The sequence below is a fragment of the Salmo salar genome, chromosome 03 (assembly GCF_965601325.2).
Source record: "Salmo salar chromosome 03, fSalSal1, whole genome shotgun sequence".
Taxonomy (NCBI): Eukaryota; Metazoa; Chordata; class Actinopteri; order Salmoniformes; family Salmonidae; genus Salmo; species Salmo salar.
The window spans coordinates 69,240,799-69,362,694 of record NC_138293.1 but is presented as its reverse complement, the minus strand read 5'-3'; the positions used below and the strand labels follow the sequence as shown (position 1 = coordinate 69,362,694).

Genomic DNA, 121,896 nt, shown 5'->3' with positions numbered 1-121,896 from the left:
ACTCTGGAGCTCTGTCAGAGTGACCATCAGGTTCTTGTTCACCTCCCTGACCAAGGCCCTTCTCCCCCGATTGCTCAGTTTGGCTGGGCGGCCAGCTCTTGGAGTCTTTGGTTTTTGTTCTGACATGACATGCCACTGCGGGAACTTATATTGACAGGTGTGTGCCTTTCCAAATCAATCATGTACAAGTATTTCTGTTTTTTATTTTGTATACATTTGCTAGAATTTCTAAAAACCTGTTTTCGCTTTGTCATTATGGGGTATTGTGTGTAGATTGATGAGGATTTTACATTTTTTTATCCATTTTGAATAAGGCTGTAACGTATCAAAATGTGGGAAAAGTCAAGGTCTGAATAATTTCCGAATGCACTGTATAAGAGGCAATCCCTATCATTCATTCATGTTGGGTAAAAAGTTAATATTACAATAATATTGTGTGTCTGTGCACAGTCTATAGTCTACGTACTCCCTCAGGGTTTTAATGTAACCACAAATACAATAAAGTCATGTAACAATGTATGGCAATGTAACATAGACCGTACGTCACATATCAGTTTGGAAGACAGTCTTTCCCACAACTACTGTGGGAAAGACTAAGAGGACATCAATGTGTTGCACAAGAAATACAGAAGAAAAAAAAATTCTATAATGGATATGTTTATTGGTCTTTTACAACAATAACAAAAAAAGGCTAGAAATACAGGAATACAAGAAATAAAAGGAGATGATGAATACCTGGTCGTCAACAGCCAGCCCGCTAATAATAACAACCTTCAGGATATTAAAGCTTTGAACCCATTGAAATCCTACTAAGGCTCCATAAATCATTCTGTTTTAACACTGGTTCACACCAACATGATGGGAGAGGTGCTTATGGTATGATATGACACTATAGCTATGAAACTGGTTCAAATGCTACACACTTTTCCCCCCCCCCATGTCTTTATTGAGAAGTGTCTTTCAAAAGAAACAGATAAACATTTTCCCCCCAATTTGTTATGGTTTAAAATATTTAATAAAGGCCTCATATGGAATCACTAATTTACAAAATGGTAATTTATGTTTAACATTAACAATCAAGGCATCAACAAGTGTGCATATTCAAATTGATCGATTTCTCTACCCTGAACCACTGAATTAAAACCAATGCTCTAACACTCAATAAAACTTCAATAAACATGAATTACCCTTCTGTAAATCATGCTAAGATTATTCAGCCATTTGTAATGCATTGATATTAAGGTGACACGAGATGTCAAAGAAACCTTATGCATTTTGAGTTAAGCATTTTGTACATGGTACAGAAAACATAACTGAATAGGCAGAATTATACATAGCAGTATTGTAGTATGTCAACCACACATTTGTGCTATCTTCTCTAAAAAAAAAGGCCTTTGCTCCAAGTCTAACAAACCTAATTCCACACATTATCATACACCACTTAAATTAGATTGATATGTCAAATATAAATGGTGGGTTATTGGACAAGGTTATATTGGTAAAGTTAGCAGGGTCTTTTGCTGGTCATATATATAGGGGAAGTGCTGAGGCATCATGGCGTGGTACAATCTCATTTACTACAAACCTGCTACCAAATAGTTATTCACATAGTTATATTTATACTAAACTAAGTGGATTGCAGTATCTCTATGACAGTGGTGGTTTTGATGAAAAAATTCAGTGGGATCGTCATTTAGGCTACCATTGAAAAATAATTCCCTCACTTATGCTGTGCTTTGTTTTACATATCCTGGTCCAATCCTGTACAATCATCAAAGACACATGTTTATACTGACTTGTGTGCAGTCGTCCACCTGTGTGCCAGTAAACCAACTGTAATGACAGTGGTTAAATTCTAGCTAGAGGGCTGTTTGATTCTAATGGGTGTTCCAGGGAAGTAGCTTAACATAATTATGGTAAACTCCTGTTGTTTTCGAGTGCCTATGCACACTCAGACTCCTATGCAATTTAAATTCACTTTTATCTGCAATTGATGTTAAAAACAAATCCAAGGCTTGATGTGCAGTATATTCATATGGAGGAGATTATGGATTTGCTTGGCCCTGCAGCTTGCCATAGAGGGGTAAGGCAGAGTAGCGGGGTCCACTGCTGGTGTCTGGGGTTAGGAGGACAGGGGTAAGGTTTGTGGGGGTGGAGGCCATGCTGTGTGTGGGCTGGAGGGAGAGCTTCTACTCTGGTTGGGGAGCCGCTGGCATCTCGTTGGCATTGGCATCCGTGGGCTTGTTTTCCACCTCGTCGTCGGATAGGAGGTCGAGCGATGTTCCCTCCACCTGCAGCTGACGCCTGCCCGAGCGGCTGGAGGAGAAACTGATGGGGCCTCCACGCCTGCAGGGGACAGACGGGGGCCAGGAGAGGTGGAGAGGTATTAGTAACGAGGACCACAATTTGGCCAATATACACAACTGTTTGTGTGAAAAATATCATCTTAGAGTTTGTGTGTGTGTGGGGCTCTAAATACCTGAGGCGGCTCTTGAGTGTGTTGACCTCGCGGCTGAGACCCTCGCTGGCCTCAGTTGCATCGTCCAGCTCCCTCTGCAGCTTCCTGCGGTAGGCGTTGGCACGTGTGGCCTCCTCCTCAGCCTCCTCAAGCTGCCTCTTCAGCTGCTTCATGCGAGAGTTGGCCTTCTCCATCTGACTCAGCCAGGAGTCACAACAGACATCAACAATGATGAACAGTCAATACTAATACTTACAATACTCAGCAGTCCTGTGGTCCAATGGTTACTGGAAAGAACCTACTGTAGGAAAGACTCCAATCTTAAACCTTCACACCTATTCAATCCTGTCCCACCTTCGCAAGTTGTACTGAATTGGATAGAATTCCTTCTTTAGCTGTGTACATCTTAAAAATGCACTCATTTCTGTTTGTATCAAAACAAGCAGTCATTGTGTAGAGAATCCATAACCAAAAAACTACATATTTTCAGCTGTTGTACAAAACCGAAAGTAAAAGACGCAAAAACTAAACTTAAGAACGGGAAGCATAGAAATAGAGCACATAGAACAGATCTATCGCTTCTTAGACTTGTTTTCAATGAGAATTAAATATATTGTAGCTTTAAGATCTGGGACGTCCAAACATCCGTGACAAGCTCCTCACCTGTTCCTTGTACTGGTCGGAATGGCGGCGCTCGTCCTCCACCTGCATGCACACCTCCTTCAGCTTCTTCTCTGTCCGTCTCACAAGCTTATTGGCCGCTGCTCGCTCCCTGAGAGGAGGACAGAGGAATGAGGTCATAGGGCAGTTAGAGCACCACAGGAACCGCACTGTAACAAAGGCTGTCAGTCATAGATCTTCAAGTACATCTCTTAAGATTGCTTTTGACTCATTACATTGATCACATTAACATTTAAATCACATTCAAGAACCTCTCTTCCAATGGGCTGAACTTGTTCTAAAGCCCTCAAACTCCTCCTGAGTCTTGGTCTCCTATTTCACCCTGTCTAATAACGTTTGGAGTTGTTATAAGAGAGTTGCTGTGTTTCTCACTTAGCCTCCTGCTCCAGCTGCTCCTCCAGCTGCAATATCTTGGCCTCCAGGGCGGTGATGGAGGCCTTGAACCGGCTCTTCACAGAGCCCTCCAGCTCGCCCAGCTTGGCCCGCAAGTCCTTGTTCTGCCTCTCCAGCTGCTGGCGCGCATTCTCACTCTTCTGGGCCAAGCTGCGCTCTGCCACAAGTTCCAGGGTCAGGGTGTCCACCTGGGGGAGGAGAGGGGGGAGAGAGGAAAACAGGGAATGAAGGAGAGAGGGGAAAGTGAGAGAGAGATAAGAGTACTTTTTATGGTAGGGGCTGAATAATGGATTGTTCCCTAAAAGTCAGAAGAACAAGGTTAATATGATTACAATGATCAAGTCTGCAACCTGAAAAGGTTTCCTCCTGGCTCATACCTGCATGGTGGTCTTGCGGAAGCGGTCATTGAGCAGCTCCATGTTGCCCTGTTCCTCCTCTAGTTCCTCCTCCAGCTGAGCAATGCGTGCCTCCAGCCTCCTTTTCTCATCCATCAAGGCAGACTTGCCCGAGGTGCTGTTGGAGATCTCGTCCGCTAGCTCATCCCGTTCCTGCTCTGCGTGGCGCCGCGCCCTCTCTGACGCCGCCAGGTCCTACAGGGCAGAGGTCACACAGAGGCCAAACACAGGTCACCATTTCTCACAGTAAGATGAGCCAGTCTAGACTACAGGAAACCGCAGACCAAAACAGAGTTATGACAGGAGCAATACTACAGCCCACTGTACCTCATGCAGCTGGAGAACCTCGGCCTCCAGGCTCTTCAGCTTCTTCTCGTTCTCCTTGGATTGGGAGAATATCTCGTCCCGAGAGGCCCGGGCGTCCTCCAACTCCCTCTGGTAGTCTTTCATCTGGGACTGAGGGAGAAAGTGGAGATAGATCGAATCCCATTATTGACCAAAATAATCAATTGTATCTTTTTTTTTTATTTGTCTTGTCTGTTCTACAGACGGTGTGAGTTTATTACCTGCAATTTGCGTAGCTGCTTGATGGCCTCGTCACGGGCCTTGTTGGCGCCTTCTATCTGTCCCATCATGTCCATCAGGTCCATCTCCAGCTTCTTCTTAGCAGCCACGGCCAGGGCTCTCTGCTTCCTCTCATCCTCCAGCTCTGCCTCCATCTCACGCACCTGAGGAGACCAGGACAGACCAGGTCAGAGGAGGGGAAGGGGGTGATGTACATTCTCTGAGTGTATGACAACATATTGTTCCTGGAATTTTTTCACACAATTCTTGTTTGTATGGAAGTGATGTGTCCTCTATGCACCTGTTTGACAAGCGCCCTTTTCTTCTCGTCGTTCTGGTCGTCTCGCCCCTGCAGGTCTCTCTCGTACTGGGCTTTCATGGCTTGCATATTGACCTCCAGACGCAGCTTGGCGTCCTCCGTGGCCTGCAGCTCATCCTCCAGCTCCTCCAGCTGAGTCCTCATCTCCTCCAGCTGCTGATCCAGAGTCCTCTTGGACTTCTCCAACTCATGTACCTGGACAGTGGTAGAGAAGATACTTTGAGGTGATGCTATTTGGAATGAATTGGCTTTTAAAAGCTTAGGTTTAACCTAGTTTATTTCTGTAGGATGCAGAGCAGTCCATCTGAAAACAACAGATGCAAACCATTCTGCCCTCAGCTGAACAAAACACCAGTATTCAGTGCAACACTCACGTTCTTGCCCACATCGTCCTTGGAGCTCATCAGGTCCTCCATCTCACTCCTCAGCTGCTTGTTGAGTCTCTCAAACTCCTCCTTGGCCTCCAGAGCCTCATCCAGAGCCCGGGCCAGAGACAGGGACTTGGTCTCCTTCTCCCTGGCCTCCGCCTCAGCCTTGTCCCTCTCCTCAGCGTAGCGTGCAGAGATGTTCTTCTCCTCAGCCAGCAGCTACAACATAGGACAAACACTGACTTACAGAGGGAAAATGTCCACCATCTATCTACACAATGCCATTCCATACTGTGCTCTAAGACCAAGCCAATTTAGCTACCATTATGGATGGCTTAGAGTGATCAGTCAAACCTGGTCAAACTTCTTCTGCTTCTTCTCCAGGTTGGAGACGATGGTTCTCTGGTGGTCCAGATCCACCATGAGGTCGTCCAGCTCCTGCTGCAGGCGGGTCTTGGTCTTCTCCATCTTTTCAAAAGCGATGCCCTTCTCCTCCAGCCTCAGGGTGGCCAGCTCCATGTCCTTCTGCAGCTTCCTCTTCACCTCCTCCAGACCCTCCACCATCCCCACGTCATCCTCCAGCTTTTTCTTGGTCTCAACCATCTACACATACATAAAGTTTATAATGATATGATGCTCACTGAAGGATGGCTACAGTAGGTGATAGCTTGTTATGGTGATATCATCTGTGTTGCAGTTAATGTGTAATATTATTTGAATAGATACATTTAAGCTGTAAGGCGCTGTGCTGACCTGGGCCTGCAGTGTGCACAGCTGTTTCTCCAGGTTTCTGCGCGCCACCTCGTCCTCCTCCTGCTGCTCCTGCAGGGTGCTCTTCTCCTCCTCCAGCTGGCGGATACGACTGCTCATGTTCAGCTTCTGACGTGTCTCTTCCTGGAGAAGCTCCTAGACAGACAGACAGACAGACAGACAGACAGACAGACAGACAGACAGACAGACAGACAGACAGACAGACAGACAGACAGACAGACAGACAGACAGACAGACAGACAGACAGACAGACAGACAGACAGACAGACAGACAGACAGACAGACAGACAGACAGACAGACAGACAGACAGACAGACAGACAGACAGACAGACAGACAGACAGACAGACAGACAGACAGACAGACAGACAGACAGACAGACAGACAGACAGACAGACAGACAGACAGACAGACAGACAGACAGACAGACAGACAGACAGACAGACAGACAGACAGACAGACAGACAGACAGACAGACAGACAGACAGACAGACAGACAGACAGACAGACAGACAGACAGACAGACAGACAGACAGACAGACAGACAGACAGACAGACAGACAGACAGACAGACAGACAGACAGACAGACAGACAGACAGACAGACAGACAGACAGACAGACAGACAGACAGACAGACAGACAGACAGACAGACAGACAGACAGACAGACAGACAGACAGACAGACAGACAGACAGACAGACAGACAGACAGACAGACAGACAGACAGACAGACAGACAGACAGACAGACAGACAGACAGACAGACAGACAGACAGACAGACAGACAGACAGACAGACAGACAGACAGACAGACAGACAGACAGACAGACAGACAGACAGACAGACAGACAGACAGACAGACAGACAGACAGACAGACAGACAGACAGACAGACAGACAGACAGACAGACAGACAGACAGACAGACAGACAGACAGACAGACAGACAGACAGACAGACAGACAGACAGACAGACAGACAGACAGACCAGACCAGACCAGACCAGACCAGACAGACAGACAGACAGACAGACAGACAGACAGACAGACAGACAGACAGACAGACAGACAGACAGACAGACAGACAGACAGACAGACAGACAGACAGACAGACAGACAGACAGACAGACAGACAGACAGACAGACAGACAGACACCATCCCATATGCCAAATATGAGACATTGACATGGAAACAGAATGCCACCTCCTCTTAATGTAAAAGGCCCAATACAGCCATTTTTATATCAAATCATTTCTAGTAAGTGCTTTATTGTAATAGATTTCCATTAAAATGGGCAAAAATAGCTTTTAGTAAATATTTTTCAAGCAACAATTTCGCTAGGACTGTCTGGGAGTGGTGAGGGGAAAACTGAAAACTAGCTGCTATTGGCAGATAGGTTTGGGTCTCTCTTTGTTATTGGTCTATTAAATCAGTTTACCGCATGGCGATGTCACCATGGAAAGCCGAAACGCATGCAAACCTGCTGATTAGAAGGACTTGCTGGTTGAAAATACAATTTATGCAACTATCAGGAAATAACACTGATCAAATTCGTTCAGTGTTAGTTTCATCAGCTGTTGTACAATATGATATAAAAGACAGGAAAACAAGATTTTGTCTGCACTGGGCCTTTAAGATACACATGATGTGTTCCTCTCCGATGAGAGGTTGTCCAGTCTAGCTCACCTGTGTGTCCTGCAAAGCACTCTCCAGGACAGTGGTGTCTTTAACCAGCTTGATTCCCTTCCTCTCTGCATCTTCCAGCAGAGCAGACACACTATCCAGCTCTGTCTGCACACACAGCAAACAGCACAGTTGAGAGACCATCACCAGCAGAGGTTAACGTGTGTGTGCTGCAAATGGCCCTCTCTCACCTGTAGTTTGTGGGAGCGTTCGGCCAGCTCTACCTTGCCCTTCTCTCCCTCTGTGACCCGGGCCATGAACTCCTGGAGCTGGGCCTCCAGCTTCTTCTTCTTGTGTTCTGACTCCATCTTGGCCTGCTGCAGCCCCTTTACCTCACTGACCAGCTCCTTGTTGGCACTCTCTGTGCTCTGCTTGTTCTTCTCCAGGTTGACCTTGAACTGGACACAGACCAAGAGATATTACAATAGGAATCATGCTCAGACAACACAAAACATTTAAAACAGAGGAAGTACTACCTCCACTACCTCATCCAAGTGAAACATTTTCTCTGACTAAACATGACCATGCGGTTGTTGTGAAGCCACCCACCCTTTTGGCCTGCTCTAGCTGCTCGGACAGCTCTTCCAGGGCCGTGGAGTGTCTCTGTCTCATCTCCTGGATCTGGGCCTCGTGGTTCTTGGTCTCCTCGTCGATGGCCTTCTTCAGCTCCGTCACCTCCTGCTCACGCTTGGTCCTGAGCTCCTGCTGGGCTGCGGTGGTGTCCAGGGTGTCCTCCAGCTCAGTCTTTAAGGCCTCCAGCTCCTCACTCAGATCTCTCTTGAGCTTCTCAGCCTTGTTCCTGGAGACCTTCTCTGATTCCAGGTCTTCCTGCAGCTCTACCAACTGGGCCTGTAGCTCCCGTACCTGCTTTAGGGCATTGTTCTTCTGGGTCACCTCCTCATCTCCCCTGACACATACATTTAAAATTCTTTATTAGGATGCAAAATAAAACATTGTCGTACAAGTACAAAGGACCCCAAATAGTCATAGGCATATGCTTGGACAGTTGAACTAAGTTGCTATGCATGTATTTTCCACTGGGTGGCAGTATCAGACAATATATCCTGAAATAAACACAGATACCTTGTTTGTCACTACCATTGAGTATGTGAGTTGGTCCTGAAAGAGCGGATTGTTTTTAATGGCCAGTGATCAACACAGACTAGACATGGGGCCAACATTTACACATTCCAACCCAGTGAGATCTCCTGAATAAATAGCTGCTGGGTGGTCTGGTCAGCACCGTATCGTGACAAGAGGGCATAAAAATGGTAAAAGCTCATAGGGTTTTAATAGACAGATTACAAGATTACCGGTGCAAGTCTGGCCAACTGTAGACCTACCATTGTTAAATATGGCATATAAAAGACAGGTGTTGAGACAATTAAAATAGGAGGGAATTTGATGACGGCGCTATACAGCTATGTGATAATTACTTCAGTCTAAGACAGTCAGACTTCCTCGCAGTCATTATCACACCTTCCAATGGCAAAAGACAGCTATACTACATCTCCAGGTGGCTTCCATCCAGCTTTAGTCTCTCACACTCACACTCTCACACACACACACACACACACACACACACACACACACACACACACACACACACACACACACACACACACACACACACACACACACACACACACACACACACACACACACACACACACACACACACACACACACACACACACACACACACACACACACACACCTGGCCTGTATAGCCTGCAGCTCCTCCTCCTTCTTGGCCAGCTGCACTTTGAGCTCCTCTATCTGGGCCTGCAGCTCAGCTATCTGGTCCTGCAGGTCTGTGGTTTCTCCATCCAGCTTCCTCTTGGCTTTCTCCAGCTCCTGACGAGTCTTCTCCTCCTTCTTCAAACGCTCTGAAGGGAGAAGGGAAGGAGATGGATGGTGTTAAAGTGTCTGGACTCACTATCTATAACTAGTGAGACCTTGTAGGTAAAGAGGACACCTACCTTCCAGGTCCACCATCATCACCTCCTGCTTGTTCTTTGTCTTGCCCAGGTTCTTGGCCTTCTCCTCCTCCTCAGTCAGCTGGGACATCATCTCATTCACACGGTCATCCAGGAGCTTCTTCTCCTGAAGGGGTAAAGAGGAGTCAGGTTGTTAATAATGATAGTAAAGTCCAGCATCATAATGTTAGTAAGGCCCAATATTTCTCAACCCTAGACTGCCTTTCATCTCCACTCACCTTTAGGAACTTGGAGTTCTGGTCCTCCAGGAGCAAGATGTCCTCCTCAAATTTCTTCATCTTGGCCTCGGCTGTCACCTTCTCCAGCTGCAGCTTCTGCCTGGCAGCCTCCTCCTCATCCAACTGCTCCTCCAGGTCCTGGAAGAAGAAAAAAAAAATCACAGCATTTATTAAGAAGGTAACTGGTAGAAATCTTTGGGGTCCACAGAAAATATATTTTCTGTCATAAAATACGTGCAACCACTTCCATGTTCAATCTTCTCAAGCTTCCACTCTGCAGTCTCCATGTCTCATCAGTACCTGGATGTGAGACTGCATCTTCTTCTTCTCACTTTGCAGGCCCTGGGTCCTCTCCTCCTCCTCCTCCACTCTGGCCTCCAGGTCATGAAGGATCTCCTCCAGCTCCTGCTTCTTAGCGGCCAGACGGGCTCTCATCTCCTCAGCCTCGGCAAACAGCTCCGTCTCAGCCTGCAGCTGCTCTGCTAGGATGTTCTTCTCCTCAATCAGCTACACCATGCAAACATGGGCATAATGGAATGAATGGTACAATGCGGAATTGAAATTCATAAAGGGATGATCCTTAGGATCTACACTCTTAGAAAAACATGTTCCAAAAGGGTTCTTTGGCTGTCCACATAGGATAACCCTTTTTGGTTTCAGGTAGAACCCTTTTTGGTTTCAGGTAGAACCCTTTTTGGTTTCAGGTAGAACCCTTTTTGGTTCCAGGTAAAACTCTTTTGGGTTCCAGGTAAAACCCTCTGTGGAAAGGGTTCCACATGGAACTCAAAAGGGTTCTACCTGGAACCAAAAAGGGTTATTCAAAGGGTTCTCCAATGGGAACAGCCAAATAACATTTTTACGTTCTAGATAGCACCTTTTTTTCTAAGAGTGTAGTCTACTGTAGTTGGTGTGGACTGGACACTGACCTGTGAGTGCTTTCTCTCCATCTCCACCAGTTCTCCCTCCACCTTGGTCTGCTTCTCCTTCACCTTGACAAGCTCATCGTCCTTGGCCTGCATCTCCTCCTCCTGCCTGGTCACCTGCAGCAGGGGCTTGACCTGGGGGACAGAACACAGACCTGGGGTCAGCCACTGTTCAAAAGTAGATGATTAGGAGCTTTATCATATAGCTATATAGAGAGACTCGACAATGCTGGTGTTACAAAGACAGATTCGCCATATACAGTAGATATAGTGTACTGTAATGGAGACATGCCCACCTTGGTAAAGAGTCTCCACCACTGCCAATGCTTCAGCTTAAGGTAGGCAGAACAGTTCCTCTGAAGCACCTTCAGACAATTCAGTTGCTGCTGCTTCTTAGCAAACGCCCTGTCAGGAGAGAGAGGGGAGACACATGGTCAGACAGACTGACCAAGAAGGTCAAAGGCAACATATGTCTGTGGCATCTTTCTGTCCTAAGAAGTGTTGTAGTGGTCATGAAAGGAAGGAATTGAGGAAAGGTAAGGCCATTGCATATATAAAACTCACTTGCGGGCCAGGTATCCCCGGCAGACAGACTGGAAGTAGATGATGATGTCAGTGATCTTCAGGTCTCTCTCCTCCTCCAGGTGGGCCAAGACTCCAGCCCTGAAGAAGATCTTACTCTGTCCAATCCTGAACAGGTTAGGATCCAACTCCAAGGCTCGGATCTGGAGTGAAAATGGGTCATAGATTTAAATCCAGGGAAGGAAGGCCAAATCATAATAAACAGTGTCATTTAAGTGATGCCCTATAAATACTAAGGAAAAATCCTGTCATGGGTGTTAATGAAGTCGATATACATTTAACATGCTTACCGTGCTCTAGCTTGTAAAAGGACAAAGAGCCTCTCCCAAGTATTCAATGTGCTAAACACAGTAAAATAGTGACACACAAATCCTCACCATTCTCTCACAGGCTTGCTTGCCATCCATGAAGCCCTTGGGGATGGCGTTGGGGGTGAGGATCTCATACCTGGCAACAGAGTGGACATGAATGTGTAAAGGCCCTGGGTCATTATACCACACCTCCATGTTGACTAGGACCAGGGTGTGAGGAGAGATGTGAGAGGCCTCAGGACTTACAGAAGCCTCACTGTTCAGAAATAGAACAGCTCCATGAGATAATCAAAGCACAACACCCAGGGCAATGGGAAACCAATGCCACTTTGTCCTCTATAATCTATCTCTCAAAAGTAAACACAGGAACTTATCAATGGGGTTGAAATACATAAATTGTCCGTTTGAGGTGTGTGTACAGTGAGTACAGTACCTCTGTCTGAACTCCTGGAAGACGATACGGTTGGGGAAGCCCTGTCTGCAGATACGGATCCCCTCCAGAACACCATTACACCTCAGCTGGTCCAGAACCAGGTGGGGATCTAGCTTACCAGCCTGTAGGGAAGGAGGGAGGGGCATTGAAGTGAGAGGTTAGGGATAGGTACAGTACCAAACTTCATGCAAAGAAGATTATTCTAAACTAATAGCAACTAAATGCTGTTACTGTTCATTCAGCTTTGAAAATTTCATCCAGAAAATGTTTTATAGGGAAACAATGTTACTTCAAATATATTTGTGTAATATTATGCAACATGCCATTCTACAATTAGGATTGCATAGGGACTAGACTAACTACTTGAATACATTCACACCAAAACAACCAGTGTCTATATCCTCTTCTCCATCCATACCATCCATTTATGACAGTTATTTGTGGATGCGCTGCAGAAACAAGCGTGTCTAGTCTGAATCCCCTGGAATACATTAGGGAACACTTAACAGGCCCACATAGCCCATAACTCTCCACTCTGCTATTGTTTCATTTCCAGCCTTCCATCTGAGCTGTTGTTTATGGAGGCAGAGGGCCCACTGAGGCCTGGTAGCAGAGTGTGTCTCCAGGGGTTCTGGTGGGTGGTGTGGGGGTTGTAGTCTGGGCTACAGGGGTTCTGGTGGGTGGTGTGGGGGTTGTAGTCTGGGTTACAGGGGTTCTGGTGGATGGTTGTGGGGGTTGTAGTCTGGGCTACAGGGGTTCTGGTGGGTGGTGTGGGGGTTGTAGTCTGAGCTACAGTGGTTCTGGTGGGTGGTGGAGGGGCTGTAGTCTGGGCTACAGGGGTTCTGGTGGGTGGTGTGGGGGCTCTAGTCTGGGCTACAGGGGTTCTGGTGGATGGTTGTGGGGGTTGTAGTCTGGGCTACAGGGGTTCTGGTGGGTGGTGTGGGGGTTGTAGTCTGGGCTACAGGGGTTCTGGTGGGTGGTGGAGGGGCTGTAGTCTGGGCTACAGGGGTTCTGGTGGATGGTTGTGGGGGTTGTAGTCTGGGCTACAGGGGTTCTGGTGGGTGGTGGAGGGGCTGTAGTCTGGGCTACAGGGGTTCTGGTGGGTGGTGGAGGGGCTGTAGTCTGGGCTACATGGTTTCTGGTGGGTGGTGTGGGGGCTGTAGTCTGGGCTACAGGGGTTCTGGTGGGTGGTGTGGGGGCTGTAGTCTGGGCTACAGGGGTTCTGGTGGGTGGTGTGGGGGCTGTAGTCTGGGCTACAGGGGTTCTGGTGGGTGGTGTGGGGGCTGTAGTCTGGGCTACAGGGGTTCTGGTGGGTGGTGTGGGGGCTGTAGTCTGGGCTACATGGGTTCTGGTGGGTGGTGTGGGGGCTGTAGTCTGGGCTACAGGGGTTCTGGTGGGTGGTGTGGGGGCTGTAGTCTGGGCTACAGGGGTTCTGGTGGGTGGTGTGGGGGTTGTAGTCTGGGCTACAGGGGTTCTGGTGGGTGGTGGAGGGGCTGTAGTCTGGGCTACAGGGGTTCTGGTGGGTGGTGTGGGGGCTGTAGTCTGGGCTACAGGGTTTCTGGCTGGGTGGTGTGGGGGCTGTAGTCTGGGCTACAGGGGTTCTGGTGGGTGGTGTGGGGGCTGTAGTCTGGGCTGCAGTGGGCAGAGGGGGGTTAGTGTGCTGCTCATTGCTCACCCTCTTCTCGTGGTTGGGGATGATGCAGCGGACGAAGTTGGGGTTGGTGTTCCTCAGAGTGGCCATGAGCTTGGTGAGAGACTCCTTGTAGAGCTGGCCCACCGTACGGAACATGCCCTTCTTGGTCTTATAGGCTGCGCCGAAGGCCGTCTCGTTCATCCCTGCTACCTGGTCCAGACCCACGATACGGTCCACTGACAGAAGAAAGAGGGTGAGGAGAGAAGGGCGTTAGATGGGTAGACGCTGGTAGAGGGGTGACTGGTGCGTGAACTAAACATATATACTGTATAATCAAGCAGCAAAGGACTAGAGGCATGACCAGGACAGATGAGGGCTTCTAAGCGTAACATGTAAACAACATGACTGACAGCCAGTGGGTGGGATGGGCGGTTGGCCCTAGCATGACTTCATGTTCATTAAAAGCAGACAAAGGAAACAAGACTGAACCAAGCTATAACCAAGCTAACTTAACTCAAAACATGTTCATAATACAGCTGTTTTTCCAAGAACAGCAGAGCCATTTTATTTGACCTTTCCACCCCCACCGTTACATAAACTGCAGTCAATTGGTTTCATTTGAATGTAAATAGACTAGCTAGATCAGTGGTTGTTCTTGCCATGGAATACAGAGAAAAAAGATCAACAATACCATCTTGTTTGCATATTCAGATAGCATCAATATATGAGGCAATGCTCTTTGCAGAGATCAAGGGAAACGGAAGGGAAGAGACGTTATTATTCAATGTGGTGTGTGGCAGCTCACCTTCCTTTAGAGACCAGTTGGCTGTCTCCATTTAGGACAGTCAAAACAACCTCCAGGCTAAAAAGGCATTCCTCAGAGTATTACTAATATAGTGCCTTTGGAAAGTATTCAGACCCTTTGACTTTTACAGCCTTATTCTAAAATGTATTACATCGTTTTTTCCCCCTCATCAATCTACACACAATACCCCATAATAACAAAGCAAAACAGGTTTTAAGAAATGTTTGCTAATTCATAAAAAAAATGTAAAACTGAAATATCACATTTAGTATTCAGACCCTTTACTCAGTAGTTTGTTGAAGCACCTTTGGCATAAATTACAGTATCGAGTCTTCTTGGGTATGACGCTACAAGCTTGGCACACCCATATTTGGGGAGTTTCTCACATTCTTCTATGCAGATCCTCTCAAGCTCTGTCAGGTTGGATGGGGAGCATTGCTGTACCGCTATTTTCAGGTCTCTCCAGAGATGTTAGATCTGGTTCAAGTCCGGACTCTGGCTGGGCCACTCAAGGACATTCAGAGACCTGTCCCGAAGCCACTCCTGCGTTGTCTTGGCTGTGTGCTTAGGGTCATTGTCCTGGAAGGTGAACCGTTGCCCCAGTCTGAAGTCCTGAGCGCTCTGGAGCAGGTTTTCATTATGGATCTCTCTGTATTTTGCGCCATTCATCTTTGCCTCAATCCTTCCGCTGAAAAACATCCACACAGCACGATGTTGCCTGCCACCACCGCGCTTCACCGTAGGGATGGTGCCAGGTTTCCTCCAGATGTGATGCTTGGCATTCAGGTCAAAGAGATGAATCTTGGTTTCTTCAGACCAGAGAATCTTTTTTCTCATGATCTGAAAGTCTTTAGGTGGCTTTTGGCAAACTCCAAGTGGCCAGTCATGTGCCTGATACTGAGGAGTGGCTTCCGTCTGGCCACTCTACCATAAAAGGCCTGACTGGTGGAGTGCTGCGGAGATGGTTGTCCTTCTGGAAGGTTCTCCCATATCCACAGAGGTACTCTAGATCTCTGTCATAGTGACCATTGGGTTCTTGGTCACCTCCCTGACCAAGGCCCTTCTCCCCCGATTGCTCAGTTTGACTGGGCGGCCGGCTCTAGGAAGACTCTTGGTGGTTCCAAACATCTTCCATTTAAGAATGGAACCCTTCACCCGGACCCCCCGATCTGTGTCTCGACACAATCCTGTCTCGGAGCTCTACATAATTCCTTCAACCTCATGGCTTGGCTTTTGCTCTGAGATGTACTGTCATTTGTGGGACCTTATATATACTGGTGTGTGCCTTTTCAAATCATGTCCAATCAATTGAATTTGCCACAGGTGGACTCCAATCAAGTTGTAGAAACATCTCAAAGATAATCAATGGAAACAGGATGCACCTGAGCTCAATTTCAAGTCTCATAGCAAAGGGTCTGAATACTTATGTAAAAAAGGTATATCTGTTTTCTATTTTTAATAAATATAAAAAAAAAACAGTTTTTGCTTTGTCATTATGGGGTATTGTGTGTAGATTGCTGGGGAAAAAAATATTTAATCAATTTTATTATAAGGCTTGAAGTCAAGGGGTCTGAAAACTTTCCGAAGGCACTGTATTAGTTAAGAAGCGATATCATTTTCAAAACAAGAACTAGATGGAAATGGAACACCAACTGGGCGTCTCAATGTTATTAAATGACACAATCTAATGCATTTGATTTAACAAAAACATAAAAGGAGAAATACTGCTACCAAAGGATAAGTGTGAATGATCATACTCTAGAGCAAACACATTGGGGGATAAATTACTTTCTGTATTCAGAGAGAAAGATATGTCACAAAGAGCACAACAAAACCCAAAAGTAATATATCTTTCGTCCACCAATTCCAATTATGAACGCATGTAATTGCCATCTCTCCTTCCATAAGGTACACAGCAGAGCTGAAATTGACCTGTTTGGTGAACGAGGGTGAACACATACAGACAGTGCTGCACTGGGCTATCAATCAGAGCTATACTACTGCATCTACAGTTGAAGTCGGAAGTTTACATACACCTTAGCCAAATACATTTAAACTCAGTTTTTCACAATTCCTGACATTTAATCCTTGTAAAAAATCCCTGTCTTAGGTCAGTTAGGACCACCACTATATTTTAACAATGGGAAATGTCAGAATAATAGCAGAGAGAATGATTTATTTAAGCTTTTATTTCTTTCATCACATTCCCAGTGGGTCAGCAGAAGTTTACATACACTAAATTAGTATTTGGTAGCATTTCCTTTAAATTGTTTAACTTGGATCAAACGTTTCGGGTAGCCTTCCACAAGCTTCCCACAATAAGTTGGGTGAATTTTGGCCCATTCCTCCTGACAGAGCTGGTGTAACTGAGTCAGGTTTGTAGGCCTCCTTGCTCGCACACACTTTTTCAGTTCTGCCCACAAACTTTCTAATGGGATTGAGGTCAGGGCTTTGTGATGGCCACTCCAATACCTTGACTTTGTTGTCCTTAAGCCATTTTGCCACAACTTTGGAAGTATGCTTGGGGTCGTTGTCCATTTGGAAGACCCATTTGCAACCAAGCTTTAACTTCCTGACTGATGTCTTGAGATGTTGCTTCAATATATCCACATCATTTTCCGTCCTCATGATGCCATCTATTTTGTGAAGTGCACCAGTCCCTCCTGCAGCAAAGCACTCCCACAACATGATGCTGCCACCCCCGTGCTTCACGGTTGGAATGGTGTTCTTCGGCTTGCAAGCCTCCCCCTTTTTCCTCCAAACATAACGATGGTAATTATGGCCAAACAGTTCTATTTTTGTTTCATCAGACCAGAGGATATTTCTCCAAAAAGTACGATCGTTGTCCCCATGTGCAGTTGCAAACCGTAGTCTGTTTTTTTTATGGTGGTTTTGGAGAAGTGGCTTCTTCCTTGCTGAGCGGCCTTTCAGGTTATGTCGATATAGGACTCGTTTTACTGTGGATATAGATACTTTTGTACCGGTTTCCTCCAGCATCTTCACAAGGTCCTTTGCTGTTGTTCTGGGATTGATTTGCACTTTTCACACCAAAGTACATTCATCTCTAGGAGACAGAACGTGTCTCCTTCCTGAGCGGTATGATGGCTGCGTGGTCCCATGGTGTTTATACTTGCGTACTATTGTTTGTACAGATGAACATGGTACCTTCAGGCATTGCTCCCAAGGATGAACCAGACTTGTGGAAGTCTACAATTGTTTTTATGATGTCTTGACTGATTTCTTTTGATTTTCCCATGATGTCAAGCAAAGAGGCACTGAGTTTGAAGGTAGGCCTTGAAATACATCCACAGATACACCTACAATTGACTCAAATGATGTCAATTAGCCTATCAGAAGCTTCTAAATCCATGCCATCATTTTATGGAATTTTCCAAGCTGTTTAAAGGCACAGTCAACTTAGTGTATGTAAACTTCTGACCCACTGGAATTGTGATACAGTGAAATAATCTGTCTGTAAACAATTGTTGGAAAAATGACTTGTGTCATGCACAAAGTAGATGTCCTAACCGACTTGCTAAAACTATAGTTTGTTAACAAGAAATTTGTGGAGTGGTTGAAAAATGAGTTTTAATGACTCCAACCTAAGCGTATGTAAACTTCCGACTTCAACTGTATATACAGTACTGAAATATCTTTCAGAAATCCTCTGTTGGGGTCAATCAGTATTTCCCTTGGCAGGGACGTATCATGCCTCTGATGTGATTTTAGAGGCTTATTAGGAAACCATAGTTTCACAGTGTAGTCGGCTGTCCTTAAATGTGGCATGGTAAAAACTTCATTGGCATGGTAAGCTTCATTGGCATGGTAAGCATCATTAGCATGGTAAGCTTCATTAGCCTTATTATGAAAGGATCTGGACATATGCATACACATTCTTCATAGATGGTGCAAAGGATAAAGTCATCAGATGAAAAGAGCCTTGATTCGTTTGGAGAACCAGAACCAGGCTTCTAACCATATGGCAATGGTCAAGACTGACAACTGATTGGAACAGGAACAGTGCTGAATCATTACAACTATTTGAATCATATTCTCCCCTTAACTCTCTTAGTGACTGCTCTGATTTACTTCAATAACTAAGGGTGACAGAAGTTTAAGGAGTGTGTGCGAAGGTTAAGCGACACTGACTGATGAATCTTTTCTCCTTCAATCATTGTCATTCCACATCAGCTTCACCGATATCTCCAGGGTGATATTTTAGCAAAGCTTCATTTCACAATCTATCTTTTTAAATAAAAGATTATGGAAATCAGATCAGTGATCTAGCATGCAGGTTAAGGTTGCTAAAAGATTTACCCTCAAAAAACAGGCTTAGCCCATGCCAAAGGGATTATGAATTCCAGCAAAGTCAGTGTGATCTGTAGCTAAAATATCCTGAGAAAGAGGTGGTGGAGGAAGTCGGTCTATATCCATCACTCTCCAGTCAGCTCCAAGCTTTACTGACGTCAGTTTACAGGTGAGTGTTGAATACATTAAATAGCCATGGCCCTGGCAATGTCCAGGCTTTTCCTCATACATTTACTCCACACCGGCAGATGTCTCCACGCTAGTATTCTTCAAGGTCCTACCTACGATGGCTCTTCCAAACAAATTATAACAATCCTGGTGCTTCCTTGTGCTGGTATCTCAAATAAACAATCTGAGCTGAGATTTGACTGAGACAGAATGGCACCAGACAAACCAGCATTGCTGAAAGGAACTGTCTTGGTTAGCAACAGTGCATTACGGGTCATGCAAAGCCTAGAGGCGGTGGGTGCATCTAAGGGTGCAGAGTGCAGCCGTGAGCGAGCAGGAAGAACCCTACAGAGCAGCAGCAGCGTGTGCATTCACCTGGAGGCTCAAGGAGACCAGAGGCCTTGTCATAGAAAGAGGCTCTCTGAAAGGTCTGAATGTCTACAACTCAGAAACAGAGAGAGGGGAGGATGTGACGGACAACTCAGCTTTACATAAACATCCATGCAGACACAGATTTATTCTTATTATGTTACTGCATACACACTCACACAAACAATGATTAGTTGTGTACATTGTAAAGGACAGAGACATATTGCTGTTACTGGTCTAGTAGAATATTCCATGCACAAAAACAAAGCAATTCAGGCCTTTCCTTTCTATTAGTTGTTTCTGTATACATTGTAGATGCCCAATGACTCATAACGAAACTCAATCGCTTTTTAAAACAAGTGGATGTGCCAAATGGGGAAATAAAAGGCGGGAGGAGATTTACGAACGGATATTTCAGGTTACCTCACAAATGCACAATATTTTGGCTGGCAATACACATCACAGAGAAGCAAGCAGTTGAATATGAACCAGACAGGAAGTCTAATCGATGAGAGCGCGTACAAATACTCCCACCATAGCCACTGTCCTAAGTTCCAGGTTTTAAGGGGATTCTTCAATACTGTCACTGAACAACCAAGACTCAAACAAAGTGACAACTACATGGTCCAAACAGGAAGAGAGTGTGGGGGACTCACCGTCCTTCCAGAGTTCAGACACAAACTTGTCAGTGGACTGGTTGAGCAGCGTGGCCACGTTGTCATTCAGAGGGTCCATGTTCTTCATCAGCCACTCGTCAGCCTTGTAGTCCACCTGAGGAGAGACAGACAGACTTAAGCTTAACAGGCTATATGTACTGGTACATAGTGTTAAATAGCTTCCTTTAATCTTGTCTCACTGACTTTCATGTCTGATCAAATTAAATAGATACCTGGTCAAGAGAAAATGAGTTTATGTGCTGTAAACAAAACCTATTTATTAAGTCTTAACAAGTGTGAGGACTACTGGTGCTGTGAACAAAATGCACATCTGAATTTAATAAGAAAATGAATGAAGATGATATGAACTTTATTTCCTGTGGAGTCTGGCCTGGAATGTACACAGGCCCTCTCCAGATGGAAGACCACACAGGTGAAAGTTGAAAAATCCTTGATTACGTAACAGTGTAAAATCGGTCTCACACCAATGTGAACCAGATGTGGAGATTGGGAGCACAACTGGGCTTTTGTGCTAAGGTAATTACCTGTTAACTAGAGCTTTAGTGGAGACATGTCTGCTGCCTCAAAGGCAGCACTTTAACATTGACTGGTTACAACGTCATTCAGAAAGAAAACATGTTTCTCAAGACATTATGGAGCTGAACAATAATTCTAATTTCAAAAACACTGCTTCATCTTTCCAACACTGCAACCCCTAACCAGGCAAAGCAACAAAAATGTCAATGGCAAATCAGTTTATTCAAATGAATGAGGTCCTCACCAGAAAAAGGGAGCTCATATGGCAGAACTGCCTTGTTTTCAACAATCAATGATACGATATGAGCTGAGGAGAGGAAGTAATTTCATTGTATTGAGACCCAGGCTCTGTGTGGACGTACCCTGCCAGCGTAGTGAATGATGCAGAAATCGGCTTTGTCCTTCAGCTGCCGGGGTTTCTGGAACTTGGGGTGGGTGCCCTGCTCCTGGAGCACCTTGTCTACAAATGTCTTATCAGTGGCCTTGGGGAACCAGCACTCCTCATCCAACAGGGCCAGAACTCCTGGAGGGTTGGTCTGCAGACAGAGAGAAAGGAGAATAATCTGATGAAGTTTCTCAGACATAATCTTGAGTAAAATACACCTATATGTGTAAAGATGAAAAGCTGACCGGTCTCTCAATGAGGTCGATGCAGGGCTGCAGGTCCAGGCCGAAGTCGATGAAGCTCCACTCGATGCCCTCCCTCTGGTACTCCTCCTGCTCCAGGATGAACATGGTGTGGTTGAACAGCTGCTGCAGCTTCTCGTTGGTGTAGTTGATGCACATCTGCTCAAATGAGTTCAGCTAGAGGAGGGATATGGGGAGAGAAAGAGATGTGAGAGATGAGTATTACAGATCAATAAGACAAGACAGTCCCTCTCTTGGACATGATTATATGTCTGCAACAAGAGATTAATGATCTTGAAAATAAGTTTACCTCAAAGATCTCAAAGCCAGCGATGTCCAGGATGCCGATGAAGGAGGCTCCCTGTCTCTTAGTCCTGTCCAGGGCCTTGTTGATGCGGTGAACGAGCCAGCGGAACAGACGCTCATATGTGGCCTTGGCCAGGGCTTCCACTGCAAAGTCAGCCTGAGGAGAGAACCAGAGAGAGATAGACGACAGACAGCTGGGTACCAGTCTATATCTACTTAACCCAACTTCATGGACCTGCATAGATTGGTGTTAGTGAATGCAGAAACAGTTAGGAGTGTACAACTGATGGGAACTGGAGAACAGCTCCTACCTGTTCTTTGGTCTGGGCCTTCTGGACGTAGTCTCGGCCCACTTTGATGCGGGGGGACAGAATGGCCCTAGTAAACTCCATCACATTCAGCCCCAGCAGGTGACACAGCTTCTGAGCCGCTGGGAGGAGAGACAGGACATTGGGTTACTAGTGACCCATCAGTGTTGCAACCTGGAGATGGGCACAGTCAGAGCCTTCTATAGAGTACAAATAGAGAGCTTTGTATGCAGCCTAACCAGTCTCAATTCAAAACAGTTTGGGAAATGTCAGACAGGAATATATAATGAAAGACCTTAGTAAAGCACTACCGCTTCATTTCACCCCAGCTACCCAAGGATATGGCCACAGTCTGATGTATGATTCATCAGTTAAAAATCACCAAGGATAAATCTCAGCAGAGGCACATCCATTTCCCTAATGACAACCAAACTGCATGGCTTACCGTTATAAACGGACCATTAATGCAGAGCAACATGCCAGAAAGAAATGATAAATTACACATTTATTCCTACTAGCCATCTCCTTCTGAAGTAAAATGAGTAAAATACATACACGGAGCATGAGCCCCGGGGTATAACATACCTGATATGGACCGCTACAACGTGCCTGCATGTCTTTATACAGTGGGGGAAAAAAGTATTTGATCCCCTGCTGATTTTGTACATTTGCCCACTGACAAAGAAATGATGAGTCTATAATTTTAATGGTAGGTTTATTTAAACAGTGAGAGACAGAATAACAACAAAAAAATCCAGAAAAACGTATGTCAAAAATGTTATAAAATGATTTGCATTTTAATGAGGAAAATAAGTATTTGACCCCTCTGCAAAACATGACTTAGTACTTGGTGGAAAAACCCTTGTTGGCAATCACAGAGGTCAGTCGTTTCTTGTAGTTGGCCACCAGGTTTGCACACATCTCAGGAGGGATTTTGTCCTACTGCTCTTTGCAGATCATCTCCAAGTCATTAAGGTTTCGAGGCTGACGTTTGACAACTCGAACCTTCAGCTCCCTCCACAGATTTTCTATGGGATTAAGGTCTGGAGACTGGCTAGGCCACTTCAGGACCTTAATGTCCTTCTTCTTGAGCCACTCCTTTGTTGCCTTGGCCGTGTATTTTGGGTCATTGTCATGCTGGAATACCCATCCACGACCCATTTTCAATGCCCTGGCTGAGGGAAGGAGGTTCTCACCCAAGATTTGACGGTACATGGCCCCGTCCATCGTCCCTTTGATGCGGTGAAGTTGTCCTGTCCCCTTAGCAGAAAAACACCCCCAAAGCATAATGTTTCCACCTCCATGTTTGACGGTGGGGATGGTGTTCTTGGGGTCATAGGCAGCATTCCTCCTCCTCCAAACACGGCGAGTTAAGTTGATGCCAAAGAGCTCCATTTTGGTCTCATCTGACCACAACACTTTCACCCAGTTGTCCTCTGAATCATTCAGATGTTCATTGGCAAACTTCAGACGGGCATGTATATGTGCTTTCTTGAGCAGGGGGATCTTGCGGGCGCTGCAGGATTTCAGTCCTTCACGGCTAGTGTGTTACCAATTATTTTCTTGGTGACTATGGTCCCAGCTGCCTTGAGATCATTGACAAGATCCTCCCGTGTAGTTCTGGGCTGATTCCTCACCGTTCTCATGATAATTGCAACTCCACGAGGTGAGATCTTGCATGGAGCCCCAGGCCGAGGGAGATTGACAGTTCTTTTGTGTTTCTTCCATTTGCGAATAATCACACTAACTGTTGTCACCTTCTCACCAAGCTGCTTGGCGATGGTCTTGTAGCCCATTCCAGCCTTGTGTAGGTCTACAATCTTGCCCCTGACATCCTTGGAGAGCTCTTTGGTCTTGGCCATGGTGGAGAGTTTGGAATCTGATTGATTGATTGCTTCTGTGGACAGGTCTTTTATACAGGTAACAAACTGAGATTATGAGCACTCCCTTTAAGAGTGTGCTCCTAATCTCAGCTCGTTACCTGTAAAAAAGACACCTGGGAGCCAGAAATCTTTCTGATTGAGAGGGGTCAAATACTTATTTCCCTCATTAAAATGCAAATCAATTCATACTATTTTTGACATGCGTTTTTCTGGATTTTTTTGCTGTTATTCTGTCTCTCACTGTTCAAATAAACCTACCATTAAAAGTATAGACTGATAATTTCTTTGTCAGTGGGCAAACGTACAAAATAAGCAGGGGATCAAATACTTTTTTCCCTCACTGTATGAACAAAAACCGGACAAAGAGCTCCCGCCCAGACACTGTCACTGCAGGAGTTCTGAGGAATCTGACCTCTGTTCAGTGAAGTGTCTCTGCGCTGCCAGACTTCATACTGTACTAAGGACAGACATCTGGAGGTGCTGATGCTTTGCTATCCTTGTCTCAGCCACAACGGTGAAGGATGACTCTACTCTGCTAGTGTTGTGATTCCAGCTGACTCACACTAAGGCCCAATACTGATTTCAGCAGAATTTTTATGAAACTGTTCTGCAGTAAATTATGTGGACCAAGTGATTGGACTGTTTTTGAGGCTGAGCAACATATTGTGGGAGGATGATCAATGTTGAAGACTTGCAGCCCAGAGAGTAAGCTCACTGTAAACTGGGACAATGTATTTTCAGCTGTGTGGTGAGAAATGGTCAAACTTAAGCTGGATGATTTCAAAGCGCTGGAGTGTTGGTTGGATTATGTATGGCCTCTGAGGGAATAGCATTACCTGTGTTCTCAGGCATGGAGGCCTGGTCTGTGTTCCTCTCCTTCTTGAAGACAACGTTACCAAACTGTAGTACTGCAGACACCACCTTCAGCATGCCTGCAACCACAAAGGAGAGTGAATCAGACAAGAGGCAAGGAAAGACATTGATACTACATGTATGGTCTAGGGTGTGTGTACTCACATACGATCTCCTCATGGGAGAAGCTCATGATGTGCATGGCATCCATGGTCTCCTGGAAGTTGTCCTTGTCCTGCTGGCCAGGGATGGTAATGTTGCCGTTGGACAGGAAGCGGTAGTTGTTGAAGCCCTCCAGGAGCAGGTCAGCTGAGAGGAGAGGGGTAGGGGGAGACAAATCAAAAACCAGTACTATAACAGAACAGCCAGGACATAACATGAGGAGAAATAATGAAATGGTATAGAAAATATTGAACGAGCCATTTCTGGCACAGAACACTAAAGATTCTATTTGCAGAAGACACTACTGACAATCATTATAATTGGAATGGTGTATAAGATACTGACTTTTGAGGTGCTCCCCGGCTCCTGCCAGAAGCTGGTAGAAGACATGGAAGGTCCTCTCGTCTTTGGCCTGGCGAACGGCCCTGGACTTCTCCAGGAGGTCTGGTAGTCAGGGAGTCAAGGTCCAAAGGAGCAATGCCATCATTCCTGTGCTGGTAAATGGCTTACTGGTTATTGTGCCATGCCAGCAGAATCTTCTCAAACATGCAATGGATTGGTATGAATTGCTGCTTCTTGCTATACTTGTATGATATACTGTAAAATAATAAGTATTTATTTCTGTAATAAGTATTTATTTCTGAACGCCAATCTCAATAGACTTTAATGTGTTAAATGCAGTCCCAATCTAGAGATACTGGGCATAATTTGCAGGTCCTAAAACGGTAAAGTCATGTGTTTCTGATCACTTGTGTCTGAGTACAGGGTGTTTTGTCTAAAAAGTGACCATTTTGGGCTTCAGGCAAGAGCTCAACTGGACCTTAGTTTTACAGGAGACTGAAATGCCCACTGAGTGGGTTGCTATTTAGTCAGTGTTTCCAGAAACCTTGACTACCACCATCTCAGAAAGAGGAATGCCTGTATAGCACACATCACACTGCTTTATAAATCATACCTTCTGCAACGCCAAATCTTGCACAACATGCTATTCTTGAGGGACACAAATTTGACATTTCTCACAAGCATAACGACCAGATATAATTCAATCTTAGAAAACAAAAACCAGTATTCTCCAAAGTCAACCTAATCATAAATAAACAAAGGCTGTGTATGAATATATCTAGCTCTAAGAACCTAAGTCTGTCCACTATCTGGTGAGCACTCCGCACAAATCCCAGAACCCCTTGAGCCAAACCACGACTATGTATGTACATCTGCAGACTCCTGAATCCCCTCCCCCTTCACTTCCCAGTCTCCCATCTCTGAGGATACAGGTCTCGATGTTGGCCCCAACAATGTAGCCGGTCACGTCAAAGTTGACTCTGATGAACTTGCCCTGTAGGGAGGGATACAAAATGTGTAAGGCAGCAGTTCTATACATTGTGTGACATTGTAGGCCTCTGTGAGCCCAAAACAAAGTCCCCACTGAGTCAACAGTATCACTTCTGCAGACATCAGGGACGCATAATGTCAGGTCTGGTCGGAAGTGGGGATACACTGTGTGTGTGTGTATGCGTGCCAGGATTATGGAAGATGGAAAGCACATTGCCGTGCTCTTCAGCAGACAGTGTTCTCCTTCATACACTATTTCACTGTATTCTGGAGAGGCAGGTCCTACAATGCCTATTTACACAGAGGGTCTGTGTATAGACCGTCTACAAATGTGTACATAAAACACAGTACAGCTGTCACATTCAAGACTATTTGTATCCAAGTGTAGCATTTTAAACTTACGAAACGTGACGAGTTGTCGTTTTTCACCGTCTTGGCATTGCCAAAGGATTCAAGGATGGGGTTGGCTTGCAGAAGCTGCCGTTCCAGCTCGCCCTGTAAAGTGAGGGAGAAACTGAGTGATACACAGCCAGTTAATACCGCCACCACATAAACCAGCCATGAACCGCTAATGAAAGATGTATTAAATCGGTATGGAAATGTGCCATTGCTTTCACCACAGGGTGGACATGGGAAGTAAAAAGAGTGTGAGAATGGAACCTCTGTTATGCAGTAGGCATCTGCTATATTTCTACTGAATGAATAACCCATTAAAAGCATGATGTCAGTAAGACGACATTGTACCCAATTATTTCATACAATGTTGAGAAACACTAAATGTAAACCATATGGTTCAGCTCATCTGCAAAACCGAAAATTCTGTGCAATCTTGACTGAGGCTTTCTTTAATAATACATTCCTCAATATCAATACCAGTCTTTGGAGAGAAAAATACTTTTTGTTTGACTGAACACATAATGGTGCAGCACTGGAATCCTCCTCAAAGGGCCTGATCATAATGCTCTTAAAACAGATGTGGTGGTCGTGTTATGCTCATATTAACATCTGGGACTAAATATTATTCAGTTTAGAATATTATACAGTTTAATAATATTATGTCCAAACATACACCAACTGATCAATTTGAGCTATTGAGCAGAGTAAATCCAAGCCTACTGTATGAATCATGTACAGAGGTTTATATGCTGCTTGTCATGTCCATCACAGGTTGGAGGGCACAGCCAACCACAGGGCATAGCCAACCACAGGGTATAGCCAACCACAGGGCATAGCCAACCACAGGGCATAGCCAACCACAGGGTATAGCCAACCACAGGGCATAGCCAACCACAGGGCATAGCCACCCACAGGGCATAGCCAACCACAGGGTATAGCCAACCACAGGGCATAGCCAACCACAGGGCATAACCACCCACAGGGCATAGCCAACCACAGGGCATAGCCAACCACAGGGCATAGCCAACCACAGGGCATAGCCAACCACAGGGCATAGCCGCCCACAGGGCATAGCCAACCACAGGGCATAGCCAACCACAGGGCATAGCCACCCACAGGGTATAGCCAACTGTCTCACAGGGATTGAGAGGCCACTAGTCTACGTCTTCCCCACAAACAGAGAGGACAGAGGGTCAAAAGCAGCACTGCCTGCAGTAACTAAAGTGAGACATTTTGGGGTGGTGAGAGCATTCCTGTGGTTGTGACGATGCTCACATGCACCCTCCACTTCTGGGAGGCACTGCTGTGTCAGGGGCGGTGGCTCTTCCCAAATCCTCAAGCGGTGGGGGCATTCCACCATCCCGCACCTCACCCACTACAACACTACCAGGGCGCTGGCTGTGTGGGCACAACAGAAATAGCACTGCAACCAGCCAGCCTGTACCGCCCTGGTTTCTCTTCGGGGATGGGACACTGGGGCCTGGTTTTTGTTGACCCGGTGGGCCAGAGTTTTCTGTGATTTTAAAGGTTGGGGGGTAGCGCTGCCCAGCCCCACCACAGATATGTGGGATAGGCTCAGCCTACATACGGGTGAGTGAGAGAGTGGTGCAGAGAGAAGTAGGGCTGCTGCCAGAAGGACTGGGGGCTGGCCCACTTAAACATACTGCAGCTTCTACCGTGTAGATGTGTCCCAGCCAACCCTAATGAACATTCAGAGCATACATACATACACTAAACCCCTGGTTCCAGACAAGACACATTATTAACTAAATGTTTTCTGAATAGTTAAACATGTCAATGTAAGAGAAGGGAGCATCACTGGGGTAGCTTGTGTTTAATTAGCCCAATGACTCCACATATATCATTTCCAGTGGAATGAGACTGGAGTCGGGGTGCCTGGGGGGCAGAACATGACATGAGGACTATTGTTCTTTCAGGAGCTCAACTCAGGGTGGAAATCAGATCTAAACTGTACAGATCACATGGAGGTATTGAGTTCCTCCTCCCACTGTCTGGAGTCAGAGAGCTGCTCCAGTCAAACCTCTCTCTCCTGATGGCTGGACGCTAGGGAAGGGTCATGTGTACATTTTCACTCCCTCTCTTATCCTTTACCTACTACACTGCACAATACCTCCCTAATGCACACACATTGTATCAGATCAATGCAATACTTCCACTGCTCTGCCCCACTGAAAAAGCCCCAAGCTCCTGGCTACTGGGTGTCTGGGGCCACTCTTCTATCAGAGCTGCTACTTGGCCCCCAGCCTCCCCTCTCCTCCCTCCCATCATCCCCTCGCTCCACATTCCTCTGGCCCGTGCTCATAGGGATCCTAACTGGACACAGAGGCAGCGTGGTGTGTGAGAGCAGTGGGCTGTAGTGGACTGGTGTATTCTGGCACAGGGACCCAGGTACAGAGTTACAGCCAGGATAACGCCACACATCAACACGGTGTAGTACATAAACACAACCTGGGTGAGTGTACTTTTTTTTAGGGGGTGTTGAATCTTAGCAGCATCTGCTTCAGCAAAGCATAGCTTTACAGAGGGGAAAAAAAGGTTTTGAGAAAGAAAAATAGCAAACTGAGTGGGGGGACAATGAGGGCCAGTAAATATCTAATTTACACTCAGAAGTATCCACAGTGGAGTATTCCATTGGAAAGAATGCTGTAATGTTAGAAGTCTCTGTGGGGGAACAGTGGATCATGAATCAAGCTGAAACATTCTGCGCGGTGTATTAGTCCCAGGTGAGCCTCCACTGTTACTGAAGCATGCCCATGTTATGCAGCAGAGAGACAATAGTAGATTCATTTCATTCCCCAAGATGTCCAAGTGAGGATTGAGATGGAGATAGGAAGGTCACAGCATTCCCACATCACTGACCCACCATGTGCTTATTGATTAGGAACAATCAAAAGCAACAGCTACTCACAGACTGTACTGTAGGACAGGAATCCACTGTGTGTGAATGAGTAGTCAGGTGTTGTTACGGACACGAACAGTATTAGCGTGGCCGTGGGCATTAACCATGCATGAAAGGTATTTGAAGCTATGCCAAAGGCGTCCTGAGCTAATCAAATGAAAAGCTAGCATGAATAAAGGAGAATGGCTGAGATATTAGAGGGTTGTCGTGGCAGAGGGTTTGAAGAGCCACAGTCTGATGTGATTCCACAGTTCACACCAAATCCTCTCATTGCCATGGACATTCAAAGTGGGGATGACAAAGATAGATATGACTGGAACCTAACCACACACAGCACATGCATATGGGGTTAGTTATTGTTCTAAGGTCACAGGAAATGAACAGTCACTGTGTTTCAAATGACAAAATATTTCTTTTCACTTTTTAAGGCTTACTGTATGTTGACACTGATGGGCATTTCCTTAAAATAAACCTAAAAGAACTGATAAAACACAATGTCGGTTTGATAGCAGACTTAAACGTTTTGCCAGCACAAACAAATACCACATATACTGTAGCCAGCAGAGATAAGTTCATGGGAAAGACAGTACAGTTTGAATTCGGAAGGGCATGCAAAAACATCCAAACTGAGCACAACTGTTTTAGAAAGTGGGGAAACACTTGCCTGGAGCTTGTTCAACGCTTTAGGGGATTCGGGCTGTTTGTTTCAGGTAATAAACAAAGGGAAGGGTTAGACCTGGAGGTGCTTATGTCAAACACAAGCCATAAGCAGTGAACCTACTGGTGGCTAACATTATCCTGCTAACATTTGGCTCTGACAGAATGGCACTGAGCACCACGGAGCGAGAGCTGAGACCGTTCAGGTTAAGGTGGTACACAACAACAAACTCATTAGACTCTATTAGAGGAGCTACGTTAGCCATTAGCATCAGGGGTCATTAAACTAGAACACATTGTTTAGAAATCAGTTGAGTACACACTGTGGTACAGCCTCTGCCTTTGGGTCCAGCATGGACACATTGGAGGGTTTAACAGGAGGAGTTCAGTAAGGGAACAGGGAAGGAGGGAATGGAAACACTCACAGGAATGTTGTGGTCTTTCCGTCCTTTGTGTGACGAGGCGACGTGGGCCAGGTACTGGATGACCTTTTTGGTGTTTTCTGTCTTGCCGGCACCCGACTCGCCTCTGTGTGAGGAGGAGACAGACAGGACCAATACACACCAGATAAAACAGAGGAGGAAGAGAGGTGGGGAGAGAGAGAGGAGGGGGGAATGAAGGGATGAGGGAGAGCAAAGAAACTGGTCTAATCTACTACCAAGCAGGCCTCATAAAATAAATAACATTTCAGCACTGTTGAACACTTCCAGCAAATACTTGCATAACCCTTTGTCTACTGTTATAAATGTGCCTTTGGTTGCCAGACAGAGCCAAGCTTCCTGGAAGGCTTCCACATATAATCTCAACCAAATACAGTCAAAACACATAACACTCATCCTCTCAGATGGGATGGCTCTGCTCAGCCCTGGGACATACTATAGACTAGAGAGAGTCTGATACTGTTTGTTTTGCCTGCTCTGCTCTGTCTGATTTTAACTCCAGGGTCCTGTGGTTGGCTGGGCAGGTCTTCAGGGTTTCTAGTCTCTGCTTTTGGCACGGCTCTAATGACAGGGACGTCCACAGCTCCGCCAGGACCCAACTCTCACTCCCCTCCAGACCCAGCACACAGCCACATACCCGTGGCTTTACCATAGCCAGCTATTAGCTCTCCACACAGAATGCTGGCTTAATGGATAAATGGCCAGAGTGCAACTCAATGCGAGTCTCCTCCTCTACACTTTGTATATTGGTGGTGTGGGGGTATAGTGTAATATATGTTAATCAAATGCCATTTCAGATTATTTTCATGTCACATTACAATTGTGAGAACAGTGAGATGTTTTAGGTTGAAATGACAACATCAGATTTGGGCATGGGACATACTTTTCTTCATTCCAAGCAGACTGTCTTTCTGTATTAGTCACTCTTCTTGTTTAAGCACAAGGTAGCCAGGTCATCTGTGTGTGAGGCCTGTGACTCTTGCATCAGTGTGTCACACTCTTAAGGTGAGAGATTCCACAGGTCTGTGACCCACTTCCTGTTCTGTAAACCAAATTACTTACTCATCATGTGGACTGGCATGTAAACCAATTCTCACTGGTTTTCAATGACAAGGAGACTGGATTCTCTCTCAGATTGTACAACAGAGTAGGTTTCTGGTCAGACATGACAACTTTATAAGATAATGTTAGATTGGTGTGCTTATTGCTGTGATAATGGGTCGGTCTAAATGAGATCATTGGCATATATCAGTCAAGCACTCAGAAAGGCCAACATGGGGTGTAATTGTTTGAAGACTGTGTACCAAACCACACTCATAACTCCCTCTACTCTGCACAAAGTTCCTCAAAGGCCAACCTAGTTTCATAACTACATCATAAAGCTTTTTATATCTAGTCAATAATTGAAAACCAGCAGGATGGCACGACCTGGCAAATCACTTCAGTATAACTCCCATTCTGACCAACTAACAGATGCTAATGCTGCTCACTTCACTCCCACATACTGTAGGCTTGTTCTGCCTTCTTCCCTGAGTTTAAGAGCTCGACTGTAAATCTGAAAGGAGTGACTGGGGTGCAACTCTGCATGGAGGAAATCTCCAAAAGTGAACTCAAGGACAAGAGGGGGCACGTCACTGAGACCCTACTTAAGGTGCAGCCACATCAGTCTCAGCGCCAGATAGGTTACTTTTCCAGCTCATAAAGCTGCTGTGTCTCCTCTGGAATCGGCCCACCTTAAAAAAACAACCTCTACCCTCCGAGTCCTCTTTGAGAGGTGGTGTCAGAGCAGGCCTTGGCAGGCTGAGGCGATCTGTTTGCCTTACTGGGCAGTTTAATGAGGTAATGTTTCAGGAGCAGGACAGCTAGCATACTGACGGAGCAGAGCAGAGGCCTCTGAGAACATCATCAGGCGTCATCAGGTGCATTAGCATAATGCAGTTTAGATAAAGGATTGGGCTGATAATACATCTCTGATATGAAACACTGAAATATACACATAACAATATTTTTGATATGTTAAATTTAGTCAATGTCATTACCCCCATTTGATTACCTCGACTAACCTGTAGCCCTGCACATTGACTAGGTACCGGTACCCCCTGTACTATGGCCTCGTTATTGTTATGTAATCTTATTGTGTTACTTTTTATTTTATATTTTAGTTTATTGAGGAAATATTGTCTTTACTCTATTTCTTGAACTGCACTGTTGGTTAGGGGCTTGTAAGTAAGCATTTCACGTTAAGTTCTACACCTGTTGTATTCGGCGCATGTGACAAATGCAATTTGATTTGAAAAGCAAGCTGTTTTCAATCATGTAAAATGTTTCACTGAAATGTGAGTGAAAAGGATGTCAAGAGAAATGATCCCAACAGAGTAGTAGGATACTCACGTGCAAAGGATTGATTGGTCTTCACGATCTGTGGGGAAAAAAACAAAAAGACAGAGTCAGAATCAGCCTATTCCACTACAGATAATGCACACACACACACACACACACACACCACACACACACACACACACACACACACACACACACACACACACACACACACACACACACCACACACACACACACACACACACACACACACCACACACACACACACACACACACACACAGGCCATTTCATGACATCCAGACAAGAAAGGAACACCCCCCATGCAGTGTTTATGTCAACAGGAGTCCCCTGGCCTGCAGTGACAGTGGGGTCCTGCTCTGCCCCAGCAGACACTGAGGAGTGTGATCAGATCAGCCTTACAGCCCGTTCATAAAGACTCTAGCTGTATCAGAGACAGTCATGCTGTGTCAGGGTCAGATCTTAACACGTCTTTCATTTCAAAAGAGATTTCGATCCATAGCAGATTGGACATGCCTCGTCCTCAACTCTGAGGGCAGCCATGTAGACTACAATCCTAGGATCCACAGAGGACTGCTCTGACACCCTGGCTCTGTGGTTGAGGAGGTGCTTGATATTATCAAATCATGCCCTAATTTCATCCATATATTGAAAAACAAGATATTCAATATGACAGAACTACTAAAGTTGAACACCCAGTTACAGGGAAACACAGATAAAAGCCGCCAATTTGGCAAGCGTCTTTCTCCATGCTGAAAGGCAAGTGTTTAATCTAGTAAACACAAGCAACGAATGAGGTTAAAGAGTACTGGGCCTAAGTCTCAGATGTAGCTGGATATCACTGAGTGTATACAGGTGCTCTGAAACTAGTGCATAATAATGTTTCCATAACCTTTTATTCTGCCAACGGTGGTATGATAAGATCCCTAGCTAGCTACAATTGGGGGCTACTAAATTAAATCAATATTCCATTTAATTTGGAATGGCAAGCCAGACAAAATTAAACAGGCCCATTTATATAATGAATATGAATTCAGCGGGCATAAATGATTAAATAATAAAGCATTAGACCTCTCACCAAAGGATTCAGTCATACAACAGGTATACTTAAATCCAAACTGGTTCTCTAGCAGATTAGCAGGAATGTCTCACCCCATGTTCAAGAATGGCCTTTTTCCCTTTATTCAGATTACAACCTCTCACTTTCGGTTATTTGAAAATGAAATTATATCCAAAATATCACTATTTTTAAAACAAGCCATAGAAAGTTGGTTGCAATTTCAGTTTAATCCACCAGAAAAAAACTGAACAAATATTACAACCAATGTTACGGTTAAACTCAAATATACTAATTGATACAAAAAAAAACGATATAACAATAAAATGGTATGATCTTAGTAAATGATATCATTAATAGGCCTGGTGGAGTTGTCACACATGCAGCTAATAAAAATATCTGCTCTAAATTACAACCAACTAATTGCAGCACTACCTCAAAAATGGAAGAGGCAAGTGGAAGGGGTAAAAAGTAAGGAACTTGTCTGTCGGCCCTGCATTAAAGAACAAAATTGGAAAGTTGTGATAAATACAAAAGTATACAGTCTCATTTAAGGACCAAAAAATGTATTGACTGCTATACCATATAGATTGCAAAATAGTTCATGACACTTGGTTTATGTACTAATACACAAAATGACGCTGGATTCAAAAAAGGTTTTTCAATTTAAATTATTATACAACATTTTTGCAACCAATAAAATGTTATATATATGGGGGATACAACCATCCCAGCTCTACAGATTTGGCTATAAAGAGATAGAATCATTAAATCATTTGTTTTGATACTGTCCATATGTAGCTTGTTTTTGGTCGCAGTTTCTGGAATGGCTGAAGAATTGCAACATTTACCTGGAGCTAAATCTGCAAATAGCACTGCTGGGTGATTTAAAAGTCATAGTCAATCCACCAATAATATAATAATACTCTTAGAAAAAAAAAATGTTATCTTAAATTGACAATATGTAAAATCTATGAGAATAGAACGGTTCAGAACTTTTGTGAAACATCACAGTTGAAAAATATATGGCAAATAGAAATCAAAACTGGATGGTGTTCAGAGATAGATGGGAAGGATTTGGTATTGGATAGGACTAAAAACAAACAAAAGATAACTATTGTAAAATATACTGTGTCCGTAAAATGTATAGTATGTATAAGCTGGAAGTAGAAGCCAAAGTGTTGTTGTCCATTAGTTTACTACAATTAGGGGAGTGGTGGTAGGGTTAGGAAAAATATTTTTTTTAATACAAAAAATAAATGATATATATATGGGGGGGATTGGAAATGATGCAGACAATTACATTGATGTAAGCCAAAATCTATCTGCAATATTAAAGCTGATCCACCTGATCTAAAAGTCAATGTTCAAATAGCCTAGAACAGGGCTCTCCAACCCTGCTCCTGGAGAGCCAGCGACTTGTAGGTTTTTGCTCCAACCCTAATCAAGCGCACCTGATTCTAATAATTAGCTGGTTGATAAGCTGAATCAGCGAGGTTACAACTGGGGTCGGAGTCAAAACCTACAGGACGGTAGCGCTCCAGGAACAGGGTTGGAATCAAAACCTACAGGAGGGTAGCTCTCCAGGAACAGGGTTGGAGTCAAAACCTACAGGACGGTAGCTCTCCAGGAACTGGGTTGGAATCAAAACCTACAGGAGGGTAGCTCTCCAGGAACTGGGTTGGAGTGAAAACCTACAGGAGGGTAGCTCTCCAGGAACAGGGTTGGAATCAAAACCTACAGGAGGGTAGCTCTCCAGGAACTGGGTTGGAGTGAAAACCTACAGGAGGGTAGCTCTCCAGGAACAGGGTTGGAATCAAAACCTACAGGAGGGTAGCTCTCCAGGAACAGGGTCGGAGACACCTGGGTTTGAGGCATAGATAGAGACAGTTGCTAGATAGATCAGTGCTCTGTCAGAGAAATACCTGCTGCAGCTGCTGTCCTCATGATTCTCCTTCTGCCTCTCATTATTCACCCCCTCAGCCCACTCATGACTCAGCATCTATTCACCATCTCCTCTAACAAGAACCTGCTCTGTGGACTGGACACACAGTAACTCAACTCTCTTTTTTTCTCCATAGATTGACTCTGATGAAGCTCTTTAGTGGGTGTTGTGGAGGCATGCCAGTTTGTCTGAGTGGCTATCAGCCCCAAAAATGTAATGGAACAGGACCTGTCGGAATGACGTGACAGGCACTCTCTCAACCCTTGAATGTATGGAAAATGAAATCACAAAGTTATTTGGGGATAGGTGACATAGCTGACATGACACAGTGACACCAGAAGGTATATCATTTGGAGGGATGTAACACACGGAGTCAACACAATGAGGGTCTCTGGGTAGGAAGCGATTTGAGTCCAGATGGAAACATCTTGTAATGTGGACAAACATCATAGCCACTGAGGCACCTCTGTGTTTGGATAACCTTTTCTCCTAAAATGCAGACAACATTCTGACGCTGGAAGGATGGAGTCCTCGACATTCATGTGGAAGAAAGAGAGGTTGTTTCATTTCCTGTGGAAATCCTCCAAACGTACCTTAAATTCCTAAACATCAATATCACTGGGAGGAATGCCCCCTCCACTTATACCACCTCCTCTTACTACCTCCATCTATATCTAACCAGTATTGCTGTGCTCCCCAATCTCTGAATGGGTTTGATTTCACAGCCCCACTGCTGTAGGTTACACTGATAAAGTTGGCTTGTCACATTAAAATATGTCTGTGTAGCCCCGGCATTACAGACAACCACGCTGTGAGTGGTCTCTGTCGCCAGCAGAGCGTATCCCCTCCACTGTCTGCTGAACCAGTAGCCTGCCTGACGCCCCTAAATCTACCCACCCTGGGGAAGACGCTTTGAGCCAGGGAGAGAGTGGGAGAGGGGTGAAGTGAGGACACACTGAGTCTTTGTGTGCATGTGCATCACGAATAGCTCATGAATCCACTGCAATTTTTAAAAGAGAAAGGCATGTTGTAAACTGTGAAAATTGACATGACAGCTACAGTGGATGGTTATAGATGAAACAGTCAGAGCACTCTCAGAAGGGATCAGAGGGACAAGAGCTTACTGTGTATGTGTTGGTTACAACTCTGGTCCTATAGCAACTCCTGCCTCTCTGTGTCTCTGTCATAGCTCTGTCCTCACACCCTAAAAGCTCATTGTGACTCAGCTCCATTCAGACTCACCCTGGTGGCCCATGGTATGAGGTGTTGTCAGTGTGAGGTGGCCTGTGGAGGTCTGGGGGTGACTCAGCCACACTGAAGGTCACCATTGGATACCCTTTAAGGTCACTGTGTTTACCTTACCAGCCCCATGTCCCTCTGACTAGACTGGACAGCCACAGAGCGCAGCTGTCACTGCTGGACCCTGCGTCATGGGTACATTGCTCCCCAGCCCAAGCCCATATTTGATCAGAAGATAAAGAGCTTACATGGTTTTATTAAGCCCACAGATCCGGGACTGTAACCTCATGACAGATTTGAACAATGAGTCCCAGGAACAAATATAACTCTACGGATGATAATCTTTAAACTCAAATGATGGTTGGAATGATAAATCGTTCATGTCGGTCACCTTTCATCAGACGACTGACCTGAATGTCTACCAGGTGTTATAGGTGTGACCTTTTGTTATGTCACTATAGTGTGAACTGCTGCTGGCAACTAGTCACACTGATAAAGGACCATATCGTTGACCATATCGTTGAGCGCTCCTATTTCTCTGGCCTGAAACCCCACCTCTTTAAGGAATACCTGGGATAGGATAAAGTAATCCTTCTACCCCCCCCCCCCCCCCCTCCAAAGAAAAGATATAGATGTACTGTTGTAAAGTGGTTGTTCCACTGGATATCATAAGGTGAATGCAGCAATTTGTAAGTCGCTCTGGATAAGAGCGTCTGCTAAATGACTTAAATGTAAATGTGCTCTTTTTTTCCTCCCAGAGACACAGTGTTTCTAGTCATACCTGACTATTGCTCTATTACAGACAACCTTTCCTCTGCCTCAGCCAACCCCAAAAGCTATTGCTCTCCAAATTGTATGCGTCTGATGAGAATAGCAAAACAGGACGGATGATCGATGGGTTGCTGAGTAGAACTGGCCAGGTTCCTGACTACACACCAGACTCCAGAGCTCCACAGGTCAAAGTTTGATTACTCTTCCTCTCCGTGACAGAGCTTTTCACTGGGTTTTCATGAGAATAACTTTCTATGAAACTCCGATGGTTATCACCCACGTCATGTTGATTTTCAACCAGACCCTGTAGCTGTGATCGCTTTGAATCGAAGCACCCAACACCGAGCTTCATCAACTCAGATATACATGATTAGAATATGATTCACATCAGAGACCAATCGCGTTTTTCAAAATGGCAGCTGATTGTCGGTAGTCAGCGATAGTGATGACCTCAGCCATTGATTCATCGATCCAGTCACTGATATAAAATGGTATGCTGGTCTCTACCTATTTCCTCTATTTTCTCTTGTTGTAATATTCTCTCCTTGACACCTGCCTTACTCCCTCTCCACTGATGACGGGTTAGGTCTTCAAACTGTCATTTATCATCTTTAATTCTCTTCTAAAGCCAAATAAATAAATATAGAGGATATTGACTTAAATGACCCGTCTCTGTGGGCCATTTATCAAAAGGCATTTCACAATCAGAAACCTGAGGATTCATCACAGGCAGAGCACAGAGCCAGACACCCAATAAGCTGAAGTCATTCTGTAATACATATCAAAGCCTGATTCTCTATGGCTCATATGATCTCCACGTTCTCAGAAAGCACACTAGCTAACGGTCATTATGTGAATGTGGAAAGTTAGCTTTATTACATAGGGTAGATACTTTATACCTACCATGAAATCATTCATTTAGTATGCATTGTGTTATTATACTCACTATGGGGCTAATAATGATATTATCCAAATCTTATCATATGAAAGAGAAATATATTGGCTCCATACATTCATATCAATCAACTAACTGATCCAAACCCATTGCCTGGTGAAGTGAGCCAGTCTCTCCTCCATTCTCTCTTGTTTCCATGCACAGAGGGCTGTCTGACTGTACCCATCTGTTCTGCCCATATACGCTCTGTCCCTGGCCGTTTCCTAGATGACCAGTTTCACATACCCTGGGCGGGGCCAATGAAATTTGTTCTACCAATTTCACACTCTATTGGCTCATCTCTCTCCCTCTGTCCTGACTGTTGCTCTCATCTCTTATTCTCTCTGTCCTCTGACAGAGTCCTTCTCTCCCTCTCCCTCTGCAGCCATGGCACAGAGCCAATGTATTACTCAGATTATTCAGAAATAAAACAAAAGCGCTTTTGCGACCCACAGGTCCTTGATTTGATCGATTAATCAGCAATTTTTGTATCCTCCCAATGAAGTAACAAGCCACCATTATCCTGGGCCTAACAAGAGAACAGGGTCAAATCAGTCAATACATTCATCAAGCTGTGAGTGAAGTAATTGCAGGACTACTGAAAACCCCTTTCTGAAGGCTCATGAAGGCTGCTCTCAGTACAATCAAGCTGGCAGTCTCCTGCCATCAATTCAGAGTGAACAGTTCACTATAACCAGGGGAGAACCTATACCCCTACCAACGAAATACAACAGTTCAGATAATGATTGGGCAAACACAAACATGTCCTTGGCCTTGTTGTCTGTTGCTCCACACAGCATGCAAAACTACGGGAATGAAAGAGATGGAAGGTGGCACATATAAACAACAACGCATCTAGGTCTACATCTAGGACTACATCTAGGTCTACATCTAGGTCTACATCTAGGACTACATCTAGGTCTACATCTAGGTCTACATCTAGGACTACATCTAGGTCTACATCTAGGTCTACATCTAGGACTACATCTAGGACTACATCTAGGTCTACATCTAGGACTACATCTAGGTCTACATCTAGGTCTACATCTAGGTCTACATCTAGGTCTACATCTAGGACTACATCTAGGTCTACATCTAGGTCTACATCTAGGTCTACATCTAGGACTACATCTAGGTCTACATCGAGGTCTACATCTAGGTCTACATCGAGGTCTACATCGAGGTCTACATCGAGGTCTACATCTAGGTCTACATCTAGGTCTACATCTAGGTCTACATCTAGGACTACATCTAGGACTACATCGAGGTCTACATCGAGGTCTACATCTAGGTCTACATCTAGGTCTACATCTAGGTCTACATCGAGGTCTACATCTAGGTCTACATCGAGGTCTACATCTAGGTCTACATCTAGGTCTACATCTAGGTCTACATCTAGGACTACATCGAGGTCTACATCGAGGTCTACATCTAGGTCTACATCTAGGTCTACATCTAGGTCTACATAGACAAACAACCCTCTCCTCGTGTCCCCCCTGGGCCACGCGGCAGGAGACAGACTGGGGATCCATTTTCCACTAATAATTTATTCCCCAGACGGATTAATCTACTCATTCCACACATTCCAGACCCCCCTCAGGCCACCCCTTTTACCCCCTCAACCTCTCCCCTCCTCCCTCAACTAGCCCCCTGATCTCTCAACATTCCCATCTATTCCCCAAAATATGTCCAAGCCTCCCTAACCTTGAAACGTAGGGGTACAGTGGAGCCCAAGTACGGATTGTAGCCTACTCCATTCCACTCTTCCTGCTGGACCACTCCAAATTCAAACAAGTCAAAGAGGCAGAGAAAATAATGGTTTTGTTCTGACCTCATGGGGTCTGTAGTTAGTGAAATATGATCACATTCTAGGGGAGGCAGGGTGAGAGCTGGTATGAGAAAACAGCCTCACCACCACTTCAACTGGATACAACACTCTTTTCCCACATCCTTCTTCCTGCTCTCTAAATTAACTTCATAAAAGAAGTCATAAAACGCCAACAAACGCAGTGCTAATTCTAGAGCCATGGTTACCACTTAGCACACATCAGAAATCCTGAGTGATGGCCAGTATTCCCCATACACTCTAAGGGTATATCACTACCTAGGCCTACCCTACCTTGTACACAGACACAGACACAGACACTCATCAGTCATAGTAGAGCAGAGGCATGGATCATCGACTGGGTGGGACTGGTCATTAGAGCACTAGCAATAGAAAGAGCTGTGACCTGTTTACTCATATAGAGCAGTCAGGATGGATTCCAGGGGTACTTAAAGCCGGAGGAACAAAAGCCTGAGTGTCTGTGTGAGAGAGTGTGAGGTCCCTGCCATGTCTGGGGTTTCTCACTGCTGTATTGTCAATGCTGCGACGCAGGGAGCCTAGCCCAATCTCAATACCCCCTCCACACACACACACACACTCTCTCACACACGAAACACACACCCGCCAGACTGCATTCTCAGACGGGTGAACTGGTAAACACACAATTAGATCTGGCCAGTCCTCTCTGTACCTGCTCTGTGTAACTGTCACCTCTGGGCTTCTGAGCTGTTATGATAACCCACACTAACACTGTGGAGTTCTGCTGCTGAGAGGACTGGGCCAGAGGGAGAGGCCGACATGCACCGTTCATTAAAGTAGTCACAACACAGTATGACTCTTCCTTCGTCAGAGGGGGATTCTGGTCATATATCCTGGTGGTAATGAAGAGCTCGCCAAGCCTGATGAATGTTGTAATGGAGACTGGGCTTTTTTCTCTCCTTTTTTAAACGGATTTTACCAGGTTTTGTCTCATTAAAATACCTACAAAGTGATACTTTGAGACTAGTTTGACACAAAGCTGAGTGTGTCAGATCAGAAGAAGACCTTCCGGTTCTGCCAGCTAGCAGTGCATTGTGGGCTGCAGTCAGTAATAAGTTATGACTGTTGGAATTCAGATGACCATGGTTCCCCTCACCATCAACGCTGGGGTTCTGGGGCGAGGACATTCCTGTGATGTCACAGAGGGTGGCCAGGCTTCCTGGCCCACAGCAACTGGTAGGGGTAAAGGGGAGGAGGTGAGGGGGCAGAGAGGGGGGGGGAGCTGTAGACTGCACCCTTCAAGGCCATGGAAACCCACTGACAGTAATACATAGAGAGCAGCATGGTGGGCCAGACCTGGGCATGCAGTGGACAAGGTAGGATGGCGTCAATCAACTCGGATACACAGATGAGGGCATTCTAGATGTGGCATTGTAGGCCGGAATGGAATGTGTTGCAGTGACTACTGTAGCTACAATAAATAACTTCCCATCCTATGAGAGAGAGTACTTTTTTGGTTTGACTCAATTACAGTGGAAATTGAGATCATTGACAGGAATGGAATAAGGGTCAGATAGAAGGTGATTACTGTTCCCTATCTAGTGAATATGACAGGGGAGGGTGTGTGAAGTGACCAGTGGGACTAGGGGGAGAGAGAGAGGAGAGAGATCCTGCACATTAAAGGAAGGAAGTCATTGTCCTACCTCACACCTAGCGAGGCTTCCTTCCTCCCACACCTAAGCCTGTTGACCCCCACAGAGGGTATCAGCCTTTCTCACACACACACACACACACACACACACACACACACACACACACACACACACACACAGACTCAATGTTCCTTTTGGTTCACTAAACCCATTGCCCTGACAGACATCCAGCAGCACCAAAATAGCAGGAGATACACACTCATGTTCTCAATGCTTAGGCTAGTCACTATAGAGAGGGGGAGCCACCCTGCCCTGCTCCTGATACAGTCCCTGTTCAGACCCAATCCCTACATCTGATACAGGTCATCCCTGTTTGGACCCATTCACTAACTCACAACAGAAAGCCATCACTGATTTAAACACGGATGCACCTCATGCTGTTTAGAACGCAGTCACCTGTAAAACAGACTGTTACTCATCCAAACTCTTACCTACAGAGAGCCTAGTCTGGCAGAGCCCCACCCTACAGTCATCACTGTGAGAACTACAGAATGACTCAAACCTGTCTCCACTCTTAAATATGCTGAAAACAGGTTGAGTCCGAGCATAGAACACCTACTGCCATCAGGGGTAATACTGTACACCCAGGTAGTTGATCTGAATTCCTTGAATTGCAGCTTCAGATATTCAAAGGGATTTATTCCAGTGTACCATGAGGCAATCATGCAGTCCAGTCCTGTCCGTACATATCTACATTCTAAGTGTGTAGTCACTGCTACATTCTCCAGACAGCGATCCAAACACTCCCTGCTTCCACAGAGACCCTCCATGTCAGAATATATCACATTACCAAGTGACCTGGTTGTCAGTGTTCATCTGCCCACTTTCCATGTATGACACTTTCAAATAGACGTATCCCATGCTCTCATTTTATGGAGCATATTTACATTCAGGCACTGCTGCTACTTTATCCAGACAATCCAGGCAGTTTCCCACATTTCCCCTCTCCCCAGAGGTCCACTAAATGTGTATTTGTTGGAAAGAGTTGGTTGTGTACTGTCCGACATGTCCCTCCTTTCCCTCCACAGAGGCTGGTGGCAGCTCCAAGGAGGGAGGGAATGAGTGAGGGGCAGTAGCTTCAGGTAACCTCATCTCCCTGGCTCAGACTGCAGCTATCTCAGCTATGTGTGACCAATGAAAACACTTCTAGACAGTTGACGGTGGTTCTCGCTCTTCACCCACCCACCCACCCAGCACCATGTCTCCAGTGGTGCCAGGCATGCCCAGACCGTGGGTGGATTAGTGGCATTGTGTGGCCACCCAAGACACAGGCCCCAGTAAAAGATTGGACAGACCTGCAACGCTGGGGAAGCTGCCATTATACCTATGGAAATAACACATACATTTCACATGAAGTGTTCCAAAACATATTTCCATGTGATCTTATGTGAAGTTAATACGATAACGTGACAACATGTGATAACATGAAACTACACTTGAAAACATGTGATCACGTGAAGTTTTCCAAAAGACATGTTTTCACATTAATACACGTGAAATTTCATGTGAAATCATGTGTTTTTTCTGTAAGGGTATTTATAACAGCCCCATAACCTCTAACATATACAGCAATAAAGCACCTATGATAATAATTTATTTCATAACAGGACTGTCATTCATAGCCATGCATGTATGTTGAGAAAACTCCCCACATCGTCAGGGGCTTTCATGGGGTCTCCATTCAACCCCGGTCTGTAATCTCAGACTCTGCTCCCTCCCACCAGTGAAACCTCTAAAAACCAGTGAACTGAGGATAACATGTTCATGTCACTGGTTTATTAAGGGTGCATTCTTTCTCCCTATTGGAGACTCAACAGTTCATAGCTGTCTGAGATCAGAGATCTATGACAAGAGCCCGCCAACAGAAATACCATTTTATACTGAATGAACTCCACAGCTGTCTGCCATTAGGGGAGCATCTGCCAACATGTGTCTATATGAGTGGGATTGTGTGTGTGTACACTGCCATTTGTCTGAAACTCTAGTACATCCAACAAAGAACACAGAGTTATTTTCACTACAGAGAGAGGGTCCCTAACAGACACACCCCTATCTCCCCTGGGGTGCCCCCCTTCTACCATAGCCCCGTCCCGCCTGGCCCTTCACACCTGTGCTGTCACTCAGACCTGACCTCTTCCCTGCAGTCAACCCTCTCTGCCCCAACACAAGGCCCCCTTTTCCCAGGGAAGAGCCCTGTCGGTCCGGGCCTCTCCATACTGCACCCTGGCCCCTTCTCCAGGCAACACAAAGCCCCCATTGTGAGCCACAATACAGGTCGCCCCATTTCTCTCCCGTCTGCTCTGGAGTTCAGGAGCACGTCCAGACCTACATGTCAGCAGCAGGGCGTGCTTCGGACGAGGGGGTCAGAGCAGAGAGAGGGAGCCTCGTCTGTAGCAGTTCCTGAGACTAAAACATGTGTCGGAGAGAGAGAGAAAGAGAGAGTGTCAAACACAAACAAACGACCTGAGGAAAGGGCTACAGCCCATAATAAGCACCTAGAACTATTCAAGCTCTGCTCCTGCTGATGGCTTAGGTGCAGTGAGGCCTCGGTACGGTTCGGTTGACTAACCCCTGACTGAAGCCAGAGGGCCAGAGACAGGGACGCTGTTACTGTAGGGGAGAAGAGAATGGGACTGGAGAGAGAGAGAGGGTGATTGGTTGAGGCAGAAGAGAGACTGGTGAATGGTCTGTGAACCTTCCATAGCCATGCTAGAGCCATAGTCTGGGCTGAAGTCAGAACACAGACATTCCACACACTTGTCCTCCTGTGTTCTCCTCACAAAGGAGGAAAAGGAAGGAACCATGTTGGGGAAAGAGATCACACAAAGCCACCCGGTCGTATTTTTCAGTTAACAGTGCCGTAAGTGAAAGGGTCCCAGAAAAGCCCTGGCGGGATGAGACAGAACAAAATTAAGGAACGAAAGAAAATAAGAGTGGAAATTAGATTTTCTTATCCTCTCAGGAACTGGACAGAGAGCCATTACAGAACAGTGTGGGATCCTTAACAGCCTGAAATGGCTCTTGAAACATCAATAGAGGCAGTCTTTCCACTCCCAAATGAATTAATCTGTATCATCTGTATAACACACTGTAAGCATTACGCAGATCAATAGTTATTAAACTGTGCAATATACAAGATACTGTCAATATAAGGTCAGCTACTGTAACTCCTCTGTGTGATGTGCCAGTGCGGGAATGTTATTTTGGTCACACTCATATCCATAGTAAGGCATCCCTCTTCAGGCAGCCGGACAGTCTGCCCTCCGCAGTGATCTGAGGGCCATGACACTACCACGATGACTCAGTACTTAGCATGCTGCGGATCACTAAAACAAGGGATGACCTCATTCCACAGTAGACCCCCTAGGGAGTGTTCACAATGACCACTATGTGGCAGGACTGGGGGCAGTGGGGCAATGAGGGGGGTAGATTTGACATGGGGCCCCAATTCAAACACCTCTCATGTTGAAACTGAAAGGCAGGCTGGCCACAATGGGTGAGTGCTCTGTGCAGGGACTTAGCCTATATTTAGTTCATGGAAAGTATGATGAGGGAGGGGGGGATTGGTCACAAGGTTTTCATGGCTATCACTGGTTAAGACACCATAATGTATGTGTGGATGGGGTGGGGGTCACAAAAGGAAGTGAGTGACGAGACGTTGGGTGAGGTGGGGGGACAGAGGTGTTGGAGTTGGACCAACCAGTAAAGCACTTGACCTACTGTATACGTGTGGCCACTGGCCAATATCATAACACAAATGCTCATTAGAACTAAGAAGCAGGAAGGATTACTGCTCATCGCTTCAAGCTCTGGCTAAAAAAACTACAGACACAGACAGTACCAGTCAAAAGTTAGGACACAGCTACTTATTCCAGGGTTTTTCTTGATTTTTAATATTTTCTACATTGTAGAATAATAGTGAAGACATCAAAACTAGGTCCCCACAAGTTTAACTATACTTGTGGGGACCAGAAGTCCCCCCCCAAAAAAAGTGTTAAAAAAATTCTTCAAAGTTTTATTTTATTTATTTATTTATTTATTTCACCTTTATTTAACCAGGTAGGCTAGTTGAGAACAAGTTCTCATTTTCAACTGCGACCTGGCCAAGATAAAGCAAAGCAGTTCGACACATACAACAACACAGAGTTACACATGGAATAAACAAGCATACAGTCAATAATACAGTAGAAAGAAAATATATATACAGTGTGTGCAAATTAGGAAGATAAGGGAGGCAAGGCAATAAAATAGGCCAAAATAGGCTAGGTAATTACGATATAGCAATTAAACACTGGAGTGACAGATGTGCAGAAGATGAATGTGCAAGTAGGGATACTGGGGTGCAAAGGAGCAAAATAAATAAATACATACAGTATGGGGATGAGGTAGTTGGATGGGCCATTTACAGATGGGCTATGTACAGGTGCAGTGATCTGTGAGCTGCTCTGACAGCTGGTGCTTGAAGTTAGTGAGGGAGATAAGAGTCTCCAGCTTCAGCGATTTTTGCAGTTCGTTCCAGTCATTGGCAGCAGAGAACTGGAAGGAAAGGCGGCCAAATGACGAATTGGCTTTGGGGGTGACCAGTGAAATATACCTGCTGGAGCGCGTGCTATGGGTGGGTGCTGCTATGGTGACCAGTGAGCTGAGATAAGGCGGGGCTTTACCTAGCAAAGACTTGTAGATGACCTGGAGCCAGTGGGTTTGGCGACGAGTATGACGCGAGGGCCAGCTGACGAGAGCGTACAGGTCGCAGTGGTGGGTAGTATATGGGGCTTTGGTGACAAAACGGATGGCACAGTGATAGACTGCATCCAATTTGTTGGGTAGAGTGTTGGAGGATATTTTGTAAATTACATCACCGAAGTCAAGGATAGTCAGTTTTACGAAGGAATGTTTGGCAGCATGAGTGAAGGATGCTTTGTTGCGAAATAGGAAGCCGATTCCAGATTTAATTTTGGATTGGAGATGCTTAATATGGGTCTGGAAGGAGAGTTTACAGTCTAACCAGACACCTAAGTATTTGTTGTTGTCCACATATTCTAGGTCAGATCCGTGCAGAGTAGTGATGCTGGACGGGCGGGCAGGTGCAGGCAGCGATCGGTTGAAGAGTATGCATTTAGTTTTACTTGCATTTAAGAACAGTTGGAGGCCATGGAAGGAGAGTTGTATGGCATTGAAGCTCGTCTGGAGGTTAGTTAACACAGTGTCCAAAGAAGGGCCAGAAGTACACAGAATGGTGTCATCTGCGTAGAGGTGGATCAGAGAATCACCAGCAGCAAGAGCGACATCATTCATGTATACAGAGAAGAGAGTCGGCCTGAGAATTGAACCCTGTGGCACCCCCATAGAGCCTGCCAGAGGTCCGGACAACAGGCCCTCTGATTTGACACACTGAACTCTATCAGAGAAGTAGTTGGTGAACCAGGCGAGGCAGTCATTTGAGAAACCAAGGCTGTTGAGTCCGCCGACAAGAATGTGGTGATTGACAGAGTCGAAAGCCTTGGCCAGGTCGATGAATACGGCTGCACAGTATTCTCTCTTATCAATGGCAGTTATGATATCGTTTAGGACCTTGAGCATGGCTGAGGTGCACCCATGACCAGCTCAGAAGCCAGATTGCATAGCGGAGAAGGTACGGTGGGATTCGAAATGGTCAATGATCTGTTTGTTAACTTGGCTTTCAAAGACCTTAGAAAGGCAGGGTAGGATGGATATAGGTCTGTAGCAGTTTGGGTCTAGAGTGTCTCACCCTTTGAAGAGGGGGATGACCGCGGCAGCTTTCCAATCTTTGGGGATCTCAGACGATACGAAAGAGAGGTTGAACAGGCTAGTAATAGGTGTTGCAACAATTTTGGCAGATAATTTTAGAAAGAGAGTGGCCAGATTTTGCAGCTCTTTCAGATCAGCTATCTGGATTTGGGTGAAGGAGAAATGGGGGAGGCTTGGGTGAGTTGCTGTGGGGAGTGCAGGGCAGTAGGGGTAGCCAGGTGGAAAGCATGGCCAGCTGTAGAAAAATGCTTATTGAAATTCTCAATTATCGTGGATTTACTTGTGGTGACAGTGTTTCCTAGCCTCAGTGCAGTGGGCAGCTGAGAGGAGGTACTCTTATTCTCCATGGACTTTACAGTGTCCCAGAACTTTTTTGAGTTTGTGCTACAGGATGCAAATTTCTGTTTGAAAAAGCTAGCCTTAGCTTTCCTAGCCACTCTTTGCGTTGATGACAGCTCTGCAAACTCTTGGCATTCTCTCAACCAGCTGCATGGAGGTAGTCACCTGGAATGCATTTCAATTAACAAATGTGCCATGTTAAAAGTTAATTTGTGGAATTTCTTTCCTTCTTAATGCTTATGAGCCAATCAGTTGTGTTGTGACAAGGTAGGGGTGGTACACAGAAGATAGCCCTATTTGGTAAAATACCAAGTCCATATTATGGCAAGAACAGCTCAAATAAGCAAAGAGAAATTTCAAGAACTTTGAAAGTTTCTTCAAGTGCAGTCGCAAAAACCATCACGTGCTATGATGAAACTGGCTCTCATGAGGACCGCCACAGGAAAGGAAGACCCATAGTCACCTCTGCTGCAAAGGATAAGTTCATTAGAGTTACCAGCCTCAGAAATTGCAGCCCAAATAAATGCTTCACAGAGTTCAAGTAACAGACACATCTCAACATCAACTGTGCAGTGGAGACTGTGTAAAATCAGGCCTTCATGGTCGAATTGCTGCAAAGAAACCACTACTAAAGGACATCAATAATAAGAAGAGACTTGCTTGGGCCAAGAAACATGAGCAATGGACATTAGACCGGTGGAAATTTGAGTCCAAATTTGAGATTTCTGGTTCAATCGCTGTGTCTCTGTGAGACGCAGAGTAGGTGAACAAATGATCTCTGCATGTTTGGTTCCCACCTTGAAGCATGGAGGAGGAGGTGTGATGGTGATGCTTTGCTGGTGACATTGTCGTGATTTATTTAGAATTCAAGGCACACTTAACCAGCATGGCTACCACAGCATTCTGCAGCGATACACCATCCCATCTGGTTTGCGCTTAGTGGGACTATCATTTGTTTTTCAACAGGACAATGATCCAACACACCTCCTGTAAGGGCTATTTGACCAAGAGGGAGAGTAATGGAGTGCTGCATCAGATGACCTTGCCTCCACAATCACCCGACCTCAACCCAATTGAGATGGTTTGGGATGAGTTGGACTGCAGAGTGAAGGAAAAGCAGCCAATAAGTGCTCAGTATATTTGGGAACTGACTGGTACTCTTTGTGGTTTGTAAAACTACAAGCCTATTGTTGAGCTTTTACACATTACGTAGTCTATAAGTGGTAGAGTATAGTCTGTCTGTCTTAGTAGATCCACATCAATAAGTAGTCTGTCAAACCCCTATGGCTAGCAGAGGCAGGGGGCAGCTCAACCATGACTAATGATGCCACTGCCTCCCTGACTCCGGAACCTTTCACACACTAATCTCCTGGATTATGCAGCAAAACCCACGCAATCCACAACTCAGTAGGGCACCTGCCAGTCACACTTTATGCATGTTGCATCACAGAAAAAGAGAGAGACGGAAAGAGGCCACCGAGGAAGGAGCTATACCTCCCAAACACTGCATAAAACAGAGTGAGAGAGGAGGTTTACCTTGGAGCATGCAGCGGTATGCTGACTCTGATATGGCGTAGATGTGTGGTGGCATCTCATGACGCTTCTTCCCTCTGTACATCTCTATGATGTTCTCTGAGTAGATGGGCAAGTTTTTGTAGGGGTTTATCACCACACAAAAGAGCCCAGAGTAAGTCTATGGGGGGAGAGAGAAACAAAACACAAATACAGTAACTCAACAAAATAAGAGTCAATTATGAATGCAGATTTTATCTCTAGAAGAGGTTAATATGGGACCGAAGGTTTTTCAAGATGAGTTTCCATTGTACTGTGATGTAGGGGATAAACACTTGTTAGTCTGAGAAGTGATCAACTCTCTCCATGTGGTTGAACTCAATCATCATACATAATCCAAAAGAATTACTCAATCATCATTTTCTAACTCTAGAGTGGCTCTTGCAATTGAGCGGTCATCATTATGCTAGTTTTTGGTCCCTTACGTCACCATAGTGGGCAGACTGAGCATGCAGTGACATAGAGGCAATAGTAGAAAAACGGATAATGTGAGAAAAATAGTTGTGGGAAAGGCAGTCAAATGGTAGACTAGCTTATCATGAACTATCCAGTTGAATGTAAGATCTGGCGACTCCTTACAGCGATGCCTCCCCCTTAAACAGTCTGAACTCCACGGCCATAGTGAGTGCCTCCTTATCAAGCCCTGTGGCTAATGTTCTGAGAAATGACAGAGGCTTTGGTGGGATATTAGCTCATTCTCATGTGACTGGGGCTTGACATTCTCACTAAAGAGTGGAATGATCCCTCCCTACCCTCACACACACATTCACCACTGCCATGCTAGAATAATACAATAACACATATTTTCCAACGTGCAATCATTGGAAAATAAAATGGATGACCTACGATCAAGATTATACTACCAACGGGATATTAAAAACTGTAATATCTTATGTTTCACCGAGTCGTGGCTGAACGACGACACGGATAATATAGAGCTGGCGGGACGAGGCGCGGGGGCGTGTGTCTATTTGTCAATAACAGCTGCTGGTGCGCAATGTCAAATATTAAAGAAGTCTCGAGGTATTGCTCGCCTGAGGTAGAGTACCTTATGATAAGCTGAAGACCACACTATCTACCAAGAGAGTTCTCATCTATATTATTCATAGCCGTCTATTTACCACCACAAACCGATGCTGGCACTAAGACCGCACTCAACCAGCTGTATAAGGCCATAAGCAAACAAGAAAATGCTCATCCAGAAGCGGCGCTCCTAGTGGCCGGGGACTTTAATGCAGGCAAACTTAAATCAGTTTTACCTCATTTCTACCAGCATGTCACATGTGCAAACAGAGGGGGGAAAAAAACTCTAGACCACCTTTACTCCACACACAGAGATGCATACAAAGCTCTCCCCTGCCCTCCATTTGGCGAATCTGACCATCATTTTATCCTCCTGATTCCTGCTTACAAGCAAAAACTAAAGCAGGAAGTACCAGTGACTTGCTCAATACGGAAGTGGTCAGATGACGCAGATGCTATGCTACAGGACTGTTTTTCTAGCGCATATACTGGACTATTTTCTGTGATTCATCAAATGGCATTGAGAAGTATACCACCTCAGTCATCGGCTCCCTCAATAAGTGTATTGACGACGTCATCCCCACAGTGACCGTACGTACATATCCCAACCAGAAGCCATGGATTACAGGCAACATCCGCACTGAGCTAAAGGCTAGAGCTGCCGCTTTCAAGGAGCTGGACACTAATCCGGACGCTTATAAGAAATCCTGCTATGTCCCCAGACGAACCATCAAACAAGCAAAGCGTCAATACAGGATTATATTGAGTCCTAATACACCGGCTCTGACGCTCGTCAGATGTGGCAGGGCTTGAAAACTATTACGGACTACGAAGGGAAACCCAGCTGCGAGCTGCCTAGTGACACGAGCTAAATGCCTTTTATGCTCGCTTCGAGGCAAGCAACACGGAAGCATGCATGAGAGCACCAGCTGTTCTGGATGACTGTGTGATAACGCTCTTGGTAGCCGATGTGAGCAAGACCTTTAAAAAGGTCAACATTCACAAAGCCGCGGGGCCAGACTGATTAACAGGACATGTACTCAAAGCATGCGCGGACCAACTGGCAAGTGTCTTCACTGACATTTTAAACCTCTCCCTGACCGAGTCTGTAATACTGACATGTTTCAAGCAGACCACCATAGTCCCTGTGACCAAGGAAGTGAAGGTAACCTGCCTAAATGATTAACGCCCATGTCAGTAGCCATGAAGTGCTTTGAAAGGCTGGTCATGGCTCACATCAACATCATCCTCCCGGATACCCTAGACCCACTCCAATTTGCTTTCTGAAAAGATTTGGCATGGGTCCCCAGATCCTCAAAAAGTTATATAGCTGCACCATCGAGATCATCCTGACCAGTTGCATCACCACCTGGTATGGTAACTGCTCGGCATCTGACCGTAAGGTGCTACAGAGGGTAGTGCGTACAGCCCAGTACATCACTGGGGCCAAGCTTCCTGCCATTCAGGATCTCTATACTAGGCAGTGTCAGAGTAAGACTCCAGTCACTCAAGTCATAGACTGTATTCTCTGCTACCGCATGGCAAGCGCTACTGGAACACCAAGTCTAGGACCAAAAGGCTCCTTAACAGCTTCTACCTCCAAGCCATAAGACTGCTTAACAATTAATGAAATAGCCACCGGATTATTTACATTGATCCCCCATTTGTTTTGTACACTGCTGCTACTCACCATTTATTATCTACGCATATTCACTTTACCCCTACTTACATGTACAAATTACCTCAACTAACCTGTACTCCCGCACATTGACTCAGTACCGGAACCCCCTGTATATAGTCTCGTTATTGTTATTGTGTTACTTTTTATTATTATTTACATTAGTTTATTTGGTAAATATTTTCTTAGCTCCTTCTTGAACTGCACTGTTGGTTAAGGGACTGTAAGTAAGCATTACACTGTAAGGTCTACACATGTTGTATTCGGCGCTTGTGACAAATAAAGTTTGATTTGATTTGACATAAGGCCATTTCCATGGAAAAGGACCCATGAGCACCAACTTGCTAAGTTCATAGGAGCACATCAAATTGGGTGTCAAATGAAAGCTAAGAGTCTATATTTTTGTGAAATTAAGACATATCAATTTTTCAACCATTTTCTATACAAACAAATTGGAATAAGCTAAGACTTTGATTTCTGGTCAAACAGATGGAAAAAGAGTCTTAGAAAACAAACAAGAAAGAGTCTTAAGGTATTAGAAACACATCAAAACACACTAATGTTGAGCTAAAGACCCCTGCCAACTAATATCAACACTTATATTTCATTTTGGAGAAATTGTTCTGCCTTCTGTAAGAAACATTGCCTTGTGCCTTGGAATTCTGTTACAAAAAACCCCACATATCTTTAAGATATGTTCTCCTTTCTTTCCGTCATGAGGGAGGATAATGAAAGTTCATAGAAGTAACAAGTAAAGGTTGACTTGCAATTAGTTAGTGTTTTTCATGATTTATTTTGTCATGAATTATTAAGTGATTAAAACTCGAAATTCCATTACCAAAATCTGTAACGGAATTTCAGAAATCGGTAATGACATTTCTGGAATTGAATTGGCTAAAATGGGAAATCATAGTAGTCACAAACCACAGTTGGGTTCACAAGTTTGGACAGCACAGTACTGGACAGCACAGTAAAGAAAAGTAGCGTATGGTTCAGTACACTACAGCACACTAGAGTTGAGTATGTACTGTACTATAATGTACGGTACTCTATTGTACTTTTCTGTGCTGTACTGTGCTGTATTTTGATGTCCAAACTTGTGAAACATAGATGTCTATGATTGGTTCAAATTTGGTCTGGTTTGGACCAACCAAATTTGGTCTTGTTTGGGGGCAGAGCTCATTAAAGTAAATGGCCAGTGTTTAGAATAATACCCAAATACGCAAAGGAGGATATTGTATATTTATATGTGTATGTACCTATTTAGGATACATCACCATGAAGAGAATGACATTCATGTCCATAATTATGCTTTTCTGTATAGTACATACTGTATCAGGGACCCATGATGAAATTCCATTACCGCAATTCCGTTACTGGGTGTAGATCCAATTCACTTACTACTATTCAATGACAAAAATAGATTTTTTCAAACTCAATGTGTCATGTCCTAGCTGACACCTGATTCTTTCTGCATACATCATTGAATCTTACATTTTGAGCAGAGTTTTTGAAAAATGTGGAAACATGAAAATGTTACCAAAATTCTGTTACCAAACATAGAGTTTTATGGTTTCTTAAACTTTAAAATCAATGTTTTTTGTTTGGCATACATTTTAACTGAAAGATCAGCGCAATTCTGTTACCGCCCTTATCACACACGCCAAGTACAGCACAATGGGGGAGAGAGAGAGAGAGAATGCAGAGCAGAATTAGGACGAGACCCGCTGACTATCAAAATCCAGAAAAGAGCCCTTAAATTCTACAAACACCTAAAAGGAAGCAATTCTCAAATCTTCTACAAACAAAGCCATCACCTACAGAGAGATTAAGCTAGAGAAATGTCCCCTAAGCAAGCTGTTCACAAACAGTCCCCACAGAGCCCCAGGACGGCAACACAATTAGACCCAACCAAATCATGAGTAAACAAAAAGATAATTACTTGACACATTGGAAAAAACTTACTAAAAAACAGAGCAAACTGGAATGCTATTTGGCCCTAAACAGAGAGTACACAGTGGCAGAATACCTGACCACTATGACTGACCCAAAATTAAGGAAAGCTTTGACTATGTACAGACTCAGTAAGCATTGCTATTGAGAGAGGGCGCCGTAGGCAGACTTGGCATGGGTCCTCAAAAAGTTCTACAGCTACACCATCAAGAGCATCCTGACTGGTTGCATCACAGCCTGGTATGGCAACTACTCGGCATCCAACCGCAAGGCTCTACAGAGGGTACTGCCCAGTACATCCAGGACATCTATACCAGGCGGTGTCAGAGGAAGACCCTAAAATGTTTTAAAGACTCTAGCCACCCTAGTCATAGGGTTAGGGCAAGTGGTACCAGAGGGCCAAGTCTAGATCCAAAAGTCTCCTTAACAGCTTCTACCCCAAGACTGCTGAACAGTTAATAAAAATGGCTACCTGGATTATTTGCATTGACACCCATTTTTTTTTTACGTTGCTGCCACTCACTGTTTATTATCTATGCATAGTCACTTTACCACTACCTATATGTAGATATTACCTCAATTACCTCAACTAACCTGTACCCCCGCACGTTGACTTGGTACAATAGCCTCGTTATTGTTATTTTATTGTGTTACTTTCTTTTTACTTTAGTTTATTTAGTAAATCTTTTCTTAACTCTTATCTTTCTCAAAACTGCATTGTTGGTTAAGGGCTTGTAAGTAAGCATTTCACGGTAAGGTCTACACCTGTTGTATTCGGCGCATGTGACAAATACAATTTGATTTGAGGTGGAAGCTGAGCTGCCAAATGTATGACCATATTAGAAAAACATATTTCCCTCAGATTACACAGACCAACAAAGAATTTAAAAGCAAAACACATTTTGATAAACTCCCATATCTATTAGGTGAAATACCACAGTGTGCCATCACAGCAGCAAGATTTGTGACCTGTTGTCACAACAAAAGGGCAACCAGTGAAGAACAAACACCATCGTAAATACAACCCATATTTATGTTTACTTATTTTCCCTTTTGTATTTTAACTGTACATAGCTATACTATTTTGTGAGTGTAATGTTCACTGTTAATTTCTGATTGTTTATTTCTCTTTTGTTTATTATCTATTTCACTTGCTTTGGCCATGTCAATTAACCCCTTTGGGGAGAGGGAGAGAGGGAGAGTAAGTTCATAAAACACACAGAGGTATCTATAACACACCAAACATGACTGACAGAGCCTCTGTTTAAAAAGGCTTCTAATTGTTTCAGGAACTCTCATTTCATGCTTAAGGCCCAGTGGCTCCATTCACCTCTTCCAAGGGGTCTGGATAAGGCAATGGGCAGAGGTGACCACAATAGAAATATAATAATATAATATACTGCTCAAAAAAATAAAGGGAACACTTAAACAACACATCCTAGATCTGAATGAAAGAAATAATCTTATTAAATACTTTTTTCTTTACATAGTTGAATGTGCTGACAACAAAATCACACAAAAATAATCAATGGAAATCCAATTTATCAACCCATGGAGGTCTGGATTTGGAGTCACACTCAAAATTAAAGTAGAAAACCACACTACAGGCTGATCCAACATTGATGTAATGTCCTTAAAACAAGTCAAAATGAGGCTCAGTAGTGTGTGTGGCCTCCACGTGCCTGTATGACCTCCCTACAACGCCTGGGCATGCTCCTGATGAGGTGGTCGGATGGTCTCCTGAGGGATCTCCTCCCAGACCTGGACTAAAGCATCCGCCAACTCCTGGACAGTCTGTGGTGCAACGTGGCGTTGGTGGATGGAGCGAGACATGATGTCCCAGATGTGCTCAATTGGATTCAGGTCTGGGGAACGGGCGGGCCAGTCCATAGCATCAATGCCTTCCTCTTGCAGGAACTGCTGACACACTCCAGCCACATGAGGTCTAGCATTGTCTTGCATTAGGAGGAACCCAGGGCCAACCGCACCAGCATATGGTCTCACAAGGGGTCTGAGGATCTCATCTCGGTACCTAATGGCAGTCAGGCTACCTCTGGCGAGCACATGGAGGGCTGTGCGGCCCCCCAAGGAAATGCCACCCCACACCATGACTGACTCACCGCCAAACCGGTCATGCTGGAGGATGTTGCAGGCAGCAGAACGTTCTCCACGGCGTCTCCATACTCTGTCACGTCTGTCACGTGCTCAGTGTGAACCTGCTTTCATCTGTGAAGAGCACAGGGCGCCAGTGGTGAATTTGCCAATCTTGGTGTTCTCTGGCAAATGCCAAACGTCCTGCACGGTGTTGGGCTGTAAGCACAACCCCCACCTGTGGACGTCGGGCCCTCATACCACCCTCATGGAGTCTGTTTCTGACCGTTTGAGCAGACACATGCACATTTGTGGCCTGCTGGAGGTCATTTTGCAGGGCTCTGGCAGTGCTTCTCCTGCTCCTCCTTGCACAAAGGCGGAGGTAGCGGTCCTGCTGCTGGGTTGTTGCCCTCCTACGGCCTCCTCCACGTCTCCTGATGTACTGGCCTGTCTCCTGGTAGCGCCTCCATGCCCTGGACACTACGCTGACAGACACAGCAAACCTTCTTGCCACAGCTCGCATTGATGTGCCATCCTGGATGAGCTGCACTACCTGAGCCACTTGTGTGGGTTGTAGACTCCATCTCATGCTACCACTAGAGTGAATGCACCGCCAGCATTCAAAAGTGACCAAAACATCAGCCAGGAAGCATAGGAACTGAGAAGTGGTCTGTGGTCCCCACCTGCACAACCACTCCTTTATTGGGGTTGTCTTGCTAATTGCCTATAATTTCCACCTGTTGTCTATTCCATTTGCACAACAGCATGTGAAATGTATTGTCAATCAGTGTTGCTTCCTAAGTGGATAGTTTGATTTCACAGAAGTGTGATTGACTTGGAGTTACATTGTGTTGTTTAAGTGTTCCCTTTATTTTTTGGAGCAGTGTATAATAATAAATAATTATGTTTTTATGAGACCAAAATATATGGCATACTAGACCTTATCCTAAACCTCGGGGGTGAAGCCCATGGGTTGTCTATTTGTGAACCACAAGATGCAACCCTGTCTAACAATCAGGAGTCAGCCAAGCAATTAAGGCAGAAGGATAATGACTCAGCAGCCCAGCCACCGACAAGCGGCCCTGGAGAGCATGCTCATAATGTAAGAGGAGCCCAGTCAGCCCTTTCAGGGGAATGCCTTGCCAAACACTGACAATAACATAGGGAGAGGAAGAGAGAGAAACAGAAAGAGTAGGCTCTAAGGAGAGAGAGGGGAAAGAGAGAGAGGTGGTCTCAGTTAATCGGAGCTGGTCTGTGAGGCAGCTGAGCTAACAAGAATCCCTGTTGGCAGAGAAGCAGGGCATAATGATTCTATCAACCTCCTCTCACGCCTTCTAAACCTTAGGGGAGGTGAATAGGAAAAGCCAGCCCTCTGTAACTCTAACTTGAAACTCCATTTTGTAGTTAATTAAAAATGGATTCCCTTGATCTGAAAGCAGGAGCTATTAATAGTGTGGCGGTACCTCTGTGACGTGCAGGACCCAGGCAGCTGGCTAGGCAGAGCTACCTGGCTGCACCCACAGCAATAATCTCAGGGCCTACTGTAGCATCCCACCAGACTGCAGCAGGGCCGAGATGGTTAGACACCAGACCAGGATGAAATAACAATGTTTATCTTGTTTATTCCTGATAATAACTCTATAATAACATAATCAACAGTATTGATTTAAAATAACGCTTTCCTATCATACTGATTATGCTTACTTTCAGGTTAAAAGTGAGTGTGTGTTAATAGCGAGTTAACACTGTAAACATTGCAGGAGAGTTTTTGCGTTTAGTTTTGCCATTACTCTGGGTAGACCTACAATACCTTATGGATGCATCATTTGTCTCCAGTCACACATTCAGCTACGTTGCAGAACACAAATAAATGTATTCTGCACTACAGTCTACTCAGGAGGCCTCTCTTTCTCCCTCTCCCCTTCCCTCCCCACTCTCCCTCCCTCTCAGGAGGGGTTGGAGGCAGCAGCCTCTTCAGCGGAGGACGGAGTGGTAGGCCAGGCCTGCTGCTGGAGGAAGTGGGTCAGGTCAGCCTGCTCTCCATGCACCATGGTCCAGGGAAGGGGATATTTCCACTGTGAAATCAGATCCGGGGATGCAGTGGCTTAGTAACAGCTGAGAAACACACAGGCAACAGCAGACATAACAGTCGCCTGCATCTGCCATTTGGAATTAATAGCACCCCTACTGCAGCAAGGTGAGGACGGCCTAGTCCACTGATCTGTGGAGAATGACCTTGACAGTGCATATTCATAAAAGCTAATAACCCTTCAAAGTATGCTTTGAAATATGATTAATACTCTTTGCGCAGAGCTATTGAATGAAAAAGAGTGTCAAGCCAATAGCAGGGTGTTCAACTATCTTGATTTGATAATGTAATGGGCTTTTAACATAATCATATTAATAATACCTGGGGAAAGTGAAAGAAAGATAGCTATGCCTTAGGTGGAATTGTGGCATATACTGTAAATGCATGGCACTAACGTTACATAGCTCTTAACCCATGACCTTAACCACCAGCTTAAACACAAAGCTACTCAGACCTTCTCAAAACAGAAGGTTTTTATCAGATAAAGAAACTGTTGCTCACTCTTTCTGGATAATTTCATTAAAAAACAACCACTGATAACTGCATGATGATCCATGAAAAGCCTGGTCCTGGTTTGATATCCATGGTGTGTGTGTGTGTGTGTGTGTGTGTGTGTGTGTGTGTGTGTGTGTGTGTGTGTGTGTGTGTGTGTGTGTGTGTGTGTGTGTGTGTGTGTGTGTGTGTGTGTGTGTGTGTGTGTGTGTGTGTGTGTGTGTGTGTGTGTGTGTGCCAAGTTTATGGTAACACCTAAGTTGTTTACATGAAAAAAAGAGTTCTCCATGGAACAATGGCAATGCCATGACAACAACAAAAGACTCAAGATATGACTATGTGGGAGGCCTGAACACAATGCCACTCTTGAGAGAGAGTTAATGTACCCGTTATGCATACACATAGCGAGTGAAAGCTTATTCTCGAACCTCAATAAAGAAACATATCAGCCAAACAAGAATGACAAGACAGCTAATTAGTGGGGGTTTTCCATTAGTGATACCACCTACATCCTGTCAACCAGGAGGCAGCTGGCCTCCACAGAACGACAGCCAAGACTGCATTACATTTATTAAATGTTTGAACAATCAAACATTTGAAACCCCTAAAGAAGTGCAGGAATAAGGTTATTGGCATTGGGCAGAGCATTAGGACAGAGAAGAGAGAGATGGTAAATTAGAGAGTGAGTGTGGGAAAGGAGACAGGACAGTCAGACACATTGTAATGAAGTGGGCGGGAGACAGACGGACGCTTTTTTTCATGAAAGAATGCTGAGGCTTTCTGACAGCTGGGGATTATATGCTGACACAAAGGCCTGGTTGTAGCGTCGCTAGCTAGCATTCCGGTTAGCCTGTTACCCACTGGACTGACTCAACTCCCTGACTTCACATGGAGCCGTCAGATGGGCATGGAGCCAAGGCTACGCCACCGTGCCGTACTGGGGCCTCACAGAGGGACTGACCACAACGCACAGAGCCACATTACCCAGGGGGCTCCCTCTGCACGCCAACCCTAGCTCAGACACACAAAGTCTGGGGCAGCAGCGTACAGTGCAGCTGGGGATGGGTTATGCCCCACTGTGGGGGGAGGTCACCTCCTGGGGCTGGGGCACTCTCCCACTGACACAAACATGTTCTTCATCTATGTCACGCCTACTCCCCTTCCCGCTCTCCGGCGCTCGACGTCACCGTTCTACTAGCCACTGGTACTGGCAAACCGCACTACGCACTCCTGGCAAACCAAATCAAATCAAACTTCATTGGTAACATACACATGGTTAGCAGATGTTAATGCGAGTGTAGTGAAATGATTGTGCTTCTAGTGCCTACAATGCAGTAATATCTAACAAGTAATCTAACAATTCCCCAACAACTACCTAATACAGATTAATCTAAAGGGGTGAATGAGAATATGTACATATAAATATATGGATGAGCGATGGCCGAGCAGGGCGGGGTTGAGACCTAGGGCCTCCAGCTTGATGATGAGCTTGGAGGGTAGTATGGTGTTGAATGCTGAGCTTTAGTCAATGAACAGCATTCTTACATAGGTATTCCTCTTGTCCAGATGGGATAGGGCAGTGTGTAGTGTGATGTGATTGCATCGTCTGTGGACCTGTTGGGGCGGTATGCAAACTGAAGTGGGTCTAGGGTGGCCGGTAAGGTGGAGGTGATAAGATCCTTGACTTGTCTCTCAAAGCTTGTCTCTCAAAGCTTGTCTCTCATGATGATAGAAGTGAGTGCTACGGGGCGGTAGTCATTTAGATCAGTTATCTTTGCCTTCTTGGGTACAGGAACAATGGTGGCCATCTTGAAGCATGTGGGGACAGCAGACTGGGATAGGGAGCGATTGAATATGTCCGTAAACACACCAGCCAGCTGGTCTGCGCATGCTCTGAGGATGCGGCTAGGGATGCCGTCTAGGCCAGCAGCCTTCCGAGGGTTAACACGTTTAAATGTTTCACTCACGTCGGCCATGGAGAAGGAGAGGGGGGGCGCAGTCCTTGTTTGCGGGCCGCAATGGTGGCACTGTATTATCAGGCTGCGTGATCAAAACAATCTTGAAGCGTGGATGGCGTTGTGGTCGGATTTTCCGAAGGGAGGGCGGGAGAGGGCTTTGTATGCATCACGGAAGTTAGAGTAGCAGGGGGGAAAGTTCGTCCAACTGGCCTCACAACCGCAGAACACGTGTAACCATCATCCTCACCAGGGTCTTAACATGACTGCAGTTCGGCATCGAAACCGACATCAGTGGGCAAATGCTCACCTTTGATGGCCACTGGCACGCTAGAGAAGTGTGCTCTTTACGGATGAATCCCGATTTCAACTGTACCGAGCATATGACTAGCGGTTTGCTAATGTCAGTGTGGTGAACAGAGTGCCCCATGGTGGAGGTGGGGTTATGGTATGGGCAGGCATAAGCTACGGACAACGAACACAATTGCATTTTATCGATGGCAGTTTGAATGCACAGAGATACCGTGACGAGATCCTGAGGCCCATTGTTGTGCCATTCATCTGCCGCCATCACCTAATGTTTAGCGTGATAATGCACGGCCCCATGCCGCAAGGATCTGGACACAATTCCAGGAAGCTGAAAATGTCCCAGTTCTTCCATGGCCTGCATACTCACCAGACAGGTCACCCACTGAGCATGTTTGAGATGCTCTGGATCGACGTGTACGAAAGCGTGTTTCAGTTCCCGCCAATATCCAGAAACTTTGCACAGGCACTGAAGAGGAGTGGGACAACATTCCAAAGGCCACAATCAACAGCCTGATCAAATCTATGCGAAGGAGTTGTGTCGCACCTCATGAGGCAAATGGTGGTCACACCAGATACTGACAGATTTTCTGATCCACGCCCCTATTTATTTTAAAGCTATCTGTGACCAATGCATATCTGTATTCCCAGTCATGTGAAATTCATAGATTAGGGCCTAATGAATTTATTTCAATTGACGGATTTCCTTATTTGAACTGAAACTCAGTAAAATCTTTGAAATTGTTGCATGTTGCGTTTATATTTTTTGTTCAGTGTAGTTTAATTTTCACTACGGCCATTATTCAACAACACACAGATGAAGAGAGCCTTCAAGAAACATGGAGAAACATAAAGTTACTATCTAGTGGAATTCGTCATCAAGGATGGTAAAGAATATAAATCAAAAAGACTGCAGTTCCTCCAGAATCCCCGTCACCATGTCTCAGGTGATAACCAATCCACATTCTACTCCTGGAACGCATGTCACTAAATGGGTCAAGATCACGACGATACACTGTATATAGGACATCATTAACTAGACCCATCTGCACTGAAACATAACTGCAGATAACTCCACACACAGTGAAAGCATCCAATTTAAACCAATGCAAACTCGGACGTTGGATTTTATTGCACGTGTGCTTAGATACAAAATAAATAACGGACTCCAGAATGGAAAACATTGATGGGGTATCAACAGCAAGAGGTAGCTTTAAAATCTCCCTAAATGCATGACATCATATACATCACTGACACTATCTATCATCTAATGGAATTCTGGGATTGTAGGAGGTCTTTTCTACAGACGGCTTATGTGTGAGAGGACAAAGGCTCCCGACCATAAAGATGAACCAGACCTAATGCAGCCGGTCTGAGCCATAGAGCACAGCAGCAGCAGTGTCAGGAGGTGGGCCAGTGCCTCTCCCAGTCTGCCACCCTGACCTGGGGCTCCACAGTCAACACACAGGGCCAAATGTGTTTGCTTTAATACCCAGGGACCCCATTGAGATGAGAGAGCCCCACAGACAGCTCAGAGATCAAACAGGGCAACCACGAGGAATGGGGTCGTACAAAACAAACTGACCCATCAGTGTTTCTGGTAGAAATGTCACCTACAAAGGTGAAAGTAAAGAAGATGGCAGGTAATCTAGATACAGAGAGAGAATTTACCATCGGTCTGAACTAACTGGAAACGGTTATATTGTATGATCAGTCTGTGTGTTTTTTTTACTTCAATCAAGCCACAAGACAGTGGTTGTATCCAAATACCCATACTAGCATACTAAATAGTATGCAAAAAAAGAATGTTATAGTATATGCAATTTCTAAAATAGTACTCTAAATGAGTCATCTAATGCGTAATTGTGTTGACTCCCGCCGTTCGTTCATTTTGGTACAGCGAGTCAATTTATCTGCCCGCCGTTCGTTCATTTTGGTACAGCGAGTCAATTTATCTGCCCGCCGTTCGTTCATTTTGGTACAGCGAGTCAATTTATCTGATTATCAGCTGTCAGACACGTGAGTCAAAAAAGACAAGTGAATTCTACTAGATGAAACGTCAAAATCAGTATGCAGTTTATGTATGTAGTACTTATTCAGACACAGACCCTGTTTCCTCAGAGTTCCCCAGAGGTTAGGTTCTGTAGGTGAGCCAGGTCATAGGATATTTTATACCCGCTGCCTTTATGATTTTATGTGTGCAGAGCAGACAGACACAGGGAGTTTGAAGGAGTAGTTGTTTTTATATATTTTATTTTCCGCTCTATCAGTGGCTGTGTCAGTGTGTGGGGGGTAGGTGAGGGGGTGTGTTCGGTAAGGAGTGGGTTAGGAACACAGAATTACAAATCTCAAACAACCCTGTCTCAACATTATCAAGAGACCAATACATGGGATTCTGTGGTCTGGGTCTCATTTAAGGTATGCGTCGCCAGAGTTGCTGAAATTCAGCAAAAATATTGAACTATTGAGCCATGTCTGTTGTGTGCACTATGTGTGAGTATGGTTGAATCTGCTTTCTAGGTGAATAGATGTATAATAAGGATACACTCTGAAAAAAAAGGTGCTATCTAGAACCTAACAGGGTTCTTCGGCTGGCCCCATAGGAGAACCCTTTGTAGAACCCTTTTTCGTTCCATATAGAACCCTTTCCACAGGGTTCTACATTGAACTCAAAAGGGTTCTACCTGGAACCAAAAAGGGTTATCCTAACCCTTTTACAACCCTTTTTTCTAACAGTGTACAACAACACAACCACTCACGTAGATGAGGCCAGAGTAGTAGCGGTCTTTGAGGTTGTGCAGCACCGAGGCCTCGTTCAGGCAGGTGAGCTCAGCCATGTCTTCCACCTTGCTGAACTTGGGCGGGTTCATCTTCTGGATGTCGTCCTTATTGACAATGGCCTTCTTGCCATTCTCTGACAGTTCCACCACCACCTCCTCTCCCCGCTCCTCCTTGATGCTGGCCGCCTCAAAGCCATGACGCTCTGAAGGGATCCACACCACCTTCTTGGCTGTCCAGTCGGCCTGTGTGGCCGGGTTGTAGACCACAGCGCGATCCACAAACAGGTACCGCTCCGGGTCCTCCTGCCCATTTCGATGAGCCATTTTGGGGGTACCAGAGCAAGAGTGCCACCTGGAAGAGGTAGAGACAGGCAGAAACTCAGTATAGCAACATGTTTGTCATGAAATGTTAAGCACTCTCAGGCATGGCACTTATCAAGGTCACATTCCTTTGTGACAATAAAGCTACCCCCTTTTCAAGCCTAGGTGTAGCCAGCAGATCCAACCCGCTTGCTTACAGCTGCACTGGGGTCGGACAGCATTCCTGTGTAGATTAAGATACCGTGAAGCCGGCACGAATATAGCTCGGAAAACACACCTCAGTCCAGGGATGAGAAATGCGTTGCACTCCGAGAATTGTCCCATTATCCCAACTGTTACACCGAGAAGACTGAACTACTGCTAGTTTTTACGGAAGGCTGTCCTTGTCGTCCCCATGCTAGGTAGAAGAAGCCACAGCAGCCATTTTGGAAGGTATGTTTCCCGAGCCATATCGCACACTGGCTCTGCGAGATATCAAGGGTTTCCCAAACTTGGTCCTGGGCCACCCCCGGGGGCACATTTAGTTTTTTTGCTGTAGCACTACACAGCTGATTCAAATAATCAAAGCTTGATCATGAGTTGGATATTTGAATCAGCTGTGAATTTGGGAAAACCTGTCTTAAACTATATAGGAATCCTGTCTGATCCTAGTGCAGGTGTAAGCAAGCTGTCGGATCTGCTGGCTAGCCTAGGTGGAGACATTTCTACTCACCTGTATCTTATTTTCAGGAGGAAAATAGAGAGGTTTTACTATAGGCTATGAAGGGAGGCACAGTGCAATATTGCATAATTTTACATGCTTACAAAAATGGATGAGATGAGTCTACTCTCCTGCACTGCACTAGGCCTAGCAATGGATAACGAATGGTAGCTAGGTAGCCTAAGTGCTTTCCAGAGCAGGGATACAGTATTCAACATAAATGTAGGGACTCTTTTTATGGCTGCTACATTAGGGTACAGGTTACCCAAAATCCTCATTGTTTCTTTATTTCTCATAGGTTATACTTTAAGTGTTTTGAAAGCTAAAAGCAGTATGACAAAAGTGTGTTTCTTGTGTATGATATTGGTTTCCGCCACATTGTATCAGATATTGGACAGAGGACACAGATGTTTGTTACATTGTATCTGTACACGCCAAAATAGGCCTACAGCATCATTGCATTTTACAGCAGAACTTATCACAAGTTCCTCATCCAAGTAGACGTTTGCAGCCAAACATGGAAAGCAATTCCTCACCTTCAGGTAGAGTATTCATCGTGTTGAACAAATATATTCAGAATAAAGTAAGTGCCAAACAGAACCCCATTTTTAAAAACGTTTTTGTTGTTGATTTGCCTGACAGGCTGGCTACATTGTTGACTCGTTTAATAACGCGCGTCTTACACTGACTTGACACTTGCCATTTCGCGCGCTGGTGTAACAGTGTTGTGAATGGTACGCAATCTTGCCATACATGACAATCAACATAGACAATAAACATGTATTTATTAGATCAGCAGGTCCCTGAATAACCTATATCGCTATTATAGATCACATAGATTCAGATAGCTGCACGTTATCTGACATTTACGATCACTTTGATAACAGAAACCATCTGAAATCATGCTGAGCTCTACTGGTCAAGGGAGTCAATTTTGGTGTAGAAACATCTCCAAAGTCATAATTTCAATTTCATTCAATTCAAATCTTCAATAAATATAACGCAATATATGCCTTTAACATATTTTAATTCAACGTATCTGGGTAGTCAATAGTCCTGAACATAATATAACGACATCATTGCAAGTACCTCCACAGTTGCGCTATGTAGCCTAAATCCATCCAGCCGGACAGTCTTCAAGCTGCTAATGTAACCATGCAGAATACAATTATTCCTAAAAGAGCTGGTAATTTACCTGGTGCTGTGAGGGCAGAAACGAGGACAACTGTTCACACGAATAGACCGATCTCCCTCTTTAATAACAATTTATGCAACAACACAACTGATATTCAGGTATCTATCTAGGCTTTGGTATGCACCAAAGACACTGCCCCTATGGTGGGGCCCCTCAACCGAACAGATCTGACCGCTGTTACTCCGCCTACGATGGGTTGTGGAGACATAGATATTGACCAATAGATCAGCTCGTCTGAATTCAATAGCTCATTGTGATGCTTTACGTGCTATATTTTCTAAAGTGTTGATATCCTCTGACAAACAGACGTCTAATGATAAACAAATACAAATCATGTTTTATTCTGAAGCTACATGAGGTGAATATAATATCTAGTTGTGTAAGTCTATACACTGCACACACCTACTAGATGCGGTAAAACACAATTGGATTCGCACACTACTGTCTCTAGTACCCTCGCCTCCTATTGGCTAAAAACAGAGAAAACCAACTTTTTTAGAGGAATTATTTCTGGTCCATCGTTCCACCTCTTCCCTGACACCATCTTCAACCTGACCCTCTTCATTTCCTTTCAATTAAATCATTATGCTCAGTGCACGAAATAATAATGCACGTATTTGTTCCTTCAGTCATTAACACTCCGTTGATGCAATGTTCATTTTGTATGTTCGTTAGGTATTGCATGGAGTGATATTTGACATGGTACAAATGTTACAATAAGCTACCACAGAGTAACTGGTTAGATATCATGATATGCAACACCCCCATCTTGAGTCCAAAGTGGTGGGGCTTATTTGTACCATTATCTTCCTGGAAATATAGGTCATTGTTGGTTTAAAGTCTATTTTTACCCTGTTCATGTCACCTGCATTGCAAATATACATTCAAAAGATTTAATGAAATATTTAATACAAATTCATGATGTTATATTATCATATTAGGATTCCATTCATGTTGACCAAGCTTTATTATCAAATTGTGAATGCGAACACAACTCACTGAAAATGGTCTTGATTTTACATAAACATTTTACAAATGGAAATATTGATTAGTAAATTGAACAAGTCATTGGTAATTAAATAGCCTGTCACTGTGATGTGGTGGTTGTAAAGAAAGCGGCATCCGTTAATAATCATAGATGTTTTATATCAAGAAGAAAATGACATACTATCTGACAATATGTACAGTATTGTGTTATTCTACTGGCACCTTTAACGTCCTCCTCTCCATGCTGCTCCGCCACGGTTTTTTCCTCCTCCCCCCCCTCTGCCACCTCCGCTCCTCCCCCCTCCGCCGCCGCCACCACCACCAGCGCCGCCTCTTACTTTCTTCCTCACACCGCTGGACTGCTCTCTGTCATCCCCCTCTTCTCCTCTGGGCCTCTTCCTCTTTTCTCCTTGTTCCTTCATTTCCTGAGAGGGAAAGAGGTTATCGTGACTGACTTTAGAGCTATTACAATGGATGACAACAGTGCTGAAAAGACACTGATTGAGACTCACAATTCTGGCGAATCGCTGTGCCTCGCTCACTCTCTCCACCAGCATCATCACTTCCTCCTCCTGCGTGGGGAAGGCAGGCAGCTTCTTGCCAATGAGAGTTTCGATTCGCTGGAACAGCTCCACATCATACCTGAGAGGTTAATATGTCAATCAGAAGAAAATCTTTGGACGAAGTAACCAATTTCAATAGGATTGGTTGAGATCGAGCATAAAGGTGGCCCTTACTGTGTGACAAATGTGATGGATTTTCCAGACCGCCCTGCTCTGGCGGTTCGCCCCACTCTGTGGATGTAGTCCTGAGAGCGCACACACACACACACAATAAAACACCACTAAACTTGCTCAGTTGGGTCCATCGTTTGTGATAACACTGAAAAGACTGCACAGACCGGGGAGAAACATCCACACAAGCAAGACTGATACCTTTGAGTGGGTTGGGATGTCGTAGTTAATAACACAGTCTACATGTGGAATGTCCAGTCCTCTTGATGCCACGTCCGTCGCCAGCAACACAGAGCGAGACTTAGACTTGAACTTGTTCAGCGACCCCAGACGTTTGTTCTGACCAACAAAGACAATATTTATACTTTCTTAGATGCAGATTTCACTGATGTGTAAAACATTTCGAAGTGTTAGAGTATGATATTTGGAGTGAGTATGTTGGTAGACAGTAGTGTGTTTGGATAAGGGGGTACCTGACTCATCTGCCCATGCAGGGGGATGGCAGTGATGCCCAAGTTTCTGAGCAGCAGCGCCACCCGCTGGGCATTGTTACACGTACTGCAGAAGATCATGAAGGAGTTCCCAGCCAGCTCGTTGATGATGGACACCAGGTAACAATCCTGGAGACACAGCCAGTTAACTTACAATCCAACACTAACCTTACACAGCTTCTGACTTCTCAAAGAAAAATTACCTTGATACCATTAGAACATCAAACTTCATGTACCTTGTATTTGGAGGGTATGAAGACGTAGTACTGCTGAAGTTTTTCTACTGTTGAGTACTTGGTGTTAACGGCACATTTAACTGGATCCTTCAGAGCTGCTCTCTGCAGCTTTGCGACCTTGGTAAATATAGAAGACAGAAGGGTTAGTGTGACAGGCCAGGTGTTAGGGATACTCTGATATGTCTCAAATGAAGAGCTAAAAGGAATAGATAATAGGGGCTATTATGTGGGTACCTTTTTGGTCATGGTGGCAGAGAAGAGAAACGTGCGTCTGTCTCTGGGAATAACCTTTAGGATCTTGTCCACCTCAGTCTCAAAGTCCATGTTGAGGATCCGGTCTGCCTCATCCATCACCAGGAACTTCAGCGCTCGCAGTGAGAAGCCTTTGGTGTTCTCTAAGTGGTCTATCAACCGCCCGGGGGTGGCTGTTATGACACCCATGGTGAATACACAGTTAGTATCAACCAGGAATGCACTTAAAATATGGTACCATATTAAGCAACTGAAAGGGGTAGGTTGGATTAAGTTATTTTCTCACCAATGACAATGTGAGGTTTCTTGGCCAGGACCAGGGATTGGGACATCATGTCAATTCCTCCAACGATAACAGCTGAAACAGAAAAAAAGACCAGTTAAAACAACAGTTACATACATTTGAAGGAACTCAAGTGTGTTTCTACTCCTTCCAATGCCCACGTACCAGTCTTGACTCCGATGCTGGAGCCCAGGGCCTCAAACTGCTCTGCTATCTGGAAAGCCAGCTCTCTGGTGGGGGTGAGTATGAGTGTGTGCAGCCTCTGAGCAGAAGCGAGGAGTGACTGCAGGATGGGCAGAGCAAATGCACCGGTCTTCCCTGAGCCAGTCTCTGCCAAGCCAATTACATCCTTTCCTGAGATTGGAGAGAAGAAAGTGCATCATGAGTTTACAAACAGACATGAGACCTTCCACCTAGGAGGACAGGTCTTTACCAACCGTTTTATACATGGCACAAACAAGAACATTCACCCCCCTCCATCCAACTGAACTCACCTTGTAAGGCTACAGGTATTGCCTCTACCTGGATCTTTGTAGGAATCTTCCATCCCAACTGTTCACAAGCTTCACACAGCACTTCAGTTACACCCTATATTAACAGATGCATGCCATAGCAGAAATATATAAACGCGTTAGAATATGGAGTTGATGTTACACATCTACACAAATCGTATGGCTGAATGTGCGCCCCATTTTTAAATGTCTGTCAATGACATCACATCATCTCACAGCTGTACCCAGCTCTCTACCTGGTGAACCGTAGAATGCTGAACTGTATGTTGGTGGTTGAAAGACAGTTAACTTGCTAACTTATCAGCGGTAGGTTGATTTGTTGATGTGCTGTTAACTAACGTTAGCTCGCTTCCAAACCGGCAAGCCTATCCACCATTTCCATTTAGCTAGCTAACGTTACTCACCAGATCCTTGAAGGTCTTCACTGGCTCATCATTTTCAGCGATATTAACGTTACTGTTATCATCACTACTCGAATCTTCATCCTTTGCGTCATCTGTTTTTATCTCAACACTTTTCTCCGAATCGTCCGCCATGCTTGTTTGCCAACGTGCCGTCTACGCTAAAGTGCGCATGTACGGAAATGGATAAGATTTCATGCCAGGATTTCTGGGACTTGATGTTCCCCGCTGAATTCATAAATCATTCAAATGAATTGCGAAGTTTAGACCACATTCAGTTGTCAAACTTTGCAGATAGAAATGCCATGAATAGAGCTGATGTGATTCCTTATCCTACAAAACCTAGTTCTTCCATCTGAATGTTCCAAAACGTTGCGTCCTGCTGAACAAGCCTGTTCATCATGGTGGTTTATTCATTTGTAGTCTGATTTATGAAAAGATACTTAAAAAAAAAGATTGGACTGAAAATAGTTAATTGAGTTTAAGTATTTATTTAGTTGCAGGTCTAACCATTTCAGACAAGCACACTCATTTGGATTTTCCTACAAACACCTGACAAAACACCCCCCCTTCTTTCTTTGAAATCCATCACCTTTCTCAGTTCAACAATAAAATAAACATTTGACAGTCATAAAAAAACACTCGCTTTTTAACAAATATTGAGCCAAATTATCATAGCCATGTACAGTAAGTTGGTAGGGAGGAGATTCTAGTCTCATTGTGAAAAACAAAGCCTTTCTGCTTCATTTAGAGGAACCAATGTGTTTCTGAACAGCATCTGCTTGATGGTATCACTAACACTTTCTTCATGACCCCTACTGTTCATTCCTTCTCAACACACCCACCCTTTTCACCCCGCAGCCCTTGTCAGTCTCAGAGGAGTCCCTCCATCTCCCTCATGAAGGCCTCATACATCTGGTCCTTGGTCTTCATGTTGGGCTGAGAGACTGGGCCCATCTGAGTAGGGTTGGCTGACCCCATGGGGGCAGCCATCGACTGCTGCTTCTGTCCTCCCACCCTTTCCTCTCTTCTTCCTCTCTTTTCCATAGGCCCTCCTCCGCTCCCGGCCCCTTTATCCCTGCGCACCCTCAGCGCCGTGGGCACGAAGCGGGTGACCTCTGTCTTGGGGTTGATGATCTGGGGTTTGGCTGAGATGGTGGCTCCGCCACTCCCCTGGCCTGTTGTCAGATTGCTGCCTCCGGCTGAGACAGAGGTGATGTTGGCCCGCTTCTCAATGGTTGGTGCATGGTGGTGGCTGGTGGGGTTCGCGCCCGACGGCAGGGCACTTGTCCCCGGGGGAGGGGGCATCTGCATCCCTGGGCGCATGGACATAGGCATGGAGGGAGGGGGCAGCATGGAGGCATTGGGGTTGCTCTGGGAGCCATCTGGGTTGGAGCCGGGTTTCTGGCGGTGGACGATGCTGGGGGGAGCGCTGAGGACGGAGTTAAGCGGCGGGGGGAAAAGAGAGAGGGGAGGGGCGAGTTGGCGTGGGGGGCCAGAACGTGGTGGAGGGGGGATGCCTACAGAAAGGGAGAAGAGAGGAGATTAGAGTGGGGGAAAATCCTGCTTTAGTCCCATGCTTTGCTGCCCAAAATTCATTTTACATTTATTTTAGCTTGAGGTATGTGCCATGTTGATATTTTTATTACTGTTAACTTTGGGTAGTGCTGAACTGTAGTTATGTTTAAAAAATATGTATGTTTTGACAATGTTCCGTGTTTAAGGAGAAGGGATAAAGTCATATGAAATTCCAATAAAAGGCACAAAAATACATCCACACATACCTGGGGGAGCTGGGGGAGGCAGTCTGGGTGGGGGTCCCCGGGGTGGAGGACCAGGAGGGAGACCTGGAGGGGGGCCTGGGGGAGGGCCAGGGGGACGACCTGGTGGGGGTCCAGGGGGCAGTAGCCGGGGCATCGGCCCCCTTGGACCACCTAGCATACCAGGCGGCCTCAAAAACGGGGGAGCACCTTAGGATGACAAACAAGACATATCATATGATATATCACATCATAGTGCCTTGTTTTAGTAATTTGATAGTAATGAAGCAACGTCACACAAGGTGACACTATATTCCAATCATTACTACACATAAAACCAACTAACCGGGTGGAGGGCCGGGAGGCAGGCCAGAGGGCGGACCAGGAGGCCTCATTGGAGGAGCTGGGGGTGGTCCCAACGGTGGAGGCCCTGTTCCTGGTGGACCCTGCATGTGTAGAGGTGGTTGCTGTCCTCCCATTGGTCCAGAGGGTGGAGGCATGCGCTGATTGGGTATAAGGTGAGACTGGTTGTCGCCTGGTGGTCCCCTATCCTCGATGTCTGAGTCGTCAGAGTCAGTATACTCCTCCTCAACTTCCTCTTCCTCCTCTTCCTCCTCAGGGATGGACTGCCCTGTAGACAAATAATAAAGGGGGATGAGTGAGAAAGGGATGAAGGAAGAAAGTATAACCTAGTTCCCATGGAGAAATCCTCCTCAGCGAATACAAACCTCTTTAAATTACATCATTCTCCAAAATAGTGTCAACAATCCAATCATTCATCTGCATCATCAAGTCCTGCTGAAGTGTGGTAGTGGTGTTGTGTGCAGACTGAAGGAGATACAGTACCTGCCATCCTAAGCATCATAGCCTGCAGAGGAGTGATGGCCTTTTTCTTCTTCACAATCCTCTTCTTCTTGCTCTTCTCCCTGGGTGCTGAGGGGGGCATGTCTGCAAACCGCACACTGCGTCCTGCAAAACATATCACACAACCTTGTGTAAAACTCCATATCTGTGTTATCATTCTTTAAACTACAACACCAAGCAGTGCACAGACTTGAAGACAGAACCCAACACACTTGGGGTGATCAAGCAAGCACATATGCGGACAAGGCTCCGCCTCTCACCTGCATGTCTGTCCCCTCTGTCCTCCTCTCTGCCCTTCTCTCTATCGTCCTCCTGCCGGTCCACCATCATCCTCTTGTCAACCTCGCCTCCGTCATCCCTCTCTCCTTCACTGTCCTCTTCAGAGTCGCTGTCGTCTTCCTCCCCATCGTCACCATCGCTCTCGCTCCCACTGTCCCTCTCTCCTCCCATCAGCATAGTGTCCATGGCTTTCTCCATGTCAGAGGCCTGGTTGGATGCATCTGGTTGTAGGCAGAGAAAGGTGGATTTGGATGAGAAAGTAGAAAGAAGCATATTTATTCCTCCTGATCCCATGTACAAACATGCAGTAGTGCAGTACCTGCGTCTGCTGCGAACTGGGCCCTGCGTGAGGCGTACAGCGCCAGGACCTGAGACGGTGGGGGGCCAGTTGGGGGACCTGGGGGTTTCCTACCAGGGGGTAACCGAGGGACGCCTGCCACCGCTGCAGACATGGAGGCACTGATCCCCTTACTGAGAGAGAAAGAGAGAGTGTTTACAGAGCAGCTGGTAGCTTTGTGGTGTGGTCCATAGGAATGATACTGAGACAGCACTGTAAATTCAGGGGAGTGCCCACCTTAACGAGGAGCCCTTCTTCAGGATGGAGGGAGGCTGGGCCCCAGGCAGGGGGATGTCCTGGATCAGGATGCTGGAGGGAGCGTGGGGCATCTCTGGGAGTGGGATGCTATCCACCTCCACCAGTTCAGCATTCTAGTTGACAGAGCGAGGAAGAGAAATAGTGAGTAGTGAACAACAGCAACAATTATGACATTTACATTTTTTGTCATTTAGCAGACGCTCTTATCCAGAGCGACTTACAGTAGTGAATACATACATTTCATTTCATGCATTTTTTTTTGTACTGGCCCCCGTGGGAATCGAACCCACAACCCTGGCGTTGCACACACCATGCTGGTGTTGCAAACACCATGCTCTACCAACTGAGCACTGCTCGGTTTATCTATTCAATTCATACATGTTCATCAGCATAGCATACACACCTTGACTGAGTCAAAGTAGAGTGACAGCTTGCCACGATTGCTCTCATAGTCCAGCTCCAGTTTGCGTAGCTCCTTGTAAGTGTCTGGGTTCTCTCTTTCGTACAAACGTACGATGCGCTCAAACGTCTCCCGTAGCTTCTTCCTCTTGTCCCTCAGCACCTTCTCATTCAGCAGCGGCTGCTGCACAGGGTTGAACTCTGGCACAAGAAAAAACAGATAGAGAACGGATGTGAACAGGAGAAAATAAAATGATTAGCAAGATCTTTTTGGAAGACAAATAACAAACGCACAACCTTGTTTAAAACCCGTTTGCAATGGCTCACCCATTTCATCCAGCTTCTCCATGTCTTTGATGATCTGTCTGGGGTCCTTCATCTTCAGTACAGCTGTTCTCACCATCATCCTCTGCTTCTTGTTCTGTGGCGCAGCAAAGAAGAGCACAGTGAGTTTTACAGACAGAATACAAAGTCAACCTGTCACTGACATTCAACTTGTTAACCAAGGTCTTACCTTCTTCAGCTCCCGTTTCCTGGCCTCCTTCCCTGAAGAGGAAAAGGCACCGCATTAAGTTTGATGTAGAACCTGTTACCTGACAGCTCCTCTACGTTGATGCCTTTACTATTGTTCATAGTGCTGCTGAGCTCAATAACAGACATTGAAATGATTTTCCTTTCACAGACATGGAATCCCCTGAAGCTTAAGTAACAATGGGTGTCCACTGATGTGTTCATGCTCAAGTTGAGGTGAACATATGATGTGCGCTGTCACATGACGACGGAAAGTGTATGATGTTACTTACTGGCCTGGTCGGTGGGGTTCATGAACTTCCCACTCTTGGTGGAGGAGGTCGAACGTCGCCCCATGGTGACGGCGCGTCTCCTTCACCCTGCCAGGGAAGATACAGTATCAACTTATTGGAATCAGGAGAAAATACAAATCTATAAGTTATAAGATAGCTGCTGGGATGGTGTAAATAAAACTAGGCTGCATTACACACTGCAATGGATATTCCAACCATGAGCCCCAGCCTGCTCTGCTCTTGCTGAACAAAAACTTTTTTTGTGTGATTCCTAACCAATGCCTGTGCTGTGTAGATCTACGGTGGCAGTTCAGAGGGAGAGTCAGAGGCTTCTTCCAAAAAAATTCACTCTTGCTCATGAACAGTGTTTCCCAACCCTGGTCCTCCAGTACCCCCCAATAGTACACATTTCTATTTTAACCCTGGACAAGCATACCTGATTCAACTTTTCAAGCCCTCAATGAGGTGTATTTGTCAAGGGCCACAACGAAACGGTGTACTGTTGGGAGTATTAGAGGACCAGGGTTGGGAAACACTGCTATAGCCTATGTTCAGTTCAGTTTGAGAAGGAGAGCGCGGAAGATGAAAAGGAAGACTGGATGTCAACTTTTATAGCTTGCTACTACTATAATTGATTTGATTAAAAACCATGTGCTTCCTGCCCATGATGTAGGCCTATTTATCAGAGTTATTGACCTCACTTATTGTGATTCAAGTAACTTACATTGTGGTGCTGAAACGAAGCAGCGGCACAATCAATGGGAAATGGACAGCTCATGGTGCTGAAAGTAGGCAAATTCAAATTGGCATAATTCATTTCAACAGTGTTAATTTTAATTAGTTTACTAACAACAAGAGGGCTTTGTGTTGGAGCCTATTTAAAAAATAAGAGGTAGGCCCACCTGGTTGGCAGGCTAACTTAGGCTATAGACTACTATGTCAAAAGATTTGTTGGTCAATTCCACCATCCACTCTTTAAATAACAGCACTTCACTGACACGGAGGCAGGTTAAGTTAAAACCAAGACTCGAATTGATGGGGTATGAGATGGTATGCCATTGGCCTGCTTATTAAAGAAAATGGCAAAAAAAGAAAACAGATCCGATTATATAAAGTGATCTATAACAGCGCTTTGGTCCGCGATGCTTTATGCTAGAAACAAGCTGTAAAATATCCAGGAAAGACGTGATTCTGATGCATATGGGGATGTCATTGTTTCTAGCATAAAGACACATTTCCTTTGCTTGGGAAGTAATCTTATTCTGTCACTATCAATTGATTAAGTTATTCACTTTCTATACAATATAAGATGTTTAAACCCAGACAGCTTTTAGGTAAACGCTTGTGACCTTCTCTCGTTGGGTTGAGCTACAGAAGAAGAGTAGCGAGCAGTTAAAGCTGCCATTTTTCTGCGTCGGTAGGTCTAGTCTGTCTGGGGTGATAAGTTAGGCCTAACTTTGGAAAGCGCCATGCTCAGATTCCTAATGAGGTCTCAGATTGTATTATTTGCAAACAGGGGCAGTTTCATTGCAAACAAGACACATTGATTTGGCATTGGAGAAATATGAGATGAACACACAGGCATATGTTCATTCTTAGCCTGTAATTTCAGAAATTGGTATGGCATTAAACAAATATTCATATTTAAGGCTCTGGTCTGTCCAAGAAGTGAGGGTAAACGTTCTCTGCTATCCACTTTGTTTTAATTATTATTTTGGGTATGGGGAGGGTCACTCGTTTTTTGCGTTCAGGGAGGGTTTAGGTAAAATATATTTTGCTCTAGGGAGGGCCATTCATTTCCATTTCAGAGAGGTCCCATTTCAGAGAGGTTCTTATTATAAATAACGTTCACTCTCTTGCTGCGATTAAACCAATAATGAATTGCCTTTTGACATTGTGCTGGGAAACATACTTGTACATACAAGTTCGTCTCCCAGCACAATGTCACAAGACAATTATTGGGTGAATAGCAGCTAGTCAGAAGTATACGTTAACAAGTCCAAACTAACAACTAACGTTAGCTAAATTAGCTAGCAAAGCTGTACCAGTTCTAATGTTAGGTAGCTATAGATCATGGAAATACTCGCCAATATTAATTTGCTGAAATGTTAAATAGCTAGCTAACTAGCTAGCAAATTTTGTAACCAACGGTAGCTATATCGCCAAAGTCTGCAGGTTTCACATCAGCATAACGTTAGCTTGCTAAATTAGCCAGTCAACTAGCTTGATGAACAGGTAACGAAAAAGCTAACTTGAATTGACTCTACCTTTATCCACGTGAAAACTGTGGGCAGTGCGCCTTTCCCCTCTCTTACTTTCCAATCGGGTGAATTGTCAACTATAAATGTCGTTTCCTGTATCAAACTAATGTATGAGATACCCTTTTAGATCACACTGACAAACGCTTTTGGCTAATTGATGCAGTCCACCATATTTTGATTGCCGCGAGCTAGGGCGGAAGTCTCGTGTGAGAAACCGGAAACGCCAAAATAGAAGGTCAAACAAAATACGCTCGTACTATTGTTTGTACAGATGAACGTGGTACGTTCAGGCGTTTGGAAATTGCTCCCAAGGATGAACCAGACTGGTGGAGGTCTACAATTTTTTTCTGAGGTCTTGGCTGATTTCTTTTGATTTTCCCATGATGTCAAGCAAAGAGGCAGTGAGTTTGAAGGTAGGCCTTGAAATACATCCACAGGTACACCTCCAATTGACTCCAATGATGTCAATTAGCCTATCAGAAGCTTCTAATGCCATGACATAATTTTATGGAATTTTCCAAGCTGTTTAAAGGCACAGTCAACTTAGTGTATGTACACTTCTGACCCACTGGAATTGTGATACAGTGAATTATAAGTGAAATAATCCGTCTGTAAACAATTGTTGGAAAAATTACTTGTGTCATGCACAAAGTAGATGTCCTAACCGACTTGCCAAAACTATAGTTTGTTAACAAGAAATTTGTGGAGTGGTTGAAAAACGAGTTTTAATGACTCCAACCTAAGTGTTTGTAAACTTCTGACTTCAGCTGTAAATACGAACATTGGCAGTAATGACCAAATTAAATGCCCCAGCCTTGGGATCATTTACGCAATTGAACAGGTAGATAGATATGTTTGTTCATGCAATATAAAATGCAATGTAGTCTAAATGTTTTCAGCTGTCATAGATGTTTTATATTCATGAAGGTGCTGAAGATCTGTACATGTAACATTTCTCTTTCAATATTTGTAAACAAAGTCAGTAATGTCATGCCAATGGAACTTTTTGCTCCACTATAGTTGCTCCACTATTTTTGTATCAAAGTCTTTACCAGGCTTTGATACCACAGAGGTCGTTTGTTCAGGTCTCCTTCAGTGTGTAGCCTAATCTGTTTCTCATTTGTTCCCTTTAGGAAATGACAGATCTCGCACAATGTATCATGTTATAACATTGTTAGAATATTGTTATGTAATATGAAATAATTTCATGAAAGACACATTGTTTAGATATTTTTATGGACCATACTACACTACAGAATATTACCAAATAGTTCTCTTGATAACTTCTCATTATCCTCTTTCTCTCTTTCTCTCTCGCTCTCCCTCTAACACCGTATCAATCTATACTTCATTTATTTAGATTTATTAAGATGTTTCATCCTCAGAACATTACAACTATTTCTCTCAAAAAAGCCTTGCAGAAGGGAAGTTGGTTTGTGGAGTGGGTTGACATCTAGTATGGGATTGGTCCATAGAATTCGGTGTAGGCAGCAATGATCCCAGCTGTGTCCATCATGTTCTCACACCAGTAGTTAAGCTCACACACCTCCCTCAGACTGGGAATGAAGGTGTTGGGCAGTTTCCATAAAATAAGAGGAAGAGGTGAAAGATGAAAGGGGGACGAAAAAAAAACATAGATGAAAATCTAGATATTATCCAGTGTGAAGAAATAGGCTTGCTGTCTCTGCCTTGCCGGTTCCCCTCTTTCCACTGGGATTCTCTGCCTCTAACCCTTTTACAGGGGCTGAGTCACTGGCCTACTGGTGTTCTTCCATGCCGTCCATGGGAGGGGTGCGTCACTTGAGTGGGTTGAGTCACTGACGTGGTCTTCCTGTCTGGGTTGGCGCCCCCCCTTGGGTTGTGCCATGGCGGAGATCGTTGTGGGCTATACTCGGCCTTGTCTTAGGACGGTAAGTTGGTGGTTGGAGACATCCCTCAAGTGGTGTGGGGGCTGTGCTTTGGCAAAGTGGGTGGGGTTATATCCTGCCTGTTTGGCCCTGTCCGGGGGTATCATCGGATGGGGCCACAGTGTCTTCTGATCCCTCCTGTCTCAGCCTCCAGTATTTATGCTGCAGTAGTTTATGTGTCGGGGGGCTAGGGTCAGTCTGTTACATCTGGAGTATTTCTCTTGTCTTATCCGGTCTCCTGTGTGAATTTAAATATGCTCTCTCTATAATTCTCTCTTTCTCTCTTTCTGTCTTTCTCTCGGAGGACCTGAGCCCTAGGACCATGCCTCAGGACTACCTGGTATGATGACTCCTTGCTGTCCCCAGTCCACCTGGCCGTGCTGCTGCTCCAGTTTCAACTGTTCTGCCTGCGGCTATGGAACCCTGACCTGTTCACCGGACGTGCTTGTTGCACCCTCGACAACTACTATGATTATTATTATTTGACCATGCTGGTCATTTATGAACATTTTAACATCTTGACCATGTTCTGTTATAATCTCCACCCAGCACAGCCAGAAGAGGACTGGCCACCCCTCATAGCCTGGTTCCTCTCTAGGTTTCTTCCTAGGTTTTTGGCCTTTCTAGGGAGTTTTTCCTAGGGAGTTTTTCCTAGCCACCGTGCTTCTTTCACATGCATTGCTTGCTGTTTGGGGTTTTAGGCTGGGTTTCTGTTCAGCACTTTGAGATATCAGCTGATGTACGAAGGGCTATATAAATAAATTTGATTTGATTTGATTTTATATAAATAACATTTCACTCCATGATAACAACAGGAAATTCCCTGAATATTTGAGTACATTTCATCTTAAATGAAGTGGAAATGATGCTTGTTCCCATACAAACATTGATTAACAGCAAAACACATACGCTGAGTGTACAAAACATTAAGAACACCTGCTCTTTCCATGATATAGACTGACCGGGTGAATCCAGGTGAGAGCTATGATCCCTTATTGATGTCACTTATTAAAGCCACTTCAGTCAGTGTAGATGAAGGGGAAGAGACACGTTAAAGGGGGATTGTTAAGCCTTGAGACAATTGAGACATGGATTGTGTATGTGTGCCATTCAGAGGGTGAATGGGCAAGACAAAAGATTTAAGTGCCTTTGAACAGGGTATGGTCGTAGGTGCCAGGCACACCGGTTTGTGTCAAGAACGGCAACACTGTTCGGTTTTTCACACTCAATAGTTTCCAGTGTGTATTAAGAATGGTCCACCACCAAAATTACATCCAGTCAACTTCACACAACTGTGGGAAGCATTGGAGTCAACATGGGCCAGCATCCCTGTGGAACGCTTTCGACACCTTGTAGAAAAACAACCTTGTGTGCCAGGCTATCAGATGACAGACAGGGGACAACAGAACAGTACTGTACCTCTCCAGCTGAATCAGGGACAAGTCTGCAAGGGCAGTGCCGGCTCTCTTCTGTCGCACACTGCAAACTCACATGCCCCAACTGCCCACAGGTCCAGCATTGAGTGTAGTTCCATTCACAAAGGGCTCTGGCGGGTCCACGTCCTTTTCCAGTCCATGTTTGTGGGTCACCATAATGTTAAGTGGTGAAAAGCACAGACCCTTCAGGCACCAGGTTCACAGGTGTGACTGATGTGAATGTGGGGGAGCTGCAGGCTGTGGTTGGGGTGAGCCTGTAGAAACAACTTGAGCAGCCATCTAGGGTCTTGTCTTCCAGTCTGTCCCTTTATGTGGAGTGAGTTGGGGTGGCGAGGGAAACCCCCTACAGGAACTGTGCCTCCTTTTTCTCCCAGCACCATCATCCCCCATCACAGTGTCTGATACAAGGGCACTTCTTCCTCATCCCCTTCTCCTTGTCCATTCTTCCTGTCTGAATTATCTCCTTGACTAAATCCAACCTAGTCTTGTTGAATGAACCAGCCATTGGAAATCTGTGTTCTCCTGCCATCTCAGTCCAAACATGCCATTTCTTAAAAGTGAATGTACATTCCACAGCAGGAAACATATTTTGCATATATTCAACAGGCGTGATAGGCTTCATTGCTCCTATCTCCTCATTCTGGTTTGACTGTGCCACGGTGCTGCGGATTTTTATTTAGATAGTCTGCGTGTAATGATAATAGTGTAGGTGCCCTATGTTAGCCTATTATCTAACCTGCAATAATGTCAGTAGTGGGAGTTGTATCAGTTCTAACTATTTCCTCCACTGTCTTCTCATATGTCCATAAAACACAACCTCCTCCAGCTATTTCACTTAAAAGTCTCCTTATCTATCCACACACCTGTAAGGTCATAGAACATATTCCCTTTTTAAAACGAGAGAAATATAAACAAGTGTAATCACACTGCACTTAGAATAACCATGTTCAGTGCATCTACGACTGGTCATCAACATTACAGTACACACAATCAGACCACTGCCATTCTGGTACCAATTATCCTACTGATGTCTCTTACCCACTCTTTTCTCACTAGCAGGCTTTGAGGCAGTGGAGGTAGAGGAGTCTGTGTAGAGAGGAAACAGTATTGTACATGACTAATCATCTCGATCTGAAAACACAACTACAACATTATAAATTCTTTACATGTTTTATTTATTCTTTAACATTTATATAAAGTTTCATTATTTATTTGATTATTTTCCTTATTCCATTTATGCTGAAATCCTAAAAATAGTTGCACATTTTGCTCAGGTGCAAAACCTTGACTAACGCTGTCGCTCTATCTCTGCTCTAACCTCCAATAGAGTGGCACACACATGCCTGAGCACAGAGGACAAGGATGGCCAAGGTCTTCATCTTTCTCTTTGCTGTTGGTTCACAATCTGGACGATCAACAAGTATGAGATTTCGACTGTTCTGTCTTGCTTGTCTCTCTCACCAGTACATCAACACACACTCAGTTTATAGTTATGACCCTCACAATATCTTGAGTTTGTGATTGGTTGAGGAATCATGTATCATACACCCACAAGCAACAGCAAATGTACACTGGCACATGAACAGATATACACACACACACACACCCTGAATTCTCAAATAATTGTTGCATATATTCTAAACATTCGAAAAAACATTCTACATTTATGCTTCATCATATTTTTTGGTGAGGTCATGCTTTAAAAACAACAACTGTTTTTTAAAAACTTAATGAAAAAGTAGTGTTACACCTTTTATAGTTAACTGTTGTAAGAACACATGTACATGTCTCTAATAATTCCCAAATCTACAGTGGGGGCCGAAATGTATACCCTTGATGAAGATGAAATAAATAATTATATTACTGAGTTAAATTGTATGCTCCCAAAATGTGGAAATGCTATTATTTTATACTAATACACAGTGGTGGAAAAGTACCTAATTGTAATACTTGAGTACAAGTAGAGATATCTTAATAGAAAATGACTAAAGTAAAAGTGAAAGTTATCCAGTAAAATACTACTTGAGTAAAAGTCCAAAAGTATTTGGTTTTAAATATACTTAAGTATCAAAAGTAAATGTAATTGCAAAAATATACTTAAGTATCAAAAGTAAAAGTATGAATAATTTCACATTCCTTATATTATGAAGCAAACCAGACGGCAATATTTAGATTTTTTTTACGGATAGCTAGGGGCACACTCCAACACTCAGACATCATTTAGAAACATAGCATGTGTGTTTGGTGAGTCTGCCAGATCAGATGCAGTAGGGATGACCAGGGGGATTCTCTTGATAAGTGTGTGAATTGGACAATGTTCCTGTCCTGCTAAGCATTCGAAATGTAACAAGTACTTTAGGGTGTCAGGGAAAATGTATGGAGTAAAAAGTACATTTTTTTTCCTTAGGAATGTAGTAAAAGTTGTCAAAAATGTAAATAGTAAAGTGAAGTACAGATACCCAAAACAACTACTTAAGTAGTACTTTAAAGTATTTTTACTTAAGTACTTTACACCACTGCTAATACAATTCTTCAGAGAAATATATATTTTTTAACAAGTAATACTTTTTTTCTCAAAAATGAAGGGGTCAAACTATTGACAGCCCTGTTTTCAGTACCTTTCATTACCCCACCTTGCTAGGATAATAGCAATGAGGCATTTTCTTTTATGAGTTGGAAAACATATTGGGAGGGATCTCATATTGGGAGACCATTCCTCCATACATAATCCTTCCAGATCCTTGATATCCTTCATCTGTGCTTATAGATTGCCCTCTTCTATTCAAACCACAGGTTTTCGAAGGATTTCAAGTCTAGAGACTGAGATTGCCATTCCAAAATGTTGATTTTGTAGCCAATTAACCATTTCTTTGTGGATGTTGACGTGTGCTTGGGGTTATTGTCTTGCTGGAAGATCCACTTGCTGCCAAGTTTCAACCTCCTGGCAGAGGCATCCAGTTTTTGGCTAAAATGTCTGTGTACTGGGTAAAGTTCATGATGACGTTGACCTCAGCAAGGGCCCCAGGACCAGTGGAAGCAAAATAGCCCCATAAAATTCAAGATCCACCACCATATTTTACAGTTGGTATGGGGTTCTTTTCTGCTTATGCATTCTCAATTCGATGCCAAACCCACCACTAGTGTACGTGGCCAAAGAGCTCTATTTTCATGTCATCTGACCATAGCACTGATTCCAATACAAGTGCCAATGCTGTTTAGCAAACTCCAGGCGTTTACATTTGTTGGATGACATGAAAATAGAGAATGAAAATGTCCCCATTTTTTTTTTGCATACAATATAGTAAAGTATTTGAATTATTTATTTTACACAGTCATTTTTGCTCATCTTTATCAAGGGTGTCAATAATTTCATACCCCACTGTATAAAGACAACACTCCTTTAAATGTGCAGTACCACCAGACAACCTCAAGAGGTCCGAGTTTTACAGCATGCCCACACGACATCCTATTCAAACCACGAACTACTGGTTGATAAAACCATATGATACTAATTGAACAAGAAGAGAAACCTCCATCCGTCATTATGTGACAGACTTTTGATCAGAGGTTTTGCTTTTTTATAACAAACTACAGTGATTTCCTATATGAGGAAACTGAAAGCAATTTTTAGATTGATAGTTGATTGTACATTCATTCTCCAGTAATACACATGGTATGGTATATCCAGTGCCTGTATGGAGCATTGATAGGCATATAAAAACTAAAACACATAAATTGTTCAACTACTGAAGTTGAACAAAATTCTATTCTATTCTGCTCCATTCTTTTCTATTCTGCTTCATTCCATTCTATTCTGCTCCATTCTATTCTATTCTGCTCCATTCTATTTTATTACTTGTTGCCTTTTCCCCACTCATGTTCAACTTCTTAAGTAGCACATTATTGCTTGACAGCATTGCAGAATGTAGAGACCTCACCCTTAAGGGGTGTGCAAAGACCTTATGTAAAGACCTCACCCTTAAGGGAAATGTCCCTTTATATTTTGCTCTCTCAGTTTCTTTCCAAGTCGGACTTCTGGGCCGCTGAAGTGGCCTTGACAATGTGGGGTGTAATTTCAGCATCTGGGTCAGTGCTGATGTCGTTCCTCCATGTAGGGACAAAGTTCAGAAATCTATCCTAGCAAAGGCTTAATTATGAACATTTTGGTTCTGCGGAATCACAAAAAAACATCAATGTGATTGCCCTTTCGTGGGCAGTGGTGGGAAAAGTACCCAATTGTCACACTTGAGTAAAAGTATAGATACCTTAATATAAAGTTACTCAAGTAAAAGTGAAAGTCACCCAGTAAAATACTACTTGAGTAAAAGTCTAAAAGTATTTGGTTTTAAATGTACTTAAGTATCAAAAGTAAATTGAATTGCTAAAATATACTTAAGTTTCAAAAGTAAAAGTATAAATAATTTCAAATTCCTTATAATAAGCAAAGCGGACAGCACCATGTTCTTGTTTTTAAAATGTACGATAGTCAGGGGCACACTCCAAATCTCAGACATTATATACAGATAGTCAGGGGCACACTCCAAATCTCAGACATTATATACAGATAGTCAGGGGCACACTCCAAATCTCAGACATTATATACAGATAGTCAGGGGCACACTCCAAATCTCAGACATTATATACAGATAGTCAGGGGCATACTCCAAATCTCAGACATTATTTACAAAAGATGCATTTGTGTTTAGAGAGTCCGCCAGACCATAGGCAGTAGGGATGGCCATGTGTTCTTTTGATAAGTGCGTGAATTTCACAATTTTCCTGTTCTGCTAAGCATTCAAAATGTAGGGAGGACTTTGGGTTGTCAGGGAAAATGCATGGAGTAAAAAGTACAATATTTTCTTTAGGAATGTAGTGAAGTAAATGTTGTCAAAAATATAAATAGTAAAGTAAAGTACAGATACCCCAAAAAACGACTTAAGTAGTACTTGAATATATTTTTACTTAAGTACTTTACACCACTGTTCGTGGGTGTGCCATGACCAGATCCAGTGTCCTGCTTGTGTCTCTCTTGTCTTCTAGAGACTGACATTCACTGTGTTCAGATGACCTCTGGTTCTTATGGTACAGTAAGGAGCTGCATCTTGTCTACAAAAACAGTGACCAGCTGACTACTTATTGTTGTATGTGACCTGGAAATGAATATTTTCTATTGATACCATTGATGCTCCCATTTACAAAAGTTAGGGAAAAAATTACCAAAAATATATACATTTACATTCCAAAAGTGGAAGATAAGGCCATACAAACTATTGGATAATCAAACAAATAGTAACTGACTTTGAACATAATTTACACTTACAGTTTAAAAACAGGTGCAAACTTTGTCATGCTGGTGCAAAAATGTAGCTTCCCTTGGCTTTTCTTGTTTCCACACTACATTTTTCTGATTTGTTGCTACCACACTGGTCAAACTGGGACAGATATTAGCGTTCACACATCTGCTCCCACATTCAAAATCATATTCAGCTGAAATTTGGCAACACGTGGAACCAAATGAGGTGGAATTCTGTAGCCCACAAGTAAGGTTACTAAGCCCCTCTGAGGAATATCGTGACACCATAGGATTTAGACAATGAATGTAACAAACTCTTCAAAAACGTTTTAATACATATAAATACATATGGGTTAGACAGAGACTGTTGTCTTAGTGTGGATGGAAAAAGGGAACAATGGAGGTGAGTGTGAAGCTAATCTTCACAAGCACAGATTTCTGAAAGCAGTTATTCTTTGAAGGTGTGGTGATTGTGAGTAGGCTATAAAGTTATACAATAAATGGCGCTTGAATTATATAAATGCGCAAGATTATTGGATCACTATATACGTAATTGATTTTACTGATATCTTTTCATATATTTGTCATATCTCTTTTACTGTTACATCACCGAACCAATATCCTGTTATGTAATGTCAGAGTGTGTTGAATGAGCGTACAGTAAATCAATAGCAGGAATAATTGCTATGATAAGATGGACAGGGACTCAGAATCCACGGGTTGGGCCTGGATTCCTAGCTCCAAAATATCTCTGATAGGCCAGCTGGTAACCATAGCGATGGGCAAAGAAGCGACAGGGAGAGTAGTCTTCACATGTCTCTGTGCGCCTCTCTGCTGGAGACTTCATTGTTCTGAAACACAAACACAAGTCAACTACAATCACAGTCAACCATTATGAAACACAGATAAACAAATAACACAGAGGCCTACAGTGCCTTCAGAAAGTATTCATATTCCTTGACTTTTGACACATTTTGTTGTGTTACAGCCAGAATTCTAAATGGTTTAAATTGATATTTTTTTTTTAAAAACGTGTTTTTAGAAATGTTAGCAAATGTATTGAAATGTAAATACAAAAATATCATTTACATAAGCATTCACACCCTTGAGCCAATACATGTTTGAATCAGCTTTGGCAGCGATTACAGCCGTGAGTCTTTCTGAGTAAGTCTCTAAGAGCTTTGCACACCTGGCTTATACAATATTTGCCCATTATTCTTTTAAAAATTCTTTAAGCTCTGTCAAAAGAGTTATTGATCATTGCTAGACAACCATTTTCAAGTTTGGCCATAGTTTTTCAAGCAGATTTAAGTCAAAACTGTAACTCGGTCACTCAGGAACATTCACTGTCTTCTTGGTAAGCAACTCCAGTGTAGATTTGGCCTTGTGTTTTAGGTTATTGTCCTGCTGAAAGGTGAATTAATCTCTCAGTGTGTCACGACTCCCGCTGAAGTCGGCTCCTCTCCTTGTTCGGGCGGCGGTCGACGTCACCGGTTTTCTTGCCATCGCCGCTCAACCTTTCATTTTCCATTTGTTTTGTCTTGTTTTTCCGCACACCTGGTTTACATCCCCTCATCACTCTACGTGTATATTATCCTCTGTTCCCCCCCATGTCTGTATGTGTAATTGTTCGTTACATTTATTGTGTGACGCGGCAGGCAGTTTTTTTCCGGGTATTGTTTTGAACCCATGGTATTGTATTGTTGTACATTATTTGTGTGACTAGTGCGCTATTCGCTTTTGCCTTTGGCTGGAGTGTTGTGACGCTGTTGCGTCCGATTGATTTGCTTCTGCCAATTAAAGCGTGCCTGTTCACTCATCTCTGCACTCCTGCACCTGACTCCAGTTGACCAGTTGCACACCCAGTCTGACACAGTGGAAAGCAGACTGAACCAGGTTTTCCTCTAGAATTTATTTTCCTGTGCTTAGCTCATTCCGTAAATGTTTTATCCTGAAAAACTCCCCAGTCCTTAACGATTACATGCATACCCATAACATGATGCAGCCACCACTGTACTTGAAAATACAGAGAGTGGTACTCAGTAATGTGTTGTATTGGATTTGCCCCAAAAATAACACAATGTATTCAGGACAAACAGTTAATTGCTTTGTTTTGCAGTATTACTTTAGTGCCTTGCAAACAGGATGCATGTTTTGGAATATTTGTGTTCTGTACAGGCTTCCTTCTTTTCGCTTTGTGAATTAGGTTAGTATTGTGGAGTAACTACAATGTTGTTGATCCATCCTCAGTTACTCCTATCACAGCCATTAAACTCTGTAACTGTTTTAAAGTTACCATTGGCCTAATGGTGAAATCCCTGAGCAGTTTCATTCCTGTCTGGCAACTGAGTTAGGAAGGACGACTGTATCTTTTGTGGTGACTGGGTGTATTGATATACCATCCAAAGTGTAATTAATAACTTCACCATGCTCAAAGGGATATTGAATGTGCCCTTCTTTGTGAGGCATTGGAAAACCTCCCTGATTTTGTGGTTGAATCTGTGTTTGAAATTCCCTACTCGACTGAGGGACCTTACAGATAATTGTATGTGTGAGGTAAGGAGATGAGGTAGTCATTCAAAAATCATGTTAAAACCTATTATTGTACACAGAGTGAGTCCATGAAACTTATTATGTGGCTTTTTTAGCACATTTTTACTCCTAAACTTCTTTAGGCTTAACATAACAAGGGGTTGAATAGTTATTGATTCAAGACATTTCTTCTTTGATATTATGGGATATTGTGTGTAGGCCAGTGATTGTGTGTGTGGTACCTCCTGTAAGTGCTGCCTCTTGATGGAGTGTTGTAGGCACTTCCCCTCTGTGGACTCTGTGGGTTGATGAATGAGTTGGCTCGGTATGGACTGACAAACACATCTGGAATGTAATGGAATTAAATAAAACCATTTTATTAGAAGAAATTACCCCCATCTCAACAGGGGCGGGCATACAGATTTCAGTGACAAAATCTTATTGAATTCACTGAATGGCCTAGTTGGTCTGGAATTCAAAAAAATTGACAAATATAGTGTTTTTATAATACATCAAATGTGTGGGAATGTTTTACTGCCATAAGAATCTGAAGGTCAATCACCTTCAAAGGATTCTGTGCTTTCTTGAGAATCTGTGGAAAAGAAGGGGAAAGTTATTAGTGACTTATCACTGTAGATCACCAGGTTTACTAAAAAGATTCTGAATTGACGTAGTGTTGATTTGTAGAAATGTACCGTAGCAGACGCAGAGAGAGATGGTGACACACAGGGCCACACACTGGAGGAGAGTCCTCATCCTCACTCTGGCTGTCTGTTGGTCTCTTGGTCTGCTGGAGGAAAGACTGATGTTAAAATGTGTCATAATACCACCACCACCATGAGAGAAATAAGGCGTGGAGGGAGCGCATGACGTTACTGTACGTTAGGGACTGTGACAGCTATAAAACAAGTGAACTGGTGGTAAAGATTCTACATGGGTCTGTATGTGGGTTCATGTACATGTTAACGCAGCCATAAATCCAGACTACACACTATTTCTCAATGTCAACAAAAATAATAATATCTAGGCCTATACATTGATGTATTTCCAGAGTAGAGGGCAAACAAACAAATTCCCCAAACCAATGTTATTTTTGTATGACTGGATTTTAGGGTCCCTCATGATGTACAGACAGGAAAGTACAGACAGCGTTTCTATGGGCATACAGTGCTGTGAAAAAGTATTTACCCCCTTTCTATTTTCTCTACTTTGGAATATTTCTGATACTGAATGTTATCAGATCTTCAACCAAAACCTAATATTAGATAAAGGGAACCTGAGTGAACAAATACAAAACAATTACATCATTTATTTATTTCATAAATAAAGTTATGCAACACCCAATGCCCCTGTGTGAAAAAGTAATTGCCCCCATACACTCAACAACTGGTTGTGCCACTGAGCTGCAATGACTCCAACCAAATGCTTCCTGTAGTTGTTGATCAGTCTCTCACATCGCCGTGGAGGAATTTTGGGCCACTCTTCCATGCAGAACTGCTTTAACTCAGCAACATTTGTGGGTTTTCAAGCATAAACTGCTCGTTTTAAGTCCTGCCACAACAGCTCAATTGGAATTAGGTCTGGACTTTGACTAGGCCATTCCAAAACTTCAAATGTGTTGCTTTTTAGCCATTTTCATGTAGACTTGATTGTGTGTTTTGGATCATTGTCTTGCTGCATGACACAATTGTGCTTCAGCTTCAGTTCACAGATGGATGGCCTGACATTCTCCTGTAGAATTCTCTGATACAGAGCAGAATTCATAGTTCCTTCTATTAAGGCAAGTCGTCCAGGTCCTGAGGCAGCAAAGCATCCCTGAACCATCACACTACCACCACCATGCTTGACCGTTGGTATGAGGTTCTTACTGTGGAATGCAGTGTTTGGTTTTCACCAGGCATAATGGCACCCATGTCGTCCAAAAAGTTATACTTTTGACTCATCTGTCCATAGAACATTCTTCCAAGATTCTTGATGATCATCCAGGTGCTTCCAGGTGTTTTTTGGCAAACCTCAGTCAACGTTTTGGATGGGTTCTGTCTGTTGAAGATCTGAAACGAGGACTTGAAACGAGCAGTTCATGCTTGAAAACCATTTTATTAGAGTCTAAGCCCTGTCTAAGCCGGGGGGAGCTAATTTATGAATTGTTTTAAGATGACCATAGCAAGGATTATTTAGCTATTTGATTTTGAATTTTAAGACCCCTTAAGGTATCAAAGAAATATATAAAATTATTGGATGAAACATTGAATGTGTCATTTGTAACAGCTCTCGTTGGTGGTAGAAGTGGACCAAGGCGCAGCGTGGTAAGTGTTCATGATTCGTTTATTCAAGAAACACTAAAACAAAATAACTACAGCAACAAAACGAAAGCGAACAGTTCTGTCAGGTACAGACACTAAACAGAAAACAAGATCCCACAAACTCAGGTGGAAAACAGGCTGCCTAAGTATGACTCCTAATCAGAGACAACGATAGACAGCTGCCTCTGATTGGGAACCACACTGGCCCAAAAACAAAGAAACAGAAAACATAGAATTTCCCACCCGTGTCACACCCTGATCTAACCAACCATAGAGAATAATAAGGATCTATAAGGTCAGGGCGTGACATCATTACTGCTATTAGCCAATAGAAACACATTGAATAACAGATTCACTACATGGAACAACATATAGTCCCCCCAAAAAAATCTAAAGGAAGTTTGTTCTGAAGTGTCTGTCCTATAGAGAGACATGAAAAAGATCAGGAAACCATTTTTTATTTATCCCATTATTTTAGGCACTAAACTATCTCCATATATACTTCCATTAAACTGGTATAAACTGGTATTTGTAAACTCAGGTTCTCTTTATCTAATATTAGGTTTTGGTTGAAGATCTGATAACATTCAGTATCAAAAATATGCAAAAATAGAGAAAATCAGAAAGGGGGAAAATACTTTTTCACGGCACTGTATATGGGTATACTGTAGTCACTAGTCAGTGCCATTGCTGAATGATGGGGGAGGGAGAAAAACAGTCATAGTGCTGGCAGCAATGGAGCAGTGACACACACACACACCTAACCTTAACCAAAAAACCTAACCTTAACCCTAAACTTACCTTAGCTCCTAACCCTAAAACTAACCCTAGCTCCTAACCCTAAACCTAATTCTAAATCTAACACCAATTTTAACCTTAACCCTAAACCCCCTAGAAATAGCATTTGACTGTGTGGGGACCAACAAAATGTCTCCAGTTGGTCAAATGTTTGTTAGTTTACTATTCACACACACACACACACACACACACACACACACACACACACACACACACACACACACACACACACACACACACACACACACACACACACACACACACAGTGACCTTGCCAGGTGGTAGAAGTGGACCAAGGCGTACACCTGTACAAATAGTCAACAAGACCCCAACCTTCCTAACAAAACCCCCCACATTCACCCACATCCATGTGCCCCATGGCAGACCCTCTCTGCCGCCTCCTGTGTTTGTAGGGTTTGGATGACAACCTGGTACAACGCCCCTCCTTTACATACCCAATGGCACACGTCACCCCACAGGCATGGGGCACAGCTGGCCCACAGGGAAGGAGCTCACAGACCTTACAGGAAAAAGGGTTACGAGGATATCAATGAGTGTGTGTGTGTGTTAGTGAGGTGCTGACAGCATCGTCTGCAGCCTTTTATGCGCGTCTGCAGCCTGGCACACAGCAGGCCCTGAGCCCCCCCCCCCCAGGCCAGACTGTGCTCACCCTCACCTCACTAGAAAAAAACCTTTACCATGCAGGATGCTACTAACCCACAGAACTGCACCACCAGGCTAATGACCCCTATTCACTCAGCACTCAGTAGCACATCAAACAAACTGAAGGCTGTACCCATGCATCTCACTGTATCACTATTTTAATGGATCAAAGTCTGTATGTTTTGTTATTTACAGTTACACTTAATTTTAGGCTGCAAAAAGTGACAGCCGATATTTACACCTAAACATTAACCTCCTTTATGGGATTTCTATTGGAGTTATGTCAAAGTTACCAATATCAAATGTATATCTTATTTTTAATATATTGTGGATAGTATATTGTTATGTAGCTATAAACCTATGAGATAGTTGTACTTACCCTAAGAAGATAGTTATGGTGTCAACTCTCTTGGTAAAGTCTCTTTCACAATCTCCCTCTCTCTCTTTCTCTCTGGGGATGTTTCTTTATTCTGTATAGCAAGGCTTTTATACCTCTTCTCCCCCACCCGTCTGTTTCCCCCTACTCCCTCTTTCTCAGCCCTCCCTCTCTCTTTCTCCTCCCTTCTTCTTACTATCAGCCCATTCCACCTCCTCAATCAGACCACACTTAACTCACTCTCTCCCTCTCTCTTCTGTAAACATACTCACACGTTCGCTGAAAAACAGATTATGGAAAGGTGGAGTGGAATGAAGGAAAACAGACAGGGTGTAAACAGAGAACAAGAGAGGGATGGAGGAGAGGAATAGAGAGGAAGGCCAGTAGCGGAGTTACCTGCTCTATCACCGCTACCTGACAATATTTACTGCTGTTTACTAACATGACAGCAGGGTATGAAAAGAGCAAGTAACATACAAACTCCACACGGACTGACTCCACTATTTATCATCAACACTTCACGAAAGTGTCATGTAGAATTTTCACTGTAGTGCCAGTCCTTGTCCTTTCATGTTTTTGACTGCCAAAACAGTGTTCTTAACTGCATAGTGGGGTGATGCATTTATTATACTAATCATATATCTAGGGCTATTTGAGTATAGTTCTACAGTTGGTTGTATGTAATAACCTCTTTAGATTTCAGCTCAGATGAGAATACACATCCCTTATGCAATCTCACTTAAGGTTTCCTTATGTAACCTCACTTAAATTGGAATGTTCTAGGAATAACTCAGTGAAACCAGATCTGCCCAGAGGCAAACAAACAGAAGATGAAGAGCCAGATGGATACAGTGCCTTCAGAAAGTATTCACACCCCTTGACTTTTCCCACATGTGATTGTGTTACAGCCTGAATTTAAAATGTATCAAATGTAGATTTTTTTGTCAATGGCCTACACACCATACCCATGATGTCAAAGTGGAATTATGTTTTTAGAAACATTTTACAAATCAATAAAAAATGAAAAGCTGAAATGTCTTGAGTCAATAACTAAGCCTAAATAAGTTCAGGAATAAAATGTGCTTAACAAGTCATGTAATAAGTTGTATGGACTCACTCTGTGTGCAATAATAGTGTTTAACATGATTTTTAAATGACTACCTCATCTCTTCATCTCACACATACAATTATCTGTAAGGTCCCTCAGTCGAGCAGTGAATTTCAAACACCGGTTCAACCACAAAGACCAGGGACGTTTTTTTCCAATGCCTCACAAAGAAGGGCACATATTTGTGAATATCCCTTTGAGCATGGTGAAGTTATTAATTACACTTTGGATGGTGTATCCATACACCCAGTCACTACAAAGATACGGCATCCTTCCTAACTCAGTTGGTGGAGAGGAAGGAAACCGCTCAGGGATTTCACCATGAGGCCTATGGTAACTTTAAAACAGTTACAGAGTTAGGAGAAAACTGAGGATAGATCAACAACATTGTCGTTACTCCACAATACTAACCTAATTGACAAAGTGAAAAGAAGGAAGCCTGTACAGAACACAAATATTCCAAAACATGCATCCTGTTTGCAACACAATGTGGCACATTACTGAGTATCACTCTCCATATTTTCAAGCATAGTGGTGGCTGCATCATGTTATGGGTATGCTTCTAATCGTTCAGGACTGGGGAGTTTTTCAGAATAAAAAAGAAACAGAACGGAGCTAAGCACAGGCAAATTCCAAGAAGAAAACCTGGTTCAGTCTGCTTTCCAACAATTCACCTTTCAGAAAGACAATAACCTAAAACAAGCCAAATCTACACTGGAGTTGCTTACCAAGAAGACAGTGAATGTTCCAGTTTTGACTTAAATCTACTTGAAAATCTATGGCAAGACCTGGAAATGGTTGTCTAGCAATGATGAACAACCAATTTGACAGACCTTGAAACATTTTGAAAAGAATATTGGGCAAACGTTGCACAATCCAGGTGTGGAAATCACTTATTAGGGTTTTCACATATAGTCCCCTTTAAAATAACCTATCTCAGTCCTTTTAAAGTGAACTCTGGGGTAAAAAAAAGAGCTAGATCTCAGTTCTCATTGTATTCACACTGCCCTTGCCTTTGAATGAAGACTCAACTGCCTGTTCACCCCGCTACCATCCAGAAGGCGAGGTCAGTACAGGTGCATCAAAGCTGGGACCGAGAGACTGAAAAACAGCTTCTATCTCAAGGCCATCAAACTGCTAAACAGCAATCACTAACTCAGAGAGGCTGCTGCCTACATAAAGACTCACTAGTCACTTTAAACAATGCCACTTTAATAATGTTTACATATCTTACATTACTCATCTGATATGTATATACTGTATCTTATATCATCTATTGCATCTTGCCAATGCCGCTCGGCATCGCTCATCCATATATTTATATTTACATATTCTTATTTCATCCTTTTAGATTTGTGTGTATTAGGTAGTTGTTGGGGAATTGTTAGATTACTTGTAAGATATTACTGCACTGTCGGAACTAGAAGCACAAGCATTTTGCTACACTTGCATTAACATCTTCCCTGTAGCTCAGTTGGTACAGTGTGGTGTTTGCAACGCCAGCATGGTGTGTGCAACGCCAGGGTTGTGGGTTCGATTCCCACAGGGGACCAGTACCCCAAAAAAATGCATGAAATGAAATGTATGCATTCACTACTGTAAGTCGCTCTGGATAAGAGCGTTTGCTAAATGACTAAAATGTAAATGTCTAACCATGTGTATGTGACCAATTTGATTTGAACTATTTTGCCAGTTCACTTCACCTATTTTGTGGTCCAAATCCTCTTTACATTCTCATTGCTATGTTTAGAAAGGAACCAAGATCTTTTTCCAACATTCCCTCAATGCACTGTGTAGGATAAGCCATTCCATCAGAATGTGTTATTGGACAGCTAGATATACTCTACCATATACCTACTTTCATTTTGGAAGCTAATAGATTGCATTTAGTTAAAAGGTGAGACATAATAAGTGTAATCAGAAGATACTATTAATATGCAAATATTATTTGTAACAGAATAAATAACAGAATAATAAATGCAGATCAAATAATGCTATAATTGGAAAATGTACACCCAATGTAGGCTACTGCCCCTTTAAGAGCTAGAATAGATTTTGTACCCTATGTTGTGATTCTTACCAAGTATGTTTTTGTCTTCTCACACTATTCAAACCCCACAATCGAACAAACAGTTTATGAAGCTCTCTTAACCTACAGATCACATATTCAAAACAAATAATCTGAACTAAAAACTCCACACATATTTTGGAATGTCTGCGCATCCTTGACAATCGCTAAGCAATATCCAAAAACAGCACGTTTTTTCCGCGAACATGCTCATCATTATTTTCTTTATTTTGTGGCACCAATGTGAGTGGATGGCTATGGCAGGGTAGGTTAGTGTGTGGTGATGGAATAATTACAAGCGAACCTGTGGAGCTTTGTGTTCACATTTCCCTAAAAAAGGAAACCGGACCACGAAATTCAAGCGAACCGATCTCAGACCACATCTCGAGGTGGTCTCAGTTCGGTTCTCTTCAGGGGCTCATTTGAGTGGTCTGAGTTCTATTGGAGTGTTTGCACTGCACACAAAGTTAAGCAAACTGCACTAAGTTCACAAAAATTGGCTGAAAGGGACCAAGTGTGAAACACCCTTAATAGAGACGTACCCAGAAAGACTCACAGCTGTAATCGCTGCCAAAGGTGCTTCTAAAAAGTATTGAATACTTATATAAATGGAATATTTCTGTATTTTAATTTCAACAAATTTGCAAAAATGTCTAAAAACATTTTCACTTTGTCAGTGTGAGCTATTGTGTGTAGATCGGCGAGAGAGAAAACATCTATTTAATCCATGTTGAATTCAGGCTGTAACACAACAAAATGTAGAATAAGTCAAGGGGTATGAATACTTTCAGAAGGCACAATCAAAATGAAGGTAGGGGCGTAGGCACAGGTTGTCAAACAGACGTTTGGCACTCTGGTTCATACAGGGTTAGTGATGTGGTCATATTAGGGTTACAACACTGGGCATGAGCGGTCGTGCTGAAGTTGAATATCTAATGGCAATATTAAAGATCCTATTTCCATCTACAAACATCAACAGGAAGGAGAGAGGCTGAAAGAAAAGGGAGAGGGATCATAAGAGAGAGAGGAATGCAACAAGACAAACATGAGAGGGAGCATATGTGTGTATTTATGTTATTTTTGTCTTGCTTTCACTGATATTTATATTGATTTAAGAGCTTTGGAACACGGCCAGATCATTACAATGCCAAGATAGTCTTGTTTGATTTAGATATTTTTTTCAAAAAATCTAGGGGAGAGACAGAAAGACAGAGGCAGAAAGAGAGAGTAGGCAGGAAACGGAAAGAAACGGAGAAAGTGAGAGCGTGGAAATATTGACAGCGGTGTCCATGCTTTTTCACCATCTCTCTCTTTTTTCCCCTTTGTCTTTCTTTACTCTAAACTACCTGTATATTTCCCCCTCTCTCTCCTCTTGTCTTTTCTCTACTCTCTCTCCCTCTCCCTCTCTTACTCTCTTACTCTCTGTTACGTAACTGCTGTCCTGTTTTCACCTATCACCCTCTGTCTTTTTACAATCTAAATATTTACCTCAAGAGAAATGTTCTGGATATCATTCCTAAAAAAAAGCCACAAGCAAACTGTGCCAGATGCACGCTGTGTGTCTGGCTCTAAAGCCAGCGTCTGGACCAAGACCCAGTGACAGCATAGGAGGAGGGAGAGAGAAATTGTTTTCTTGACAATGCCACACGCTCAATGTGGAAATTCGATTACCGTAACCCAAAACATCAGGTCCCTAAACATTCACACTCAAGACAGTCTTCTCTCTCTATTTGAAGCTGTCGAACAGGTATAGGTCTACATTGGGGCTCTATCGGCTGGTTTTCTGGCTAGTGGGAGAACAGAACCCACAAAAACACTGGGCTAACATTCACTCAAACCCAAACCCATGACCAAGCTTCTATAGTAAAGCCTATCTTGGCCAACATTTGTGTTTTTCCAGATATTTTTCCAACATATTTTTGTAATAGTCGTTGCTATGATTCACTGTCTCAAATTATTAGAGGACAGTAGACACATTTAGCTGCAGACACATTTAGAAAATGACTCAATAAAATGAGGAAATACAAACAGTAAACAACAGTGTGATATCATGCGTAGCTCCACCAATACGTCGGCCTGTGGGTGATTTTACGAGACTGGACGTATGCGGACATTACTCAAGACCGTCTCCCTATGAGCCAACAATGGTCCCACTACTATCCCTGTCCCTAGCTTGCCTGTGACAAGCCTGCGTGGGCCTTGTGCAGGGTGTAGTGAAAGTTAGGTAAGTTACCTCTCAATTCATCAGAACTGTAAAGTATATGCTCTTCAGGTTTAACATTTCAGCTGGCTCTTGTAGAATATGCATTCATGACAGATACTTGTTATGCCAGAGTTGTTATTTTGGTGTTTGCTATTTCTCCTCTTGCTTAGCCAATAAAGTATGTTTATTGAGTCCCACATCTCAGCAACAAACACATCTCGTCTTACTGCCAGTGGGAAGGAGGAACAGGCAGCTAGCTGAACATTGCCAAATCCAAACATCTCTCTCTCCACCGCTCAACAGGTTATTACTTAAACACCAATTATACATTATTTCCTGAATTAATTCATTGTGTTTTGTCTGCCATTCCCTTTGAAATGAATTGCTCTACATTATCTTGTATACGCCCTTTGTGAATTATACAAAATCAAGGAGGAAAAAGTCTTTATTACAGCAATATCTCTGTGCAGCTTTGTCAACAATTATGATAATACTTGTTTTCATAATATTTACCAGAATATTGTGTTCTTGGCTGTTTGGGCTCGCTAGACAACGGTTTGGATTTGACAATGAGACAGCATGTCTGTGTATAGGATACATGTGCAAGCTGTTAAGGTTTATTCAAGGATAGGGTTAATTGTATCAATTAGTGGGGTCAGTCAAGGAGAGAGGTAGACTTTGAAAAGTGTGTGTGTGCATATGTGCATACAGAACGTGTGTGTGAGTATAGTTCTGTCTGCATTCCACAGTTTAATCTGATAATATTCCTTGTCTGAGAGCACTATCCAACTTTCTCCTTGTAAGTCATCTCAGTCTCTCTTGCCTCAGTTCCCCCTACACTTCCTCAGTGCCAATACCAACAAACTGTCCTGCACAATGCCAACACTCATTCTACCCTGTCAGCAGTTTGAGGTACCTACATAACACTCAGACATATTAAATACCTAAACAGACAGTACAGTCACAAGAATATTTAACCACATCCTGTACATGGATTTAATCACACGTTTGGTACATTCACAAACACACACATTCACTGTAACAGAGATACACTGACACAAGACAGGATAACATATGATGTCAAATGCGAACAGTACACAGACACATGCACACACACTGCACACAGACGAAATGGAGAAGTTTGGACACACCTACTCATTCAAGGGTTTTTCTTTATTTTACTATTTTCTACATTGTAGAATAATAGTGAAGACATCAAAACTATGAAATAACACATGTGGAATCATGTAGTAACCAAAAAAGTGTTAAACAAATCAAAATATATTTAATATTTGAGATTCTTCTAAGTAGCCACCCTTCGCCTTGATGACAGCTTTGCACACTCTTGGCATTCTCTCAACCAGCTTCACCTGGAATGATTTTCCAACAGTCTTGAAGGAGTTCCCACATATATGCTGAGCACTTGTTGGCTGCTTTCCTTCACTCTGCGGTCCAACTCATCCCAAACCATCTCAATTGGGTTGAGGTCGGGTGATTGAGGAGGCCAGTTCATCTGACGCTGTACTCCATCACTTCCAGCTTCATGAGGTAGTCACCTGGAATGCATTTCAATTAACAGGTGTGCCTTAATAAAAGTTAATTTGTGAAAAAAAAATCCTTCTTAATGCGTTTGAGACAATCAGTTGTGTTGTGAGAAGGTAAGTGTGGTATACATAAGATAGCCCTATTTGGTAAAGGACCAAGTCCATATTATGGCAAGAACAGCTCAAATAAGCAAAGAGAAACAACAGTCCATCATTACTTTATGACATGAAGGTCAGTCAATACGGAAAATGTCAAGAACTTTAAAAATGTCTTCAAGTGCAGTTGCAAAAACCATCAAGCGCTATGATGAAACTGGCTCTCATGAGGACCGCCACAGGAAAGGAAGACCCAGAGTTACCTCTGCTGCAGAGGATAATTTCACTAGAGTTACCAGCCAAAGATTGCAGGCCAAATAAATGCTTCACAGAGTTCAAGTAACAGACACATCTCAACATCAACTGTTCAGATGAGACTGCATGAATCAGGCCTTCATGGTAGAATTGCTGCAAAGAAACCCCTACTAAAGGACACAATAAGAAGAAGAGACTGGCTTGGGCCAAGAAACATGAGCAATGGACATTAGACCGGTGGAAATCTGTCCTTTGGTCTGATGAGTCCAAATTTGAGATATTTGGTTTCAACCGCCATGTCTTTGTGAGACGCAGAGCAGGTGAACGGATGATGGTTCCACATGTGTGGTTCCCACGTGAAGCATGGAGGAGAAGGTGTGATGGTGTGGGTTGCTTTTCTGGTGACACTGTCTGTGATTTCCTCTCCAATCCAAGATGGCATAGCAGTCAGACGTCCTTTGTCGTCGTCTTGTCGTGTCCCGTGTATATATATACTGCTCAAAAAAAAGGGAACACTTAAACAACACAATCTAACTCCAAGTCAATCACACTTCTGTGAAATCAAACTGTCCACTTAGGAAGCAACACTGATTGACAATACATTTCACATGCTGTTGTGCAAAGGGAATAGACAACAGGAAATTATAGGCAATAAGCAAGACACCCCCAATAAAGGAGTGCTACTGCAGGTGGAGACCACAGACCACTTCTCAGTTCCTATGCTTCCTGGCTGATGTTTTGGTCACTTTTGAATGCTGGCGGTGCTTTCACTCTAGTGGTAGCATGAGACGGAGTCTACAACCCACACAAGTGGCTCAGGTAGTGCAGCTTATCCAGGATGGCACATCAATGCGAGCTGTGGCAAGAAGGTTTGCTGTGTCTGTCAGCGTAGTGTCCAGAGCATGGAGGCGCTACCAGGAGACAGGCTAGTACATCAGGAGACGTGGAGGAGGCCGTAGGAGGGCAACAACCCAGCAGCAGGACCGCTACCTCCGCCTTTGTGCAAGGAGGAGCAGGAGAAGCACTGCCAGAGCCCTGCAAAATGACCTCCAGCAGGCCACAAATGTGCATGTGTCTGCTCAAACGGTCAGAAACAGACTCCATGAGGGTGGTATGAGGGCCCGACGTCCACAGGTGGGGGTTGTGCTTACAGCCCAACACCGTGCAGGATATTTGGCATTTGCCAGAGAACACCAAGATTGGCAAATTCGCCACTGGCACCCTGTGCTCTTCACAGATGAAAGCAGGTTCACACTGAGCACATGACAGACGTGACAGAGTCTGGAGACGCCGTGGAGAACGTTCTGCTGCCTGCAACATCCTCCAGCATGACCGGTTTGGCGGTGGGTCAGTCATGGTGTGGGGTGGCATTTCTTTGGGGGGCCGCACAGCCCTCCATGTGCTCGCCAGAGGTAGCCTGACTGCCATTAGGTACCGAGATGAGATCCTCAGACCCCTTGTGAGACCATATCCTAGTGCGGTTGGCCCTGGGTTCCTCCTAATGCAAGACAATGCTAGACCTCATGTGGCTGGAGTGTGTCAGCAGTTCCTGCAAGAGGAAGGCATTGATGCTATGGACTAGCCCGCCCGTTCCCCAGACCTGAATCCAATTGAGCACATCTGGGACATCATGTCTGGCTCCATCCACCAATGCCACGTTGCACCACAGACTGTCCAGGAGTTGGCGGATGCTTTAGTCCAGGTCTGGGGGGGAGATCCCTCAGGAGACCATCCGCCACCTCATCAGGAGCATGCCCAGGCATTGTAGGGAGGTCATACAGGCACGTGGAGGTCACACACACTACTGAGCCTCATTTTGACTTGTTTTAAGGACATTACATCAATTTTGGATCAGCCAGTAGTGTGGTTTTCCACTTTCATTTTGAGTGTGACTCCAAATCCAGACCTCCATGGGTTGATAAATTGGATTTCCATTGATTATTTTTGTGTGATTTTGTTGTCAGCACATTCAACTATGTAAAGAAAAAAGTATTTAATAAGATTTTTTCTTTCATTCAGATCTAGGATGTGTTGTTTGTGTTCCCTTTATTTTTTTGAGCAGTGTATATTTACATATTTTCTTCGCATATCTTTTTATATATTTTTTTTCTAAAAACTCAACTTCAAAACATTCTCCTACAACCCACCTCACCAATTTAAAAAAAAAAGTATTATTTACCTCAAATCTGAAATCAACAACAGAAGCTAGCCAGAAGTTAGCCAGTTCACTAGCTAACGTTAGAATTCAGCTAACCACGGTTGGCGGTCATCAGCTATCCCTTAGCTCAAAAAGCTATCGGCAGTTTTGTACAACGCGACTCAAACCAGAGCATACCGGACCTATTTTCTCTCCATATCCCTGGATTTCTACCGCAAGCTCTGGACATTTACACCTGGATCTTGCAGCTAGCTAGCTGCTATCCGAGTGACTATTGGCTAACGTCAGTCCCGGAGCTAACATCAATTATTCCGGAGCTAGCCAGCTGAAGAGTTCCATCAGCCAATCCTGGGCTACAATCACCTATCCGGACCCGTTTTACTGCCGATGCGGAGCCCCATCGGGCCTTCACGACTGGACTACCGACGTTATCTGCCCGAGGGAGTTATCCAACTGGCCCCTCCGTCGCGACGTAACCTGAACGCCCATCTGCGGCCAGCTAATTGTTAGCTGTCTTATCGGCTGCTATCTGAATAGGTCTATCGGCCAATTTTCTTGGGCCACTATAACTATAACTATTTTGCCAATTGGATTGGTCCCCTCTTCCACACGGAACCCCACTAATCTACCGACGGAAACGCACTAGAGACAATATCTCTCTCATCATCACTCAATGCCTAGGTTTACCTCCACTGTATTCACATCCTACCATACCTTTGTCTGTACATTATACCTTGAAGCTATTTTATCGCCCCCAGAAACTTGCTCCTTTACTCTCTGTTCCAGACGTCCTAGACGACCAATTCTCATAGCTTTTAACCGTACCCTTATCCTACTCCTCCTCTGTTCCTCTGGCGATGTAGAGGTGAATCCAGGCCCTGCAGTGCCTAGCTCCACTCCTATTCCCCAGGCGCTCTCTTTTGATGACTTCTGTAACCGTAATAGCCTTGTTTTCATGCATGTTAACATTAGAAGCCTCCTCCCTAAGTTTGTTTTATTCACTGCTTTAGCACACTCTGCCAACCCGGATGTCCTAGCCGTGTCTGAATCCTGGTTTAGGAAGACCACCAAAAACTCTGAAATCTCTATCCCTAACTACAACATTTTCAGACAAGATAGAACGGCCAAAGGGGGCGGTATTGCAATCTACTGCAGAGATAGCCTGCAGAGTTCTGTCCTACTATCCAGCTCTCTAAAAACAAGTCTCTCACCGTTGCCGCCTGCTATAGACCACCCTCTGCCCCCAGCTATGCTCTGAACACCGTGCTTCTACACCTGCATTGCTTGCTGTTTGGGGTTTTAGGCTGGGTTTCTGTACAGCACTTTGAGATATCAGCTGATGTAAGAAGGGCTATATAAATAAATTTGATTTGATTTGATATGTAAACTGATTGCACCCCGTCTATCTTCAGAGCTCGTGCTGCTAGGTGACCTAAACTGGGACATGCTTAACACCCCAGCCATCCTACAATCTAAGCTTGATGCCCTCAATCTCACCCAAATTATCAATGAACCTACCAGGTACCACCCCAAAGCCGTAAACACGGGCACCCTCATAGATACCATTCTAACCAACTTGCCCTCTAAATACACCTCTGCTGTTTTCAACCAAGATCTCAGCGATCACTGCCTCATTGCCTGCATCCGTAATGGGTCAGCGGTCAAACGACCTCCACTCATCACTGTCAAACGCTCCCTGAAACACTTCAGCGAGCAGGCCTTTCTAATCGACCTGGCCCGGGTATCCTGGAAGGATATTGACCTCATCCCTTCAGTAGAGGATGCCTGGTTATTTTTTTTTAAATGCCTTCCTCACCATCTTAAATAAGCATGCCCCATTCAAGAAATTTAGAACCAGGAACAGATATAGCCCTTGGTTCTCTCCAAACCTGACTGCCTTTAACCAACACAAAAACATCCTGTGGCGTTCTGCATTAGCATTGAACAGCCCCCGTGATATGCACATTTTCAGGGAAGTTAGAAACCAATATACACAGGCAGTTAGAAAAGCCAAGGCTAGCTTTTTCAAGCAGAAATTTGCTTCCTGCAACACAAACTCAAAAAAGTTCTGGGACACTGTAAAGTCCTTGGAGAATAAGAGCACCTCCTCCCAGCTGCCCACTGCACTGAGGATAGGAAACTCTGTCACCACCGATAAATCCACTATAATTGAGAATTTCAATAAGCATTTTTCTACGGCTGGCCATGCTTTCCACCTGGCTACCCAGACCCCGGTCAACAGCACTGCACCCCCCACAGCAACTCACCCAAGCCTTCCCCATTTCTCCTTCTCCAAAATCCAGTCAGCTGATGTTCTGAAAGAGCTGCAAAATCTGGACCCCTACAAATCAGCCGGGCTAGACAATCTGGACCCTTTCTTTCTAAAATGATCTGCCGAAATTGTTGCAACCCCTATTACTAGCCTGTTCAACCTCTCTTTCGTGTCGTCTGAGATTCCCAAAGATTGGAAAGCAACTGCGGTCATCCCCCTCTTCAAAGGGGGGGACACTCTTGACCCAAATTGCTACAGACCTATATCTATCCTACCCTGCCTCTCTAAAGTCTTCAAAAGCCAAGTCAACAAACAGATTACCGACCATTTTGAATCCCACCGCACTTTCTCCGCTATCTGGTTTCAGAGCTGGTCATGGGTGCACCTCAGCCACGCTCAAGGTCCTAAACAATATCTTAACCGCCATCGATAAGAAACAATACTGTGCAGCCGTATTCATTGACCTGGCCAAGGCTTTCGACTGTCAATCACCACATCCTCATCGGCAGACTCAACAGCCTTGGTTTCTCAAATGATTGCCTCGCCTGGTGCACCAACTACTTCTCTGATAGAGTTCAGTGTGTCAAATCGGAGGGCCTGTTGTCCGGGCCTCTGGCAGTCTCTATGGGGGTGCCACAGGGTTCAATTCTTGGGCCGACTCTTTTCTCTGTATACATCAATGATGTCGCTCTTGCTGCTGGTGAGTCTCTGATCCACCTCTACGCAGACGACACCATTCTGTATACTTCTGGCCCTTCTTTGGACACTGTGTTAACTACCCTCCAGACGAGCTTCAATGCCATACATCTCTACTTCCGTGGCCTCCAACTGCTCTTAAATACAAGTAAAACTAAATGCATGCTCTTCAATCGATCGCAGCCTGCACCTGCCCGCCCGTCCAGCATCACTACTCTGGACGGTTCTGACTTAGAATATGTGGACATCTACAAATACCTAGGTGTCTGGTTAGACTGTAAACTCTTCTTCCAGACTCACATCAAACATCTCCAATCCAAAGTTAAATCTAGAATTGGCTTCCTATTTCGCAACAAAGCATCTTTCACTCATGCTGCTAAACATACCCTCGTAAAACTGACCATCCTACCGATCCTCGACTTCGGCGATGTCATTTACAAAATAGCCTCCAATACACTACTCAATAAATTGGATGCAGTCTATCACAGTGCCATCTGTTTTGTCACCAAAGCCCCATATACTACCCACCACTGCGACCTGTACGCTCTCGTTGGCTTGCCCTCGCTTCATACTCGTCGCCAATCCCACTGGCTCCAGGTCATCTACAAGACCCTGCTAGGTAAAGTTCCCCCTTATCTCAGCTCGCTGGTTACCATAGCAGCACCCACCTGTAGCAAATGCTCCAGCAGGTATATCTCTCTGGTCACCCCCAAAGCCAATTCCTCCTTTGGCCGCTTCTCCTTCCAGTTCTCTGCTGCCAATGACTGGAACGAACTACAAAAATCTCTAAAACTGGAAACATTTATCTCCCTCACTAGCTTTAAGCACCAGCTGTCAGAGCAGCTCACAGATTACTGCACCTGTACATAGCCCATCTATAATTTAGCCCAAACAACTACCTCTTCCCCTACTGTATTTATTTATTTTGCTCCTTTGCACCCCATTATTTCTGTTTCTACTTTGCACTTTCTTCCACTACAAATCTACCATTCCAGTGTTTTACTTGCTATATTGTATTTACTTCGCCACCATGGCCTTTTTTGCCTTTACCTCCCTTATCTCACCTCATTTGCTCACTTTGTATATAGACTTATTTTTCTACTATATTATTCACTGTATGTTTGTTTTACTCCATGTGTAACTCTGTGTTGTTGTATGTGTCAAACTGCTTGCTTTATCTTAGCCAGGTCGCAATTGTAAATGAGAACTTGTTCTCAACTTGCCTAGCTGGTTAAGTTGAAATAAAAAATAAATAAACATTTTTATTTTGAATTCAAGGCACACCTAACCAGCATGGCTACCACAGCATTCTGCAGCGATAGGCCATCCCATCTGGTTTGTGCTTAGTGGGACTATCATTTGTTTTTCAACAGGACAATGACCCAAAACACACCTCCAGTCTGTGTAAGGGCTATTTGACCAAGAAGGAGAGTGATGGAGTACAGCATCAGATGAACTGGCCTCCTCAATCACCCGACCTCAACCCAATTGAGATGGTTTGGGATGAGTTGGACCGCAGAGTGAAGGAAAGCAGCCAACAAGTGCTCAGCATATATGTGGGAACTCCTTCAAGACTGTTGGAAAATCATTCCAGGTGAAGCTGGTTGAGAGAATGCCAAGAGTGTGCAAAGCTGTCATCAAGGCAAAGGGTGGCTACTTAGAAGAATCTCAAATATAAAATAAATTTTGATTTGTTTAACACTTTTTTGGTTACTACATGATTCCATAGGTGTGATTTCATAGTCTTGATGTCTTCACTATTATTCCACAATGTAGAAAATAATAAAAAATCAAGAAAAACCCTTTAATGAGTAGGTGTGTCCAAACTTTTGACTGGTACTATACATACAATTGCGCATTCACATACAGAATCATGGCTTTCAAAAAAGGGTGTTGAATGCAATGATGTGAAAGCAGAGGACAGGCAAACTCTGCCCTTTGCAATCTGTTTTAGAGGCATTTCCTCAAACCAAATCCCCATAGTTATTGTTATGCATAACCACAAAGACTTAAATGCAACAGTCTGCTCATCTATAAATAATTCTCAATCTTATTCACTCTCTCTTTCTTTCTCTTTTTCCTGCCTCAACACAACAGTACTTTTCTCCTCTTCCTTTGGCTATAGGCTCCCCACTAATTATCCACAACCAACTCTGAGCTCAGTTTGTCTTCTCTTTATTGGAATCTATTCTTGAACTTTATGTAGGGTATAACAGGTTTTACAATAATCGTAGTCCTTCTACCCCACATCATGTCTGAGTTAAACACCTGTACTTTTTACTGGGACACTTTCACGCTTTCATATTTCCTATGATTTCTTGCTTTTCATCTATATTTGATCCGTCTCAGATTCAATTTAATTTCCCTCCCACCCTTGGTGCACTCTGCCCTCTGACACTCTCTCTCGCCCCTTACTCTCTCCCCCTCTCTCTCTCTGACCCTCTCTCTTGCCCCCTTCCTCTCTCCCCCTCTGTCTCTCTCCCCCCCTCTCTGTCACCCCTCCCTCGCTCCCCCTCTGTCTCTCTCTGACCCTCTCTGTCACCCCTCTCTCTCCCCTCACTCCCTCTGTCCGTCTGTGGTTTACTGAGGTCTGTGTAATAACATGTGTTGAACCAATAACACAACACGCCAACACAGAATGTAACCAGCAAGTGACACACAGCCAGTCCACAGACAGACAGATACACAGAGCACAGAGCACAGTAGGGATGTACTCAACAAACTCCATCAACTCCCTCTCTTTAGCAGACTCTCTCTATAGTTTAGAGATGGTCATGACAATGACATTGTAAATGAACATGAGTGTGGACAGACTAACACAGTCATTACTCAGTGTAGTGCTTCCGAGAACTGTTTAAGAATTATGAGATGTTGCATGTAAGGATTAACTATAAAAATATATATTTTTTTTAATGCATTTTACAGGTAATCAGTGAGTTAGTTAACCCATTGAGATTAACTATGTTCAGGCCATATTCACTTGTGAATTAGACAGCATAAACCTATGGGCTGCATGTGAACTATATGACACAGCAAAGCCCTGATAATCTTATCCCTAATCTCTCAGCTGTAGTTAGATGTAATGCTATAAAGCCATTTACAGTCCCTGCTCAGTAGAGTTAGTCTGCCCTCTGCAGGTGGATAGTGGGAGGTGTCTGCATGTGGTCAGTGGAACCTTTTTTGCAGACAGTCCCCTAGCATCCTTCTGTTGACACGGTTTTACTTTGAACAAGGATGCCACAGATGAGTAAAGTCAATGAAGGACAAGGACATTTGGACATTGTATAGCAATGTTTACAAAAATAAAATGACAGTAAAATTTGGGAGAAATATAAATGGGTTGTAAAATAAAATGTATTTAGATCAGAGACAGACCTCAGATCTTAGGCAGATACACACAGAACAGATTCGTACAGTATGCAGGCTATTTCAACACCATCCCTTTTGTTCTGAGTCTCTTTCATTTACGGTGGTTTTGGGGTGCTTACCAATCCCATGATTCCTCGCTTGCGGCCTCATTTCCTGTCCGCATGCACCCTCCAGCTCCACTCACCTACCCTCGCCAGGAAGATCATCAGCCAACAGGGCTTGGCACTTGGAGGCCCATGCCTACATTGCCCCATTGCCAGGGTGACAGAAAGGTCCTGTGCCAAACATATGGTTACAGAGAGAGAAACAGAATAGAGATGAATGGTATAGCAACATAATAATGACAGCAACTAGGAATAATGAACTGCATATCACTGTTTCCCTATGAGTATTTCCATACCAGTCTCTCTCTTTCACTATGAGTGTTTCCCAACCTCTCCCTAATTGCCTGTGTATCCTCCTCTCAGCTATCAGTAAACAGCTGTCAGTGACAATCTGAGAGTGGCTTAAAAACCTGTTGGGGATAGGGGGCAGTATTTGCACCGCCGGATAAAAAACATACCCGATTTAATCTGATTGCTACTCCTGCCCAGTAACTAGAATATGCATATAATTAGTAGATTTGGATAGAAAACACTCTAAAGTTTCTAAAACTGTTTGAATGATGTCTGTGAGTATAACAGAACTCATATGGCAGTCAAAACCCTGAGACAAATCCTAACAGGAAGTGGAAATCTGATTTGTGGAATCACTTTCAAGCCTTTGCCATTGAAACACACAGGGACTTATTAATCATTTAGCACTTCCTAAGGCTTCCACTAGATGTCAACAGTCTTTACAAAGTGGTTTGAGTCTTCTATGGTAGAAACTGACCCAAAGAGAGGCTTGGGAAGTTGGTCACAGGGGGAGGGCCATTACTACTATGACGCGGGTGCCCATGGGAACCCTTTTGTTCCGAAACGTTTAGTAAGACAATGCAATCGTCCGCCTTGAATATTATTGAAGCTCTGGTTGAAAAAGGCCCTAAAGATTTATGTTATACAACGTTTGACATGTTTGAACGAACGTAAATATATATTTTTTGCACATTCGTGACGACAAGTCCCGCGCGCTTCAGTACATTATGAGTAGCCTTCGGAACGCGCTAACAAGAAGGAACTATTGGGACATAAATTATTAACTTTTTCGAACAAAACTACATTTGCTGTGGACCTGGGATTCCTGGAAGTGCCTTCTGATGAAGATAATCAAAGGTAAGGGAATATTTACAATAGTATATTTGATTTTAGATGGTTCCAACATGGCGCTAACATGTATCGCCTAACCTATTTTTCTGAGCATACCACGTCGTTTATTGCAAAGTGATTTCCCAGTAAAGTTATTTTTAAATCTGGCAATGCGGTTGCATTCACAAGATGTTAATCTATAATTCTTTGAATGACAATATTACATTTTAACAATGTTTTCGAATAGTAATTTTGTAAATTGTAGCGCTGATTCACCGGAAGCATTTGAGGGAAAATATTTTCTGAACGTCACGTGCCGATGTAAAATGCTGTTTTTATATATAAATATGAACTTTATCGAACAAAAAATGCATGTATTGTGTAACATGATGTCCTAGGAGTGTCATCTGATGAAGATTGTCAAAGGTTAGTGCTGCATTTAGCTGTGTTTTGGGTATTTGTGATGCATGCTAGTTGCTTTGAAAATGGCAGTGTGATTTTTTTGGCAGGGTACTCTCCTAACATAATCTAATGTTTTGCTTTTGCTGTAAAGCCTTTTTGAAATCGGACAACGTGGTTCGATTCAGGAGAGGTTTATCTATAAAATGGTGTAAAATAGTCATATGTTTGAGAAATTGAAGTTATAGCATTTATGAGGTTTTGTATTTCACGCGACGCGATTCCACTGGCTGTTGACTAGGGTGGGACGCAAGCGTCCCACGTTCCCAGACAGGTTAAAGGTTTTCCTCTCTTTTCACCATCTGATGCTTTGCCTCCCATCACTCCCTGTCACATTTTAGTTTTTTTCTCTCTCTCTCTCTCTATCCTCATTTCATCTCTCAGCAACATTTCTCTCTCTTTCTCTCTCTCTCTCCCTCTCTCTCTCACACACACACACACACCCTCTAACTCACTCTCTCTCTCCATCTATCTGTACATTTTCAACAGTGTGGGTGTGACACTGAGAGTGAGACCAATACCACTGAACCACAAGGCTGGACTGAAGTATGGGAGGAGGAGGAAATCTGGGGAAGTTCAATATAGACTCTACGCTCCATGAGCCAACAGTCTGAACATCCACTTAACCAGGGTTGGGGAGTCCGTTACATGTAAGGGATTACAAAACACGGTAACTGTAATCCGTAACGTTACAAGCAAACTTTTTTTAATCAGATTAGAGATACTTTTTAAAAACAAGATGATTACTTCAAGGATTACATTCAGAAAGGATGTTTACGACAAAAAATCTTTGACACTTTTCTGTTTCCTTAATGACATTCAAATCAGCATTGAAAAAAGGCGCAAATTTAAGTTTGTTCCACCTGAGCGAGTCTGACCACAAGTCAAAGACCACTATGACGACACACCAAATGTGTTTGATGGATTGTGGAAAAAGAGCAGGAATAGGCTTTTGTAGGCTACAGTCCAAGCTATGTCTTCCAATGGTGTGACTGCTGTCGGCATCCAAAGATTATCCAATTTGAATAAACGCTTGGAGGTAAGGATGACAGCAGTGGTGTAGTCTACGGCGACACGGATATCATGTATTATTGATCAAAGCATGCCATTCCATGAGCACAGCATTCATTGTTCAACTCGAATCAATGAGCCCAATCAGTCCTCCATGACAACAAAATCATGAACAACAGAGTAGTGCTGGCTAATACGTTATTCGTTTTGGTGGTCAGGTAAAACATTATGGCTAATCTATACTTCCATATTTCCAAGTCCTATTCTTGAAGATCAAGGGGTATAACATTTATTAGAATAACTGGAATTCTGATAGACTTTGGTTTTTAATGTAAGGATATAATTGAATCGTATTATTATATGTAGTAGAAAGTGATGGGTTAGAAGAAGCCTACATAACCAACCCATAAAGTAACATTTAACATCCATATACGGCCAGCTATGTAAACTTTAAGATTGATTTATCCTGCAATAGAAGTTGTTCAATTGGTAAAATACATTTTTGTCTTCTTCTAATGCCTCTTAAGGGGAAAGTAATCTAAAAGTAACTGAATGTAATCAGATTACGTTACTGAGTTTGGGTAATCCAAAAGTTACGTTACTGATTACAATTTTGGACAGGTAACTAGTGACTGTAACAGATTACATTTAGAAAGTAACCTACCCAACCCTGCACTTAAGACACAAAAAGCCTGAATGACAGGGGGATAAATATACCCAGCGTTGTCTGACGTGCTTATAAAAAATGACATATGCAGTAAGTAAATAGAATAGCATAATATTATCTGGATATATGTATCATTCATTGGTGTGTTCTATTCAGTAAGAGATACATGTGTAATAGGGGTATGCTAAGGGTATGCTTAGCTGTGACTGTGTCTATAATCTCTCATGGGCAGACTTCGCAAACATTACGCAAGACTTACTGTGCCTACAAAGGTCTTTAGAAAATCTTTGCTGTAGGTTCACTGAGTTTGTTTTCTCCTGATTTGTTTACTGTTGCACCGCAGGTATTGTCTACGACAGATTAAAAGTAAACATTCAATTTTTTATTACATTGAAGCGTAAATGTGGAAGTTGTTGGGTCGTTATAGCTTCTTTGTTTGGCTTAGAAAGAACCTGTGCTGTAGCAGACAACACTACTGGGAAAGAGTGAATGGCGAGCCAAGAAATACCCTGGATACAGGATTTGATAATGACACTTGACAAGTCCTGTCAACCATTTCCCCCTGTTTTTAAAGAGACAGGCTCATCTAAAGGACTTTGAGCTGGAGAACGTAAGGTGGACTTTTAAGAAATATTTTGTTGATGTACAGTATTAAGACATATGGCACATTATATGTGTAATTGTTTTGCAAAGATTTGGACTTGAATAGTCATCCAATGACCTGTGTGTCTGTGTTTGAGGGAGGAGCATGCATTAACGCTCTCACAATTCAACTGAGCCCACTTTGTGAAAGCTATTTTTTCCCTTGATCAAATTAATTTACGTAATGGTCTTGGGTACTGTAAAACTCCCACCAGGTAGACCCCCCCTCTTCCAGTTTTCAGAATAAGTCATGTGGGCGTGGTTATATACACTGAGTATAGCGAACATTAAGAGTACCTTCCTAATATTAAGTTGCACCCCCATTTGTCCTCAGAACAGCATCAATTCAATAGGGCTTGTCCTCCACAAGGTGTTGAATGCGTTCCACAGGGATGCTGGCCCATTTTGACCCCAATGCTTTCCACAGTTGTGTCAAGTTGGCTGGATGTCCTTTGGATGGTGTACCCTTCTTGATACACACGGGAAACTGTTGAGCGTGAAAAACCCAGCAGCGTTGCAGTTCTTGACACCAACCGGTGCATCTGGCACCTACTACCATACCCCGTTCAAAGGCACTTACATTTTTTGTCTTGTCCAATCACCCTCTGAATGGTACACACACAATCCATGTCTCAATGCTTAAATATCCTTCTTTAACCCGTCTTCTCCACTTCATCTAAACTGATTGAAGTGGATTTAACAGGTGACATCAATAACGGATCACAGTTTTCACCTGGTCAGTCTATGTCATGGAAAAATATGTTTTGTATACTCAGTGTTTATACTATATTGGGTTCAATTCAGTTCCAGTCATTATGTTTTGAACCCAACATCCGAGTATGTATACAATGGAAAATAACAAAATCTGTAACCAATTAGATTGAATAGTAAAAGTCTACGTATGGCAAGTAAGTACATTGACTATTTGCTGTAATGTTCAATGATCAGAAATTAAACTAAAATTAACTGTTCTCATTAAAGTTATATTTTATTGGTGGGTTAGGTTGGTCTGTTTAAACTGAATATGGCTCTGAAATAGGATTTTAGTATAAATCTCTCATTTCAGTCCAAATGAATGCATTTTTTACCACATTTAAAGGATAGCCAAAGTCTTAGACTCCATGAGAAAACCTCAAGAGTTTTAAAAGCAGAATGTAAGAAGACGATGGGGAACCTCAAGTGTATAACATTAAATAAGACTGCAATATGAGAACTCACATCAGATCAAATCAAAGGCATAATTTCCCCCTCAGCGTTCTGCTTCTTCATGTTGGAGTATGTTACTGTGAAAGCCTCTCAGCGCTGCCTTTGAACTTTTGCCACACTGAATAACATCTTTCATGCTGTTTATTTCTCTGGTTTTCATCTCAAGTTACCCCCTTTTATACTTTCTCTCTCTCACTCTGTCTCTCTCTGTCTCTCTCTCTCTCTCTGTTTCATTCTTTCTATCTCTATTCTCTCTTTCTCCTCTCTCATAAATACCTACTATATTTGTTACAGCCAATGAACCAATTTACAAGGCACATGCAGTGTTAGTGTTGTTTACCTTGAATGTTCTTTGCTCTGCAGAGAGCCTTTAATTGAATTAACACACATGCATACCTTCACCCATGCACGCACAAGCGAGCACGCACACACACACAAACACATACACACAGACACATAGAGACACCTTTCCCCTCATTTTCTTCTCATAGCTTGGATTCAGAGCCTATTTGTGGCTAGAAAGCATCATTAGCTCACCGTGTATACATGGCATGGCTTGGCATCGTTTCCATATGGTGTGCACGTCATCCATCTGTCACAGGTCCAGGCTCTCAGACACAGTGGTGTAAAGTACTTATGTAAAAATACTTGAAAGCACTACTTAAGTCGTTTTTTGGGGTATCTGTACTTAACTTTTTATATTTTTGACAACTTTTACTTTTACTTCACTACATTCCTAAAGAAAGTTATGTACTTTTACTCCATACATTTTCCCTGACATGCAAAAGTACTCGTTACATTTTTAATGCTTAGCAGGACAGGAAAATTGTATAATTCGTGCACTTAAAGAGAAAATCCCTGGTCATCCGTACTGCATCTGATCTGGTGGACTGACTAGAAACAAAACCTTTGTTTGTAAATTATGTCTGAGTGTTGGCGTGTGCCTCTGGCTATCCGTACATTTAAAAAACAAGAAAATCATGCCATCTGGTTTGCTTAATAAAAATAATTTGAAATGATTTATAGTTTTACTTTTACTTTTGATACTTAAGTATATTTTAGCAATTACATTTACTTTTGATACTTAAGTATATTTCAAACAAAATACTTTTAGACCTTTACTCAAGTAGTATTTTACTGGATGACTTTCACTTTTACTTGAGTCTTTTTTTAAATTAAGATATCTTTACTTTTACTCAAGTATAACAATTGGGTACATTTTCCACCACTGCTCTGACATCAGGGCCCTGATTTTGTCATATCCAATTAGTGCCTGCGCTAAGGGGAAACACTCAGTCCAATCTAATAAGTGTCCTGGCTTTAATACCCATAGAAAGCCTTAAAGCCCAGATTACAACTACTGCTCTCTATCTCATCTCTTCAACTTGACCTTTTCCAACTTCACCCCTCCCTCACGCTTTCTCTTCAATTCTCTTCCTTTCTCTCTCTTTCTCTCTCTTTTCTCCATGTTTCTAGAATCGACACCTTTCTGTGCTGCCTCATCCATGTACTGCGTGACTTCCCTTGAGATTAGGGTCACACTGATTTCCTAAGTATTGTACACCCCTTTCTGTTCAACCAGTCATGGTTACCATGTTGATGCTAAGAAGTGGTTCTTGTTATTTTGGTAGTGTAGGAGATGGATTGGGCGTTGAATGATAAGACAGTCCCCTTGTAAAGTGCCCTTTAAAACAAGCATGCTATCAGATCCCAAGCGGATCCAAACGGTATACTGCAGTGACTCACTCCTATCTATTTCTCATCTTCTCCCTCTATATCTTTAATCTCCCGCTTCTTCCCTCTCTCATTTTTTCACAATTTGTGGTTGATTTCTAACTTCAAAGCCAAGGTCACATTCATGAAATCTCACAGTGTATGACAACCTGAATCTCAATGTAGATTTCCCTGTTTGTAATTCAGAATGTTGGTAGCAGCACAGCTATTTGCAAACCCTCACGTTACTGCACACAAATGAACATGTCACACACGTCCACTTTCACTGGAGAGTTAAAAACCCAACAGGATTCTGTGACTCCAAGTATCTAGTAGCTATAATTGGTCAGAGAAAGGTGGTATTTATACATCAAGTGAATCTCTTCTGCTAGGCCTTCAATGTGGTAAGAAGGAGACAAAGTAGGATCTGAAGACACAATGTGAATCACAATGGCAGCTGCAAGACTATACAGTATCTTAAAATCCCAGCCAGAAACAGTTTCCAGTTTGAATCTAAATTGATGATCTAAAAACATAGTATGTGAAACGATCTATTTGCATATATTCCTTTTTAAAGGTTGTGTTGATGTATTTCTATTGTTCCAGTGTATCTTGTATCATTCACAGTAGATCTATGTCTTTGTCATTCTGTCATTTGAGCAACAGGGGCTGCAGATCAAAATGAGCTTGCGCTAAATCCGGTGTAATGTATGAAATTTGTGCACTTTTGTGAAAACTGTCACATGCTCCCTGACAAATTAATGAATTCAATAGTACAGTTGTCATTCACACAGCCTAACATGGACATTAACACAACTGGCACCTAACAACTTTAGTGCAGAATTTTGTCAAATACGGTTTTAGTCTAATTAAACATTTTTGAATGACCATTCTGTAAATAATTAGTGACCTTGTCATGAATTAATTAATGATTCATTATTGTGATTCTATATTGATACTACAGCTTCATAATCAGCGTAAGCTAAATGATAACTATAACAGTGGCTTTTAAAGCTGCAATATGTCACTTTTTGGGCAAACTGACCAAATTGACAGAGAACTGTAAGTTATAGAGCTGTCATTCTCTTTGAAATCAAGTCTAAGAAGCGATTTCCCTGTTTGTAATTCAAAATGTTGGTAGCAGCACATCTATTTGCTGTTCTATGTGCGCTATTTCTTTGCTTCCCAGTCTTAAATTTTGTTTTCACTTCTTTTACTTTGGGTTTGTACACCATCTTCAAACAACTGAAAAGACAATATTTTTAGTTATGGAAAATATATTTTACAGCGGTTTAGATGGTACAATGATTCTCTACACTATACTTACTTGTTTTGTCACAAACTGAAATTAGGCGGACTATTAGAATTTTAGCAACCAGGAAATGCCGGAGCGATTTCTGCATAGTGCATCTTTAATTTTTCAGTTATAAATATTTTTTTAAATACAGCTTAATGGGGTTAAAGCATTAATGACTTGTATCTAGCATGTTTGTAGTGATTTGAAATTGGATACAATTATGTTGATTAGCCTACTACTGACAAACTATAGGCAACACAATATCTGATCCACGCCCACATACAAATCAGTCCAATATTGTGATAGGAATGAAAAAGATGTGAAGACACTGTCTGCGCGACAAGTGATTTTTAACAACAATGTGTATAATTCTGGAGCTGTGGTGCACTGCGGTGCTTAAAGTTCTAATGCAAACAAACTACAAATAATCCATGAGCCAGGGGGGTCGGTCGGGCTCACTTGGGTTGACGATATGTCATAGTGATTTTCTTGAAATGTCCTTTGAGTTGGAAAATATGTGATAGCAGTGCAGCAATGGGAGCTTTCTCTGTGTTATCACTCTTTCTTTCATCCCTCCATCCCATTCATTTCTCCCATAGGGATTTTAACCTATGACAATGTCACTATACAACAAGTTATTGCTCACGTATACCCTTTAATCATACATCATTGGAAAGTTTAGATCCACAGTTATCCATCAGACACATTGTTTTGTGCCATTGACATTAGGATGTTGAAACCTTAGCTTATATCTGCCTCACTACATGGAATTCTTTCAAATTACATATGATTTAAGGGTTTATGTGAGCAATAACTTGTTCTATACTGACATAGTTTGTCATAGGTTAAACTCCCTATTGGAAAAATGTATGGGATGGAGGAATGAAAGAAAGAGCTCTCATTGCTGCACTGCTACACATTTCCATATACCTTCAAGGACTAAAACAGCAAATCCTGATAATTTGGTTGTTGCCATGGTAGCAAGAGATTTTGCCCAGAACTGAAGGGGGTGAGGATTTTGGGATTCCACACTACAAAGAAAAAAGAGCTTCATTGATTTAATAAAACATTAAAACAATCTAGTTTTTGAATGAAAAATTGCTAGTTATTTTCTTTTATATATTTATTGGAATAAATGTACATGCAAATAGCCTAAATGCTTCAAACATAAAGGGCCAGAAAGTATTCACACCCCTTACCTTTTTCCACATTTGTTGTGTTACAGCGTGAATTTTAAATGGATTAAATTGAGATGCTGTGTCACTGATCTATACACAATAACCCATAATCTCAAAGTGGAATTATATTTTTGGAAATGTTTATAAATTAATAAAAAATGAAAAGCTAAAATGTCTTGAGTCAATAAGTATTCAACTCCTTTGTTATGGCAAGCCTTAATAAGTTCAGGAGTAAACGTTTGCCTAACAAGTCACATAATACATTGCATGGACTCACGCTATGTGCAATATGTGTTTAACATGATTTTTGATTTACAACCTTATCTCTGTACCCCACACATACAATTATCTATAAGGTCCCTCAGTCGAGCAGTTTTCCAGTGCCTCGCAAAGAAGGGCACCTATTGGTAGATGATTAAGTTATTCATTACACTTTGGATGGTGTATCAATACACCCAGTCACTACACAGATACAGTTGTCATTCCTAACTCATTCGCCGGAAAGGAAGGAAACTGCTCAGGGATTTCACAATGAGGTCAATGGTGACTTTAAAACAGTTACAGAGTTAGGAGAAAACTGACAGTGAACAGAAGGAAGCCTGTACAAAATAAAAAATATTCCAAAACATGCATCCTGTTTGTAACAATGCACATAAACAATACAGCTAAAAATGTGGCAAGTAATTATCTTTGGGGAAAATCCAATGCAACACATTACTTTTCATGAATTCACCTTTCAGCAGGACAATAACCATTAACACAAGGCCAAATCTACACGGGGTTGCTTACTAAGAAGACAGTGAATGTCCGAGTTACAGTTTTGACTTAAATCTACTTAAAGATCTATGACAAGACCTGAAAATGGTGGTCTAGCAATGATCAACAACCAATTTGACAGAGCTTCAAGAATTTGAAAAGAATAATGGGCAAATGTTGCACAATCCAGGTGTGGAAAGCTCTTAGAGACTTACCCAGACAGACTCACGGCTGTAAATGCTTCCTAAGTTGCTTCTACAAAGTATTGACTCAGGGGTGTGAATACTTATGTAAATGCAATATTTCTGTATTTCATTATTTGCTAACATTTCTAAAAATATGTTTTTTTACTTTGTCATTATGGTGTGTAGATGGGTGAGAAAAAAAACGATTTAATCCAATTTGAATTTAGGCTGTAATACAACAAAATGTGGAATAAGTCAAGGTGTATAAATACTTTCTGAAGGCACTGTATTAAATTCCTTTTTAAATGAGAACATTTTTCAGAATTATTAAAGGCAATTCTCTCTTTCTCTCTCTAGGAAGTGTGCCAGTTAAGAAATGTGTCAATAAGGTGACAGGTCAGTGTGGGTATTCTATTTCAGGGTTGCTTGGCGATGGCAATTAAGGGGGACATGAAGGATTGTATGCAGTGTCACACATCTCACATAGTCTATCTGTCCAGACACCTTTGGTCTAGAACTGGGTGAGCTGAAACAAAGCTCCTCTCTTCCAGACAGTCCCATATGTTGATATTGGTTGATACAGTTGAAGTCAGAAGTTTACATACAATTAGGTTGGTGTCATTAAAACTCGTTTTTAAACCACTCTACACATTTCTTGTTAACAAACTATAGTTTTGGCAAGTTGGTTAGGACATCTACTTTGTGCATGATGAAGTAATTTTTCAACAATTGCTAACGGACAGATTATTTCACTTATAATTCACTGTATCACAATTCCAGTGGGTCAGAAGTTTACATTCACTAAGTTGACTGTGCGTTTAAACAGCTTGGAAAATTCCAGAAAATTATGTAATGGCTTTAGAAGCTTCTGATAGGCTAATTGACATCATTTGAGTCAATTGGAGGTGTATCTGCGGATGTATTTCAAGGAATACCTTCAAACTCAGTGCCTCTTTGCTTGACATCATGGGAAAATCAAAAGAAATCAGCCAGGACCTCAGAAACAATTGTAGACCTCCACAAGCCTGGTTCATCCTTGGGAGCAATTTCCAAACACCTGAAGGTACCACGTTCATCTGTACAAACAATAGTACGCAAGTATAAACACCATGGGACCATGCAGCCGTCATACCGCTCAGGAAGGAGACGTGTTCTGTCTCCTAGAGATGAACGTACTTTGGTGCGAAAAGTGAAAAATCAATCCCAGAACAACAGCAAAGGACCTTGTGAAGATGCTGGAGGAAACCGGTACAAAAGTATCTATATCCACAGTAAAACGAGTCCTATATTGACATAACCTGAAAGGCTACTCACCAAGGAAGAAGCCACTACTCCAAAACCGCCATAAAAAAGCCAGACTACGGTTTGCAACTGCACATGGGGACAAAGATCGTTCTTTTTGGAGAAATGTCCTCTGGTCTGATGAAACTAAAATAGAACTGTTTGGCCATAATGACCATTGTTATGTTTGGAGGAAAAAGGGGGAGGCTTGCAAGCTGAAGAACACCATCCCAACCGTGAAGCACGGGGGTGGCAGCATCATGTTGTGGGGGTGCTTTGCTGCAGTAGGTACTGGTGCACTTCACAAAATAGATGGCATCATGAGGACGGAAAATGATGTGGATATATTGAAGCAACATCTCAAGACATCAGTCAGGAAGTTAAATCTTGGTCGCAAATGGGTCTTCCAAATGGACAATGACCCCAAGCATACTTCCAAAGTTGTGGCAAAATGGCTTAAGGACAACAAAGTCAAGGTATTGGAGTGGCCATCACAAAGCCCTGACCTCAATCCTATAGAAAATTTGTGGGCAGAACTGAAAAAGCGTGTGCGAGCAAGGATCCTACAAAACTTGACTCAGTTACACCAGCTCTATCAGGAGGAATGGGCCAACATTCACCCAACTTATTGTGGGAAGCTTGCGAAGGCTACCCAAAATGTTTGACCCAAGTTAAACCATTTAAAGGCAATGCTACCAAATACTAATTAAGTGTATGTAAACTTCTGACCCATTGGGAATGTGATGAAAGAAAGAAATGCTGAAATAAATCGTTCTCTCTACTATTATTCTGACATTTCACATTCTTAAAATAAAGTGGTGATCCTAACTGACCTAAAACAGGGCATTTTTACTAGAATTAAATGTCAGGAATTGTGAAAAACTGAGTTTAAATGTATTTGGCTAAGGTGTATGTAAACTTCCGACTTCAACTGTACCTATTGAAAAGGATATACTGTATGATACAAGGCTTACTTAAAAGGCATAATCCATGTAGGTTCTCTGTCCCATTTGGCAATGTTATAAACATAATGAACCTGGGACTAAATAAAAACAAACCAGTGCACCCAGTTCTTCTTCTTCATTTGTTTTGTGCGGCAGGTAGCGCCAACACTGTCTTCCCGAAAAAAGATTCCACTAAAGAGGAACAGTGGCATAAGATTCCAGCCTTATAATTGACTAGTGTCATATAAATTGGTGTATATGATAATGGATATCAAGAGTGTAAATTGGTTGACTACACTAGACCTATGTCAGCAGATGAGTTAGAGACACCTGTGACTGATTTTAAATGTTAGCTTGTGGTCAGGTTAGGGCTGGGCAATATCGCTTAAAAACTCATATCTTGTTTTTTTCAAACTTAAGGGCGATTAACGATATACAATACCAGTCAAAAGTTTCGACACACCTACTCATTCTATGGTTTTTCTTTATTTTTACTACTTTCTACATTGTAGAATAATAGTGAAGACATCAAAACTATGAATAACACGTATGGAATCATGTAGTAACCAAAAAAGTGTTAAACTAATCAAAATATGTTTTATATTTGAGATTCTTCTAAGTAGCTACCCTTTGCCTTGATGACAGCTTTGCACACTCTTGGCATTCCCATCAACCAGATTCATGAGGTAGTCACCTGGAATGCATTCCAGTTAACAGGTGTGACTTGTTAAAAGTTAATTTATGGAATTTCTTTCCTTCTTAATGCATTTGAGCTAATCAGTTTTGTTATGACAAGGTAGGGGTGGTATACAGAAGATAGCCCTATTTGGTAAAAGACCAAGTCCATATTATGGCAAG

General features: G+C 43.4%; 5 protein-coding genes across 7 annotated transcripts; all 5 read right to left on the bottom strand.

Annotated features, from left to right (window-relative positions):
* Positions 1-641: 641 nt before the first annotated feature.
* On the bottom strand, positions 642-67,281 carry LOC106601165 (myosin-10). 2 transcript variants are annotated; one of them, XM_045716125.2, is made up of 40 exons: positions 66,540-67,281; positions 64,303-64,675; positions 49,921-50,077; positions 32,847-32,874; positions 30,441-30,543; positions 30,023-30,055; positions 26,445-26,537; positions 25,983-26,046; positions 25,056-25,154; positions 24,714-24,857; positions 24,533-24,628; positions 21,817-21,935; positions 21,510-21,662; positions 21,203-21,376; positions 20,935-21,108; positions 20,036-20,150; positions 13,772-13,965; positions 12,097-12,218; positions 11,730-11,799; positions 11,335-11,495; positions 11,067-11,175; positions 10,774-10,905; positions 10,148-10,354; positions 9,848-9,985; positions 9,612-9,735; positions 9,347-9,518; positions 8,179-8,536; positions 7,821-8,027; positions 7,633-7,737; positions 5,932-6,084; positions 5,533-5,781; positions 5,185-5,397; positions 4,793-5,005; positions 4,494-4,655; positions 4,255-4,383; positions 3,910-4,122; positions 3,512-3,720; positions 3,122-3,230; positions 2,480-2,652; positions 642-2,346 (listed from the first exon to the last, which is right to left on the bottom strand). In XM_045716125.2, exons 2-40 carry the CDS (start codon positions 64,645-64,647, stop codon positions 2,190-2,192), a joined length of 5,976 nt encoding a protein of 1,991 aa, XP_045572081.1. In that variant the 5' UTR covers positions 64,648-64,675; positions 66,540-67,281; the 3' UTR covers positions 642-2,189. The 2 variants fall into 2 exon arrangements, with proteins under 2 accessions (XP_045572081.1, XP_045572082.1); XM_045716126.2 differs by lacking the exon at positions 30,023-30,055.
* A 206-nt stretch (positions 67,282-67,487) lies between these two features.
* Positions 67,488-70,617, bottom strand: LOC106601200 (putative ATP-dependent RNA helicase DDX47). Its single transcript, XM_014193204.3, has 11 exons — positions 70,439-70,617; positions 70,017-70,110; positions 69,688-69,876; positions 69,526-69,597; positions 69,222-69,412; positions 68,988-69,104; positions 68,734-68,880; positions 68,462-68,599; positions 68,264-68,334; positions 68,039-68,168; positions 67,488-67,951 (listed from the first exon to the last, which is right to left on the bottom strand). The coding sequence occupies exons 1-11, from the start codon at positions 70,568-70,570 to the stop codon at positions 67,751-67,753; spliced, it is 1,482 nt and encodes a 493-aa protein (XP_014048679.3). The 5' UTR covers positions 70,571-70,617; the 3' UTR covers positions 67,488-67,750.
* Positions 70,618-70,910: 293 nt separating this feature from the next.
* Positions 70,911-77,615, bottom strand: LOC106601201 (WW domain-binding protein 11). Its single transcript, XM_045715167.2, has 12 exons — positions 77,403-77,615; positions 75,136-75,222; positions 74,847-74,878; positions 74,660-74,753; positions 74,337-74,533; positions 73,913-74,046; positions 73,658-73,809; positions 73,320-73,559; positions 73,042-73,164; positions 72,542-72,826; positions 72,220-72,405; positions 70,911-71,955 (listed from the first exon to the last, which is right to left on the bottom strand). Exons 2-12 carry the CDS (start codon positions 75,197-75,199, stop codon positions 71,309-71,311), a joined length of 2,154 nt encoding a protein of 717 aa, XP_045571123.2. The 5' UTR covers positions 75,200-75,222; positions 77,403-77,615; the 3' UTR covers positions 70,911-71,308.
* Positions 77,616-78,713: 1,098 nt separating this feature from the next.
* On the bottom strand, positions 78,714-82,233 carry LOC106601174 (osteocalcin 1-like). The gene is made up of 3 exons (XM_045716061.2): positions 82,058-82,233; positions 81,765-81,825; positions 78,714-78,952 (listed from the first exon to the last, which is right to left on the bottom strand). The coding sequence occupies exons 1-3, from the start codon at positions 82,116-82,118 to the stop codon at positions 78,850-78,852; spliced, it is 225 nt and encodes a 74-aa protein (XP_045572017.1). The 5' UTR covers positions 82,119-82,233; the 3' UTR covers positions 78,714-78,849.
* A 4,114-nt stretch (positions 82,234-86,347) lies between these two features.
* Positions 86,348-92,823, bottom strand: LOC100136434 (matrix Gla protein). Of its 2 annotated transcripts, none has more exons than XM_014193136.3 (5): positions 92,708-92,823; positions 89,260-89,354; positions 89,127-89,156; positions 88,807-88,909; positions 86,348-86,883 (listed from the first exon to the last, which is right to left on the bottom strand). In XM_014193136.3, the coding sequence occupies exons 2-5, from the start codon at positions 89,318-89,320 to the stop codon at positions 86,739-86,741; spliced, it is 339 nt and encodes a 112-aa protein (XP_014048611.1). In that variant the 5' UTR covers positions 89,321-89,354; positions 92,708-92,823; the 3' UTR covers positions 86,348-86,738. The 2 variants fall into 2 exon arrangements, with proteins under 2 accessions (XP_014048611.1, NP_001117040.1); NM_001123568.1 differs by having other exon boundaries at positions 86,360-86,883; positions 89,260-89,351; positions 92,708-92,760.
* Between the last annotated feature and the right edge of the window lie 29,073 nt (positions 92,824-121,896).

Bases quoted from the DNA above. Each gene is read 5' to 3' on its own strand.
- LOC106601174 (XM_045716061.2), bottom strand. From the start codon at position 82,118: ATGAAGACCTTGGCCATCCTTGTCCTCTGTGCTCAGGCATGTGTGTGC. The intron at 81,826-82,057 runs GTTAGAGCAGAG...CTCTCTACACAG, and splicing joins TGTGTGCCACTCTATTGGAG to ACTCCTCTACCTCCACTGCC. The intron at 78,953-81,764 runs GTAGGATAATTG...CTTCATTCCCAG, and splicing joins AGAGTGGGTAAGAGACATCA to TCTGAGGGAGGTGTGTGAGC.
- LOC100136434 (XM_014193136.3), bottom strand. From the start codon at position 89,320: ATGAGGACTCTCCTCCAGTGTGTGGCCCTGTGTGTCACCATCTCTCTC. The intron at 88,910-89,126 runs GTGATTGACCTT...ATTACATTCCAG, and splicing joins AAGCACAGAATCCTTTGAAG to ATGTGTTTGTCAGTCCATAC. The intron at 86,884-88,806 runs GTACCACACACA...TTTGTGTTTCAG, and splicing joins AGAGGCAGCACTTACAGGAG to AACAATGAAGTCTCCAGCAG.
- LOC106601201 (XM_045715167.2), bottom strand. From the start codon at position 75,199: ATGGGGCGACGTTCGACCTCCTCCACCAAGAGTGGGAAGTTCATGAAC. The intron at 74,047-74,336 runs GTGTGTATGCTA...TCTGTCAACTAG, and splicing joins TCTACTTTGACTCAGTCAAG to AATGCTGAACTGGTGGAGGT. The intron at 73,560-73,657 runs GTACTGCACTAC...GCCTACAACCAG, and splicing joins CCAGTTCGCAGCAGACGCAG to ATGCATCCAACCAGGCCTCT.
- LOC106601200 (XM_014193204.3), bottom strand. From the start codon at position 70,570: ATGGCGGACGATTCGGAGAAAAGTGTTGAGATAAAAACAGATGACGCA. The intron at 70,111-70,438 runs GTGAGTAACGTT...CTGTTAATATAG, and splicing joins TGAAGACCTTCAAGGATCTG to GGTGTAACTGAAGTGCTGTG. The intron at 68,335-68,461 runs GTATCAGTCTTG...GTGCGCTCTCAG, and splicing joins ACATCCCAACCCACTCAAAG to GACTACATCCACAGAGTGGG.
- LOC106601165 (XM_045716125.2), bottom strand. From the start codon at position 64,647: ATGGCTCATCGAAATGGGCAGGAGGACCCGGAGCGGTACCTGTTTGTG. The intron at 32,875-49,920 runs GTAAACCTCCTC...TTTTCCCCACAG, and splicing joins ATACCGCTGCATGCTCCAAG to ATCGTGAAGACCAATCAATC. The intron at 11,176-11,334 runs GTGAGTTTTATA...CTCTCCTGACAG, and splicing joins CGGGGATACCTGGCCCGCAA to GGCGTTTGCTAAGAAGCAGC.